The 144,179-nt window shown below is 40.3% G+C and overlaps 2 protein-coding genes and 2 long non-coding RNA genes across 6 annotated transcripts; 2 read left to right on the plus strand and 2 right to left on the minus strand.

Moving 5' to 3' along the window:
- Window positions 1-306: 306 nt before the first annotated feature.
- LOC132323526 (uncharacterized) lies at window positions 307-26,225 on the minus strand. Its single transcript, XR_009485365.1, has 4 exons — window positions 26,091-26,225; window positions 25,495-25,609; window positions 24,097-24,199; window positions 307-530 (listed from the first exon to the last, which is right to left on the minus strand). It is a non-coding gene; the product is annotated as an uncharacterized LOC132323526 (long non-coding RNA).
- On the plus strand, window positions 25,515-30,580 carry LOC132323527 (uncharacterized). Its single transcript, XR_009485366.1, has 3 exons — window positions 25,515-25,660; window positions 27,827-29,967; window positions 30,445-30,580. It is a non-coding gene; the product is annotated as an uncharacterized LOC132323527 (long non-coding RNA).
- A 7,502-nt stretch (window positions 30,581-38,082) lies between these two features.
- Window positions 38,083-61,587, minus strand: HSPH1 (heat shock protein family H (Hsp110) member 1). 2 transcript variants are annotated; one of them, XM_059838824.1, is made up of 18 exons: window positions 61,352-61,586; window positions 60,330-60,387; window positions 54,380-54,520; window positions 52,592-52,714; window positions 51,246-51,345; window positions 50,353-50,486; window positions 49,633-49,877; window positions 48,526-48,754; window positions 47,538-47,644; window positions 46,172-46,305; window positions 43,958-44,163; window positions 43,030-43,161; window positions 42,152-42,289; window positions 41,608-41,733; window positions 40,976-41,083; window positions 40,749-40,868; window positions 39,427-39,588; window positions 38,083-38,942 (listed from the first exon to the last, which is right to left on the minus strand). In XM_059838824.1, exons 1-18 carry the CDS (start codon window positions 61,456-61,458, stop codon window positions 38,745-38,747), a joined length of 2,568 nt encoding a protein of 855 aa, XP_059694807.1. In that variant the 5' UTR covers window positions 61,459-61,586; the 3' UTR covers window positions 38,083-38,744. The 2 variants fall into 2 exon arrangements, with proteins under 2 accessions (XP_059694807.1, XP_059694808.1); XM_059838825.1 differs by lacking the exon at window positions 43,030-43,161 and having other exon boundaries at window positions 61,352-61,587.
- A 14,957-nt stretch (window positions 61,588-76,544) lies between these two features.
- On the plus strand, window positions 76,545-123,666 carry B3GLCT (beta 3-glucosyltransferase). Of its 2 annotated transcripts, XM_059838827.1 has the most exons (16): window positions 76,545-76,764; window positions 84,682-84,743; window positions 87,007-87,046; window positions 90,129-90,238; window positions 101,497-101,573; window positions 103,876-103,987; window positions 105,521-105,657; window positions 106,501-106,564; window positions 108,339-108,470; window positions 109,491-109,560; window positions 113,514-113,627; window positions 115,253-115,352; window positions 116,313-116,432; window positions 116,957-117,101; window positions 120,225-120,405; window positions 123,042-123,666. In XM_059838827.1, the coding sequence occupies exons 1-15, from the start codon at window positions 76,677-76,679 to the stop codon at window positions 120,390-120,392; spliced, it is 1,539 nt and encodes a 512-aa protein (XP_059694810.1). In that variant the 5' UTR covers window positions 76,545-76,676; the 3' UTR covers window positions 120,393-120,405; window positions 123,042-123,666. The 2 variants fall into 2 exon arrangements, with proteins under 2 accessions (XP_059694810.1, XP_059694809.1); XM_059838826.1 differs by lacking the exon at window positions 123,042-123,666 and having other exon boundaries at window positions 120,225-121,902.
- The last annotated feature ends 20,513 nt before the right edge of the window (window positions 123,667-144,179 follow it).

The raw sequence follows: 144,179 nt of genomic DNA on the forward strand, positions 1-144,179 counted from the left end.
CTTCCCCATGCTCTGTGCCTCCAGCTGCCACAGGGGCACCTTGTCCTGCTCTTGGCCCCACCTCATGCATGGTTTCGCTGCCTTCAGTTAAAAACTCTGCTTGCATAAGCAATACTAAAACCAAACTTTCCAAGGAGTTTTAGCTTCATTATGTCTTTAAGGTACTTTAGCTCTTAGAAAGAGCAGCTCTTTGTATAAAGCCACAACATAATAGTGAAGTACTCCAGCCTTCAGCTCATGTACCACTAGTTCTTTAAAATTCAGCTGTGTTTAGAAAGAAAATTTTCAATTATTTAACATGAGAAAGAAAATTTTCAGTGATTTAATATTAGAAAGAAAAAATTAGAAGCACAATTTTTTCTGCATGAACAGTCTGTGGATGTTGGTTGGTGTTCAAATCCTCTTTCTGAAGTGTTTAATGTGAATTCTTCGTGATTTTGTTTTGCTGCTGTCACATATGCTCCATCTGTAAGATTTGAATCACTCTTGAAGAAAACAGGAGGATCTCCATGGTGACAAACTCCTGTGGTCTGAAAAAAAAAAAAAAAGGATAATATTTTCTCTATATTCTTATGGGGTTTTTTTGTGATTTTTCCCCCCAAGATGAGTTAACAATGATAAACATATAAGGGCATGGTTTGTAATATTCAGTATAAACAAAATTTTCCTGAATGTTCAAAAAATCTGTCCTCTCTTATATACACCTGCAAAAAGCTATCAGCATGCTGCTATGTGGTGAGAACTCTGCGGGAGGGATACATGAACAAAAACTGCTGCAGTCTCACCCACACAAGAGCTCCAGAGCTGGAGAATGTTGTTTCCTTAGCCTTCCCTTATGAAAAATTAACACAGAAACATCTCTCTCATAGATCCTACCAAGATGAAAACACACAGCATTCTGTGTTTATGCACCCTAGTGAGTGATGCCCGTGAGGCTGCTCTGAGCAAGCAGAGCAGAGGGAATCCCTTTGAAGGGGACCAGGATTTGGCTCCCCATTACGATGACAGCAACTCTCAGAAGTCTTTCTAGTTCCCATGACCCACTGTGCAAAGGAGGAAATGGAACATTTCTCCCAAAGGTCTCACATTCCTAGTTACAGACTTTGAGCTGTTTTATTCAAATCACAGAACATTGTAAAAGACAGAATATCCATCAAAATTAGGGTGAAAAAACACCCAGCCTCTTCTACTTTGCACCATCTTGGAATGGTTGGTCTCAAAACCACCACGGGATTGAACTGTGATTTTAGCACAAATTCAACTTACATTACATAAGCAAAGTATTTCTGGCAGTTACCTTGTTGTGGGTACATCCTACAATCTGTGTGAATAAAACTCTATGGGTTTTTAACTGGAAGATTAAACTGTGCAAAATGGCTGGCAAAGAAAACTCAATTGTGTTTTGCTCTTCCAGCAGCCTGTATTCACATTGATCCTGTTAAAAACATTACAGGATTCCTTGTAGGATAGTAGCCAGCTGAGCTTATGCATTTTCTTGTTGCTCCTAACACATTATATAGCAAATTCATTCATGTCAAAACTTCTTGTAAAATATTCCAGATCATGATTTTTCAGTAAATTGCTTTTCATGTGAAGTTTTTTCAGTTTCTGTAATTATGGCAGGGTACATGCACAGCCAGTTCCCCAAGAAAATGGCCTTGGCTTCCCCTAATCTTATACAGGTTTTATAACACAATATTTATATTTATTCAGTAGGATAGCTCCTGATTTATATGGGTTTGTCATTGAGAGAAAAAAGGTAAGAAAAAGGACCAGAGAATTATAAGGGTCATGGTTTAACCACAGCCAGCACCTAAGCCCCAGCAGCTGCTCACTTGCTACCACAGTGGAATGGAGGGAGGGAATCTGAATGGTAAAAGTGATAAAATATGGTGGGTTAAGATGAAAACAGTTTATTAGATAAAGCAAAAACTGGGCAAAGCAAGCAAAGCAAAGCAAAGCAAAACAAGGAGTTAATTCTCTGCTTTCTATGGTTAGGGAGGAGTTCAGTCATCTCCAGGAAAGCCAGGCTCCATCACAGTGGCTTAGGAAGACAAGAGCCACGACTCTTAACATCCTCCCCTTCCTTCATCTTCTCCCAGCTTTATATGCTAAGCATGGTGCCACATGTTCTGGGATATCCCTTTGGTCACCTGAGGTCACCTGAGTCCTTTCCCAACCCATTGTGCACTCCCAGCCCACTTGCTCGTGGGAGGGGATGAGGAGCAGAAAATATCTGGATGCTGTGTAAGCCCTGCTCAGCAGCAACTAAAACATTCCTATGTTATCAACTCTGTTTCCAGCACAAAAACAAAACACAGCTCCATACCAGGTACTGTGAAGAAAACTAACTCTGACCCCAGCTAAAGTTAGAACAATAGGATAGAGTTTTTTAAATTTTGAATTCTGGGGAAAAAAATTTCTGGAACAAATTAGCAATTTGTAAACATGAAAATGAGTAAGAGATAAAATGAATTTGTCAGGACAATCTGTCAAATTAATCTGCATCACTTCTGTGTGGTAGGTCTTGTGAGTAAAGGAGAAACATAAGAAACATAAGTTACACATCTAGAATTCAGCAAAATCTCAGCTGTCTTATGAGAAGTTTTCATTGGCAGAAGAGAAAAACATGGACTAAATGAAATAGTGACTAAAAGGTGTAAAAATAATTAGATCACATACCAGGCTGAAATTAAAAAAAATTAACTAATCAAATGAGCAGATAAATTGACTGTAGGACATCTGCTGCCTGTCCTGAACCGAAGTCTATTGCATTCTTTCATTAGTAATTGACAGCACCACCAAGAACTCACCCAAAAAACCTACCTGGCAAAAAAGGGAGGTTGCAGCCATGGCCATTTGGATCACAGTCTGGACTATGCTGATGGTACCAAGTAATCTCCATTGGCTGTAATGAGAGCTGAGATTCCTCTCTCACACATAGACCCCCACATTTTTTTTTCTTAGTTAAGAGTGAGGTTAGTAAATTTTATTTCAGCCAATTTTTGAAGTTATTTTTGACATTCAGTAGTTTAGGTCCAATGGCAAACCATGAAAGACAGTAAGAGTTCTGCCCTACCCTTCATGATGGAAGAGGCCTTCAAGTTCTTGGGAACAAAATTCCCTCATTTGGTCCATTTTATTGTTCTACTGTTACTGACAAATGGAGAATATTAGCTCCTACTACCTGTTTTCTCCCCATTAGCTCCAAGCACCTGACAGACAGGGTTAGGTAATCCTGCCTTTCTCCTGACACAGAAATAGAGACAACAGATACATGGAAAATCAGTGCAAAACTGAGAGCAAGACCGCATGACTTGTCATATCCACCCACCAGGTCTTGATGTCCTGTGACAAATTTTAACAGCAAATTGTCTTTTTCCTGTTCTAGCAGAAATCTGCATAATTTAATGGAGGCACCAGGCACCAAAACACAGAAGCAATAAAGAGAAAAGAGTGGAGAAAAAGAAAAACTTATAAGCTACTACATGTGTACTCAAAGTACCATTGTCTCCCACTTCTCATTGGGAATTCCCGCTCTTGATACTTTACTTAGGCATGTTTGGGATCAGATCCTGTTAAATGGAAAAGACCCAATGTCTCCTTTCCCCCTTTCATTATATAGGGCTTGATCACGTTGTGCAAATGTTTGACCCCCAAAAGGAGCAGAATCAGACAAGAAGGTAACAGTCCTTCTGCCATTATTAAAGCATTCACGCTCATTAACATCACAGTGGGGAAAAAGCACAAAAATGGAGGCTTCCAGCCAAGCAAAATATGTTATAGAATACTGAGAATTTGTGAGTAATGAGATGTTTGATCCAGCATCACTCAGCTTTCTCATTTCCAAAATGCAATGAGATCTGAAATTGCCCATTTTCTCATCATTTACCAAGGGTTAACAAAAAGAACCATTCTTTCTCACACTGTGTTCCCTAGAGAATTTCTAAATCATGTGATTTTGCCATTGTGGCCCTTTCTGCTTTCAGAAGTGTCTCTGCAAAAATGTCTATTGTCCCCAAATGACTGTTAATTGTGCTCAGTTTACTATGAAATCATTGTTTTTTCTTCTAATGGCTTCTTCTGCAAATCAAACAGAGATCAGCTCATCCATCTGAGCTCACGCTTTCCTGCACATTAACAACAGTGCAGAGGGAAGCTAAACTATGCCCACAGTTATTGCAGGCAGTCATGATCTTCCAGCTAATCTCAGACTAATGTCACTGGAATCCCATTATCTTCAGCAGTAGAGATTAGGCTGATTGAAGCAGTTATTTTCTATATCAAGTTCCTCCTCTACCACTGAAGTTTCAGGGCTGATGTGCAGTGTTAACTGCACAGCTTGGATTCAGTGCCTCAGTGAAGTGCTGGCTTTCTTGGCTACCTTGGCGCTGCACACGCGTGTGCTCAGAAGTGGGGTGTGGACAGCAATGCAAGCAGACAAAATTCATTTCCATTGAGCTTCAGCAGTGCAGAAGTACCTGTTAAAGATGGTCAGTACAAGCCATCACTGAACAGATCAAAACTGATCATGAGCAAGGCCAGAAACTGGAGCTCTAACAGTTAGATCAGTAAAGTCCTGACACGGGCTTTTTAAGAAAAATTAGGGAGTAGCTCAGATGTAACCGTGCTCCTTCATGAGGCTGCAAGAATGCAGTGCTCCAGACTGCTGTCCAGCTACAGACAGCCTCCAAAAGTGACTCCAGACAGGAAAAATGCCTCTGCATGCATGCAGGCAGCAGGCTTCCCACCCAGCACCACCTGCCTGCACCTCCCAACTCAGCTGCAGGCTTCCTGGGACAACACTGGAGCTCCAGCAGGGAAGTGTGCACTGCTCACCACTAAATACTTTCCTTTTTTAGATTAAACTGCTGATTCATCTGAGCTGGTAATTGGCACTCCTAAATTATATATACCACTTAAATCAAAAAGAAAAAATAAAATAACTACAAATTGATGTGAATATTGGAATAATCAGTGGAACTTAAAACCCATGATACATTTTTAACATTTCAGTGCGCACAAAAAAACTATAAATATATCTCTATAAAACTCCAACTGCTGCTGTAACAGAAACATGTTCATAAATTATGAGGAAAATTGTAATTGGGTATTTAGGCATTTGCAGGCTAATTTTGCCCCAGAGCACTCAATTTCCTCTCCTTCCCCCATAATTTTCTTGAACTGTAATTTAAATTCCTACTCCCCACAAGACCCACAAGGTGGTATGGCATTAGCTTCAGTTTTACTCAAGGCACCTGCCAGTTTGCCAAAGCTGGTTAAAACATACTGCCAAGACATGTCCAATACCTCAATCAGTCTGTCAGTGACATTAAATTGTAGCACTTGAGCTTGAATGGTTGGATGTTTCAAGAGAAGTGTTGGCACTCTTGTATCTGTATCTGAGTAAATTTAGCCATAAGTTAATTTTTCTGGAGTTAAAATTCTCCATTTGCTCTTGTTACAAACTGAAGTTTGCATATGAAGTGTATCCTCAGTTTAAAACATCACCCTTGCTACTGCCACCACAGTCCAAAATTGCACTTGCTTGGATAGTACATGGGAAACCTCTGGCACTAGGGAGATTGTGTGGAAGGGAAGGAAAATCCTGGAAATCTCTCCAAGACAGCAGAAGTTTGTAAAATGGGAAACCCACAACTCTTTAAGATGCTTTCTGTGAAAGCTCAGCAAACTCCTTCTCAAATTAATTTTGCACACTTCCAGAGGCCACTAATGGATGTGAACACTGATGTTTTCTCTGGCAGCTGCAAATAGGGGATGACGCATGAAGTCTTACTGGAGCCAGCTGAGGGCCATGTGGTTCAGCTGAGCAATTGAAATACCTGGATAATGCACTCAGTGTACAATTACTGCATCTTCTAACCACCTCATAATCCTGAGGCTTTCTGACAACAGAACCTCTGTTCTGGCTTCTGAACACAACCAAAGAGCAGCAATTCATTAAAAGACTTGTTACGTTGACTAGAATATTTTCAGTGTTGTGGCGTGGCTTTCAATCTAAGAAATCAATGAAGCCTTTCCAAATATCCATAAATCACCTTGAAATATTCCTCAACAATTTAAACTCCTGCCCACCCTGTTGAAGCCAACAACATTAAACAGGCATGGTTGTAAGACAGAGCTCAGCGAAGGACACCAGCCAAGGGGGAATTTTAGGAAGAACAACAGAATTCTGAGTAGGGCTCACAAGCAAAACAGCCAGTGGTGGCCCTGGGACACTTCCAGCAGAAAACCTCCTGCAGAAATCATTTTTAAAAGATCACTCAAAATTTTACCAGTAGAGGGAAACAGAGCACCTCTGCTGCAACGTGCTCAGAAACACAGGGCTGTCCCCGCTTCTCTGAGGAGGAGCTGTTCTCCTGCCCCTTCTCCTGCTCCCCCGCTTGCACCCTGCAGCTGCACACTTGCATGCAGGCAGCCCCATGCCTGGGGGCAGCCGAGGGCCCTGCACTGGCCACTCCATCTGCTCAGGTAGAGATGAGCAACACCTTTATCATCTTGCTGCCCAGGCTTTTCTCTTCTTGAAACTGGGATCGTTTGCCCTTGGTATATAAATGAAACCTTCAAAGCTTGTTTCATGAAGTTAGGTTGCTAAATATCCATTAAAGCTTTCAAATACAGGTAGCTTAATCTTCAAAGCTGTTACATACCTCTGACTTGATGAAATTTGTGGCTTCTTAGTACTTCTGAAAATCCAGCCCCTAAATGTGTATTTCATCACTCATGTTTGGCATTAGGATCCTGCCTAGAGAGACAGAGTTGTTTGGAGTGGGGTAGGTTGATTTGTTTTCCTCAATCTGTCATGAAATATTTAAATGCTTTTATATTAAACCTATAATTGCTATTTTCACTTTTGCACTTCACACTCTGCTTTTTTCATAGATGTGCTTTGTGGCGTCCAAGTTTAGATAAAAAGGCATCATATCTGTGCCTTGTATGGTATGAGCACAGCAGCCATTCCTTGCAAGCAATGATATCATGAAGTCTCAAAAAGAAAAATAATTCCTTGCCTTCCCTTGGTTGGATCCTGTCTTTGGCAGCTGGGTAGAAATAGCATGGTCAGAGGAATGTTCTACTCGTGCAAACCTATGCTCAATTTGTGCTTCACCACCCATCCCAGCTTCCTCTTCTGTGTTCCATGTTCTGCAGGGGCACCCTCACATCCTGAAAAATTGCTTCTGTTAGCAGTGGTGAAGAAGTGAAGCTGGCTGGCTGTGTTTTAATTCTGCCTTCATTAGTGCAGCAGTTACACAGAGCTGTGTCAGTCCAGTTGTTTTAACCTACAAGTTGTAAATAACTTTTTAAGTGGATCTCGTTTCCTGAAGTCACACAGTGGGGGGGAAGAACAGGAGGTCAGGGGTCTGGGCCTCCCATCACCAAAGTCAGGTGAGGTTCTACCTTTGGCCAGAACATGTCAGAGAGTACAACTCACTCCAGGATGTGGCTGTGATGGGCACTCAGGCCTTAAAGGCGCTTCTGTATCCTGAAACTGAGAGCACTCCTTGAAGAGACCTAAACTTGCAATCACTGATCTGCGTGCTCAAAGGCAACAGCCTGGACTGGTGCTTTAATTCCTGAAAGCCACAGTCTCACAGCAAAGTGCTCCAGAAGTGTGAGCATCATTAGCAGAGCTTTTACAGATTCTGTTTCACTGTTGAGTAGCCCCATGCCCATTAATGCAGTCTTCTTCTCAAAGGAGTCAATATTCTACAACCATTCAACAGCAATGAAAAAAAAAGTGTCTCATTAGGAGGATCATCATTCTCTAGATGATTTTTCCAAGAATCTAAGTTATTTTGGGCTTTGGTCTTGCTACTAAGATTTCCTTGCATTGAGAAATTGGTCTTACAGAGAACCATTGAGGAGTTACTGGAAATGAGAGAGTCTGGAAGTGTGGCACAGGAAATGTGTGTTTTTTCAGTTGTGCTTTTACAAGTTTGTCAGTGAAAGGTGTAGACGTAACACCACATCAGTACTTTATGGGCAAGAATCTTTATTTTTACTCTTTCTTATAAACCATACCATTATAAAAATCACTGCTTATCATGATAAGCTTGTACATTGCTGGGAGAATGTTGAACAAATGATACAGCACATGAAATTATTGGTATCATTTGTTTCAAAGTGAGAGTAGCAGACTGTTTTAGTATAGGCATTTTTCCAGGCTTTTTTCTGCAGTTTTGTTCTGTTTGGCTTTAATAACAGTCTGTGCAGGAGTGATACAGAGAAATAGTTGCAATCTTTTTTACAGAGTGATCTATAAGCTACAAGTAAAACACAACAGATAGGATTATATTAAATTGTCTCAGCCATCAAGCCTTTTTTCCTGCCTGTTATCTTTTACATTTAAAGCATTGCTTATTGGGTTCATTTTTGCTCCTTGTTTGTTGAGGGGAAAAGGAGAAAGTTTTCTTACACTTCCCTCATTTCAGCTGATCTTTTTTGTAAAGAATTATTGGATTATCTAAAAATAAATTTGGTATTGACAGTGGCAGCTGTTCTACAACATGAATTAGGTAATTGAAATCATAATACTGGATCAAAAATAATTTCTTCCAAATAATTTAGTCTGAAAATCTATTTCCTTTTAAAGCAATCTGGATCATGCTTAAAGGTTTTTCCTTCTAGGACAAGCAACTTGCTTTCTAATGGAAGAAGTGGAGTTTTATTCCATTTTCTTTTGAGACTAAAGGATAAATATTGAATACATTGCATGTATAATAACAAGAACTTCCTGAGAGCTGGAAACAAAAATTAACAGTATTGTCAAGATTTTCAAGGGCTGGTGGATAAAGCTGGAAAACAGCTTAATCAAAAGCCTTTTATTCATCTATTTAGCTCTTACATTGACAATTGGAAAGAATAATTTTGTAACTTTCAATTATTTTTTAAGCCTCTCCATTTCTGTATGAGTTTGGCTGAGGGATGCTTTAGGTAACAGAAACTTAATTATATGGGTTTTTTTCCTTTTTCATGAAATATGAACCCCTGTTAAAAAAAAAAAAAAAAACAAAAAACCAAAAAAACAAAGGAAAACCATAGACTGAAACCCAGAAATATATTCTCTTCCAAAGCAATAGCTGATAGCAGTACCGATGATGTTTTGCTTAACTGAGCTCTATAGCTCACCTCCCATGGTATGAAGACTACAGAGAAAATAATTTTAAGCAAGCCATTAGTATTCTTTAAAAATGTCTAAATGAAAAAAGGTGTCATAAACCCATATGTATTGCTATTCTGTCTTTTTTCTCCTTGCATTTAAAATTTTTACAATCAAAAAATAAAAAACAAAACCAAAAACACAAACGAAAACCAACCAACCAAACAAACAAAAAAGGAAACAAAACCAAAAAAACCCAAACCAAAACATAAAAGAGAGTCCACCTGGTACTCCCTGTCTCAGAAAGAGTGTGGTTTTTTTAAATCATTTGGGCAGCAGTGCTGTGTTTCCCCTAGTTCCCCTAATTCTACTGCCATTTGCTGGAAGTTATCATGAATGCTGACTGCTTGATCTAAAGTTATTTTACATTTTGCCACCTATTTCTCCCATGTCCTGAGATTTAAGCAAATAGCAAGGCAGATTTGGAGGTCCAAACAAAACACAAAATACACTTCTTATTTCACTTAACTGATCTGCATTCAAAGCAGTTATTCATCGGAAGATGCACCTTCCTATGACAATGAATTCCAAAAAAAAAGGTACTTTGCAATGGCCAGGTGAGAACCATTTTTGTATCTGTATCTCTGCAAGTGTTGTCATAGTCTTCTTAAGTGCTTTTAGCTTGTAAATTATTCAGATGGAAACATTATGCTGCATAGGATCACACTGAAGAGCTGTGAAATGAAGAGTGGTGCACAGGGACAGAAGAAAAGTATGCAGAGACTTTGCAAGTAGCTTTTTCTGTTCCTCAAAATCCTAAATCTGCAAGGAATTCTGATGTGCACAGGACAAAAAATTGCTCTCCAGTGCTGAACTTGATAGGGAGTGTTCTCCTCACACTTCCATGCCTTTACTTCTGCTGAAGCACTGTATCAGCAGACAAACACAGTTCATAGCAGGTGCTTCTGGGGTTTTGTGCTATTTGGTTAGCTTCATAACACTAACAAGTTTAATATTGGACCAGCTTTCTTCTCCCTTATTTTGTCCCCACAGTCTTGCCTTGTTTTTATTTCGTAAGCTCTTTGTAACACCTCAAGCAATACAGACTGTCAAAGACAAAATAGAGCTCCTGGTGCCACTCAGCTGTGCTCACAGCAGTCTCTGGTACCTGGCTTCTGTGTGGACACGACACAAATTCCAGCCTGGGTGACAACAGCTTAGGACTCAAGGATTTTTGGCCTGCCTTTAGTCTTATGCATGAATTTCATGCTAACAACTCAGTGTGGCAGTCACGTACAGCCTTTCTCTGCCTCCTCCCCCACTGCTGGCGTGTTAGGAGAAATAATTCTCACTCTGTGGCTGCTAGATAACAAAAGATAACAAAAAAATCCCTGTAATGCATGAACCAGGCACTCCTCACTGATTCAAGCTCAGCTGTGACATTGTGCTACAGGATGACCTCACACGTGACCTGGAAATGGACCACAGCTCCATCAAACAATTTTGTAAGGATGCTCACGGGCATGATTTACAGGCGGCAGGGATTGTAAGTGTGCTGCTGGTTGTAATCTCTGCTCAAGTATGTATCAGGGATGTTTGGGTTTTCTTTTTCTGCATGCTGGAGCCTGGCTGAGACAAGCTGGTTTTTGATTATAGGGATTGGAGCTACATGCATGCTGTTCTCAGTTACACAGCGTGTTAGATTACTAACATTTTAGAAATCACCTACTCTTCTTCTGGCAAAACCTATTCTTTCCTGCAGTCTCACAGCATGAGCATTGTTGTCACTTGAAAATGAATTTTTCAGGATTGTGGTTTATATCACAATTCTCTTCTTCCCCTAATTTAGTTTCCACCTGTGTTTTTCATAGATGCAGATAGAGTATATGCTGGAAAAACACCAAGCAGGTCTTCATTCTTTTGCTTTCACTAGTAACATGCTCCTGTTGATAGTAGCTGCTGTGACAGGTGGGAGCCTTGAATCTGTAGCAGGTTCCCACTGAGCTAGTGACTCCATAAACCCAGGAAATGATGAGCTACACCATGGGAGTTTACCCCAGAAGTGTATGCAATAGGTACCTATCAAATACATGAGTACTAGAAAATCCATGTAATATGGTAAAGGAGGGGATACGGATAAAATAGGATTAGTGAACATAGAACGGCTTGGTTGGGGAGGGGCCTTAAAAATCATCTAGTTCCAACCCCCCAGGGGCAGGGACACTTTATACTAGACCAGGTTGCTCCAAGCTCCACCTAGCCTGGCCTTAAACACTTCCAGGGATGGGGCATCTACAGCTTCTCAGGGAAACCTGTTCTGGTGCTTCACTACCCTCACAGTAAGTAATTTCTTCCTAATGTCTAGTCTGAACCTGCTCTCTTTCAGTTTGAAACCACTCCCCTTGTCTTGTCACTATGTGCTCCTGTGAATTGTCTCTCATGGTAAGTGCATCAGAGAGCACAAGTGCTCAGCCTCACTTCAAGCCTGCAAAGAGCTTCTGGAAAGGAAATGTGTGATGAATGCTGCACTGTGCATCCCTCAACTCCTAAATGTCTCTTCTGTGAATAGGACTTGGCAAAGAGGAGCCAGACAGCCAGACACAGAGCTGTCACAGGCAGTTTGGGAGAACCTAATTACCAGTAATGTGTGAAAAAACCATGGGTTTGGCATGCTGAATTACATGGCTGGCTGTTCAGATGGAAGATGGAGTATAAGCCAAAAACATCCAAATGGTTCTGCACTTCTAACTCCACATAGTCCTAGATATTGGCTCGGCAATGAGCTGTTCTGATCTGACAGAGGAATCAAACCTCCCATTTTCATAGTATGGCCTTCCCAAAAGGGGGGTTGCTTCTCAGGCAAGTCATTCCCAGACACTTGCCTGTGTCGGTCAGGCCACAAACCAACAGTGAACCCACCAAAGTTCACTGGAAGTGTGGAGCTGAGGTGAAGCTCTGTTTTTCCTGACTGAGTTCAGCCTCCAAGTGTTGGAGGAGAAATGAAAGAATATGTGGATGGGCAGGAGGTAACGCTGAGGAAGGGAAGCTGGGATGCTGGAGCCTACAGGATTGTTTGAAGAAAATAAAAGCTATTGAGGGTGCAAATCCTCTGGCAGCAAGTGCAGCTAGACAGGCATAGGAGAAACTACTAACTGGAGAAAATTCCTGCCCATGAATGTTGGCTGCTTTGTCTTCTGAGTCAGGCTGGGTTTCTGAGAGGACACAGTGACACGAGCTGCTTCCTGGGGAATGACAATGCTGAGGCTGTGTGCAGGACCTGAATATCAGATTTCCACAAGTCAAATCTCTCGGAATAAAGAAATGTCATCTCTTTCTTCAGCCAATTATTTATTCACTTTCATGAAAGCAGAATGGGGTGAGAGAGAAAGAACACCAGCAGACATTGGAATTCGAGGGTAGAATTAGAATTTTAATCTATCTGTCTTTTACTCATGAGGCAAAATTATTAATATAAACATTAAGCATCGCGTGCTCCTATTACGATGGCTGCATGAATAGGCATTTCTGGTGCTGGTGTGGGGCCCTGCCTTGTCAACAACTGGCTTTGGTGCAGTCAGGTGTGCAAGAAAGAGAGGTAAAGGAGCCAGGCAGCAGCTCTTCCTCAGGGCATCAGCAAGAGAAGGAGCCAAAGCTGGGATGGATATAACCTGGGGTTAAAAGAAAGTTAAAGTCAAGTCAGGCTGGAACCTTCTGCTGCAGGGGAGATAGAGATAACATTAAGAGGAGCAGCAGCTGGACCTGTCAGGGCTGGGCTTTGCAGTCACTTGGAGATGCCTGTACAATCCTGCTGGGACTGCCTTTGGAAGGCCGAGAGAGCTGAGCAAATTTCCATCCCTTTCAGTATTGCCCCTCTTACTTCCTGCTCTCCTCAAATCCCTTCCCAAAGGTTTCCTGTGCAGACTACAAAAATGTCTGCTGTGGCCAGCCCTTTTGCTGCTTTCACCCTGCTGCCTCTCCTGCAGGATCTACCCAGTTCCTGCTTCAGCAGCTGGATCCTGGCTCTGGGCTGTCTGTACAACGTTACTGATGTGACAGCGTGGCTCTGCATCGATCCCCGCTGATGCCACCTGCAGTGTGTGCACTGATAATGAGGCAAAGTGCTGCTCTGCCCCATCACTTAGCATCTTGGCATCTTGTTAATTACTGCTGCTCAAGGAGCTTATTTGTGCAGTAAATTATTGATGAAAGCAGCTCTGTGAAAATTTGAAATTTTTGTGTGTCATTCTCCTGAATGAATAACAGTGCATGAACACTTGCAGCGAACACCACATCTCCCTGATCTGAAGAAAGGGAGGGGAAAACAGAACAGACAAAAGCACTTCCTTGGGTGACTGCCAAGGTACAGAAAATATTTTGCTTCTCTCTGATCCTATTTGATTTACCTAGGAGCTATGTTCATATTAAAGAGTGGCTGAGCACTGGAGCAGATTGCCCAGAGGGGTTGTGGATTCTCCCTCACTGGAGGTATTCAAGAACCATCTGGATGCAACCCTGTGCCATGTGCTCCAGGATGGCCCTGCTTCAGCAGGGAGGCTGGACCAGATGCCCCACGGTGGTCCCCTCCAGCCTGACCCATTCTGTGTTTCTGTGAGTCTAGTGAGCTCCCAGCAGCTATCAGAAGAGATTCAGCTTGAAATGAGGAGACAGCAGTGGTTTAAATATAGGATGCTTCCTTCAAAGTGTTGTATCCTCATTGTCTTATTTTGGGAGTACGCATAAATGGGATCTTGCTTGCATAAATATAGTAAATTTATTTAAGAAAATAATCTGAGAGGAAAAGAGCTGTCTGCAGATTAATCCAGAGCTGCCCCTTCTAGAAGCACAAACTTGAGGCAGTGGAGCAATGTACTGCATCACTGTGGGTGTGACTATCAGCACCATGGGTGACTTCAGTCTTTAACACTTGCTTTCTTCTGTTACTTTGCAACTTTGGACAAAAAAAAGACTCTTGAAGTATTTCAGAGGCTGAATTCTGTATTTCAGGTACGGGTTTGCCAGCAAAATGACTATCTCTATTACAGCATGAGAACAAATGCCCAGAATGGGCCGAGGAAGAAAGGAGAAAACAGCTGTGAAAGTTCTGTTCTGTTGGAGCAGGAAGCCTGGCACTTGCCTGGAAAGGCAGGAGTAGGTTGGGCAGCCTACAGAAAGCAGGCTGCAGTGCTGCCAAAGAGGTAGTGCTATTCCTTTGCTCCCCCTCCAAACTGAAATTAGGCAGCTAAATGCATCCCTTTTCCTGCTGCTGTTGACAAGATGAAAAGCTGGAGCTGTGCTGGGAGATTCCCACATGCCTGTGGGTGGGGGGGGAGCAGGGATGATCAAAACCTCTGCCTGTGCTCCCAGCCAAGCCCCAGCTCGGGATGCTGATCCAGCATGGGAGCTTTGGTAAAAATGAAAAGAGCAAGGTTTTAGTTTGGCAAATTCCTTGCTGTGGAGTCCTGGGGATAGAGGATATTATAAACAGATATTATTTAAAGGGTCCTGTGATCCTTTAAATAATAAATAGATAGCCCTGGTTTCTGGGTGACCTGACATGATCACATCTCTCTGCCCTGAGGGCCACGAGGAACAGCAAAGGCAGGAGGACACAAGGGCTGCCTGAGCAGGTGACACAGCCTGGGCAGGGGGCAGGACTGGGGTAAGAGGATGCAGAGATCACCCAGTTTTTCCATGGAAATTGCTCTGTGGACTGGACTCTGCAACAGGCTGGGCCTTGGAAGGAGAAAAGAGTGGAAATGAGGACCTGAATGGGGAAAAAGTGGAACAGAGAGATGAGAGAAAGGAGCAAGTGCAAGGAGCCAGGGAGGAGGAAAAGTCAGAAGCCAAACAAGAAGGAAGAAAAGCCAAACATGCAAGAAGGAAGAAAATCAGCCCAAATCAGAAAGCCAGCTTGAGAGGTGTCAGAAGAGTGCAAAGGTGTGAACACGTCGGCCACTTTCAGGTTAGAGTATCCTGACGAGGACATTGGCACATTTCAGAGGGGTGTGGGGGCTGCAGTGGGAGCACTGCTCTGCACTTCCAGGTGCCTGGGGACATGTCCCACCTGCCAACCACTGCTCAACAGCTGCTCTCAAGTCCCAGGAGGGGCTTTCTGGGTATCCAGAAAAAATTGTCCCACCCTTGTGTACACAAGATCCATAACTCAACTTGACACTTTAAAGCTCTTTGCCATACTTACACGGACTTTCCACAAGCTGCAAACAATGCTTTTCTCAACAATGTCTTTCTAAGGAGCCTGAAACTGCCGTAATTTGTTTTGTACTGCAGAAAAAGGCCTGGGCTTCTTTCTTGGATTTTGTTTTCCTTCATTATTAAACAATAATTATACCACTGTATCCAGATGTCTAAAAAGTAGCCAAACAGGTTTTCATTTTATTTAATAGTATAGCCAGGTTAAAAGAAGAAGGGAACTAAACCCAGTTGCCATGATCTGCTGGACTCAGGTGAGAGGATCCTTCCCAAGATCCTAAGACAATACAAAGCTGGAATTTATCAACTGCTGGAATAATGAACCCATGATGGATTTAATAAAATTTTTGTATTTCTAGAGAGAATTGTTCAGAAGCGCAAGTTCACATTAACACACTAATTTATGAACGATTCTTAAGCAAACCCAAAATAACCTTTTTCTGAAATGTGTCTTCCACTCCCAGGAGCTGGATAAAAAAGGCTTTAGGACAGTGCCTGTGGAGAAGTTCAAGTGGGTAATAAAGAAGTGCATGAGTCCACATAGCACTGTCCACGAACTACAATTTTTAAAAGCCAAAAAAGCAGGACTGCTTTTTGCTAAAGTGTAGCTCTGTTCTGTGCACCTAATCCTGAGGACAGGAGATCCTTCAACAGCAATATAATATTGGAGACACTGAATACTCTGAAACCCAGAAAATTCAAAAATATTAAATTTAAAAAATCAAAAATATGGAAAAGTTATATTTTTAACATACATTTTCTCTCCATGTCCAGAGTGGTTACTTGTTTATGGTTATGGAATGTGGGAGTGTGAGGTGTTTGCCTTAAGTAAAAACTATAGGATAACTCTGCAAACAGTATTACACAAAATTGGGCGACATTCTTATTTACTTTGTCATGACAGATATGACATTTTAATGTAAAATGAACCCTCATCTGATCTATATTTGGGGAAAAGAATAATTCCAAAAATTTGGATATTCATCCAGAAATCAACATGAAGACAAAGACTGTGAAACCTTACTATTTCCAGCTGAGTAAAAATCTGCTGTGAAAATAAAGCATTCTAATTCAATTACTCTTCACATAATGTCTGGGTCAATGTTGTATCATACACACTTTTCAGAGTCATAGGTAAGTTGAAAACCTTTTCATAGAAAAGTCTGCATTACAACAGGAAGAATTCAGTGTGTGTGTGTGTGTGTGTGTGCGTGTGGGACAGCTTTGGGATGTTGTAATTTGGTTTTCTCACTTGAAGGACAAGTCTTTCAAGCAAAAATAGGAATAAGAGCTGCGTCCTCAGAAATTCATAAATAGGATTTTAGTAAAGGTTTGCAATATATTAAAGAGAGGAATATTATACAAGATTCAAATTTTGCATTAAAATTCTCCTGTAATATGAAATTTTTAATTCTATTTTAGACACGATATTGCTTGGGTTTTGTACAAATTGAGCAATATATTTAGAAAATTATGCTTATTTCCTGATCCTGCTCAAACTGGCTCTAAGGTGGGATCCACATCACTGTCCCTGCTTCTTTCCCTATGCAACAATAATCACTTGCCAGACACTCTTTTAGAAATCTCAGGAGCCTTCCCATGACACTCCCAAATGCAGCCATATGTTGTGAAGACCTGAGGCAAGGGCCAGCCCCACTGCCAGAAAAGGGAGCTGTGGAATAACTGATTTGTCTGTGCCATAAGTGAGGAGCAGCATGCTGACCCCAGGTGGATTTGATGTCTCTTCCCTCTCCATTGTATTTAACAGGAAGCTGCTGTGCTGCACTCAGCCTGCTGAGGGTCACTATCTGTTTGCCTTCCCTCTCTGCAGGGTGTCTGGGGTGTCCCCTTGGCTGCGTGAGGGGACAGCCACACACAGAGACCTGAGGTGGCAGCAGCACTTTGTCCGCTCATGGAGCGTGGGGGTGGCAACTCCTCATGTGCTTTTTTAGGAGGCTGTCAAGGAGAAGCCAAAGTGGGTGTTGACTCTCACTGTTTCACAGCACAGCAAACTCCTGGGAAGAGAGCAAGGGGTTCCTGCTTGCACTATTGTGTGTTTTTTTCAGGGACCCCCATGGCAGGAAGGAAATGATGAATCTGACTTCATGTTCTTAGAAGGCTAATTTATTATTTTATGATCTATATTATATTAAAGAATACTATACTAAACTATACTAAGGAATGGAGAAAGGATACAGACAGAAGGCTTAAAGATGCTAATAAAAACTCATGACTCTCTCTCCAGAGTCAGGCACAGCTTGGCTCCAGTTGGCCAATAAGTCAAAACAATTCACCTGTTGGATAAACAATCTCCAACCACATTCCAAAGCAGCAAAACACAGGAAAAGCAAATGAGATAATATTGTTTTCCTTTTTCTCTGAGGCTTCTCAGCTTCCCAGGAGAGAAATCCTGGGCAAAGGGATTTTTCCAGAAAACATGATGGTGACACTATTGGATCCCCCTGGCCTTGGTATCAGTTCAGGTCCTATGTGATGTTCCTCCAGAATATGGTGTTGGATGTACGAAGCCGTAGCGTTAAATAGGTCACTTTGTCTCTCTTCATTATAGTCTTAATTTTATCACTCTACTCACATTATGTGCTTGGGTGTTTATTGACCTTGAAGTCAGACATAAATGGTAGCGTATGGCTGCATCCTGCCCTTGATGGGAGTGAATGTGAAATGCAGCTAATGCCTTTTGAGGGCCTGACTTCAAAATATCTGGCACTAAGGCAGGTTCAGTACAAATGGGAGGTGACACTGATTGACAACACCAGTTTCCTTGTGCCTAGCCGTTCCCTGCTTTACACTGGGGATGGAGGAGAATGTTTTGCCTCTCCCAAAGAAAGGCATTTTGCCTTCTGCTGTGAGACTTGGAGGCCATTTGCCTGAGGAGAGCAGTGGGCAAGTGGGTTTTCTTTCAAATGGCAAAAAGCAGGGTTGGACCCAGTGCAAGAAAACGTCCCTGTTAACTGCTGTGTGGTACACCAAACAGCCTGCTGTTGCAATAAAATATTTATAACTAATCATTTTGTTAAATGAAACATGTACTTTATGACACCTTTTATAATTAACAAGCCATGCTCCAGCTGATTGTGCACATGGTGTTCCACTTTTTATTACCAGGTACTACGAGAAGACATAATAAGTACCTACAAATAACCACCCATATTAAGATGTAGTATCGCAAAGAGAAGCAATTAAGCTCCTGGGAAGCTTAGTGTTATTTGTTTGTAAACAAGCATAAGGGTAGGACCTTTGCCAAACAAAAGATTGGGTTAGTGGGATGATAAAGCAATAAACCTCACAGTGCATGAACACTTTGTGGTGGAGCTACAGTCAGGGAGTGATGAGGAGGCTTTAGCAGAGACTTTAATCAAGCTGGATTTTGCTGACAAATGGTGCTTAAAGATACTGGTATGGTTAAGCTGTATTTAATGATGCTTTAGATGTCCTGGGTGCTGGGATTAACACTGAAATAATGGCTCATGGTCTCAGTGAGGCAATCTCAGTGGACTTCGGTCACATGAACATTTTCAACATTCACCATTAAATTCTCTAATTTGCAGATTAAAGACTAAACTAAGAGGCTTGAGGGTGTTGTGCTGATGAGAAACCTCAAACACCTGTCATTCATATTGTCCTCAACAAGTAGAGGCTGTAGGTACAAGGAACCCTGAGAGATTCATTTTAATCAAACCAGAGAGCAGTGATGTTGCAGAGGTCGCTGACTTGACCACAGCAATGCAGAGAGCTAAGTCATCTCCTAAATTTTCCTGCTGTGCAAGCACAGGACAGCCACTGCCCACTGCACCCATTTTCCATGGCTGTCTGTCAGGACAAATCTAGTCAGGATGGGATTGCTCATGTGCTTAATCTTGTAGTCGAAACTAGAGTAGGTTAAAACAGCTAAAACTCAACATTTTCATATGGCAAATGTGGTCTGAGGTCACAGCTCCAAATACTAATTGGGGCATCTTCTGAGGCAGAATTATCCCTTGATTAGAGCCAACAAAAGAGGGGTGTTGCTCCTGTTATCCCTGCCTGGCAGAGCCAGCTGGGTGTGCAAAGCTCAGGCTGAGCAAGGCGGGACAAAGCCTGGGCTGGTGCACCTGAGTGAGCCTTGCTCCATCAGTGCTCCCAGCACATCCCCCTGCACTCCTGGGGAGGGATGGAGTGGGGAATACCCCCCTGATACACACAGATGCCCTTCATCTCTCCTGAGCTGATCCCTGCTTGCCTGGCTGGAATGTGCAACCCCCACGGCAGGGGGACAAGGACAAGGCACCTCACCCCAGAGGGGCACCACTGCCACTCAGGGTGAGCCAAGGGACAGGCAGAGACTCTGCATGCTCACTGCCAGGCACGTGCCATGGTCTTGGGCCCCAGTGCTGCAGAACTGGCCCATCCTGTGAATTAACCAGAAATGTGGCATCTTCTGGCTTGCTCTGAATATGAAGGCTGAAGCTGGCACTGTTGGTTATTTGGAAACCTGCAGTCCTCATATATTTTTACTTTTATTGGTGCTCTGGGTTCAATTTTTGCAAATTGCTGAGAAGTTTTGCCAAACCAGTGGCAAAATTTCAGCTCTCATTGGCTTAATTGGTCCTTTGGTAACAAATGTCTATAATGGGAATTACCATCTGCAAAATGCTGCCCCACTCTATTTGTGCCAAATCTCCACATGCTCATTTGAGATCAGGGACTGAGGGGGCAAAACAAGTCTACATACATGATTTTCTTGCAAAACACTCCCTGGCTGTTTCTTTTTTAAGGCTGTGTCAACATTTGGCTCACATTGTCTATAGGGGTAAGCTTTCGTGTTTCAAATACAATGCAAAGCCAGGTAAAAAGTTAAGTGTCAGTTTGAATGCTGACAAAATTATTGTGGATTTTCATTTCATTTAACTTTCTTGTCTTTGTTCTATCTTACCTTGATCTGTCTGCAGGATTACTGATGTTCCCTGGGCAGTCTTTCTCTGGTTGAGTATACCCATCCTGGTTGGGTTTTTTGATGTTGTGGGCTCAGTTTCTTTGAATTTGCCTTAAAACTGGAGGCAGAAGAGCTGAAGAGACACGAAACTGAATGAAAAACTCCTGTTTTTTTCTTTCCTGCTGAAGCCAGCAGATGGTGCTTACTGCCTTTGCACATTTCTTGGAGAAGCCCCACATTATCTGTCAGCTCGTTTATGGTATTTACCAGGGAACAGCAATAAGGCTCTCAGCCACTTGTCACTTTTCAGAGAGATGAAGAATTGGGTTCTGAAAGCAAGACACATCCCACAATGTTGAGAGCTTTAGAATTTCAACTCCCTACGATTTTGGATGTTTTCACAAACTGTTTTCTCAAAATGATGCTTTGCTGCTATCACAATAATTGGTGCAGTTTGTGTTGTTGTTGGGAGTTTTCTCTCCTTAAAATTGGAAAGAGTGAGGAAGATAGCAAGTCATAGCATCTCCTTGGATGGGTTTTTAAGTGGAGCTTACAGAAGTAGGCTCTAAGGGACAGGTTATGCCTCTGGTATGGGGTAGCTGAGGCCCAGGGGAGCCAGCTCAAGCTGGGATGATTTGCAGGGAATACTGAGCAGTGTGTGCCTCCAGGAGGGGTGCTCGAGAGCTCTTCAGCCCAGAGAAAAAAAGGGTAATAAGCTCTCAGAAAAGCATCTTCCCAACCCATCCCCAGCACTGGTAAAGAAGCACTATCTATCCTCACTGATGAGTGTTGGAAAGTCATCAGGTTCCCACGTGTGCTTTGGGAGACTTTTACACCCTGAATATTTCCCCAGAACAGCTGTTCTATAGCTGTTCTCTCTCCCAGTGTGTCTTAAAGCTGCTGAAAGGTGCAGAGAGGTTGAGTTACATGGTATAGAAAAACCCCATAATCAGAGGTGCTCTCTCATGTGGTGATGGAGAGGATAAAATACTCAGTTGCACATTCACACTCATTTTTCCTGTGCAAAGAGCTTAACTTGTACATTTTATTTACCTGTGTATATCACCTATGTATTTCTTCCTTTCTATGGCCACAAATCAAAACAGGAGCTTACCTGGCAGACTACATCTTTCTGTGAGCATCCTTTATTCATTATTAATCTCATTCTCTTCCTTGGAGCTGAATCATTATGTCTACATTAAGTAGTAATTTCTATTTCCAGCCACAAGTCAACAGCTTTAGTAATAGGTAACAAATTTGCTTATGCTTAAAACCAGTAGGAATTTCTTTCAAGAAAATGTGTGTCCAATTTCTCCCTGCTTCCAGCCCCAGCACAGTGTCTGTCAGTGCCATCTGCATTTCTAGAAGCAGCCTCAGGTTTAAACTTTTCATTTGATGATGCAAGCTGAAAAAGTATTCTCTTTTTTATTTTCTTTTTCATTATGGATTACCTGATGTACAAACACAGCTAGGTTTTCTACATGGGAGGGCAATTTCCAAACCCTGCAAAGCTTATTAGAAAAGTCAGCAATCTGACAGCTGGGCTGGATGAATTTTCTGACCACTTTTACCAGATTTGGCAGCTAACCCTGGAGAGTGAGAGCTTCAGAGAAGCTGTGCTGCTCAGTGCTCTACTCTTTCAGTCCTCAGGTTTTCTCCAAAAGACGTTTTTCCTCCCTGCTTGCATGTTCACACTGGAAACCTGGTGAAATTATGGAAATATTGGTGTTTTCCTGAGGCTGACAGCTACTTCTTTTTAACTCACAGACAATTATTAAGATAAAGGATAAAAATCTCTGATGATTAATGTCTTTATGATTTGATCAAATGTGGGTAGTGTGAATCAAGGATTTTCTAAATAATACAGGAGGAGAGTGTGGCTAAGCTTGGGCAGAGGAACCAGGCAGGGTCTGGCCCCTTGTGAATCCTTACTGAGGAATTGGTGTATTTCAAATACCTGGAATGGACATCCATGGCTTTAACAAAAAACAAACCTCCTGGGATAACTTTAGTTTTCATCTGTGTCCAGGAGTGCTGAGCACCTGCCCTTCATACTAACATTCTATCACTGTCTGAAAAAAATGACAAAGTGGTTACTGAGGTATTATAAAGCTACAGTTTTTGGTTTATGTTATGTGCAGGCTGACCCACCTTGGTCCTTAAATAACCTACCTACAAGGAAAAGGCTTGCATAATCAGGTTTTTTCTGTCCTACTTCTGGGAGAAGGTGTTGTTAGCAGAAAAAGTGCTCAGCAACTCTGTGACCCTGCTTCAGCAAAGCACAGGCAGCTCCTGAGCCCTGAGCTCCATAGGAGATGTGACAATGCCCTTCCTTGCTTTGATGCACTGGAGACATAGGAAGGTCTCTCAAATCTGCTTTGCCCCCAAAGAAGTCAATTACTTGTTCATTTCAATGAGAAAAAAAACCAAAAAACCACTGTTTATGGGTAAGTAAGTAAATTTATCTCACAGATGTAGAGGTCAGTGCTCACAGAGCTTTGCAATATGAAGCACTGAGCCCCTCTAGCACCACAGTGAGGTGGGTGCTGCCTTGCTGTGGTGTTCTTTATCATTCAGCCTAGACCTTCCCCCATCCAGGCTGTCTTCATCTGCCCACAGGAGCAAAATTAGAGGAATCACGTTTCCTCCAGGTCACCTTGGGTTTCCATAGTGACTATTTGAATGTGATTGTCTTATCAATCAGAACCTTCTTTACTCTCATAAGCAACTATAAAATCTCCTCTGGTTTCTATAGCAACCATCTTTAAATCCATATATTTATTTTCTCTAGGCTTAGCTGAATTGTTGGAAATAGTGCAAATTAACTGCTAGTGCAATATTTCTTATATTTTTTCCCTTAAGCTACCCTTTACTGTGACCCAGAGCAAAAATTACTATGAGGCTACTGTCCTTCTGTTTCAGTTACTTAGAGACCCTCTTTGCTTGACTAACCACCTGAGCAATGCCTCTTAGACACCATGGGTTTCATGAGGAGCATGGTAAACCCCAAAACCTCTGGAGATCAGTCTTTCCCTTCCCAGCTCAGGCCCTTATGCCATTCCATCCCCATGCACCTAGCCCCCAAAAAAATGATGTTGTTTTGATACCCCAGATCTCTTCTTGTAATAATATGCAAGAATAGCACCTTCCCTTCAGTAAGCTCAAAGCAAACTACAGCTGTCACTTAACAGCAACCCTGTGAATTACTTCAATATTATTGTTGGTGCAGCACAATGTAATGGTCCATTTACACTCCAAAACCAATAAATGCCAAGAAGTTTATGGGGTTTTTTCCAACCTAAATGTGGTAACTGGAGACAAGGTCGATACCACATAGCCTATGGTTTCCTTTCACCAGGCAGCAGGTTCACATGAAGTTTTCTCTAGAACTGAGACTGGCACAGTCACAAGCACGCTTTTAGTCATGATCTGGCCATGAACACCCATTGCCTTCAGTCTGTAAGTTCACCTTCCTGATGCCATGGTTTGACTTGGCAGGAAGCTAACACTCTCACATTCTCCCCACTGCCCCTCCAGCAGGATAGGGGGGAGAAAAAGAGTAAAATTAATGGGTTGAGATAAAGACAGTTTAATAGAACAGAAAAGGAAGTGATAATAGTAACAGTAATTGTAATAGCAGTAATAATAATAATAATAATAATAATAATAATAATAATAATATACAAAACAAGTGATGCACAATACACTTGCTCACCACACACAAGAATTCAAGGTTATAATGTGCCTAATTCAAGATAGATGATAGATAATTATTCTGCTCTGTGGCAGTGTTTTCTGGAATCCTGTGGGTAGCAGTAAGTTGCAGACATACCATATTTGCCTCTGTGCAACCTCCAGGTTACAGGGCAGGAGAGCTCTCAGCTCCATCCTGGTGCTGCTTTCTAGCTGTTCTGGGCTTTTCTTTCTCCTCTTTTCTGTAGAACGAAAATGATTTTGGTTTTGGCATGAGATGAGAGACTTGTTAGTTTTTCCCTTAATTTCTAACTTTTCTCTAGAAAGGTTTGGTCCCTACAGTGTCTCCATCTGCTCCCCCTTGCCCAGAGCTGCCGGGTTGCTGGCAGAAGGCAAGTTTGTGCCTGCTCTGCATGTGCAGTGACACCAACAAAGCTGCAGTCAGTCCACCTTACTTAGGAAAACACTTACTAATGAAATTGAAGAAGTTCAAAGAAAGGTGAAAAAAGAGCCAGGAGCTGAGGCTGTGGTCACATATTAGGGAAGGACAAAAGATTTTTGCGCCAGCTGATGGGAAATTCAGTAACTGAAATCCTATGGGTATGAGAGGAGGAATACATCGAGATAATAAAAAGGAGAGGAGTCAACTACTTCTAAAATTAAAAGGAGGAATGTGTAGTGACTCAGGATCACACTGCTGAATTCACAAAAGGTGGTTGGTACTGCAGGGGCTTGGGCCCTGCAGCTGCCTGGCTGTGCTCAGGGAGGTTTCCAGGCTTTTCCAGGCTGTGCCTTTGGTGTCCTGATGCAGAGCTGCAGATGAAGGAGAGGAAGGGGAAATGGAATGCCTCGAGGCTGGCTGTGAGAGCTCCTCCAAGGAGAGCTGTAGGGGACCAGACCATATTTAGAACCCCCAGGGAACCTAAAAGCATTTGTGCTCAGTCAGGGTCATGGCCTGCTTGTGGCAGGAGGAGGGCACTGGGCAGTGCCTGACTCGCAGGGCCGGGGCTGTGCTGTGCCAGCGCAGAGCTGGGGGCAGAGCTGGGGTGGCCTGGCTGCCAGTGCAGGGAGGAGTCACTGGTGTCTGTGCCGACTGTGAGCTCAGGGCCATGGCTCTGTTGCACTGCTTCAGACGTGGCCAGACACCCCAGAGCACAGCGTGGCAGCTCTTTGCTCTCACTACAGCAATTCCTCTGCTCATACAAACCCCAGAGTAAAATCACTCCCATAAAGAAATATTTTGCAGAAGCACAACTTTTCTTTTCAGTGGGAGCTTGCCTGGAGCTCTTCATCCCTAAACTTTCAATCCCACAGCATTTTTTTGCACACAGGTGCCCCCCCAGGTGCACAGGGCTTTCAGCTCTGTGCAGGGTCCTGCAGCACTGCTGCATGCTACCAAGGCAATTGCAAACCCAGTCACAAATCTGCTGGGTCCCAGTCAGAGTGGGGACGCCAGGAGCCCGGGTGACTTCGGGTTTGCAGGGGAGATGGCTGCAGGCAGAGAGGGGGCACAAGGAAGACACAGAGCACTACTCACCAGCAGGAAGAACTGCTTCCTTCAGGCAGACACTTGCAGCACCTCTGCCTTCCTTCAGTGAAGGGTTGCTTCTGCTGGCTAAACCTTCCTGAGGAAAGCGTCACAGCTTCACTCTCTGAAACACAAGTGTTGGGAGACTTGGGACCACTGCATTTGACTTGGCATGGTAAGAAACTCACAGGTTTGTATAAGAACTGTCTAACATGAAGCTGTTCTTATCTAAACTTCAGCCAATGTGCAGGTATGTTCAGAAGCCATAGATCTCCCATCTTTGACCTTCATATGTCTGAAGATAAATAATAAATCTTATTGTCATAGAATGATTATATAAAATACTGTATAGATCCACTGTTGAGGTCTGTAAAAGCTACAACAATCTGGTTTTTTCTATGCAGATTTCCTGAAATTGTCGAATATCTGAATGTGTGGCTTGTATATAATCTGTAAAAAATTAGCACATGCCCATTGCTGGCAGTAGATGAGCATTTGCAGAGCTGAAGTCAAATACTTAAAAACAGGGAGATGCTGAAGTTATCATTGCAGCTGTATCTTATAAATGCTCCAAAGAACAGAGTGTTTCTTGCTCCACTTCCCACCTCCCTCCCCAGGCAGGCTGAGCTTTTCTTCCTTCTCTTTTCTCTTTTCTCTGTGGACTTCCAGAGCTGCTGGCTTTCAGCTTGCACAAGGACAAGCAGGGACAAGCTCTGCGCTCGCTTTTATGCACCTGGCACGCAACCCCTTTGTGTTACTGTGGATACATTTGTTTTTCACTTCCTAAAAGTGAGGAAGAGGGGCAGCTGGGGAGAAGGGGTGAGACAGGGTGTTTTCACATTGTGGTTTTCCCCTGAAGCCTGTGGTTGGGCGGGTGCAAGGCTTGTGAGAGCACAACTCAAAAATGACAGCAGGACTGCCATATCAGGGGCAGATAAGAACCACATTGCTTGCAAGGACTGAAAGCCTCATTGCCCTTATCTCAGTTTTCAGAGCCACTGAAGCCCCGTGTCTTTCTTTCTCCCGTTTGCTTAATTTATTGGGAAACTGCTGCCGAGCAGCTACACATGCTCCGGTCTGCCTTGGGGCATGTACAGCCCGGCCTGCAGTCCCTCCCTCCCTCCCCGCTTCTCTCCCTCCTTCCCTCAGGAGCGTGGGGGGCACAGGCTGTGCTTGTTTAACACCCCACTCTCTAGCTGCACATCCCAGGCATCTTCTCAGCAGCTGCCCCCAGAAACACGACTTCGTATTTATGCTGCTCCCACTCCCGCCGTGCTGTGTGGGTCCAGAGCCTGCTGTGGGTTTTCCCTTGGGTGAATGACTCAGGTGGCAATGAGACCCAGCAGCCGTGCTGGAGACTGCCACAGCAGTTTCCACTGGATTAACCCTGGAGGACTGCCAGTAGGATGGAGGGTCTGGCGTGCTGCTCACTGGGATCTCGCATCCCTGCGAGGTGGCTTCAGCCCCATGCCTTGAGATGACTTCCAGCCTTCCTCTGAAGCAGCTGAGCAGCTGCCACAAAAATAGGAGCAGTTTCTGTAGGAGGGACTGTGGAAAATCACTGGACTCGGATTTAAAACTAGCTAGCACTGTCTCCATCCCTCACTGGGATGCCTCTGGGCACAGTCATAGAGCAGGTCCTGTAAATTACGTGGTGTTTGTCTTCTCCTGTGATACCCACAGTGTCCGGGGAGATGCAGCCTGGGCCTGGGCAGCTGTCCACCCAGCAGTGCCTGCTCACATGTAGCTTCTAGACAAGCAGATCCAAGCTCCTATTCACCCTCTGGCCAGCACTGCAGCACTGGTCAGGGACCAGAGATCTGAGCAAAGGTGACATAAGGACACACACCTTTCCCATGATGTTCAACAGAAAAGAAAGCCATGGCATGAAAGTGGGGACAAGGAGTGAGAATTTCAGCAGAACCTTTGAAATACCTTTCTAAGAGCAAACTTTCTTTATTTTTTTAAAAATTTTATTTAAAGACATCTGAAGTGTGGGATTTTGAAATAAGAAAGCAGTTATTTGAGCCTCCTGATGCTCACATTGAGGCAGGGATCACCTGTTTGACTTGATAGCAGTGGGTGAAGCTACATTTCCTTTTATATTAGTTTCAGCTCTGTAGGCACTGTAGCTGGTGCCTGCAGCAGAGAAGGCTGTGTTTGAATCCTGTGCTAGGCTGGCTGCAGGAGGCAGAGATGGAGGCATGGAGAGAGGGGGTTACAACAGCAGGCACTGCCTGAGCGCTCTGAAGAGGGGCAAGCAGTTAACAAATTTCTGGAAAACTCAAAATCATTTAAAGGACATAAATGAGAGTGGATTGGGCTTTTCTTTTTCTTGCAGAAGGCAAGTGTGATGAGATCTGTGACTGCACCTCTGAAGAGGTAAGTGAGGTAAGTGAAGTTTTCCCTGACATTGTGTAAGTCTTGTCCCAGGGTCAGATGCATCTGGTGGGAGTTTATACTGCAAGTAACTGTGCCTTTCTGTGGGAGGTTCCTCCCCTGAGACATTCCTGAGGGATTAGTCAGATTTCTGTGCCTCAGAAAGAAATGTGTACTATGGCTTCTGGAAAGAAAAGAACAGAAATCTACCCAAGCAGAGCTGTGGTGCAAGCAGAGGGAGCTGCCCAGCCTGGCTGAGCAGGCTGAGGCTGCCCATGGCTGGCTCTGCCCACCCACAGAGTGAGTGCAAGTCAGACACAGCTCTGGAAAATGAATTGTTTGTGCTGTTCAACAGAAAACAGAACTGGGGCTTGAAGATGGGGGTGAGGGTGGGAAGTAAGTTTGCAGACAGCACCAAGCTGGGCGGGAGTGTTGATCAGCTGGAGAGCAGGAAGGCTCTACAGAGGGGTCTGGACAGGCTGGATCAAATGCTGTGAGATTCAGAGAGACCAAGAGCTTGGTCCTGCACCTGGATGACAACAACTCCAGGCAGTTCTACAGGCTGGGGGCAATGGGTGGGAATCTGCCAGGTGGAAAAGGAAATGGGAATGCTGGTCAATGGCAGCTGAACATGAGCCAGCTGTGCCCAGGTGGCCAAGAAGGCCAATGGCATCCTGGACTGGATCAGCAATAGTGGCCAGCAGGAGCAGGGCAGTGGTGGTCCCCCTAGACTTGGCACACTGGGTCCACACCTCAATTCTTGTGCTCAGCTCCGGGCTCCTCAGCACAAGGAGGTGCTGGAGCCATGTCCAAAGAAAGGCAACAGAGCTGAGGAAGGGTCTGGAGCACAAGGCTTGTGGAGACCTGCTGAGGAAGCTTGGGTGTTTAGCCTGGAGAAAAGGAGGCTCAAGGAAGACATTATCACTCTCTACAATTGCTTGAAATAAGGGTGTAGGCAGGTGGGGCTTGGTCTCTTGTCCCAGGTAACAAGTGACAGGACAAGAGGAAATGGTCTCAAATTGCACATGGGAAGTTTGAGATTGGATATCAGGAAAAATATCTTCACTGAAAGGGTGGCCAGGCATTGGAACAGGCTTCCCAGGGAAGTGGTGGAACCACCATCCCTGAAGTATTCACAAAATGGGTAGATGTGGCATTGGGGATGTGGTTTAGCAGTAAGCACAGCGCTGCTGGGCCAACAGCTGAACTCAATGCTCTTAGAGGTCTCTTCCAACCTTAACGTTTCTATGATTCTATACATTTAAGTGGAAGGTTTGTGCTACTTTCCAAAATCCAAACTTTCTTTGTTTCTGTTTTCCTTTAAAGACAGCTGAACTGGTGCTATTTAGTCTTGGATAGCCCAATAGGGCTAAGCAGAGGACCAAGTACATCAATAAAAGGTTCTGTAGTTTCCAAGAGGAACACTAATTCCAGAATGGAAAATTATTACTATTCCATCCCTTTAGAGACCAGTGGATAAATCTGCTCATGTTTGAGTACTTGAATTAACAATGTGTAAGTACCACATCTCTTTCTAATTTCTGAAAAGTTTGTTGGTAAATCAAAGACATCCAGAGCTCTGTCCTGAATGTTTTTCTGGGTGTACTGTGGCTGCTGCGTGGTAATAAATGTGTGCTTTCTAAGTAGAAAGAAAGATACGATCTATTAGCATAAAATAATGTGAAATTGTTTAAATGAAAACCCAAACTTGGTGTTTAGAGCTTGGTAAAAAATGGAATGGACCAAAAATCACTACCACCAGTCGAACTGGCTTTTTGGGCTGGAAACCAAAACTGTGTGCAAGATACACAAAAGCCTCAGGGATCTTTCCCTGGGGTAAGTGGTGTTAAACTGTCCATCTGCCTTCTCTGCCCCACTGAGAAGCCACCCAGTTGCTTGGCTGTGGGCTGACTTTGGAACATGGAAGTAATTTTGTTGAGGGCAGCTTGACTAATCAGCCCAGAGAGCTGGGTGTGTCTGTACATTTTTGCAGGAACACTACCAGAGGTTTTATTGTCCTCTGAATGCAGAACTGGGGACGAGGATTTGGCAGACGAGGTCCATTCATGCTCAGAAGTGTCAGCCCTTTGGCAGAACAATATGGTAAGGATGCACCTTGGGTCAGTATTTTGAGTGTATTATTTAATGAGAGAAGTTATTGCATAGGGTAAGGCAGCATGGCACAACAGATAAAAACTTGGTTTTGATTTAATGTAGGCAAATGAGAATTTTGTGTTCAGATGTTAACTTAATCATAGCATTGCACGACCCTCAGTCATTGCCTTTCATAAGGTCTAGGAGGAAAAGTCAGAGACAGAAATAATAAAAACTTGGGAAGGGCCAGGCTGTTAAAACTGTATGGTTGTGAACTGGGATGGGAAGTGGAAATCAGGTGCCACCAAGCTCAGGGCAGGGTTAGGTTTATGTGTATGGTCTGAGCAAGCTGAAGAGCCAACCAAAGAATGAAACAGGAGGACAAACATTGCTTCTTTTGCGTTCTCTGCTTCCATCCAGCCCCATGGCTACAAAGGAGATATCCTGTGTGATAGCCACTCACTCTCCTTGCCTCCCTTATTACAGAGGTGATTCTGTGCTTTGGAACTTGACTTCCAGCTGCAACTGCCATGAAATCCACACTCTTCTTCCCACTGACTGTGCTGGTGGAAAAGGCAAGTGCTGCTTGGGAAAACAATAAATATCACCCAGCTTCCAAAAATCTCTGCAAAACAAACTTTGAGAAAAGTATTCAAGATAGATTGAAATGGTCGGGTTTGACTTGTATGTTTGCATCTGCCACATATTTATCTTACAAAACTAATTTGAAGTGTATTTCTGAAGGAAAACAAAACTGGCTTTGTTCTGAAAATGCTTATACAGCCTCTCTTAGAGGCTGGCTGGACTCTTCGAAGGTTTTGCCCTGAAGTGAAATCTTAGTAAAATCCATCATTCAGAAGACTGTTTTGCATTTAACTCAGGTTTTCTGGTGTGAAATCTTTCCAGCTTTCTTTGACCAGCCCTATTGAGAGCTGTCAGCGGTGATATCTGATGCCAGCAGTGGCCTTGTGAGGCTGTGAAGGGAGCTCTAAGAAATGCTTATCAATGCATTACCACTTGCTTTAGAAAAAGATTTATTACTTTACCTTCAACACAGTAATGGGGACATCTTGCTGTGTCAACATGATGTGTTTTATTCATTTAACATCCTTTGCTAAAGAAAAGTAATTCTGCATGCTGCAAGTTGAGTAATTCTTATGTCTTTTCACACTTAAGCTTGCAGAGGACATCTAGGGTTTTTTTCTTCCTATTGCTTTCCAAGCTGCAGTCACAAGTGGTACCCAAGCAATATTTCTATGGGCTTCCATGGCTGGGTTGGGGTCTGGAACAGTGAATTTCATTTCCAGTGGGCCTCAAGGCAGGAGTTTACACTAGGATGTTGCCCATGTCCCAGCACGTGTTACAGCTGTGTGCTATATGTTATGCTTGTTTTTAAAAAAGACTATGCTTGTGTTTCTTGAAAACTCTGAATTGTTTCTCAGTTTGCAGTGATAATTGTTCTCCCCTGTCCCTCTGCTTTTACATCATGAACATGTAGATGCAGATTATTGATTTTCCAGATTAGATTTCAAAATAAATCTCTTCATTTCATGACAGTGAAATGAAGCCCCACCTCTCCTGTGGGGCAAAATCTGCAGGATCTCTGGCCCTGCCATGACACAGTGGTCCAAGAGAGCTCTGATTTTTCCCTGATAACAAGACTTGCTCTAATGTCTTTTATCTATTTTAAGGTTGAGGGTTTTTTCATCAAATACATATATTTTATCAATCTCTTCCTTTTTTTAAAATAATAAAGTTTTGAATGAAAAAAATAATTCCTTAGAAGACACCCAGAGAATATTGAGGTGGATGATAGGACTGATAAAGGCAGTGTGCTAGGGAGATTTAGTAAATAAACACCTTGTAAGCATGCTGGTCCGTGAAGGATGATTTGGGATCTCTGCTTCTGACTCTAATTTCAGCCCCTGTGTGTTCCCCTTCCAACAGATTCACGTTCTGCCATTACTGAGAAATGGTTTTGCCATCACCATTTGTTTTCCTGCAGGTTTCTTCTATTCTGGAGTCTGCTTGGCTCCACAGCTCTCAGTGTGTGTACACCACATAGAGCCAAGCTAGGCACTGTGTGCACAACTCCAGACAAACCACATATGAAAAGGAGGAGGAAAAGCATTTTCTCTCTGAAAAATTGCTGCTGACATGCATCCAGCCACTGTGGGTTTTGATACAGGCTTCCACATGTATGTCCATTAAACAGCCTGTGCTGTGCTATCACAGACTGTGAATTGCTGATTGATCTCACAGCCAGCCTGGATGTCCATCTCAGACCGAGCTCAGCTTCTCCATGTGACTGATGGCAATGGATGTGTGCATGCTGACAGCACCAAGTGTCACATCCTTGGGAATTCAGAGCAGGAGCCACCAGAATGAATGTGGAGCAACTTGCTCTGACCTAGATAAACTGTCTGAGGGCTTGTATGTGTGTGTGCACATTTGAGCAAACACGATAAGAGAAAATAAGGATTTAAATGAGCAATGCCCTGCCCTGTATAACAATAAACCAAGCAAATCAAATTCCCTTCTTCTCCCCACACATTAATCTCTTTTCTCCTCTTGTTCATTCTCACAAATCTGTCCTTGGTATTGCAGGGGCTTGTTTACAGCATAGCAAAGTTTGCCCCTGTGTAGCATTTCAAGCAAAGCAATTTAATGGCCCATTGGCTAAACGCTGACTAACCTACTTTGAATGCAGTGGGAGGTAAGGACTGAGCATAAGCTCAGCAAGGATTTTGGCATAGCATCCCGTGACACTCACATCCTTGCAGTTTAGTGGGAGCTATTTACCCACGTGGGGTTTTTTCATGCTCTGCATGAAAACTGTTCCAACATTTTGTTGCATTGAAACAGCATCGCTGAGCCCCCTACTCAGTTTTCACTTGTCAGGCTTTGTGCTTGGCCCTGCACAAAGCGTGGCCTCTTTGAGATGCCATTCAGCAACACATTCTTCTCTACTGACCTCTATTTGTGCAGGACTGGGAATTGTATGGGATCTTACCCATGCATTCCCTGCTTTGCTGTGGATAGGAATCACAGGCCAGCACACACGAACACTTATTGTGTAGCCATGGTCTTCCATAGCTCAGTTTGGGCTGGAAATATCCAAAAGCACACAGGCCTGCAGCCAGCTGCTTTTCAATGGCAGTGTGATTGAGTTACTCAACTGGCAGCACAGGAACCTCAGCTCTGACCTAAGAGCAGGCAGCACCAGGCTCTGATGCTGTCACAGGGCTCCCGGTAGGCACCCATGGATCTCTGTGCTGTTCTGCTTTGACAGATCAGAGTTGATGTGCAGAGACAGAGTCCTGCTGTCCCTGCCTTGGGATGGCACAGCTCATCTCTGGAGTCTGCCTGGAGAACACAGGGTAAGCAATGCTCAGGGCTAAGCAAGTGGCACATGGCAAGTGTACAGGGAAGGAAAACCTGCAGGAAGCCAGTGTGGCCTTTCCTAATCACCCTCCTGCTGGAGCCATGGGTGGGTGAGCCCGGAGGGCTTGGATTCATGGACTGCACTCAATGTTTAGACCTTTACTCTTCTCATGTCTCTTCTGCTTTAGTCTCCATCTCTATTTTAAATCACAAGGGCCTACAGGTGATAGGATGAGATTTCTTCATTCCCAAGGGGGTACCTTTGGGATTTTTCTATTTTTTTCTATACAACTTTCATTCTGAGGAGGAAATACATAGGCAAAAAGTTTTACTTCCTTTAGCCAGGATAATTTTAGATTTTGGATTGTCTTATAAACTGGCCTATAATGTTAAGAGGTTTCATTATGCCTGCTATGCCTTTTTAATGATAACAAAACATGGAAATTTTATGCTAAAGTTCTGGTTTGCTCTATTCAGTTTTGTCTCCTTCACCACTTTTGAAAGTCAACTGAAAGCTCTCCGAATTAAAACTCATTGAAATCAATACCAGTTTGGGGGAATTGATCAAGGTCCATGGAATAAACAAACATATCTCTCTTTTTGGAGTATTTTTCAAGGAGCTGTGCTGGGGTTTAATCACAGGAAGGCATGAAGCATAAATATATGCATGGAACACAAATATTATCTGTACCAGAGCAGTAGACACACTGATAATCAGATGCTCAGCTGTAACAACAAAGTTAAAAACTCCACTCAAATTTAGCAACTGAGTTCAGTTCAGTGACTTCACCTGCAGAGTTTACCACTACTCCTAATTTACATGAATAAAGAGCCAACCTGAAAAATGAGAACTTTATTATAAATTATACAAGTATATTTGGTATTCCAGAGAAATTATCTTATTTGGGCTCCATCATTTGCAACACACACCCCCTCAGGAAAGTCAAACCTATTACAAAATGGGAGCAGTAAATAATAAAATGAGTATTTCACTGAGGGGCAAGGTACCTGACCAAGAATTAATATGTATCTTTTAGACTTCAGTGGTAACCAGTCTATGTAATGGTAGTCTGCCAAAACACACTACATCAAACCTGAGTGAAAGAAGTTATACAATAGATAAAATTAAGGACTTTACCCTTTTTTATTACTTATTTTATCCATATCTTTTTTGTGGTTATAAGCTTTTCTTGGCTTAAAATACTTTAAAATTTCATGTAAAAACATGACTGTGCATAATCTCACAGTTCTTCATTCCACTAAAGCTTTCAGGAAAAAAAATGGCAAAAGAAAATTCAACAGTTATGACAAGTCCCATGTATTTTACATAAATTTTAGTCATCTAAGACTCCAAATTGGACAAAGAGTGAATTTTAGGCAACCTGATGTGTGCTGTGAGTTTATAAATTTTACTCTAAAGACTGAGTTAACTCACAAGTCTGCTATGTTGGGAAGATAAAGGTAGTTAAGGAATACTTACATATGTAATAAGGTTATATATGTAAATAATATATGTATATTTGTAAATAATACATGTAAATAATAATCCAAAAAGCCAATCCGATTAGGTCCATTCTGAGTGTTTTCCCCTATTATGACCTTAAACATTTTTAGTGGGGCATTTGAGTTTTTTGTATACAGCACACATTTTCTGAAGAACAAATAAACGTTTTTATTTATAAGACACTTTTCTATGATATGTCAAAGGGCTCTCAAGCATTTCAAAACACAGCTAAAAAAGGCCATGCCTCAAAAATAAAACCACACTGAATACTGATGTAAATTCTCCCCTATTAGCAATCTCACTATAGCAATAGAGCTGTAAAGACTTGGGTAAAACTGGGAACTCTGAGAAACACATTATATGTGAATGCAACAATACACAGCACCAAAAATCCTTTTTGAAAAGAATTGCAAAAGATTGCTTTAGAAGAATCAAGTTATCTTTCTCTCTCCTTCCAAAAGGATAGTCCAGCCTTTGTGCAGTATTCAGTCAGTAAAATATTAAGGCCATTACACCCTTGTACCAGTGAGATTCAGCTAGCCAGTAATCTCTGTCTTGTGGGGCAGTTTTTGTGCTATGCTGCAGCATGAAGGGAACTGCCATCCTGAACCTCCTCACCTCCCTGTCACTGATTCTGAGACCAAAGTGAAACTGGCACAGAGGATTGCCACATGTCTGGTAAAAGGTAAATTGGAAAGCAAAGTCATTAAACTGGGGCAAAGGGAGGGAAGGTAAAGTTCTATCACTGATCTATTGTTGTTTTCCTTCCTCCCCCTGTTAGGGTAAAGCACTGTAAAAATTTAAATAAGCCACTTAATCATAAGGGATTAATCACTTGTCACACCATTAGCTGGTATGAAATAGTTAACATTGCAGAAATCTAGAAAAAAAAAAATCCAACCCAGATTCATCTGTTCCCAGTGCAGACTTTTTATAAAGGCTCATGAGAGGAAAATTAGAGGGAAAATTCAGTACCTTCTATACAGGTAACTCAATACATTGCAATCCATCAGGACCAGAAAAGCTGCTTTTTGTAGATTCAGGACTAGTTCTTCTGACAGAATTCTACTTCAAATGCCTCTACAAAATTTTCTACTGATTAAGCTAAGCTTTCTCCTAAGGCATCTTACTGATTTTGCAATATAAGTCCATTTCCATTTCAGCAATAATATAGGCAAGCAGTAGTCTGTTAGTAAAAGTTAACTCTTGATGAAACCTCTCTACTGGTACCAATACAGAAATCTTTCTTCATACCTCAGACATGGTTTTGAAGTTTGGTCTGATTTTCAATCCCTTAGCACTAGGAAATGGAAAAATCAATATATCTCTATTGTTGCTAACTGTACACCATTGTCTAATGGATCAGCAGAAGTGAAAAACAGGCAGCTCAAAGCAGCAACAGTGATCTGCATTTTGATAACCCAGTTATTAAATGGGTTATATGCTGTCAATATAGCCAGTGCAGAAAACTGGGCACTACTGCAGGAAACTGCACACACTGCATTAGAGCTCCTGACCCTGGCTGTGGGAAGACTCATGGAAGGCTGATGCTAAAAAAACCAACTAGAAGAAAAACACTTGCCTTGGATAGGCTTGGCTGGCCCTTGAAAGCACCAGTCCTCTCATCTGTACTCCCTCTCTAGTAGCTCCAGTGGCCCCAGTTTATCTTTTCTCCATTAGGCTGTGTTGTTCTAGATGAAACACTGCTGTACCCTTACTAAAAAAACCAAGTTTTTTGGGTTTAAGTTAAATAGTTAATTTTATGCTGCATTGCAGAGTGCAGTTTGTACAGCTGTACCTGAGTTAGCTTTAAACCAGGCAGTGGCACCTAGTCACAAAGCCCAGCACAAACTGGGGTAATCCTGAGTGCTAACCACAAACCAAAACATTTTTGCATTTAGTGACATTGATCTTTAAACATCTGGTGCCACATGCTTACATATGGAATCTGTGCTTCCATGCATCAGCAGAGTTAACACCCTTCAGAATATGCTTCCGAGAAAAATTCTTCCCTCAGCATTTCAGGTGCCTAACAATCCCTAGCGTAATTTGATGTTTAACACAGAGCATCCTCCCCTGCACCAAGTATGCAAAAAAAACTAGAGAGGTTTACTTGAGAGGAATTCTTAGTTTTTAAAACCTTTACTAAGGTCTAACCAGAGCAACTTGAATGGGCTGAAAATATCATTATTTCAGTTTAGTCTATAACAAAAAGCAGAGCATGGCCTAAGTATTCAACCAGGCTTTAACATCTTGCTCTGAACTGCAGATTACAATTTCTAAGTTACATGGTTCCATTAGGCTGGAAATAAATCCCACAGATGTCTACACAGGAGGTATTTGCTTCTTGCAGCACTGGTGATGAGGAGGATTTCTCCATCTTACTCTCACCTACTTTTGTCAAGTGCTGTGGTGTACTTAGAGAGTAAGTACTGCCCAGTATCACTGTGTCACTGCAACATCATCACATGCATGATCTCATGGTTAGTGGATAGCTCTTCTGCACTGCACCTGTGCCTCCCCATTTCAGGGGTCATCAGGGGTCTTTGATGAAGGCTTCCAAGGTCTTCTTTGCATCGAACTTTCCAACCTTGCCTTCAGAGCATGTGCAGTTACGGTGTTCCTTGGTCTGTCTGGGCTTAACCAGCCTGAATTCTTTGTTTTGTGGCTAATTGCCTTTACATTTGCCAATTTCTCATTAGTACTATACTTATCTATCTCTAAAGCTGTCCACCTGGTGAATTTTTCCTTCTTTTTTTGTCTATTCAGCATTAAGCAACTAGTTAACCATATACTAGCCATTACATTGTATAGGAAGTTATTTATATCAGTTACCTAGGTATAAAAGTTATGATTCAGGTTGTATTGGTATCAGGTTATACAGATACATTAGGTTATACTGATATCTTATAACTCAAGCTATAGAAGCACCTTGTAACCTAAGTTATATAGGCATCAGTTACAAACACAGTCCTATGCTCTACCATCTGTGAAGTTTCCAGGTTCTTTCAGGTGTTTACAACACTTGGGCCAAAGAAAAGAAAGAGGCATTACTCATTAAGGAGCTAAATTACATTCATCTCACTGTACAACTGGTTCTGTGCAAAGTGTGAGAGTTTTACATGTGTTTATAACTCTCCTGCACAGAAGCACAAAGCAATGGCCTGTCAAACTGTGAGGAGGGCAACACTTAGAGCAGAAGTACTGCAAACAGTTAAACTCAAGAGGTCAGGAGATACCAGTAAAATGAACTTTATTTCAAAGCTCTTTAAAAAGCTTCACAATAACACTAACAGAATTAGCATTTCCTTCATTTTATGTACCCCACATGAAAAATGTATTGTTTAGCAAGAGATGAAACGTAAGCGTTTCTGCATGCTACTAACACATTTCACCATCTCATTACCTGATAAGTACTTTGGACTGCAACAATCAAAAACCTCAGACAGAAGGATTTCTCCTGCAAAGTCCTTATGAAGGGGACAGACATTGGCTTTTTCTGACATACCCAATTAGATGTCCAGACAAAAGAAAACTACCTTGGCATCTACAAATGCCTACGAGTGTTTCGGTTACAACCTTTTAAAGGAGCAGTACATTTCAAAGCAAGAGCTTCTTTTCATCTTTAGTGATGCAAATGGTTAAATACTGCACAGAAGCTTAGTATGAACTCACAATTCCACAGGAATCTGAAAGTTACCAAGGCAATTTTCCTTTTAGGATAGTCATGACCAACACTTTTACTATTCTTCCTCCTACAACATAACATATTCCCAGACAAGTCTTAAGAAAAAAAATATAAATAGTTTCCAAAACAATGCGTTCCCACCCCCATCACATGTGACAGCCAAAACATCTTCTGTCATGGGATGAAATAATTTGCTGCAAGTGCAGTGGCTTAGTCCAGGTCCATGTTAATGGTGTTTTGATCACTTGGATGACATTCGCCGTTTTGCTGAGGCATTTCAGAATTTTTGTCATCTCCCATGTCTTCAGTTTTATAATCATTCTGCTCACTTAATGGGTTTTCCTCCTTAGGAGAGTCAACCTTTGGTTTTGGTTGTGTCACAACAGGCTCACAGACATTGTTTAACTCCTAAAAAAGATGGAGAAGATGTGGGCAGAATGCGTATTAAGGAGCCACCAGCTTCCCTAGTGCCAAAAGTCCTGTGTCCAAAAGACTGCTTGAAATTGGCTTCTGCATTTGTTCCCCTGAGTCCAAACTGACAAGTACTTACTGTACTCTGAAATAAATTAATTGGTATACTTTCTGATGTTCTGTGGGCAAAGTTCAACTAAGTATTTAGGATTTCACATTGGTTTTTTTGATACTATTTTGTCTCTCAGTAAAACACTGAAAAACAGTTTTTAAGGTGACTGAGAGACAAAATATTAATGAGCTCCACAGAATTGTATACAGTACACTAGAGCTCCTCTGCTTTCTGCTGGATCTCCTCCTTTCCATACTTTCTACCTTTCAAGAACACTAGAGAAGCAAGATGAAACTGGGGAAGACAAAAGGCACAGATACCAGTAACTTTTAGCACCAACCTCTAAAGATAGTTTCTTATGGTACTTACCTGTAGCTTTGCCTTAATTTCACTTGAATGCACAGCTGGATCCTGATCTAAGCTCTTCTTAGCCTGTGCACTCACAGCATTATTCATCCACTCTACCACTTCACTAACACACTTCTCTACTTTCATCATTTCCATCTCATCAATGTGGATGTATTTCTCATCCTGCCCAAATACAAACATTTTGTATTAGTTAACACTGTCAAGTGTTAATAATGTAATGAAGTTATGCCAACAAGTCTGTTTCAATTATTTATAACTCGTACATCTCTTCCAATGGTCAAAACAAATAGAAGTTAGCCACAAGGGAGATCCATTACAGCAAGAGACAACAGGAAATACAGATGTGAATATAAAGCTTCCTTTACCCAAATGAACAAGAAATCTGCTTCACAGATGGCATAGAAGCCTCACAAAAAAGTAATGCAAAAAATATAACATTCTTAACAAAGCCAATAAAAAAAATATTGCCTCCCGTTCTAGAGGAGCTACCTGTGCTAAAGGTAGTTTAGACATTGAGATTCTGATGTACAGGGAAAGGATCACAGTTTTCAACTTTAGCATTGCATACAATGTTATAGTTACACAATTAACTACTATCAGGAGAAGGACCTACCCAGCAACACAACCAATGAATCCATATTTAGAATTCTTAAATAAAACCAAATTTTTAAATATACTATGTACAATGATGCTAGTTATTTCACATATAACACTACTAATGATTTCACCTAATTTTGTAATCTATAGCTGTGAAGACATAATTGTTTCTGATGTTAAGTCTCAGATTTAATTAGTCTGAGTGTTGTGAGCCATCCTATTAAAATTTTAAGCAGAAATTCAAGGAGCAAATTTTCAGACTGCAAAGCTTATCAAGAACATAATCTACAAATATCAATGGAAAAAAAACCAAACAAAAACCCCACAAAAAAACCAAACCCCAAATACCCGCATATAACAAAATTGTGTCTTTTACTTTATCTGCAGCTAGGTTTTACACTAATGCTTCTCACCATACAATAATTCTTGTCCCTGAAAGAGGAGCACATTTCTAAAAAAGTCAGATCAATTTTTTAAAGGTCAAGAATCAGGCCACAAGTTTAAACTCTTTATAAGAACACCCTCTTCAGCCTGAAAACATCCAGAAGTATCAAGCAACTGAAGATATGACACACTGCATGAGATTTTTTGACTACTGGGAAACATTTGTGGTGTTAAATTTGTGACCTATATAGCAGCAGTTCACAGCTCATCTGAAAGTGCATTCGAAGCCCTGCAGCCAATGAGCCTCACCGAAGCACTGTGGTTAAAAAAAGGCCACTTACTTTATTCCTGAATTCCCCAGCTATTGTAGCATAGTACTGGAGCCTGTGTCCCAATTCTTGTAATAGCTTTGGTCGTTCCTCTGCTTCTTGAAAGCGCATTTCAATTGGAGTACCTAATTTCTAGAAAAAGCAATTTCTCCATGTTTATGTGATTCATTAAAATTCATTAATGCTGTTTAGCACAGTCTTTTGGAAATTTTGCTTTTTGGGCATATTAACAGGCCTACCTTTAAATTCTCTAATTTTTCTACATACACTTGCTTTGCTTCATCCTCACCCTCTTCATACAGCCAGCCTTCTGTCTCTGCTAGGAGGGCAGAGAATCCCTGCAGATCCTGTGTGTCAATATAATTCAACACATCAAACACTGAAATACACACCAATCATGTTTGTCTTGAAGTAACACGACAGAGGTAAATATACACAGGAATCCTTAGCCTCCTGTATAAAAATTTAATTTCTACTGCAGCTTTTGCCTGATTTAGTTACTTAAACCATGCCAGCTTCTGGACTAAGAAATACACATCTACAACAAAGGTAGCATTTATAGACTTTTGTCTTTGATTAGGTCAATGCTTGGGGTGTAACTCTAATTCATGGTTTTGGTTACACATAAAGCAACACAGTTTCCCCTTCCAGTCACCAACTGGAAAAAAAACTTTACTCCATTTGTGACAAAACCTTTTTTCAGGGATATATATTTGTTACACCTAAGCCTTATTCTGCGTTAGTCACTGCCATCATTCAAATGGAATTCTGGTTTTGCAGCTATGTCCAGGGTGGCTTTGAGCAAATTTAACCAAGGTATACAAAACAGATACTTGGTATTTTCAGAGAAGTTCCTGAAATCATAACCTACCTTTTCACAAACAAACTTTTCATATGGTCCAGACAATTTGTCCCTGAACTCATATACATATTCCTCCACTGCATTCTTTGCATCATTTCTTTCTTTCTCCAGTTTATCTTGCATAATCATCTTTCCCTGTATACCACAGAAAATATTTTAATTAAAAAATAACAATGTTCAAACAGCATTCTATGAAGCACAGCTCCTGTAAAGTCTACCAGAGGCCTTGGTTCACCTAACTGTTGAAATTCTCATTATTATCCAATAGATTGATCTGAAGAAATGGATTGCACTTCTCTGGATTACAACAGTTTAAAAGAATCTGTGATGCCATTCCACGGATCAGTGCTCTGATACTAATTGCTATAAAGGACACTTCAATCTTTCTGATAAACATTTCTCAGTTATGTGTTAGAAGGCAGACAGTATGTTAGCTCATTGTGAATTGAGCCCACACTCCAGGGTGACAGTACAAGAACAGAGGCTGCCTTGAGAAGCAGGTGAATGGTTAGTAACTGCACACAAGAAAGCAGTCTAAACCACACTAACTCACCTCTGTTTCAATATACATATTGAGGAGATCTTTTCCTAACTGCCAAACCAAGTTAGCTTCAATGGGTAGTTCCACATTCTTCACTTTTATCTTGGGTTTTTTAGCTTCTGGGGGCTGATCGCCTTTCTTCTCATTTGTCTGAGTTAGAAAGAAGAAAAATAAGATAATTTTCCTGACTTCTTTCTGATGAAGTACTATTATGATGAAAGACACATTCAGAGGAAGAACACACAAAGGTTGTTCTTTTAAAATCTTCAAAATATGCTCATGAGACACTTTCCTTTTGGGGATTCCACCTCCTATCCTAGTCTCCCTACAGTCTGTTTCCAGACAGTAAGCACTGAGCTGCAGCAAGGACATTCCTCAGATATATGCTGTGTTTGCAGATTTTCCAGAAGGGTCCATCTGTAACGTAGCAGTTCACTAATGATGCTGATAGCGCTTAAGATTTTAACCCAAAGCATTTTTCATCTCATACAGATGAACAAACGAAATCACTAGCAATAACATGCAGACAAATGTTTCACACTGATTGTTTCCTTTTAGATTTATGAATTCCTGACCCCAGCTTCCCTCAGCAGGCCTAATAAGCTTGGCCTTTAACTGCTGTTTAAATTGAAATGTCTGCAACCCAAATAAATGAGTTGTACAACGCTGCAAGAAGATATGGAAGTGGTAGAGAAAGGCTTCTTGCAGGAATCCTTTTGCAAACTCTGTACAGAAATCATCACAAGATACAGATATTATTTTTCACTATAGTAAAGATGTGAAAATGAAAAAGGTTCCAACACCAAGTTCCTACTTTTCCTGAAATATATTACCATTTTAAAAGCCATTATATAGGATAACATTTTCAACAGAGTTAAAGGGTCACTCACTTTCTTGACATCTGGGATTTTGTTTTCTTCAGAGGGAGGTTCTGATGAAGGGGGAGACTGTGACGTTTGCTGACCATCAGTTTGTACCTGGGACTGTGTTCCAGCCTCACTGTTCTCTTGCTGGATATTTTTCTGAAATGAAAGCCCAGGCACAAAGGATGTAGAAGGCATGTGCACTTGCATTTAAGTATAGGGCACTTGACTTCTGACGCACATACGGTACAGAGTGCCCTAGAAAGCATTCTGTGCACACGCAGAAACACACACGCTTCAGCTATGGAGATACAGACTAGGTGCAAGTTCAGAAGGAGTTCATGAAAATGTTACCAGTGCCAGGCTTGCTGCACAATACTTGTGTGCGTGTGTGCACGTGCTACCACTTTTTCTTACAAAAAGGGCCTTTTAATTTATTGAGTCATAATGTTTACTTTTTCCCCCTCAAAATTATTAAAAGATCAAGTAGACTATAACAATGTGCATTATTCCCCAGTGCTCCCCTCTCCTTCAACGCTGTAGAAAACAATTCAGCTTTTCCTTTCACACAAAAAGTTTCAAAAAACTTGACTGATACAAAGGGTTACATACAAATTCTTTCAACACAAAGTGCATGGATGATTAACAATCCAAATCTAGTTTTCCTGTTTGGAACAGTTGGATAACTATGGCAGCTGTAAGCAACCCCACCCTCAAACAACCTGCCGCTATTTGGCACTTTGCCCAATAACTGATTTTGAAATCCACACACTTTCAAGATAGCAAAAATTGTCTCCTGTTCTTGTAAAGACAATTTCCTGACAGCTACACACATCTTAAAATTAATCTCCTTTTGCTTCCTTAGAGGAAGGTATTTTTCTTCCAGAGTACTTAACAGCAGAACATACTTTCATCAATCAGTAAGGACATTCACACACAAGAAAGGTCAACTTACATCACTGAAGTTTTCAACAGGCCTCTGGTCCTGAGCTTCCAGTTCAGTCTCAACACTGACATCTTCACACTCTTCACTTTTGACTGGTTCTACCATAGATGCAGTGGACACACTGAAAATGCCGTGAGTATTGACACGGACTTTCACTTTGACTTTAGACTTCTCTCCGTCTTTCTGGGCTGCCACATTCTGGATAACATACCTACCTAAAACCAAAAGAATCAAAACTCACACAGTGGAACTAAGTAAGTAATATTACAGAGCCGGGAAAATATCTCCCTTTTTCATAAACAAACTGTTTTCTAAATACTTGATGAAGCCTCCATGCTAATCTCATGGCCCCTCAAATTAAATGAGTACTACGAAAAAAAAAAACAACAAAACCAAAGTACACTGCTTTTCAGCCAACTTTATCTTATAAATCAATGAGTAGGCTCTCCTGACACACCTAATACAGAGTAAATACAGAACTGGTGCTCTCTGTGTTACTAGTAGGCTGAAAGAAAACTACTGAAGGGCTTGTCTAATGCCAATATTAAGCGGTACCTTTCTAATACAAGTTACTGCCCAACATGGAAACAGTATTTCTAGAGGCTTTCCTTAGCTTCTAACATCCATGCAAGTCTGCCATTACCTTTTATTCTAGGGCAGAACCTAGGTGTTCTGTAACTACTGTAATACTTGAAACAAGCGTTGTGAAACTAATAGACAATTAGTTCAACAGTAAATGAAGAATCAGATGTCCTTGACATTAACTGCAGGCATTTTTCCTTATTCATGGATTACCAGAAGACTGACCTGGAGACCAGAATGCTCACTTAGCTGCAAAGTACAAATTCCCCAATTTCATAGGCCAAATATACACATTTGCACACACCATTCCTTCAGCAACAGATCTAGATCACAAACACAAAAGCTTTTACCTGCCTGTCTCACAGGCTATGGAATGCAATCCTCTCTCTTGTAAATCAAATAATACTGGAGTTGTGTGAGATGTTCTCTCTTTTGCCAGTCTCATTAGAACTACAACTTCACCCACTAGTCATACCAATAATTCTGCTCTCAGCAAAGAATTAACTGGCAACTGAGTTGAAACAAATCTGATCTTGTTCTGTTCTTACCAGTTTTCAGAACAGCAGATAAACAGTTTCTCATTTTTCAAAGTCAAATTAATTGAACACTGACAAACCCCACCATCAGTCTTTATGATAAGAGTTAACCACAAAAGGAAGTCTGATGTTTCTGTAAGTGCAGAATACAGTCAGAAAATCATAGAATGGCCTGGGTTGGAAGCAACCTTAAAGATTGCATTCCAAACCCCCTGCCTTTCATTAGACCAGGTTGCTAAGGTCTTCATCCAACCTGGTCTTGAATACGTCCAAGGATGGGGCATCCACAACTTCTCTGGGAAACCTATTCCAGTGCCTCACCACCCTCAAAGCAAAGAATTTGCTCTAAATATCTAATCTAAACCAGCTCTCTTACAGTTTTTAAAGCTATTCCCCCTTGTACTGTCACTACTTGTGCTTGTAATAAGTCCCTCTCCATTGTGCTGGTTTTTCAAAATACACAGCATGCAAACAAACAACATCTAATTGCATGTTTAGAAGTCAAGAACAATTATTTAATTGGCCTGTCTTTACCATCAGTCTTTTTCTAACTAACCGTGTTGTAAGCTCTTTGTAAGTATCAACACTGTCAAGTGCTGCAGTTTGTCAAAAAGTATGAAAGAACTGCTTAGAAATGTTACATAGACAAATCAATACTGTAGTCTCATAGCTGCCACTATTTCAGACTGCTTTGATGAAGTTACTCAGCATTATGTCAATCCCAGAAGGTACAGGTAAAAACAACAACTAGTAATTCAAGACATGCTTTTTTTATATATAGGAGATATTATTCAATTATTTCTAGCTTGCTTCAGTGATAAGCAGAAAAGAACATTTAAAAAGTTAAAAAGCTATCTTTAGTAGTGATAACCACGTTTTAGTTGTAGGCATTGATTTTTCCCCCCCTCATTTCTTTGTATAGCCAAAGCAACATTATAAGCAAGAAAAAGAAAACACACCAATTCAGTTGCCTCAGGAATACTCTGAGTCCTTCAGAGACAAAAACCTGAATATATACATCATAACCATACTGCACAACAACAGTTACTCTTTGATTCCAAATTGTTCTATTGGAAACAACATTATTTCCAGGACAGCTACTTACCAATTTTTGACTCAGGATATGGGACTCCATTAGGATCAGAATAAAAAGCTTCTAGCTCAAATGGACCTTTCCTATAGAATGTAAGTACCTTAGAAAAGGGTGCTGCATGATTTCTGCTGAAGACCTCATGAACTCTGTAATTAAGGGAAAAGTATCACTTTAAGCAGTGTATTTGATCTGGAAGGTTTTGATATAGGATCAGAACTCTTTAGAGGAACATCACGTTTTGAAACATTTACCCTTCTGAACAATTCCAATAAAGATACTTCACTACTGTACTGCAAGGGAAAAGGATTTGCTGTTCTCTACTGTAATGAGAACTTGTCCTATTCCACTATTTGAGCTTGAAATAGTGTATTTTGAATCATAATTTGCACCCTTCCTCAGTCTCAAAGGGATAATTATAGCCCTGTTAATTCCTTGCTCATTTACGTTCCATGGCTCAGTTGAGAACCCTGACACCAGATTATTATTCATTCCTCAACATGACAGAAAAACAACCAGCTTTACTTCGTGTTCTACGGCATGTCCGCTGTTATGCCAGCCTGATCCTAATTTCCAACTAAGTTTTGTCTCCTAACTGTGGAAGATCTCATCTAATAACCTAGATGGGAGAAAATGAGAGCTTTACCTAGAACATGAACCCACAGGCTGCTCTCATAAGTGACACAACAATTAGGTCCTGCACCTCCACAGGAAACAGACAGAAGATAAAAAAGCTGAACTACAAAGAACATGAAAAAGGTATGAACAGATCTCTCTACAACTGTGATTTTTCTACAGGCTGAACTTGGAGCTCTTTACATCCTAGAAAACAACAGCATTTCCCACAGGCATGGTACAATTAGTAACAGATGTCAGTCATAAGAGACTGCAGCAAGAAATTACTCTTACAAATGTTAAATTTTTGCTAGGTGTTAAATTCCTCCTGCAGTCAGATAAATAACATCCATATAAGTTCACAATATTTCCTATAGTACCTAATATTACTAATAAATCAAGAATCTTAGCTGTAAGGCACACCTTGAGTGAAAAACAAAAAGCCAGAAGGCAAAGTGGAATCAGGACCCAAGGACTGATCTAATTTTATATTCCTAATCCTGACAACCAGATAAAGGCAAGACAAGACACTAGTTGGTAGCTCTCTCACTTACTTTTAAAAAATATTTATATTTTTACAAATGAGGAATTACAGTTCAAATTTCAACCTGTGTCTTTACAATCTTCCCTGTCAACCATCTCTGGTACATGGCCTATGGGTTTTCTACATGAGAATGCCAAAATCCTAGTTTAAATGCAAGCAAGAACACAACCCCTGGACTATGAACGTCAAAAGCTTCATGGAATGATAGTCTGAGCTACCTACCCTTCAGTGTCCTCTGCTTCTGTGTTCCACAGCAGAGATATTGGAAAAGGTGTAGCATCTGTCACAGAAAATTCTCTCACTTTAAAAGCTGGAGAAAGAATGGCACACTGAAAAAATAATAATTAAAAAAAGCTTGCATTAAAGCTGGTTAAGTCCTCTATTCCAATACCCAAGAGAGCAAAACATTTTCAACAAGTGAGAACTGTATTGATTAGGCAGAACTATTTCAATACTCAATTTCAGTGCAGCATGAGAAGAGAAATCTCACACACAAGTGTTTATGTGCTGTGTTAGTAGGCCTTTTGCAGCTTGTGAGTAAAGGTAACACTAAGAAAATAGCAGGACTATAAAAAAGGGAAATGCTGCAGTGCTTAGTCCTAGAAGAAGTGTTTATCTAAAGGGTCCTGCTTCTTTCCCTGAACATAACTGATTGCTGGCAATGGGAAGATGTCAGTGAGATGGAATAAAGAAACGAGTCAAAGAGAAGAGGGTGAAATAAGACAAGAAGTTAAAGGAGAAAAGGAAGAACACACAATGAGTGGTTTGCTTGTAAAATATAGCTGGAAACAGTAAAAATGGGAGGGAGACAGAATAAAGCCTGTTTCACATTGCTGGCAAGGCTGAGACCAGGAAAGTCAAACTTGCAGTAGTTTGGGCTCTCCATAGATACTTTTACTCAACAAGGTATAAGGAGTATCTTTCAGCTTGAAAACAACTTAAAGTTTTGGCATTAAAGATCCCTAGATCGTGTTCTTCTGAAGAGCAGAGTGGGCTCCTTCCAGAATGCATCCTGCAATGGAGTACTGCACCAGAGAGGAGTACTCTGGACATTTTAAACAGTACAGTCCCATAAAAAGACCTAGTGAACACGCATGTTCCCTTGAGTACTTTAAAATGGACCACTTCTACAATTTTTCGTAACTGCTTGACTAATTCTTCATGGAAGAAATACATCTTTTAATTTCATCTAGTGTTGCCAGTACTATACCTGCAGAGCACAGCCCCTAGCTATGGCTTCATCTGCATTCAGGGTTGTACTGACATCCTTGCCAAAGAATTTAGCAATCCTCTCTTTGACAGCAGGAATACGGGTTGCTCCTCCCACAATCTCTACAGCATTTACATCTTCCACTTTCAGCTGTGTTTGTTCCATTAATGAAAGCAGAGGCATTTCTATCCTTTGCAGCAGGTCAGCACACAATTCTTCAAACTGTGACCTAAGGAAAAAAAATGGAATTAACTAAAGAATGCCTGTCCCATAAGAACCTTGCCTGGTATTTGTTTCCAAACTGATGCTGACCAGGTTGGTTAACTACACTGCAGAGAGACCTAAAGCTAAACTCCTGTGAGTAGGCCAAAGTGGCAACCATAGACAAGGTAGTACACAAACACCTGCTTTCAAATTTTCCTAAGCCACTATCACCGTAGTTAAATAAGATAAGGGATTTGTTTGAGCAGCTATTAATGTATTTGCCTCAGAGCAGAGGTTACAGATAAGAAATCAGAAAATGCTGACACTCCCTTTATAATGAAAAACTGTTGCCTAAGTACTGGAAGAAAAAACCCGCCACTCTTAGCAGTAGCTACAGAACTAACAAATGAAGCCACGCCTGTGAACATGTGCAAGAGAGAGACTTCATTTACACTTGGACCATAATCAAGTCATCACCCATAAGCACTGTTTCTGCCCTCCATTTCTCTACCAATATCCACAGGACACTAAGAAGAAGAAAAAAAGAAACAAAGCTTAAATTGTTGCTATCTTAAGAGAGTATGGCATTTAGGTTACCTAAAATATGCAGAAGGTCAAAATATGCAACCAACCCTCTGGTTTGCAAGCATAAACCTATGGTTTTAAGAACATATTCTATAAAAAGAATCTAATCTTCTTCTGCATGCTTTATTGCACTGAAACATTACCCAAGTAGCTGAACATCACATTTCCCAGCCTTAGCTATTCTAGCATTACAAAATGCCACAGCTATTCGGCACTTACACTTTATTTTAGCACATAAGGCTTCCTTCAAACACTGAAAGAAACACTTGTTTAAAAAAATGGCCACTAAAGCAAATGCCTGTCTTGTACAGAACCCACCTGTTCATTTTTCCAGATACATCAGTATCATTCATGAAACACTCAATATTTAGGGGAATGTCTGTGCTATTTGAACTCATTAGTTTCTTCAGTTTCTCACATTCCTGATACAGACGAAGAAGAGCCCGAACTTTCGTTTTTGGATCTAGTTTGTACTTTGATTTTATTTCTGCACAAAAGTAATCTACCAGCTTTCCATCGAAGTTTCTGCCACCGAGGAAAGGGTCAAATGCTGTGCCAAGCACCTGGTTTGAAAGAACACTATTTAGTCTAACATTAATAAAATCAAAGGCAATAGCAGTCTTCCAATATCAGCAAGTCCTTGCTTCAAAATAATGTTAGAGACAGGTCAGCCTACCTTCCAATGCACAACCACACCAGCTAAAAATTGATCTTCACTTTTACAGAGGAAATAAGACTAAGTAGCTAAGTGACAATCCTAAGTATTCAAAATTTTCATCCATACACACACATTCAGATAAAGCAAAATAAATTACAGCACTAGTATTATGTATCTTATATTTGTGTATTGCAAGAAATTTACAGCCTGTTTGAAACAATTTTAATGAAGTGAAGGACACTGATGAAAACCTTTGCCTTTTGACTCATTGCCACATTCCATGCATTAAATTATTTCAGAATTTAAAATAGAAGGCAGATTGGCAGGCTATTTTAGTCTAATTGCTGGTAAACCTTTTTATTTCCATTTAATCTTACTACCTTCAGTTTACTCTTGTTGAATGCACAGGCTGATACTTGAAATGCAGAATGTCCCATATCAACAAACACAACTATCCGTGGCTTCTCTTCAGGAGCTGGAAGGTCTTGTTTATAAATTCCATAATTCAGAGCCACTGCAAAAGAAGTGTCAGATATTATCCACACAATCTCTAGTTTCCAGGGGCATACCACAACATCCCTGTGAGCATTAAGCTGTAAGATCAAAAGCATAAAGACAAATCCAGACATACAGCTGTGCAAGGTATATTATCTTCATGGAAGCTTTGTTCCAATAATCTAAGCTGTAGAACCTGAAAAGCAGAACACACTCCCTTAGTCATATATATGCTCCCTAAGCATTTGTTTGGGGTTTTTGGTTTTTGTGGGGTTTTTTTTGCCTGGCAAAGTAATCAAAAACACAGAACATCTTAACATGAAAACCCAAATCCAGATTTGTATTTCCAGTGAGTATCTTCCAAGCTGGGAAGTTTTGTCTGAGAGTCGTATAAATGGTCAGCAGAGCCACGTGTCTGTTTAAAATCCTGACTATACTGAAACAAAGCCTTGGAAGTTATGAGGTGTTGATGTTTAATCAGTGAAATTCCGATAGGAGTGTCTAAACTGTGCATCTGGGCAGTACACTAAATGAACAAGTAGTCCAGGCACATGTAGTGACTCCTAAGCAAGTGCTCAGGGAGAAAATTATCAATGGAGCTTGATCTCATCTACCCCTTCACAATGAAGGCATTAAACCAAGAAAAGAACAGTGAGTTTTACAAGTATTTATGTCTCATATTTGTCTTTTCAAGTCAGTCCTTTTTCTTAAAGTAATTAAATGCACCCTCTATCCCACCTGTCAATTGCAGGAACAGCTGCTATTTTATCCTACTTACCTGCTGTCATGTCATTCATTAATCTAAGACAATTTAGACCAACAATTTGAGCTGCATCCAGGAGGGACCTCCTTTCAGCATCCGTGAAAAATGACGGAACCTGAAGAAAAAGTAGGTGAGAATACAAAGTTATTTCCAAAAAATGAGACACTACACTATTTATTTTAAAGTATTAATTTAAAAATTGTATCTATTCCTTCTCTTTGAGGAAGATACTGACTGCAAGCCTCTAAAATGTAACTTCCATACTGAACTGACACTTTAAATTTTCTAGTCAGAGATGGAATTAAACCAGCATCAGCTAGTTTACATGAGCACACACTAGCAAGAAACAAATGAGTTATATGTATACAAATGCTAATAACAGTAAGTGCTGGCCCAAAATGTGAAACTGGGTATTATGAAGACAGTGACATGGAATACCTTAATCAGAACTAGCAGGTAGACTCAGGCCCAAAAAAGGAAAGAGGGAACTAAAAGCATACAGCAATACTACAGATGTCAGAGATGCAAAGAAATAAGGGATAACAAATGAAGAGAATCTATTTTGGCGGAAATTACTTTGGGCAAGAAATGCTAAGAAATTCTGAAGGAATATGCTGCTGAAAGTTTCCTATTTTCAGATCTCTAGAATTGGCACTGGACAGTGCCTTCTGATGTCCCCCCTTCCAGGGACACATGAAGAACTAGCTTTCCAGGTTCAACTGGAGAATCAACATTTCTAATAATAACAGAGCTAAATATTCCTAGATGCAACATGAGACAGACTTGTTCAGAGTCATTGAGAACAGAGAGAGGCAGGTGTTATTTTATTCTGGGGCTTTGCAATGGAATGACTGATCTTGATCTGAGGTCATTTTCTGTGCAGTCACAACAGTGAAGGAAACAAAACAAAGTTTGCTGAAAGGATGAAGATAAACAGGACAGAAACTCAAACTTTCAGCTGACAGGGGGCAAATCTTCATAAACAAAGGAAATTGTTCAAAGTTATAAAATTGTTTTAAATCCAAGAAAAACCACAAACATATGTATTTACTTCAATGAGTAATTAGTATGCTTAGTCATGAAAGCAAGCTGTTTCAGAAGGATTTATACCTGGATCCAGAAACATTTTGGGTCCAAAGGTCCAGACATTTCCAAGAGAATGAGTTCATGAAGCTAGTCAGGGTCTGGAATATGGCAGCAGCCCTAGGATTTCTTTAAGTCAGAAGCTCTAAACCTAGTTTGGATTAATGCCTTTGTAAGTACTTAGCAGAGTTCTCTTTCACTTTGCATGAATAGAAACAAAATGCACTCAATAGCTGAAGTTAAAAGACATAATGTTCCTGTGCACTACAATTACTTACAGAAATAACACAGTCTGTTACTGGCTTTTTCAGGTTACTCTCTGCAGTCTCCTTCAATTTAGTCAATAGCATAGCTGAAATCTGTTCCACACTGAAGATGTGCTCCTCATCCATGTACATGACCTGGATAGAATAGGTAAAATAATTCCATTAGTTCAGCTGAAGGAAAATTACATACATTTAATGTTCTTTGATACACTGCTGGCTAATAGTCTATGAATCACGACATGCTTCATTATTTCATTATAGAACTTTGGCTTACAATTTAATTTCCCAGCTGAGTGTTTATAGAAACAATAATTCCATTCTGTTTTAAAACATCAAGAACTGTATCAACTCCACAGATTAAGGAAATGGCCAAATATGACACAAGTTTAAAATGTGGCACACCATTAAGTAAAAATAGCCATCATTTTTCAAACTGATGCCAAATGCAAAAAATGTACAGAAGTACTTGCTGTGCATTTTTCCTTGGTACTTTTATCCTTCTGCTCAAATATGTGAGGTGTCTCTGAAAGGAAGAACTGTGCAACAACAGTTCACCTGTGCACATGAAACAACTAAAAGCTTAAGATAAAGCTTAGCAAAAAGTTTATTTATTGCTCTCTTAGCAAAAATTATTCTTGAAGCACCATTTTTATCATGCAATAGAATACATGACAATGATGAAGTGAAGTAATATGTTACAGCTGATGCTTGAAAGTAACACTTCTCTTTTATTCACTTAGTATGGTTTGGGGGAAAGTGAGGTATTTCGGTTTCATTAGAAAAATTGTTCTCTGAACCTCCCAGTCTTAGTGAATTTTACTGAATCAATTATTAAAACTTTCTAACCACACTTAAATAGAAATAAATACTAATTTGTTTTCCAATCAGCCTAAGGAAAAAAAAAAAGGAAAAATACCAAATAGTAGAGTTCTCCCAACACTAGATTCTCATATAGTACAAGACTCCTACACACACCGATTAAAGGAAATCAGTAATTTCTGTCTGAATTTATCTGTTAACCTCACAAACCAAAAAGAGCAAAAGAAAGAGCATCTTCCCTTTTTTTCTGTGATCTATGCACTACTTAGAACTGATCAATACTGACGTTATGAGGGACCAGTTCAAGCCAAAGTCTCCAACAGTGAAGCAACGCTGATTTTTATGCCAGCCAGACTTCATTATTGGCAATTGTACATATTTCTGTAAATGGACACAATGCTATTAACGGCACCTATTCTATGAAAAGCTGACATTTTATCAGTGAAGTCCTTGAAATGTAAGCAAGAGCCAAACCTGCAATGTGGTAGGAGCTGGTTTTGAACACCTTTTTGCTAGTAGCTGACTCCAGGCAGTCCACTAAAGACACACTTGCCACTCACTTAAGGCAATCATTCTAAAGAGGAGTTCTGACTATTTTCTAAAGCATTTGTAAAACACCTAGTAAGTCTGCTGCAATGCATTCCACACAAGTGGCAGAAAGTCATACTTTGAAGTAAAGCCATACAACCTTGTAATTATCTTAGCAGTTTTTCTGCCAGTGTGTTTGAGCTAGATGTGCAATTTGCCAACGGGGAAACTTGCATTTCAGCAATTATTTGTAAATGAACCTTAATTTGTAGGTTAACATCCACTATTTAAAGATAAAACTGTCTATTTGTAGAAGAGCTCTTCTTTAACAGAAAGATTAAAACAACCTACCTTTAGGGTAATTAAAAGAAACCCATATTTTCATGACTAGGTGCTGAAATGTAAGACTCCAGATTCAGCTATACAACCCAGCAAGATACACTGTAGATTTACCTTCACTCCAACTCCACCATTCTTCATGGGAACCAAATCATAGCTCAACTTTTCTTTTTCCTTCTGAACAAAAGGATCGTTAAATGCACGGCCATGGAATCTCTTGAAGTTAGATACAGTGTTGTGGGCATGAGTAATTTGCTGTAAAGAAAAACGGGATAGTTAGAAATCCACTCTTAATCAGCCTGCAATGTTTAGTGCTGCTCTGTAGGCCCCCAAGCACAGGTCAAGTTTTAAGACTACTGCTCACTCCCTTGTCACAGCTTTATTTAACACTGGTAATTACTGTCTGGTACTTTTTATCAGCTCATTAATAACTTACACACAGACTTCCAGATCATTACTTACTAAGGATTATAAAACTATCTATCTCTGAAACCTTGAGACAACTTGGTGAACCATAACATGATCACCAGAGTCTACTACTTTAGTCAACTAATTTAGAATGACAGAACCGTTTAAGTTGGAAAAGGCCTTTCAGATCAAGTCCAGCTATTTACCTAACACAGCCAAGTCCACCAATGTCCCCAAAAGCCACATCCACACATCTTTTACATACCTCCCAGGACAGTGACTCCACCACTTCCCTGGGCAGCCTGTTCAGATGTTTACAAACCATTTGGTGAAAAAAATCTTTTCCTAACAGCCAATCTCAACTTCTCCTGGTACAATTTTGTGCCCCTTTTAGGTTATTATAGAAAGTGATAAGGGCACACCTGAGCTTCCTTTTCTCCAGGCTAAACACCTCCAACTCCCTCAGCTGCTCCTCATCAGACTTGCACTCCAGACCCTTCCCCAGCTCCATTGTCCTTTTTTGGATTCACTCCAGCACTTCAGCATCCTCCTTGTAGTGAGGGGCCCAGAACTGAACCCAGGATCTGAGGTGTGGCCTCACCAGTGCTGAGTACAGGAGCACAATCAGTGCCCTGCTCCTGCTGGCCACACTACTGCTGATAAAGGCAAGGACACCATTGGCCTTCTTGGCCACCTGGGCACAGCAGGCTCATGTTCAACCACTGTCAAACAGCACTTCCAGGTCTTTTTCCACCAGGCAGCTTCCCAGCCACTCTGCTCCCACCATGTAGTGTTAGATGAGGTTGTTGTGACTCAAGTGCAGGACACTGCATCTGTTAAACCTCACACAGTGGCTCTCAAACCCTTCAATCCAGCCTGTTGACACCCTTTTGTAAAGCCATCTTGCCCTCCAGCAGATCAACACTTCAGTCCAACATGGCCTTACCTCCAAACTGACTAAAGGTGCATTTGATCCCCTTTTCCAGATCATTGACTGAAATATCAGATAGGGCTGGCCCCCAGTACTGAGCCTTGGGGAACACCATTGGTGATATGCTGGCAGCTAGATTTAACTCCATTCACCATAACTGATGGTGAATGGAGCCAGTTTTTAGCCAGGTAGGAGTAACACCCCAGTTGTGCCAGTCATCCCCCCCTCCCCCGCCATGCTGCCACAATGGCAACTGTGTCAGAGTTTTACTGTTGCACAATGGTGTCCAGCTCCTCCTCTTTATTGCCTGTGCTGCAGGCATTGATGCCTGGGGGCATGCACTTCAGCTGGGCTATTGATCCTGCCCCTTTTTGCAGAGAAGAAGCCCTAGTTCCTATGAGATCATTCTCAGGAGCTTCCACAGTTTTTAAACAATATCAATAATAACCCTTGTGTCACTGCTGCTGCATGGATCTCCATCCCATCTCCACCAAGGCAGCAGGGTGAAGGACCTCACTAGAAGGACCTCACTCTCTCTCAAACACTGCTGTGGTGCCCCCTAGGCTTATCTCTAGCAAACTTGGTTGTATGTCTTTCCCCCTCTAAATCTGGTTTAAAACTCTCAGCGATCCCTCCTAGCTCCTGTGCAAAGATCCTTTTCCCCCTCTGAGACAGGTGTACCCTGCTTCAGAGGTGTACCCTGCTAGCAGTCCTGCTGTCATGTAAACTGACCCATGGTCAAAACCCCCAAATTCTGCCAATGGCGCCAGGCTCAGATATTGGTCTGCTGGCTCTTCCTGTTTCCTCCTTCATTTCCTGCCACTGGAAGGATAGAGAACACACAATAGCACTACTTGTGCTCCTGATCCCTTAAGCAGTCATTACAAGGCCCTGAAATCTCTTCTCATTGCCTTTGGACATCCTGGGGCAACCTCATCACTGCCAACCTGAGAAACCAATAATAGATAATTATCTGACAGCCATACCAGGGTAGGAATTTGGACCCCAGAGAGGCAGCAGACTTTCCCAAGAAGTGGTTCCTGCCAGCATATTGGGCCTTCTGCTCCCTTCCAAAGGGAGTCTCCCTTTCTTCAGGGAAGCAGTTTTGACACAGGCCAACTTAACCTTGGTGACAGATTGCTCCCTTTTCCTTCAAGTCACTGATTTCCAGCAGGTGGAAGAAAGAGAAAGGAATCCTCTGTGTGTCAGGTTTGCCTCCCAGGGATGTCCCAGGGAAGGCAGGGTGCAATTCCACTATATCATCTCTCTCTCTCTCACACTCCCTGGTAGTCCTCAACCTGTTCACCTCCTGCCAGAGTTCTGTCAGTAGGTGGAAGAGTACCTGGGCACAATCCCACAACTGTGCTCACAGATGCCACCCACTACTGCTATTGAGAGCAGGGCTCACCCTGCAGGTGCCACCCAGTAGTGGCAGCGTGTCCCTGCCCGAGCTGTCTGGGCAGCTGTGCCAGCCGTGCCGGGTGTGGAGCTGAGCGAGGCCGTGGCTTTCTGCCAGGTGGATGCCACTGCTCCCTGGCTGGGCTGGCACTGCCTCAGCACCCTTCCTGTGCACTGCTGTGCCACACCCTGCTCACGAGGGCTCCCTAAGGGCTCGTTTTATATTTGGGGGAAACCGCTGGTGTTGCTCCTGGCCCCACCTAGGTCCCATCAGCCACTGCCACTCAAGCTGCAGGCTTCTGGCAGCTCTTGTCTCCCCATGACACTCCCCCAGTTCAGGAACCCCCCCTCTGCATTGCACTGGAGCACTCTGCTGCTCATTGTGCTGGCAACCAGAGCCACTCACCTTGCACCTCACTTCTGTCCCCTTGGATGACAGAACATAGACCAAATTCAAACGTTTAAAGATTGCAACTACATATGAAACTGGCTTCTCTGTCTGCAAGTTGGCCCTCCAACCCAAGCCACACCACCTCCACTTTAAACATTATTACATTAAATGCAAGCAAGGGCTTTCCTAGTTACTAAGTGTCAAGCTTAAGTGTTCCAATACATTTCAATACTTTTCTCTCCCTGTGCTACTTTGAAATCACATCATTTCCTTGTTCACACTCACCTAGCAGCAACTCAAAATCCCGCATTAGACCAAAGAAGAATACAGTGCACAGACAACTTGGAACTTATTTTGCTAACATCAGCTTGAACTATGTGCTAAACTACAATGCAAGCTCCCCAGAGCAAGCGACATAAAAAAGCATTCGTTATCAGAAATGCAAAGCACAACAGAAACCAGACAACTAGAGCAGCCTAAGAGATAATGCAAGTATCTCAGAGTAGACTTAATTCTATTTTATTAGAGAGAAATGATGAAACTGTGTTATTATCTACAGAATAGATTTAGGCAGGCACCAAGAGACCGCATGATAGCAACTCAAATGCTGACCACACCAAGGAATATTTCTAGCATTCACTACCCTCAAAGAAAAGCATCAATCCTGGTTGCATTAAAAATTTTCCACCATGAAATAGAAGAATTTGAGCTACATCCTTATTAAAAAACTACTCAACTAGGACAGTTCTCCTACAGAAAAGCTCCCTGACAAAAAAAAGGAGGCCATACTCCCGCTAACAAACAGTAACTTTCAGACAGCTGTGTCTATGGAAAGATGTCACACTTGGACTGCCTGCTGAGAATCATCCTTGGTTTATTCTAATCACCAAACAGTGCTCAGCAATTAATAGTACGAGCACAAGTTAACACAGGCCAAAAAACATGCCAGGAGCTATTCCAGCACTTAAATGTGATGGAGTAGTTAGGTTCCTGTGTCGAAGATTGTTGCCCAGCATGGTTTTATTTATTTGTATAGCCACAACTTCAGAGTGCTTGAATGCTACGTATTTCACAGCTGTATGGCTGAAGAACGTAGCAGCAGGAATTATTACCATGTAGTGGGTAGAGAAGCGCAAACACTCTGGCAGCTTTTATGGCCTAATTTAGAATTAACCTCAAAGCCTTTTCTAAGAGAACAATCTTAAGATATTTTTAGAGTAATTGTATGCCATTAGGTCTGTAGCATGTTTTAATATCTTCCTGCTTAGTCACAATTAAGAAAGCTGGGAATTATGATCTCTTAACTAATGTACTGTTCCCATCTCCAGTGCTGCCACACTTACCTAAAGGTTACAGAAATTCGCTGAAAATCTGCTCCAGCAACAATTTCTCAAATATTAAAGACAGCATCTTTGAGTATTTTGACCTCTCTCTTAAAATCACACTGTAGAAGTCACCAATCAAAACCTCTTTTTATTTTATGGGATTTTTTTAGTTTTTTGCTTTTTATTTTTCAAATGGAAACAGCCATTGTACTCCTTGATTTAAGTAGCTACTACACCTGAAGACACCAAAAATGTAACTCTCAGTAGTCCATGTCAGGAAACTTCCACATTTACAAAAGAAACACAATTCACATCTCGGGTCATCAGCCAAACTGGACCACTTACAACTACAAAAATAAATGATCTTTCATCTTTTATCATTTAAAGTATTACATTCTTTTTTCCTGGCAAAAATATTTAGCTTCAACTTCTAGGAGAGCCAAGCATGAAACACTCAATCAAGTAACATCAAACAGGTTAGTCTGACAGTAACTGAAGTCACAGGTGTTCATCACTGCAAATACACACTTGTAAATGCAATCTAAGAGAAACTGCCTCACTTGCAGCTTACTTGATGTTTTCCACAGCACCTACCGGAACAATCTAACAATACTGAAACATGCTTGAGAGTACATTGGGTTCGGATCATTTCCCATTTTGAGTAACAATTCATTTTTGCACACTAATGAATCATACTAGTTTCTGACTTGCAACAATGTCAGCAGTCAACTCAGCAATGCTGAAATAAAATTTAAGAAAAAACCACAAACACATGTATTTTCTTCATTACTCCAAATGCTAACATGTAACTGAATGTGCATGTGCTTGTTAACATGTAAAGTACTCGTATTGCCTCGGCTATTCAAAATTAAGAGGAATGCTATTACAGTGGAATAAAGTCTCCTTCAGTGCTCTCTCCATGGAAACCCACTGCAGTCCTTTTGCTACATGACAGAGATGCACAGGCCAGCTGAGGCTGCATGCTTGATCTCCCAGCAGCAGTTATGTAACAGCACACAATACTTAAGGATTTTTTTAATCATTACAGTTTGTTATTCTGCGACTTGTTGGAATCAAGTTCTCCTTCTAAACTGAAAATACTATTTTAACAAAGAACACAACCAATCTTTCAAAGCACATTAAAAAAAAAAACAAAAAACCACACACAAAAAACCAAAATAAGGACTTGCACCTTCAAAATCAGAGCATTTAATTTCAGCAACTCCAAAGGTAGTAAGGTACCCTAAATAGCTTTAAAAATCTGAGCCAAACCTCTCCCCTTACATCTAATTTTAAGAAATTATATACAGAATTTAAAATGTTTTCCTTCAAGTACAAGGAATATACAATCATTAGGAAAAGATACCCAGTGACCTTAACTTGTCAGAATAGAAACATATTCAACTGGAAAGTATTACATTAATGAAAGAGAGAGCAGAAGCATTCTAGCAAAAACATCCTACATTTCCCCAAAGAAAGCATGGCAGCATAGTGCAGCATTTCTAAAATAAAAGACTCAACAAGAAACTGAGGCTGTTTGGCTTTAAACACACAGCCAACTCTCTTTACACACACTGGTACTTCAACAGTTTGCAGCAGGAAATGACCTACCTGGTTTTTAGCCGCGACACCAATAGCTCTGTTTTTGGATCCAAATGAAACCACCGACCTGGAAAGAACAACAGGCTAATTAACTCGGTCCTGACAACACACACGATTGAGAACTGTCACGGATTCATTTTCTACTACTGCAGATAAAACATCTAAGTCTTTCCGTCAAAGTGTCATTCTTTGAGTTTACAATAAAAAAACTACAAGAACACTTTTATCCGTCTTAAAGCCTTGGCTCGAGTCCAGGACTTTTCACAACGGCTTATCCAAACGGTAAAACAGGATGATCGCAATTCACAGCCGGACTACACCCTACCCGTCTGTGCGTGGCTGCTTCCAACTTGTCGACTAACTCCTGCTTGGAGCCAGAGGCTTTCTATATCTAACCTCTGACTAAAGGAGGGCTGCCCTGGAGCAGCTGGCAAAGCCCATCCTACGCAGCACGCGTGGGAGCGTGTTCGCCCGTGTCCCACTTAACCCGGGCTGCCCCCACGGGATCCTCCTGGCCGCTCCCGGCGCTCCCAGCCCGCCGCAGCACGACCCGAGCGGGCTCCGCACAGCCCCGCATCCCCAGGGCACTGCCTGCGGGACGAGCTCCGGCTGCGGGGCAGGGAACGGGTCGGGACCGGGACAAGGGGAACAGAGAGGGTCGGGACCGGGGAGCGGGCGGGGGGGAACAAAGCGGGTGGGGACCGGGGCGGGGGGCACAGAGCGGGTCAGGGTTTCGGGGAGTACAGCGGGAGCCAGCGGCTAAGGGGATCGGGGCACACAGTGGGTTGGGGTGGGAAGGGGAGCACGGGGGCACACAGCGGGTCGGAGGGACACACAGCGGGCTCCCGCCCGGCCCCGCCATCCTGTACCTACCCCCGGCAGCCCCCGGAGGCGGCGAGTGCCGGGGAACGCGCTGGCCCCGCACAGCGGGAACCCCCCCACGCCCCATCGCGAAACTTCCAGCACCTTCTCCACGGCGGGCGCTCCGCCGGGCACGGACCGTCCCCCGCCCGCCAGCCCCCCCCACTCACGGCGTGCATCGGTCGCTGAACTCGTTGGCGACGGTCTCGATGCCGCCGGCCCGCGCCACGGCAATGTAGCAGCTCTGGAAGCCCAAATCAAAGCCCACCACGGCCATGGCCCCGGCGCCAGAGGGAGGCCCCCGCTCTGCCCGGCTCGCTCCCGGTGCTGCTGCGGCCGCCGGTCCCCGTAGCGTGCGCGGGCGGGCGGACGGGGAGGGGACACAGCGGCGCCGCCGCCGCTTTAAATATGACAATGAGGCGAAGTTTCCAGAAACTGCGGCAGCCACTCACCGGCTCCACGTGCGGCTTCCGCTTCCGCCCTCGGCCGCCTTCTCGAACAATTCCGGCCAATCGGCGGCGCCGGGCGCGGTGATGTATGCCGTTCCCACGGCGACCGCGGACGCCGCCGGCCCAGCGCGGGGCGGGGCCAGGCGCGCGGGGCGGGGCGGGGCGGGGCGGAGGAGGCGGCGGGGGCCGGGAGAGGCGGGGGCCGGGAAAAGCGGAGTCTCCGCGGCCCGGAATGTGCGGGAGAGGGCGAGATGAGCCGCTCTCCCTGTCCATGTTCCCACTTTAATGCACTGGGCAACCTCTCTAGAGCTCTTTGTCACGTTGTCGTAGGTATCTCCCTCCTGCGCTGGCAGGCGGAATATGCTAATTCTACGCATCACTGGCTCTCTGCAGAGGGCTTTTGTCTCGGTGTGCCACAATCCATTATAATATAAATGTCCTGTTGCCCCCTAGCAGTCTAACTCTAGCCTTTTGTGCAGGACTGCATCCCTGTTAGAAGAAGCCTTAACCTTCTGCATTCCATATGGAGGTGTGGTGGGTGCACAGACCCTCATTTCAGTTGTCAGCAGTACATCCTTCACAGAATCAATTCTTTTGGAAAAAAACTCTGTGATCATCGAGTCCAACATGTAACAGAACCATAACAACCAGACCTTGGTACCGAGTGCCTCATCCAGACTTTCCTTAAACACCTCCAGGGACAGTGAGTCCACCACCTCCCGGGGCAGCCCATTCCAATATGTAATTGCCCTTTCTGTGCAGAAATTCCTCCTAATGTTCAGCCCCATACCCCCCAGGCACAATTTAAAACTATGTATCCTCTGCATGTTAGGTGCTGCCTTTCAGGCCCTGGCAGTTACAAAGGGCAGAGAGAGATGATAGTCCTGAAGAGGATCAATGGAAGAGGAAAGATATTTCCACCCCCACCCCCAACACCCCTTTTTAGGAACTGTGATTCAGCAATTTCTGATAAAGCTTTGCTTCAGTGTTGAGTAGCATTCAGCTCTGCTGGATTGTGACCCCTCTTGGGGGTGTATGGGGAGGATTTGGTCTCCTAAAATAGTGTTTGCCTGTTTCAGAGGAGACACAGGGCTGAAAAATTCAGGAGACCAGCATGACTAGCTAAGGATGCAGCTTCTAACTTCATAACGAGCTGATAGGCTGGCCTGATAGATGTGTGTGTGTGAGCTGGTGAAGTTTCATGTCCTTACTTGACGTGGTAAATATTCGTGGTAATGTATTTCCAGCTTTGAATGAGGAGACAGACTTCATCAAAGTATTTAGCTGCTTAAATACCCTGATACAGAAATGCTTAAAGTACTTAAGCGGCCTTCATGAGCATCCAAAGTCCTTGTATCCTAGATAACACTTCTGTAGAATTTGAATGTTAAAAGCCAGTCTTTGAATTGATCAGTTCGCCTGTATGTCAGCTGTCACCCTACCTGACAAGAAGTAGGGTACCTAGCATTTTCCATGATTGTTTAGGAATTCCTGTTCTGGCAAATTATGGACATGCAGCGTGTCTGGTGGTTAAAGTGTTGCCATAAATGATAAAAGTAGATACCAAACATTCTTTCCGCTTTTTCTCTTTTGTTACAAACTGTTTATCCTTGAATAGAAAAAGAAGAAAACTTGACTGTTTGCCCAGATTTGCAGCTGCTCTCTAAAGGGAGGAAAAGATCAGCAGCGAATTTGGAAGTTACTCTGCTGGCACCATCTCTGATGGTGCAGTGCAGTGGTTGAGTTATGCCTTCAATGAACTGGAATCCCAGTATAGGAATAAAGTTTATTTTTACTCAGCCTAGAGCAGAAGCACATATTGGGAGTGACTCGCTATGCGTTCCCACTGTGGAACTGTAAATGGTGTTGAGGAGGAGTAGAGAGGAGATAAGAACTGCTGAGGGAGGTAAAATTGGTAAGGTGCTGCTAGAGATGGTTCCTACCTCTGGGCCTGGGGCAGCTGAGGCCACAGTGAGGGCTGTTCTGAAAGGACAGGCCAGTGCTGCATGATGCCAGCAGACCTGCAGGCTGGAAACCCTGTGGCTGTGAGCACAGCCCGCTGCCAGCAGGAAGTGCTTGGTGCAGGGATAAGTTTGAATGTTATGGTGTGAATAAGAACCCCCTGTTTTTCATCACCGATGAGAGCCAAGAAATACAGGATCAAAGAGGCATCAAGAAATGACTCGACATTGGCTGGCTGAGGTTAACACACTGATGGGGCCTGGCAGTGAGAACACGTGCATCTGTCTGCCTAGACTGATGCTTTGGATAAAGCCAGCAGCACTGGAATCCTTAAAACCATGATTTACCAAGGGCTGTAGAAATGAGATGATAAGCTTTATTTCAAAAGTCTAAGAAAATATTCTGAAAAGTTTGGTTCTTTCTGCCAGCAATGTGGAGACTGTGTGGGTCTTCCTTCTAAACAAGAGACAGGAAGGGTTACATATGGACAGTCCACCCTCTTGTAGGGGTGGCTGGGGAAACACTGTAACCTCTGCTGGTGTTCGTGTTGGAACACTAGCAGTTCAGAACTGAGGCTAACCAGTGTGCTGCCCTTTTTGGGTGTCACATCAGCCTTTATTGGATGTCCATGTGGACAGTAATGCTGGCCTGATGTGAAGTTTCTGTTACTGTTCTCCTTGGTCATGTAGTCTGTGATCTTAATGCTGCTGGGAAGAGCAGAGGAGAGTTCTGTTACTCCTGCTTTCTCAGTGTTCAGTGGGGTATTTGGTTCTTTAATATGGCTGCTCTGTTTTAACCTTTGTGGTTTTGAAATGCATCAACTATTGTAGTTTGTCACCAGAATATAATGACTGAGCCGTGATTTTCAAATTTTTAAGGTTGCCTTGCATATTTAGGATGAGTGTTGCTCAGTTTACCCAAATACTCTCTCTACATTGGTGTTAAACTTATGATAAATGAAGAGAGAGTTTGGTGACAAAAAGGTGCCTCTGGTGGATTTTTCCTCACCCCTCAATACATGCAAGGAGTTTAGTTCTCTAAGTGCTCTTACTACGGCACTTAATGGCTTCTGTAAACATGCCCACATTCTGACCTGGAGAAAAGATCAATCTGACCTTCTTCAGTGCAAGCAAAGCTTTAAAATGGTTGCTGATCAGGCCTTTAAAATTATTTTCATATTTGATACTGTGGCCTCTATCAGAGCATTGATAAGGGCGTTCAGAAACTGGATTTAACATGGGAACAGGAGTTACCTCATCTGTTAAACCAGTCCTAATGTTGGTAACCTGCCATGGGGAGCAGAGATAGAATGACATTAGTGTCTATACAGGGAATGTTACCATTATAAAACATGACCTCAGTCAGCTAGAGGATGGGCTAATGTCCCTGTGGAAGGCCAAGCATAGGCACTTATTCCAAATTAACATGGGAATCAATTGAGTACTTGAAATTTCTGCTGTGTTGCCAGAGGCCCAAACAGAGATCTACAGGACCTCTGCTGGGAGAGTAGAGGCAGCATTCTTTGTACATAATCTTCATATTTTAATAGAAACAGAAATCAGGAAAACCCATCCCAGTATAGGCAGGCAACCTGGAAACGTTGCCCTCCAAGTAAATAGGTCTCTGTCATTTTTCTGGGGACTTCATAGATGTTCTCACTTTCCATTTGGGGATTGAGCTGCATTCCAGCCCATGCTATTGTTCTGATCTGTTTGGAAGTTGCCCGTGCCAGCTTTACTGCAGCTGCCTCTCTGTAAATATGAGCAGTTGGCCCTTGTGATAGCACATGCTGCTCAATCAAAGCTTCTGCACTGTTTCTGTCTCTCATCATTTGAGAAGGTCTTTAATGCAACCTAATGAGATTAGGGTTCATTTGTTCTTGGGTTCACAGCTAAGTTTTTAAAGGGTAAAGAGCTTTTCAGGTCATTGCTTATTCCAAAGAAGGACTGCCATTCCTATCAAGCTGTGGTTCTCTGGAAATATGAATTAGTTCACTAGACAGCTCCAGTAGTCTCACCCTTGAGGTGCAATCTGGTACTTCAGCTCTTGCTTTCCACTGATTTTCATACCACCGTGTAACTGCTGTATGGTATTTATTTTCATGTATATAAACACTTTGTAAATCAAGTGAAAAAGAGGATTGTGTCAAGGAAAATTATACGAGTTGCCAAAAGTCTATGCAACTATGTGAGACTAGCACACGATGCTTGGATTTTCTCTTACATTTATTTTGTCTCTCCTGTATAGGAAGTGTTAATGATGATTTCTACAGTATTATCTTTGCTAATACCTCCATTCACATTCTTCTCCTGGAAAAAGAGGAAAATTGAAGAGGACATGTCACCAATGTGGTAGTGTAAGTAGCCTGAAGCATAGCAATCTATGGGCACTGCTTTCTGAGTGTTTGAAATCTGAGCTGAGCTGTTCAGAGCATCCCTACTGAGGGGAATATCCACTTGGTACAAAATGCACAGGCTCTTGGGTAAGGCAGATCAACTTAACTTGATAGATTTTTGCATGCTTCCTGATCAGAGCTTCAGCACTTGGCAAATTCTAATGAGGCTCTTTGCAGCTCTGGCCATGTGTCAGCACTTGTACACTCAGCACAGCACGGATCCAAATCCCAGAGTAACCAACAGGGTGATGGCTTTATCTTCCTCACACACTGAATAAGACTCTTAACCCAAAGAAACCTTCTTAATCTGAATACAAGGATGTTCCTTTTCTTGTGACTTTTTTCATTTTCATGCCTATTAATAGATCTGTGTTCTTATAAAACATGAGCATGCTTTATTTTCGAGGTTAACATGAATTCCTCAAAACCTGTAGCTGTGAATGTTTGCTTTGATGGCTGGGAAACTACTGTTACTGTCTGATGTTGATTAAGCATTATTTGGATTTAGAAAAGCACAAATGAAGGCTGAAATTAATGCAAAGGTGGAGAAGGTAAGTTAAAAGTTACAATGCCAAAGTTATTGTGAAATTCTTACTTTTATTCCCTTGGTGTTTTCATCCTTTCACTTAAACAACTGGACTGTCCCACTGGAAAGTGTTAAGATTTTAGAAAAAAGAACATTTACTCTTTATTTACTTTGTATTTAATAAACTTAACACAGCAAAGTAGGTATACCATAAATGCTTTAAGATCCAAAATTATGGAGATTGGGCACATTCAAATAGTACTCAACCTGGAGTGGTCATGAATCTCAAATACTCTAATTTGAGTGGTTATATGTTTATAATTCCCTCATACACTTTTCTCCTGTTGTCTAGACATGAGATGTGTTTTAACTAAGAAAATCAGACAATATGATTATGGTTGAAAACAAAATTCATATAGGCGACCAGCTGCACATCTCTAATTGGAAGAAGGAGAGAGATGGATGTTTTTTAAGTAAATATGGAACTAGACTGTATAAACTCTCCAAGGCCTAAGTGCAATTAATAAAATAAATGTACTTGTAAAAGCAGAAAGATTGCAAATCCTCTTTAGACAGTCTGGATTTAAAAAAAAAAAAAATCAGTGGGGTTTTGACTGGTTTTTGGATATAAAATGAAAGGAGCTGAATGTTATTTTTAAGTGGGGAAATGCAGAGGGCTGAAAATGAAAATAAGGGATGAGGGGAATGGAGATAAATAAGCTAAGTTATTACTAGTCGATCTGATAGCAAACCATCTGGCAATATGCTGCCAAATCATTATGTATCATTTATATGACTCAGTGCTAATTAGATGTGCATGGATTATGCAGACTTCTTGTGCTTTCAACATTGATAGAATGTTTTAAAAATATCACTTACATTATTAGTATGACATGTACTTGTTATGAATTTCTGACAGTAATCCAAGCCATTTTTTCACTAGAAAGTATCCAAAGAACTTCAAAGACTGTTCAGATTTTGACTTATTTAAAAAATAGAAACAAAAAATATACCCACCCCGATATAATATCAGGATCTTCTGTCCAGACACTAAGAAATTCATTTCTTTTGCTTTTCCAGTAACTTTCAGAAAATCTACTGACTGAGTGGTTAGCCCTGGACAGCATGAAAAGTTAAGTAAGTACATAAATATACATATACTACAGGTTACTGTAAACATGCTCAGAAAGATCAAGTAATAAAGCATCTTTTAAAAGTGTGTGTGCATTGCACTGTGTCTATAGGTACACAAATCAAACACTTTTTTCCCCAAAAAGAAATGTATGTTTGCAATTTCCCCACTTTCATTCTCATAAAGTCAACAACTGCCACAAATTGAGGACTACAAAATTCTCCTTTGAGTGTGTATAGTATCTCTATATCTATATTTAGAACCTATTAGGTATTATAAATATATGTCTATCTTAAATATGCTGCAACATAAATGTTAATAAAATGTATTCTGAGAGTTGAAAAATTTACACTGTTTTCATGTGAAAGCTATAAAAATCTATTGGATGGAAGATGAAATACAGTTCATTAAAAATGAACAGGCTGAGTGATTAACAGGTGAAATTGTTTCCTTTTCAAGGAATGTGTCAAAGGTGGTGCATCTAAAACTACAGAATTTTTTTAAAGAAAAAAAATCAATATGCTTGACAAAGAAATATTATGTGCATTTTAAAAATAAAGGCCTCTGAAGGGAGCTTGTTTATTTGTCACATGAACACAAGACTTGGTTATGAATATGATGAAAATAAGACAGTACAAACCAATACTTGCATAATGAAATAGGGAGTGCAAAGAAAGAAGTAATATTTGAAAAAATATCAGAACATTCTAGTACAGGGAAACAGACCTTAACACAATAATACTTTTTGTGATGTGAGTGCTTTAGTAAAAATGCATGACTTGCCATGTGTAGTTTTTTATTTACATTTGTAGATGATTTGGAAGAGTCGAAAAGAGCCCAAAGAGCTGGCAGAACAGAATGCTTTATAGCGTAGAACACACGCTCTGCAAAGTGGTATAAATAAACATTTATAGACTTAGAATTACACTGGAAAGAGGTATATACTCATTAAAGCATTTTTTTTAATTTCAGAAGAAGTCACATGAAATTCCTATAGTAGAGGGAGGAGGGCAAAATTCCAAACAAAAGTGGGATGTACACTTTTAACAGTAATTGTCATTAATGATTTCCTGCCGAGGTTTTCCAAGAATTTAAACTCTTTATTTATAGTTACAGGTGCCTTTCTAAAAAGTTACTGTCCTTTGAACACAGGCTAGATACATCCATTTATCAAAACTGGATTATTGTGCAAGACTTTTCATTTTAGTAGTTTAATAGTAAAGTCCCTGCACTGCTTGAAACATGCTGAAACTGATCTCTGTGAGAGGCCCTAGCTGAGAGGGCTCAAAAAGTGAGAAAATGAAATAATGAGGACCTTAGGAAAATGCTGGTAGAAGTGTTTTGACAGCTTGAATGGATTTACCTGGGCTGTACTAATATTCATTTTTCAGAGAATTCAAGCTGAAAGGAAAAAAATATTTGCCTGCTTGGAAATTTACCACATCTGTTAATCTTATGCCTGAGCCAAGCCTTCACATACAGTTATGATTACTAATAACATTACACACAGCTTGTTGAGTTTGGGGTTTTTTTTGTTCTTGGATCAATAAAGAAAAACCAATTTATGTATAACTTCTGGACATTGGGTGGCACCATTGCCTCATATAAGCCTTCACAGTGTTGGCTCTGCTCCTTTATTCCTTTAGCATAACTATATAAGGCAAGTCACAACGCAGAACTGGTTGCCTTTCTTCTCTCTCTTTTTTTTTTTTTTTTCCCTTTTTAGTTTGATTTTAAGTAATCATCCTGCTTTAAATAGTAACAGATTTTTAACCAAGATCTGATGTTGCTCAGTTTAGGGAAGTGGTGTTTTGATTTCAAGTGCTGAAATGGAAAGATATTCTGTACAGCCAAACTGCTTTCATGTGCACGTGCACCAGCCAGCCTGTGATGAAGCTGTACACTAATGCAAAAAGCAGGAATAGCACCTGTGTGGTTTATTGTCTTTAATAAAATTCAGTTTAGAACAATTTTTAAATTCAGAGCTGATTTGTGTCTGTAGCAGGTCTAATATATCAGATACCACTACCTGCTTCTTAAGCTCAAGATTCCTCTAGGTTTACTTTTAAGTTGTATTTAGGTCTTTTTAAGCGGACCTTGATCTCCTTCCTGGCAGGGACAAAAGCTTTGCTCCCAATAAGGAGACTGTTATAAAAACTTACAACAAATACACTTTTCCTTACACTGGTATGAATTTTTTTCCAGGGTTCGTTAAATTTGTTGTAGAAAGTACTCAGTAGATAACTAATAGTATTTTGTCTTGACATTAATTAAACCATCAGAGACTGCATTTTGAAAGTTTTCTGACCAGTTACACAGCAGTGACTACTGTGGAAGTAGTCCAGTAATGAGCCAGTAAAAAGAAATGCAGTTTTCCCATTAATTTTTACTTTATGACTGTGCATGTCATGGTCATTTTCTTAGGACTGGTTTTGTTTTCTGTAGAGCTGTGTAAAAACTTGGTACTGCTGTTATAACCAGTGTGCCGTGCTGCTTGATCACAAAACCTCTTTTCCAGACTCTTAACTGAGTGGGTTTGATTTAGGACTGTGTATTTTGAGGGTTTGGGCAATTTCCTAGACAATGTTGCCATCAAACTCTGAAACTTCTTTTGAGTTTTGTAGTTTCCCTGCATCATGTTGACTTGGTGTTGTTGTACTTGAATGGTTCTGTACCAGATGTGTCATTCTGTGCTTCTTTTGATCCAATTCTGTTTGACTTCCCATATCAAAAGCAGAATGAAAGAGTCCTAAGGGAGCCATTGTGGGCGGACATAATCTAAAACTGCTTTGAGGCTGTGATGAGTGCAGTTGCTCTGAAGGGACACCAGGCTGTAATGGCTCCTAAGGGCCACTCCAAAACTGAAAACTTCAGAGTGAGAAGCGCTCCAGTTCCTAATGTCAGCTTTGATCACTCATCTGGTTAACTATCCCAGCCCTTGTTTCCCCTTATGTCACCGAAAAGGACAAGGCAGATGTCCACCTTTGAGTGAAGACAATCAGAGTGCAGAAGTCCTTTTCAGATAATTAAATCTATTTTTATTGGATAGATGTGGCTTTGTTCATATAAAGGGATGGTTGTTAGGTGACATTCATAAGCAAGGACAGTTGGCAAGCTCAGAATTGAATCATTTTACCTTTTATAATGACTGATATAATGACTTTAAACTGCTGCTTTGCCTAAGTGGGAGGCCTCAACAGGCAGCAAATACCAACTTCTATTGTTGGTGGTGAGAGTGAGTTTACATATCCAAAGTTGATTGTTTTTGTCTGCAGGTGAGTGTCAGGTAGGTGTTGTCTTTTTCTATTCTTCTCCCTACCACCTCTGAATAAGAGAATAATTAAGCTGGGAAAGAAGATTTGAGGTCATCTGGTGCAACACCCAGCTCAAAGCTACTTCTGAAGTGGCACAATTTCCCAACTCTGCTTGTTCAATGGCATTATTACTATGCAAACCTGAGCTGGTTCAAAAGAAAACTACTTCAGCGGAAGAAACTAGCTGTTATGCACCTGCCACTGTTTAGAATGTTCACATCTAAGTATACAGCCCCTTTACTTCTTGAGACTACTGGCATTAAAAGCTGTAAGACAGACATCCCCCAAAATCTTTGTGTCATCGTTTTATAGGATGGATTTTTCCAGTGTCTAAAGCCTAATTAAGATGTTCCATGCTGGCAGAACATCTCTGGATATTACTATGTCTGCTTGTTTCTTCCCCTCTCAGGGATTCTTTTTCTTTTTTTTTTTTTTTTTTTTGGCTGCCAAATTGGGATGTCATAACAGCATTTGAGTTGATTTCTGAACTGTCATGGTTTACAGGTCAGCTGTAATAAGGCAAAACAAAATATATGGAAGTTATTTGTGAGGCATGGGACATCTTGAGGCAGAAATCCCAGGAGATGGTGCAGGTTAATCAATGCTTGAGTGATTATATTTACAGGTCAACAAACCAGCAGACATGTTAAATACAAATACATGGGACTTCAGTTCAAGAAACACTTCAGTGTTTCTTGAACATTTTGCCTCATTCTTTCCCCTGCCACTATGACTTAGTACACGGCTGAGAAAAGTGGGTGATTCTTTACACCACCCTTTCTTTTCTTGTAAGAATTAGAAGCTGGGGAAAGAATTTAATGTAGCCAATAAGCTCTTTAAAACTTATGGAAGCATTTCATTCATACATTATTTTGCTCAGTTAAATCCCTCATTGTTCAACTATACTTTGACTTTCAGTTGACAAGGTAATATTTCCACTAATTTACTAAAAGATAGGATCAGGTAGTTTAGGACAGATGTTTTGTGTTTTTAAATAGCTACATTTCAGCAGGGAAAACATAAAGAGCTCAGATGAGCTGGGTAGAGGCAGTTATGTGTCAGATGGAAGCAGCAGGAGACCAAACAGGAGAGAGCAAGTCTGACAGTTCTCTAGACAAACTGTTCATTTGACCAAGGGAGTGGGAAACATGCCCTTGGCTTATAATCAAGACTGAAAAGCTCCAGTCCTCTACACCTGCCTGTAGAATTTTCTCCTTGACTGTTTGCAGTGCGGTAGACAGGAGCATCTGATCATCTCATCAGCTGAACTCTGGGTACCTGTGTTAAGTTCCACAGCTTGATAGATCTGTTTCTTATCTGTAGCTTGGTCTGCAATAGTTCAAAAATGTTGGAATTCCTGTGTCCTGCCCCCTCCCCTTAGTGCATATATTCTGCCTCTTGGACAATGCTAAATGAGCACCAGAGGATATGCTGCAGATGGTATTTTCACTGTTTCTCTGCCAGAAGACGGAGGAGCTGACTGGCAGAGACAGTTAAGCACTCATTGCTATCCCATAGGAAAGGAATTGTCTTTGATCCATCTTTACAATTTTGTAAGAATCTGTGACTGATTGCTTCACACCCAGTGTTTTTCCAAGTCCTTTCTAGAGAGTGTGTGATCTAATATCAGCAGTCTGTCATGAAAAATTGCTTGGTTGAACTCTGTTCCCAGGATTCTTCGCTGCAGCTGCACACCAGTTCTCTATAAAGCTTTGATTGAAGGCTCCATGACTTGGCTCATGAATCCTCCAATTTTAATTAAAAACAATCACTTCCCAGGTTAACCCAGGAACAAGAGGGACTAAACTCAGACTACACCGTGGGCTGCCACAGGGGTTGGCTGGAACACTGAGTTCCCTCAGTGATTTGGTTGTCAGGTTTACAGCATGCACGTGCTGGTACTGCAATGTTATCAGTTCTCTCGAGCAAGAGGGGGCAAGTCCCAAGACTGAGTCATGTTTGGAGTGTAGGGGGCATTCCCTGTAGCTCCAGGTTTCCCCCAGGGAGAGCTGTTTAGAGTGGTCCAAAGGGGACAAGCGAGAGTAGTTCAGATCTGAATGCTGCAGAGAATCAGAGCTCCCCTGCTCAAGCCCACTGCCGAGTGTTGACAAATGTAGGCGTATTCCCAGGATATCAGTATTTTGGGGTACATAATAATGGAGTGGAACTGCCACTGAATATCTGCCTTGAGTAGCTGAAAGCTGAGAAACTCTGTTTCCAAATGCATGTTGTAATTTAAAAAGTAATTGTGTGGTTCTGAACTCATTGGGATTGGTTTTGCTCCTTTCCACAGGATTTGTCATCACTTATCTCCTTACCTAACTTCCTGAGTAGGACAGAGGGGTCTAATTGCAGAAGCCTGAGGAAGAGCTGGAACAGAACTTAACTTGTGATTTGCAGGGCTGTCTCTGACAGAGAGGTTTTCTGCCCAGCCTATTGAAAGAAACTACGGAAACTCTGTTATTCCTGGATGGAACCTTTTTCACATGGCTAAAAGAACAAAGTAGTAGCAGTCACGTTCTCTAACTCAGTAATTGCTGTTGTGTCTGGTTCATAATTTCTGTTTCCCTGTATTATAGTCCTTCTAGAGAAAGAAATGACAGAGCCACAAGGGTATCCAGAGGCACTGCTGCAGTGCCTGCACAAAGAGCAAGCTGCCTTTGAACCCCATGCCAGCCTTTGCATTTGATATGCATCTATCTATCTATCTATCTATCTATCTATCTATTATTATTATTATTATTATTATTATTATTATTATTATTATTATTATTATTATTATCATCATCATCATCTACCTATCTATCCATTACTATTATTACTATTATCTATCTATCTATCTATCTATCTATCTATCTATCTATCTATCTATCTGTCTATCTATCTCTGGCAGCATTTATTTGTATTTGCAGCCCCCCCCCCTTTCTAATCTCAGAGATGGAACAGTAACAGTGCTACATTTGTATTATTAAGGAATTTAAAAGATATGTAATACTAAAAAGAAAGGAGGCTTGCTGGTGATCTAAATCTCTGTGTTCCTTAACAGAAAGTTCATTTTCAGCTTTCCTGAGATGGAAATTCTCAGTGGAGTAGTTAGAATAACAAACACAATCTGAGTGTGTAAGTAGAGCAGAAAGCAAGAAAAAGTTTTATTTCATACTTCCTCCTCACAGACCTAAATATAAGACTTAAGACACTTAAGTGCTATTTTTCTTAACAGTTAGAGAGCACCATGTTTCATGGCAGAGTTCCATATTTCTTGGGGGTTGTTACAATGGAATTTTTCTTTTATTTGTGACAAGCCAAAACACTTATTACATCAAAGCAAAAGGCTGGGGTTTTTTTTCCTTACAGACTCACTGCGTGGGGAAACTTTGGAACACGGGCATATCTTAACCATTTTGAAAGTGAAAATTCTTATGCTTATCCCAGATATTGTGGGCATGATCCTTGTGTTGCAAGTTCTTAAAGAAACCAGCACAAAACAGAGAAATGGAAAAAAGGGTGGGAAATTCTGCTGAAACTTACAAGGAAAAACCAAGCAAATGCAGATATACATGTTAAGCAAAAGGTTTCACATATTTTATGTTGTTGTGGTTCTAGAAATGGAAGAATAACTTTATGCTTCTCTCTTATTTTTTTTCCTGCTAATGATGAATATGCACATAAAATCAGAAATAGTATGTAAGTTTCTACTTAGTTGGTATCAGAATTATTATTCTTGAGGCCGATAACTTATTTAGTGAGTTGGAATGTCAGCAACGAGCAGTTGTTCTGTAAGGCAAAAGCAAGCTGTTGTTCATGCTTGTGCCTCATTTTCCTTTCTCTTGTGATATCAGGGGGTGTGTGTTTAGAAAATACACCAAGCAGGTGGAGCACTCCAAAGAAGTCTGGCTAACACGTTTCTATTGCGATAGATTTAAAGGAAAGTGTGAGGTCTGCTACCAAGTTACTGTGATATAGATGTGCCTGCCTGAGCTTGCAGTGGGAGTGAGCGTTCATCACTGTGAAAAGATTTGCATTCATCTTCACTATCACTTCCCTGGCATATTTAAGGTATCCTATTGTAACCACTTGACCTTGAGGAAAAGAATGCCATAGATCTAAAGGTTGCAGTGTTTGGAAGAAAGATCCAAGTTGTGCTGTTTGGCCTTGCTGGATTAAAAATAGTTCATGGCTGACTTGGACTCTGCACCATTTTTCTCCAGTGAGGTCAGTGCATACTGAATGGTTGGGTTGCTAGGAGGGGTCTGTGTGAAAAGTATTTGATGGGAAAATGTGTAGAAATAGACCTGACTGGAATTAATGTTTATAGGTAGCCAGCATGAAAGGAATTGTTACATAGGGACACTAGGTATTACACTCAAAATCATGTTTAGGAGCAAAGAGGAAGCACACCTTATATGTTATATGTCAAGAACTTTTTGTTTCTTGCTACTATAGTTGAAATGTGAAATTATCAATACAGACCTAATTGTTACAGGAAAAAGAAAGAATAACACTGCCCTGAAAATTTTCTACACACTGCTGAGTTTCTAGTCCTATCACTGCTTGACTTTCTGAGGCTTCTCTGGGTCTGCAGGACAGCAATTAAATTCTGGGGCGTATGGAGGAACTTATAGCAAGTTGTTAACATGTGGAGTGCTTCACTAGGACAAATCTGACATTCCCGTGGATGGTTTCTTCTTTCTTGTGCCAGGATTCATGTTGGGTCATTTTTTGTTTACTAACACGGTTTCACATTATTGATCTTTCTTCTTTGGTCTGTGGCTCTGTTATATACAAATTTACTGTCTGTATCGTGATATATATGCACGTTAGAATCTACTTTGTGCTACCCCTAAAACCAGTTTTGTGCAGCTCCAGGTCTGCATTTCTTTAGCCAAATAGGGTGAGTCATTTTAGCTGTGGAGTCTCCAGCGCCAAGGCTGTGCTCCAGGTCCCATGCCTGTACTCCATGCTGCACCCTGTGTCCACACTCCTGGTCACACAGGTAGTTTAGGAAAGGCTATCTGACGGTGCCACGTGCTCTCTTGGGTAAGGTTTGTGAGGATTGGTCTAGAGATGAATAAGGTCCCCTGATTTGTTGGATGAGGTTCCTGTTGGAGTGCTGGGTAACATTTCACAGACTAACAGAACCAATGAGTTTGGAAAAGACCTCTGAGATCATCGAGTCCAACCCACGACTGAACACCACCATGTCAACCCGAGTGCCACATGCAGTCTGCCATTCTATCCTTAAGCACCTCCAAAGTCGGTGACTCCACCACCTCCCTGGCAGCCCGTTCCAACGGCTGGTTAAGAAGAGTTAACGGCTAAGGAGAGCTGTGCTTACTGGGATTATTTCGGGCAGGATGCTCACTCCCGGTCCCGGGGGGGGGGGGGGGGGGGCGGGTGTCCCGTGACGAGCGCCCCGGGAGCGCGGGGAGCCTCGGGAGCGCGGGGCGCTGCCTCTCCCGCTGCTGCCGCCAGAGGGCGCCGCGGCCGCCGAGCGCCTCCCCCCGCTGGCGGCCGGTCCTGCCGGGAGGAGGGAAGGGGAAGGCGGCAGCAGCAGCAGGAGGAGGAGGAGGAGGGCGGGCAGGCAGGCAGGCGGCGACCGCGGCACCGCCACCAGCCGGAGGCCGCTCGCCCGCGCTCCTGCGGCAGAGGCGGGCAGCCGGGCGCACCGTGCCCTTCGCCTCCTCCCCGCGCCGTGCGGCTCAGCGGCCCCCGCCAAGATGTCTCGGGAGCCCGGCTGCAGCCGCTGGCTCCTCTTCGCTGCTTGCGCCCACCTCGTCTTCCTTCTCCCGCCGCTCCGCGCCCGGGGTGAGTGGCGGGGGCCGGGCCGGGACGCCATGGCGAGGTGAAGGGAGGAGACCCGGGACGCTCGGCCCCTCCGGGGAGGAGGGCACGGAGAGCCGGAGAGCTCGGAGCGCCGCCGGAGCTGCCGCCGCTTCCCGGCCGCAGTGTGCTGCCCCGCGCGGGAGGCGGGCGGGGAGCCGAGGTGCCCCGTTCCCGAAGTTTGTTGGCGATCAGGGCTGGAGCGCGGCCGGGCGGCGCGGGGTCCCTGCCCGGCCCCGGCTGCGGGGGCAGCGCCGGGAGCGCCTCCCGCCCCCGGGGCGGGGTGCGGGGCCAGGGCGTGCGGGCAGGGACAGCCCGCACCGGGGAAACCGGCCTGGGAGCCGGAACAGCTTCGTGGAGCAGCCGAGCCCAGCGCGGAGCACTCGTGCTTGTGTCTGGGCAGCGCCGCGCCGACGGAGTGTTCTGCTCGGGTGGGGGGGGGGGGGGGGGGGAAAGGTAAAGCCGCCCGCCTAACATGCCAGCCGAGAGGAAGGAAATATATGACTGTGTTTTAGAGATGTTTTTCATGTGTCTAGTCAGCTGGGAGAAGATGAAAGGAGAAGGATTATTAGAATGTCAGCGATTGGGTTGCTACAGGCTCCTCGAGTTGGGAGCTGTTGGCGTGAGTGTAAGAGGCAGAAGTAAATGTTTACATCTGTTCTCTTCCTCATCTCTTTCTGCATAGGCTTGTCAGTTTGTTGTGATCCTTTGGATTTGATTCTCTTCCACTGCTATGGGTTGTGCATCAAAATCATGCAGGGGAAAACTGGTGCTAATAAATCACGTTTCCAGCAAAGTAAAGCCGTGATATTTTGGTTTTCCTTCTGCTAAACACTTTTCCTTTCACAGACATAGCTTAGTTTTTGGAGGAGTCCTAATACTCTACAGCTCTTCCTAAAGCTGCCTTTCATTCTTTCCGGGATGAGTAGTTTTGCTCCAGCAAAACTACTACTATAGCACTTCTAATGGCAAACAGATTGTAGTCAGAGAATAGCAGATTCAGTTTTTTCCATATCTGTATTTATTGTACATGCATAGATACCTACCTACATGCAGGTAGAAAGCAGAAATGGAAACACTTGTGTTCTTGTTTAGTAGGTTTTGATTTAGTCATCTATGGGATTTATTCACCAGTAGCTTCCTGCAGTATCATGGTTTTCTTTTTGTTTTTTAATACCTGTTTATGTTACAGAGTCTGTCCTTTCCCAAATAACCCGTGCTTTTGAGATGGCCTGGATAGTAAATTTGTTCTTCAAAAACAGAAATAATTTGAATTGCCTTCCACAGAAGCAGACAGCTTGTCTGTCAGTAGTTAGGTAATTTCATAAATTCCAGTTTGCAAATGGCAGCTTACAGAATGGGAAAATGTATTCAGATGATTTTGTATGGAGTAACTTCTAGGCAATCAGAAGGGATCATGATGATGCTTTTTCTTCCACTGTTTTTGCTTGCCTTTTATAAAGATAGTGGTGCACACAGCATCCATTGAGCCATTCCAGTGGTTCAGAGTAGTGATTTCAGCTGCCTTCTTCCCATATGTGCTATTTGTGTAAAGAAATATGAGTAGTTGCTTTTATTTTATGAAAAGCTTCAGATGCTGCAAATTTGCTTGCATCAGCCTCTCCTCTTCCTCCTCCCCCTGCTCTTTCCCCATTTTGTGCTGATAAATCTGTAATACATTCTTATCTGGCTAGACCAGAGTCTTTGATGTTGATAGTGAAGAAATATTGTAAATATCATAAAAGCTTGCATTTAAATACACAAAACTAATTTGTAGTGCTCACAGGCTGTCTCATAATGGAAGATCCTATCTCTTTGACTGAAAATATCAGTGCAGATTTTCTCTGCAATCATGTCAATCCATAGAAGCTTATGTTCTTTGAAAACTTCTATGGGGGAAAAACCCAACCAAAACAAAAATAGGTCTTTCATTAAATTATTATTTGAAGTGTAAAGAAATTCTGTTGTTAATGTTTTCTCTACTGCATACATCGTAATCACTGGCTGTCATTGTTTGAAGTGGTTATTATCAGTCACAGTTTTGCCATACATTAAGTCATAGAATTGTTACTTTTTTGTCGCTCATTGAAACTGACCCACAGCTCAGTGAGGTGGTTGGAACGAAACTGGGGTCAGTCAACCTTGAATCAGACTGTGAAAGAGCAATATGAGAGAAGTATTGCTTTTCTGTCTCAGGTGGATTAGTCTGTGAAAGCAAAGAGTTAACTCCTCAGTTTTAACAGCCTTGGCACTTCAAGGACATATAATTTCAAACATTTCGGAGTTGTTTATGCATGTAAGAGTATTGCCAAAGAAAGGATTGCTACTCCATATAAAATGTGATATTGTATAATTGTATATATTTATACAGTGTATTGTGTTTTAATGCCGTAGTGTTTACATCCATTTTTCCATCCTGCACATATTCTTGCAGTTCAGTTGCTGAACAATGAAAATAATTGCCGAGTTTTACTTTCTAGTGTTATAAGCAAGTCTACTTACTTATCAAAATTTTAATGGAAATACCAGAACACTTGACAAAAATGAATAGGAATTGAAGGAATTGAACTGAATAGGAGTTCTCATATAAAATGTCCAGGGTTTGAATGGATCCAAAAATGTAGTCTAGCTTTTCCAGTGGATTTTAGTTATGCTCTCAAAAGGCATAAAGATAAGATTGGTGATAATATAGAACTTTAAAGTCTTTCTAAAATTTCTTTCCTTTTCTTATCCTCGGTTCTTGGCCATTTAGCAAAAGGAGGGGAGGGCTAGTGATTGGTTTGCTTTTGTCTGCTTGTGCCAGATGACATGATGTTAATGCACAACGTGTGTTAACAACCTTCAGAGTGCACAATGCATTAAATAATGAAGTGACAAATACAAGATTACAGTTGCATTTAAGATGGTGCCTTGCTGTTTTTTTCTGCTTTGGATAGCTTTGTTTGCAAGAAACTGTATAGTTAATTACCCTGGTCTTTTGGTTACTGTGGTATCTACAGGGCTTGAACTTTTTCCAGCTAGTAAATTTCTTCTTGCAATGTATTTTCTCTGTGCTCTGTGGCAAGTCAAACTGAGGTATGCTTACCTTGTATTAGAAAACACAAAAAGGGCTTGGGGAAATTCTGGATTTTTCAAAGGTACCTCTAGCTCCAGAGAGGGATATGTGCTTTAGGGAGTTATACTGAAAGAAATCCATTATAATTGTCTGAATTAATAATGATGTTTGGGCATGAAAAGTTACTGTTTTGTTATAGTAGCATCTGATAGCTCCTAGACATAGGTCATCCTTCTTTGTACATGTATGCCTTGCACACAGCAAAAATACATCCTTCACACAGAGAATTTATAGTTTCTGCCTGTGTTGTACAAGTGACCTGGCCATGAGCTGCATCTGGAGTTAGAATTTTTTTATCAGTGGTTCATTCCTGGGGCCATCTTTTTCAGAAACCTCCTGGAAGTGAATTGCATGTGAATGAATTAATCTTGGAGTTGTCCATTTGTGCCAAGGCTCTGTATTTTCTACCTACCCTCTGGTCCCTTTGTTGTTATGTTGTAGGCCAGATAAATTTACCATGTTCTTTTCCTGCTGCCATTTTCCCAGTAAATCCTTAGAAGGGGATATTTATTTCCATGCTGAGAGATCCAGTTGCTTAGCCAGAAGAGTCTTGGCCACAGCTGCCTGCTGAAGACTGCTTTATCAAATTAGATGTGCATAACAGATTTGCTAATCAGGTAGAAGAGTGTTGCTAAGAAATTCATACAGTCTCTGTGCATGAAAAACTTCACTACTGTTGGGTGAAGAGTCTTGAGGCTTTGTTGGTGGTGTCTTCAGGGGTCTGTTAGTCTGTTTTATGAATGGTTCTTCAGTAGTTTAAAAATAGTCTGAACAGTTCTTGTCTTATTAAAATGTATTAGCTGGAAAAAAGTCTTCCTTATATACTTAATGTAAAAGATACCAAGTCATTTTAATGTGTTTAATTGCTGAAAAAGGAGGGGAAGCTGCCTTAGTGAAATCACAGGGAATAAGAATAATGGTACAGCAAGAGAGTTTAGCATTCATTGCATGTATTGGTTTGTTGAATAAATTATATGTGTGAGTGTTGAAATTGCACTGTGTGACAGGGTCAGAGCTGGTTGATTTTCAAGACTCTACTTCTTAATAATGATCCATCCCCACATGCAGGAGGGCAGGCAAAGATGGTAGGAGGCCCACATGCACAAACAGGAGCTCCTGACAAAGCTCAAACATAAAAAAGGAAGCACACAAGAGGTGGAAATACAGTCAGGTAACAAGGAGACACTGTCTGAGAGTGCAGGTATGCCATTAGGAAAGCCAGGGCCCACCTGGAGTTGAATCTGGTGAGAGATTCAACTTGTGAAAGGTAAGGAAAAGGGTTCCTGCAGCTGTATCAGCGAAAGGGAGATTAGGGAAAATAATAATAGACCTTCTTATCAATGGAGGACAGGGTTAAAAAAAGGACGTGAAAGAGTGCAAGGAGCTTGGAACCTTCTTTGCCTTGATCAATATTATTAGAACTCACCTTCAGCAAACCCAGGCCCCTAAAACTCATGAGAAAGTCTGGAGCAAAGAAGAGTTACTCCCACTGGAGGGGGACTGCTTTAGGGAACATTTCAACAAACTGGACGTGCAGAAGTCCACAGGACCTGATGGCAGTCACATACAAGTGCTGGCGGAGTTTGGCCATGTCAGTGCAAGACGTGATAATCTTTGAAAGGTGATGGAGACTGGGGGAGGGTCCTCAAGAATATCACCCTGCTCTTCTAGGAGGCCAAGGATAAGTTGACTAGTGGTACCTCAGTCCCTGGGAAGGTGCTGGAGCAAATAACCCTCAGTATCCCTGCCAAGCAAGGAAGGACAAGACAAACATGTGAAGGACAAGAGGGTGACTGGGAGAATTCACCATGTTTTTATGAATGGGCACTCATGCTTACCAACCCAGAGGACCTCTGTGATGACATGACTGCCTTCATGAATGTGGGTAAAGCAGTGGGTGTTGTTCATCTCAACTTCAGCAAGGAGTTTGAGCTCAGTCCAGTCTCCTACAATGTCGTAACAAACTGGTGGAAGTATGGGCTGTCAGTGGACAGTGAAGTGGATAGAAAGCTGTCTGACTTGGTGGGCTCTGACGAGTGGCATGGTGGCTCCAGTAGTGTTTAACCTTTCATTAATGACAATGGGGTGTGCACCCTCAGGGAATTTGCAGAGTATTAAATGTGCAGGGGGAGTTGTTGCTCCAGCTGGCGGTGCTGCCATTCAGAGGGAGCTCAGCAGGCTGGAGAAGCAGGCCTACAGGAAACTTGGGAAGCTGAGTTCAGTGAAGGGAAGGACAAAGTCCGGCCCCTGACAAGGGGGCACCCCATCTACACTGCACACGGGGAGCACATTGTCTGGGAGACAGCTTTGCAGGGCAGGACTTGAGAGTCCTGGCATGCAGCAATCTGATCGTGCACCAGCAGTGTGCCTCTGTGGCAAAGATGGCAAGCAGCCCCCTGAGCTGCTGGGGGAAGAGTGTTGGCAGCAGGGCAAGGGAGGTGACCCCTCCTGTCTGCTCTGCACTGGTGTGACACACCTGGGGTCTGCATCCAAGTCTGGGCTCTCCAGTACAAGAGACATGGACATACTGGAGTGAGTCCAGCAAAGGACCATGAACATCATAAATAGATTGGGACCCCGATGGACAAGGAGAGGCTGAAGGAGTTGGGGCTGTTTAGCTTGGAGAAAAGAAGGTTCAGGGAGAAGCTCCAACATGTAAATACCTGATGGGATGCAATAAAGAAGACAGAGCCAGACTGTGGTACTTAACAGGACACGAATCAGTTTACACAAATTGAAATACAGGAAATTCTCTTGGAACATAATTACTTCTTTCTTTGGTTTTTATTTATTTTGTTTGGGTTTTTGTTTAATTTTAAGAATGAACACTGGAAGAGGTTGCTCAGAGAGTTTATGGAGTTTGTTCGAGGAAATAATCAAGACCTAACTAGACAAGGTCCTGGGGATCCAGTTCTGGGGGGCTGAACTGAATGACCATTAGGGATCCTTTCCAACCTCAACAAATCTGTGGTTCCATAGTACCAGGATGAGTAGGTTGCTAAATTAATTCTCTGAAGAGCTTTATCTGTGCTCTCAAAAATGTGGTGTGAAATAGGTGATCTGATTATTGTTTGGTTTGTTTCAAGGATCATGTGTGTTAATATTTTATAAAGCTTCGGAGCAGTGTGGCATGGGTTATTGAATGCACTGTGGTGACAGAGGCAGCATCTCTTGTCAGTCACAGTTGTCTTAGGTTCCATGTGTCATTCCTCAGGTGCATATTAAAACCTGAAAATTAGGCTTGTGAATAAGCTGAATTTATGAGGTGACACTTCTTCAGGCTAATACTACATAATTAATACATTTCCTGGAATAAGGATGTTATGTGTTGATCTTGTAATTAGGATTGTGTCAAGAAGAAGGTGTGGATCTGGTTTGTGTAGGGGAAGCTATTCCTTGTCTGAGCTGTAAATACTGTTATATTGTGAGAAAAGGAGGAAAATGACCTTGACATTTGCTCAGTTGGTTAGAGCCTGGTGCTCATAACATGGATTCAGTCCCTGTACTGGTCACTCCTTTGAGAGTTATGGGTCTCTTCCAACTCAGAATATTCTGTAATTCTGATTTATGACCACCATGAGTCTGAGTGTTAGAATGATTTTTGGAATGTCTGGGTCCAGCCGTGTGATTTGACATGCAGGTTAACCAGCACCTGAGATGTCACTGTGAACCTCAGCTCCTGGACGCTTGATGAAATTTGATCTCCAGCTGGAAGAGCATAAGGATGTAGGTGTTCAGAGATGGGGCACCCCAGAACCTAGGACAATCTTGTCTTACTGTCCTATATTGTAGGTTTCTAGTGCATCAAAGGAATGGTGCACTAATGGCTAACAATTCACTCTGAAAGTCAGTTTCAAGGTATAAATAATTTAAATTTGTCGTGAGACAATCCAGTTGAATCTGTTTTCCGCCCCAGTTTTTAAGAAAACCATCAATTTGACCATGAAGAATAATATCTTGAATTCCTTCCAAATTGTAACAATTTGCTTTCATTTGCATCCTTTAGTGCTTTTAAGAAAAGGATTTCTTAAGAAGAATCTTAGCAAGGCTTTCTTATGTTAAATGGAACTACTTTTACAAATGAGCAGGCTGAGACAAATTGACTACATCAACAACAAAAAAAGTAGCACCAGAACCCATGTTATGATTATTTTTTCTAATACAAACCAGAAGTGTGTCAAAGGTGGCGTCACTATAAATAGTTTAAGATAATGCTGCTTCATTGCAGACTAGTTGTGTGGGGTCCCTGTTCTTTTTGTTAACATTTATTTGGGTCTCATACATTTACAAGTTTGAATGTTGTTTAAAGATAGCATTCAAAGCCTGTGATGGGCATCTTCACTTTTGATAGAAGTTTCTGCCAGCCACTGTAAGTTTCTGTGGTTCTAAGAGAAGCTTTGGTAAGCTTTCAAACTTTAACCTAAAAACAGTGCACTGCAGGTCTCCTGTGTGGTAGCACAGTAGGCTGTTACCAAGTGAGCTACTGGACTGAACAGATTTTTTTTTTTTAAAGGGATTTATTTGCCTTAAAGCCAAGAAATATTGGCTTCATATCAGAGTGATTTTTTTTCAGTGGTGGTGTGGGACTGTCAGGCAGCAAATGTTTAAATTCTATAAGAACAGACTCTCATGTTCACAAATATTATTACAAATACAGTATCATTTAAGGTGAAAAATCTACCTAAATGATTAAGGGGGAGAGGGGAGTTGTTTTTTTTTGCTGCAGAACTTCATCAGTTGTGAAAGTGAGCTGCTGTAATATGAAAGAAGTCTGTTTTTTCTTTCAGCTTTTGCTGTAAGTGTAGTTTCTGAAGGTGCAGAAGATGAGACTGAACTACCAGTGCTGCAGGTAATAAATTTCAGTTGCTAGAGCAGGAACATTTTACAGACATTATAAAATAAACTGGAATAGACCTTAGCAAAAAGCCTAATATCTGTGGCATTGAATATTTTAATTATTGACTTCAGTAGTACCAAATTTCATGTGATGTCTTTCTGTTCTGGGTCATATAAGTTCTTAGTGCTATTGCTGTTGAGAAAAGTTTTGAGTGTATAACTTTTATTAATTAAAAGTTTTTGAGTATATAAACATTATTAATTCAAATTAATTCATTTTCCTTTTTTTTTGGTTTTGTTAAATATAGACTACATTGAGAGGGAAATGGCTGCCTCTCTGCCAAATTAGCATTATTACATATTACCTCTCAGGTCACGGCTGAAGCAAAGCTCGTGTGTGAAATTTCAAATTATCCAGATGAGGAGAGCTAATGGTCAGAGCCATCCCTAGCTTTAAATAGCATCCTGAGTGTTACGTGTGTATGCATGCATGTCCTTTCACAGACTTCTGACTACCATTTGTATATGAGCACATATTTGTAACAGTTATTTGTGTATGCATAAAAGAAATTTAAGGGAGGAAAACAAAAGAATGGAATGAATCAATGGTTAGAATCTATAGCTGCCATTTAGATCTAGCGATCTGACATCAAATACAATAGCAGTATAGTCAGAAGTATATCTTTCTAAATAATTTTTGGTTTTGATGGTGATTGCTATAACTACAGTAATTTTTCTAGGTGAAAAATATCCCTGTTGCAAAGTGCTGATCTGCCTCAGTGTCTGGGAGACTCTGTTGCCATTCTGTTGTTATTCCTGATAGGTTGCTCTTTGTTAAATTCCATCACTGTCTCAATCCAGCTGTTACCTTCTTATATAGGATATAATTTATGAAGGCTTTCCTACTATTTTAGAGTTTCAAAACCTTCCCTGAGATGAGGTCAGAGGCGCTTCCTAGAATTCTTCGGGCCAAAATACCTTTTTTTCCTTTTTTAAAAAAATAACATTAACAGACTATAACAGGCAACAATCGTTTTGTGTTTTAATAAAAGTCATTTTAAATATGGCTTATTCTTCACACAGTGTACCACAAAACACAAAGGTTTTTGTTTGCATGGAAATCAATCTTCTGTGTTTTTTCTGATCCGGGTTAGCTTTAAATGTTAACTTATTGTGCTATATAACGACAGAATTGTGTATAGCTATCAAAATAAATTTATCTTATAACACATCTTTTAAACTTTATTGACCCAGGCAGCAGGAAAAGGATCATAAGAATGGTTGCAGTTGCAGTAATTTTTGGAAAGGTTTTACAGATGGCTACCAGAGAAGTTGGAGCTTATTCATTTCAGTGTAAAAGTCAAAGGAAAGATCATCTGATGCAAGTAGAGCTAAAAGGATTACATACATCTGGTATTTAAAAAAAGGAAAGGGGCTAAGTATTTAGAAATAGAACTTGTCTCAAGGAAAACTATGTATGAGATTATTATTGAGGAAATGTATGGCATGTCTTTCTGAAAGTCTTGAAACACTGGAACCAAGATAGGGCTTACAATATTCTTATGCAATTAGTAAAGATGAGTTTGATTTTCATGTGGACAAAACAAAGCTGACACCTGGGATAAATTGTGCACCAAATGAAGGCTCTGTTTTCCTTCCTACAATTTTCTAGGCAGTGCAGAGATACCTGATGTTTGTGATACCTGAGTAAATTCCAGTGCAGTCATGTTATGTGCAACAACCTTTTGATATTTGTCTTGATATAAATTGCATTTGAGTCTTCCTTTAAGAATTGACAGAAGATAGATTTGATAGATAGAATTGATAGATTCCTTTAGTTTTGATAGAAGCTTAATAGTAGATTAATTTAATAGAGTGTGTTGGGTTTTTTCCCTACACTGAACAAGTGTGTTTTTATTGTAGAGCTCCATATTCCAAACCTAGTGCTCAGAAGATACATAATTTAAAAAAAAAGACATTGTTAGTAATAATTTAAAGAACTCTGGTATAAATTGAGTAATAGAAAAGCATTTTCTCTTTTTTTTTTCTTACTCTTACTGTATTTTCGAGTTATAGTATGCAAGCATATAGGATATTTCTTGCAATTCTTGATGATGAATAACATTTTACTTCATTTTTCATATTAGTTTTTGAGTTAAAACTTTTATGTATACATTTATAATCTGATGAGTGCTTTGACTCCCAGTGTGTTTCTGTATAAACATTTGGGCTTTTTGTATATTCTTACTTGGTTTTTTTTTTTTTCTTTCTTCTAGAACTCTGAAAAAAGTAGAACAATTGGTAAAATAGGCAGAGGTAAGTAGAGTATAGGGCTGTTTCACAAATACTTTTTTTTTTCTTTTCTTGGTTCATGTAGTCTCATCAAACAGAAAACTCTAAATCTTTGACTGTACTTGCAGTTCTTGTAGTTTTCTGTGAATGTGTGCTCTTGCACTGTGAAAAGGATGAATTGCTTTTGTAGTGCACTATAGTTTAAAATAAAATTTTATGATACTTAGCTGTTCTTGTAACAGTTTAAGATGAAACTGAATTTTACCATTCTGCTAGGCTCTGACTGTATTTGTAATAACTAGGGTTTTTGTAAATTGCTTGTAACAAATTATGATTACTTTGTAATATCTAGAAGCAAGTATTTAGGAAGCATGTCAAACATTAATAGGTAAAATAGTGGTAAAACAACTTTTGGCTGCTGGACAGGTGATGAATAATGAAAATAAAAATTCTGCAAGGTTCTGCCTTCTCTGAAGACCAGTCTGGTGACCTTCTGGCAAAAAGTTAACAGACCTGACTTGCATTCTCTGCGCTGTAACTGTGGGCTTTTCACTCTGCTAAACCCTCAGGACTTGGCTCTGCTTGTTCTGAAAGGACCCAGCTTAATCATGTCTGTATTCTGGCATTGCCTAATGTAATATTTGACAGTGCTGGGAGGGTATGAGGGGCACAGGAGAAAGTGAAAGTTTTGTGGTGTCTTTCCTCTTACTGCTGTTAAAAAAATGTAGTGGATTAGATGGACTGCTGGTCTGATGCAATACATCTTCTTTTTTGCCTCTTCTTAATAAAGTTATTTTGGTTTCAGGTTTGTTTTTTGTTTTGGGGTTTTTTTTAAGGTCTTTTAAACCATTTCTATAGGTAAAATGTAAAGGCTTGAAACAGAATGTAGTTCTTGATGGTTCTTAGTTCCTCTGATATTTCATTCTTCTCTTTTGAGCTGCTATGTACAGATCAGTAGCACCTTTGGAAATTAATCTTTCAAAAGACTGTTTTTTCTCTTGCTTCATTGGGTGTTTCTCAGCTTGAGAAACAATTGAGATGTTCAATATTGTAACTGTTTTCTGCTGACATTTTCATACACTGAATATGTCTTTTATTAAGGACTTTAAACTGCCTGTAGCAAAGGAAACTATTTCCATTTGATTTAATCATCAGAGTAGATGTTATCTCACTCCTAGAAAGTATGCTGTTGTGGAATATCACAGGTGGTGTTAAATGTACCATAAGAGAAACCAAGTGTAGTTCAGATGCTTCCATATCTGTAAATATACTGCTACTAAACCTGCAGTTACTAAAAACCAGGTAGTGTTTGCTTTTTGTCTCTGTAGGTGTTTGTGGTGTTGTGCATGTAGATTTAGCCCTTTGACTCTCATTAGCATCAACAAAGTGTAGTTTCAGTTTTCACACTGATTTTAATTTTTGCACAGGAAATCTAGCAAAGATCTTGCTAGGTAGCAATTAGTTGCTATTCAGAAGTTTTTATTATGTATGGGATTTTTAAGCAGTTTGTTTGGTGGTTCAGAGCATGAGCACTGTTGATTCCTACACTGTGCAGAAAAAATGTGAAATGAATACTGATATCTAAACCAATGCTTTTTCCACCTCTGTAATATATCACCAGAAACCTCATACAATTAGACAATTGTCTTGATGAATAAGCTAATAAATTAAGGGAAAATAATATTGAGGGGAAAATAGAAAAACATCTAACTGCAGCTTTGAGCTGTCACAGGTCTAAATTAACAAATAACTTTTTAGAGCAACAAAGCCATGTAATCAATAGCAGTCTTCTCATAACCTTAGTGCAGGTATTTGTGGTTAATGCTCTTTCTGTTCACAATATTTTCCTTGTGATCCTTCTTCATGAGCTCAGTTTTACTCTTTTTCCTTGTGATTACTTCTTTCACTCTTTGGACTTTCCTTCTTTCCTTCTTTTTTTTTTTTTTTTGGTGTGAACTTTGTTCCTTCTCCACAAAAAAAAAAGAAAAAAAAAACACCAAAAAAACCCCAAAACCCAACCAAAAAAACCCAAAAAACAAACCAAAAAAACCCCACACCAACATTCTGTACAGATCTCTCTGGCATTAGTTTCTTTCCTTGTGGCGCTGTCTCAAGTTTTTATATTCTGAGTTTCCTGGTACACTTTCTACACAGTATCTGTCAAATTCAGCCTTTTATGGCCAAGCAATCCTCCTCATTGATTGATTAATTAATTGATTGATTAACTAAGTAGTTAATGGTCTTGAGTGGGTTAAACAGCATGGTTAAACAGCACAGATAACTCAGGATAGAACTCTTGGTAAGAGTTCTGGAAAAGGCATCTGTCCTCTCCCTTTTATCATCTCATCCCTTGTTGTTGTCTGCTGTGCTCTGCTTCTGAATTCTCTGCTTCTTCCTATTTTCTAAGATTTCCAAGTATTGAGGGATTATTCTATATCCTATTATCAAGAAAATTTGGCTACCTGCTACATCATCTACTTGTATTTTACAGTAGGCACTTGTATAATCCATAAATGTTTGCAAAGCTACTTCACTGTTTTCTTTTAAATTGCTCTCAGTCTTCTCTCCTGTTTAAAGTTGTAGTTGTGATGCCTTTAAACAGTGTGAAGACACCTGTGAGATATTGGTGCTGTCAAATTAGATAAGAGTATCAGCTCAGTGTTCTTGTGTGTGTCTCTCCACCTGATGTTTGTTTCTGGGTAGGCTTTTAAACTCTTGGTTTGGGAAGCAGCTTTTCTGTTTCATGTTCATGTGTTTCCTGCTGAGGGGAGATGCTGGTCTGTGATGAGCACATTTTTACTCTGGTGACAGGGAGTGCTGGTGTCTTGGAGAAAAAGCAACCTCATGAATGTGGCTGCTGTTAACTGCTGCACATCTTCCAGTCATGCCACACTCTTTTAAAATGAATCTGGAAAAGGGCTGGTTTGTATTTTCGTGTGTGTGTGTTAAATAATGCCTTCTTACTATTTCATGAAATATTTATATAATTAAAGGAATAGCTTACTGTGTAATAGATTCCTACATACAGCTGGGTTCTCACTAGCTTTGGAGCAAATCAGAAAATAACTTCTTTTATCTTTAAATCTTCTTATTTTCTTGTTTACAGAATTAAAGGGAATTGTATTTGTCATCCAGAGCCAAAGTAATTCTTTTCATTCCAAGAGAGCAGAAGATCTAAAAAGAGATATTTTGAAACAGGCTGTAGATCTTGGAAAGGTAAGTTGAGATAATATTAAGTGCACCTTGTTATATATCCTGTTGCTGCAATGTACTAAAAATATTGGGATTTGTAGTGCCTTCTTCCAAATCATCCTGTTTCTTTTCTAATTGCTTTCTGTGTGCTTATAAAAAAACTATTACATTGGTTATTTACTGATTGTACACTGTGATTTATCACTACTTTAATTTCAACTATCAACATTTTGTGTAACAGCTGTTATTGTTTGGATGGCATTTGATGAAAAAGTGATAAGAAAGACTTGGAAGAAGGCAGCTTTTCGGTATGACTGTAGTGTGTTTCCAGAGAAAAAAAAAGATGCATTCTTTATGACGTGTAAAACATAACAATTTGATTATTAGTTAGAATAATTTTAGCTGAGTATTTTAATAGAGCCAGTGAATGTGCTGTAGTGTAGATTTTGTCAGAATTCCATTGCACAGTTGTGACACGGTGGCAGTGGAATGGAAATGTGTGTGGACAGTAAATTCCTAAGGCAGGATTCCCCCCCGCCTTCCTGCAGCAGCAGTCCTCCACACCTCTCTTTTCCCCTCCCTAACTATTCCTTGTTCCTCTGCAGATTGAGCAGAGCCACTCCTCTGCAGACTCTCCCCTTCACCTGCTGGTGGGTCACACTGACCTGAGAGCTGCATGTTGTACTTTACAATCTAATGGGAAATTTGATTTGTAAAGGGTAAGCCTAGAGAGAAGAGGTTTTTAAGAAACTTACACTGAAAGTTCAGTGTGCATAAACAATTCTTTATTTTCTTTGTGTTTTATAAAATTAAGAAAAAAATTAAGAGTGGCATACATCCCCTCATATGAAATAGCTTGCTGTGAGGTTACTTGACCTGTTTTTCATTTCCATGTTCTTTGTTGTAAAGGAAAAAGAAATCTGATGTAAATTGTCTTATGTACATTAGTCTTGCAGTGCCTAAATCAGATTGCTGGATGTTTTAGGCTTCATTTATCCAAGCTTATCAAACCTGTTGTAATTAAATCCATTCTAAATGCAGTTTTTAATCCCTTAATGAAATCAGTCATGTGAACAGCCTTTGTTCTGCAGAGCTCTCTGCTCTTTCAGAGTCCTCTTCGGAATTGAGACGAGCGTTCAGATACAACGTGTGCAGAGAGGATTATGGTGTCAGTTGTTAAACCCAAGAATTTTAGTTGAGTTCTGTAATTGATGTTGCAGAATAGGAGTAATAAAAAGTTCAGTAAGTAGAAGTACAAATGGTTTCAGTGAGGCTGGAATATAAGCATGTTTTGTGGGAAAGAGGTGAAATAATTTTGTAATCAGAGTTGTACCTGAAACTGACCTGGCTTCTAAAAACCTTTATTGCCTATTTGAGAAGATGCCTTTATGGAAATGCTGAAATGGTGATGCTTTTCCAGTATTAACAGTTACCTCTTGAACAGCAGTCATGGTGTCTTAAGAGAAGTGGTGATGGAAATCCCACCAATAATCTCATATCTGAAATTTGGGAAAAGGGGAAAGCCATCAGTGTATAGGAAAAAAATAAATGGGCATAATCAGCAGGTTCTTGATACATCTTGATTGTTTTGGTCAACTCACAATGAGATACTCCCCAGTAATGCTGATTATGGGCATGGGGCAGATCATCTCTGCGACCCTGCGTATCAACATTTGAAGTTGGCATTTTTCACTGCAGAGAATACATATGAAATTATTAGTTTCAGGCAAAAAAGTTAAATCCTTGTGTTTTCAAAGACAACTGCTATATGAAAACAAGACTGAATCATCAGGTTCACTCCTCTGTTGTTACAGGCTCAGACAATAGCTGTTTAGTCCATAAAGTTTCATTAGCTATTTTCTGCTAGTTTGAAATGAGAAATGGAATCCAACTGCTAGATTTGTGTTACTTCATTAAACCAGCACATATGCCTCGCTTCAAAATGGATTAAGTAACTGACATTAATCTTAACAAGTGATTTGTCCATTTATTTTCTTTCATGGTGTACTTAAAACATTTTTTTAATGTGAAACCAGTCGGTAATCCTGGTCCCCAGTAGATGTCAGTATTTTGTTCTTGCTTAGAAGCATTTTCCATAGCAATTTATTGAATATTAACCAAAACTCTTCAGTTAGAATTTAGCAATGGCAAAAATTCATTACAGTTTCTACCAATCTTCTTAATTTTCTGATGTTATGGAACATTTAACCTCTGTAAATTAGACCTTCGTAAGAAGCCCCAGATAAGAATAAGGAAGCTGTTGGGAGTGTAATATTTGGGACTATGGCCTTTCTGTCTAAAAAAGTCATAATCAGGATTACTTTTTTGCTATTACTTTCAAAATCAGAAAAGAGGTAAAATAAAGTTTTTGAAAAATTACCAGTTTAGGTGCAGTCAGTGCTTTTTAATTGCCTGTGATTATGACACTGTTTAGAAGACAAAAGTCTGTATATTTCCCTATGAAAACTGGTCTAGTAGAGTGGGAGATTTTTTTTTTGCTTTAGGTCTTGAAGGGTTCTTGCATTGAACACCCTTGGCCAATTCAAAAAACTGTAATTTTTCCTGAAAAGTCTAAAGATCAAATGGGGTCCTATTAATAATGTTGTGGTTATGATTTAGTGGAAGAACTTATTTTTCAAGGCAACTGAGTTATTTTTAAATAACTGATGAAGATTTGTATGTTTAGATAAAATAGACAGAATTTGCTTGAGACTTTTCAAAATTAATGCCATGAATTCAATGCAATCCGTAATGTACCTCTTGCTTCCATTTTCAGTTCCTTGCTCAAATTCAGGGTTCTAGTATGAAAACCCTGCTTACTTCTCTCCCTCCTGTAATGGCTTCCCATTTCATGGAATCCTCTTTCCAGCTGAGACTGATCAGGCCATTCATTTTTTGATCCTGCAGTTTTAACAAGGTTTAACAGATTATATTTAGGTGAGGTGTTGGGCTACATTCTGACCTGCCCCCCCATCTCCATGTCTACAGTAGTTTGTCTTTCTTTATGGCAAGGTTTTCCACCATATCAAGATCAACACTATTTTTTTAAATTAAAACAGGCATGTTTTAATGTCAAAATTTCTCAGTATTACTAGATTGATTCCCTTTGGTTTTTTGTGTAAAATAATAGTGTGCCCTTTATTTCTTTCCTAGCAACAACTTTCTTTTTTTTTTTATTCTGCAAGGATTTATTCATTCTTGTGTTTGCAACATCATCCACAACTTTAATATTTGTATTTATTTTCCTAATCTGTTCATAAAACTACATTTTTATTATGTGGGGAGAGCTTGCAGTATAAAACCCTAATAAGAGTGTGCATTTAAGTGGTCAGTGTATGAAGTTCCTATTTCTACATTTTTATCCACGTTAGCACCTGTGTTGGTTTTATGTTGTGTTACTTATTTTGCTTGCATACATTGCCTAGTATCAGTATGCTCTTGGTCACTTTTCTTTGTTTTTCTTTGTAATGCTTTTAGATTTGCATTTTAAAGTGCAACTGCTCATTCTGGGGCTTCAATATTTGAGTGCTTCTGTTGTGAAATGCTTCTAAACTCTGTTCTGTGCAAAGGTGAGGTGCATTCAAAATAAAACCTTTTGAAAGTGGTCCAGGAAAAGTGTACAAAAGATACTGCTTAGTTTGGAAAATGTATTTTGGAGTTGTCTTAAATCTCTTCAAGGTCAGCTTGCAGGGCTTTACACATTTGAGTGACTTTTGTTTTATCTTTGCTTTCCTCCAGCTGTTTTCCTAGCTTTTTGTTTTAATTGTTTGATCTTTGACTTTCTAATATGCCCTTGCTTCTCATTCTGCAAAGGTACTGGCATCCTTTTGACAATTGCTAGGCTTTGTTATCAGCAGAATTGATGCCTTGCTCATTAGCTGTTGAAAGTGTAAAAGTTACCTCCACTTTGTGCTGGAAGGTGAACAGGATCGTTTTCCTCTAATGGATGCTCAGCAGATTTGAAGGAATTTGTAGCAGTCGGATAATTCTGCACTAATGAGATCTTTTAAATGTTTTAGTAGTGATGAGTGGGCTGCCCTCAGCCCTGCCTTGCAATCATATGCCATTTCTATATCACTGCTTTTACCAATCAAATATGTGGTAGCTTCCTTCATGTTTTTAATGCAGGACCTGCCACCTCACAGAGATGTCTTGACATTTCAGGGCGAAATATAAACAAGAAATTCAGAAGTTTTAGAGTGCTTTAGGCTAAGTGTCTCTCTCAGCCTCTTCAGCAGCAATCTCTGCATACTTAATAGGATTTGAACAAACCTGTTTTACTAAGGTATTGCTTTTCTTAGTAAAGAGTAAGAGATTGCTATAAAGAATAAGAGATTGCTTCGTCCTCCACTGGTTTTGGCAATATTAAAATTGCTCAGTCATCTTTGAATAGAATGCTCAAGTGTACGTGAGACTGGAATTACTAAACCATCAGATAAAAATCATTACCTAGTGCAGTTGTTTTGTTCTTGTATATTCGCCTGATCATCAGTACTGGTACTTGGAATACATTCACCAAATTTCTTGTCTCATGGAAGCTTTTTTCTGCTCTCCTGTTCCTTCTCTTCTTCCCTAGTTAAAATAGGTACATTGGATTTACTTGGCCCTAGCCTGTTGTGGGGAAGGGGCCTGCTCCCCCATGTATCACACTGATTTAGCTTGGGAGACAACTGTCTCAGTCTTGCTGTCAGTGAAAGATGCTTCAGGCTTTCCATGAATATAAATCTACTTATACTGCTAATTTTGCTGATATTTAAAGAAGCATCTGAACCCCATAAAGTGCTTCATTTAATTGCTTGAATCATAGAATCATTAAGGTTGAAAAAGTTCTACAAATCAAATCTTTGAATACCACCACACCCACTAAACCATATCAGGAAGTGCCACATCTGCTCAATTTTTGGAATACTTCTGGGGATGGTGGCTCCACCATGGCCCTGAGAAGCTTGTTCCAATGCTTAATCACTCTTTCAGTGAAGAAACCTGTCCCAATATCCAACCTGAAGTGTTTATGCACTAGTTGTGATTGACAAAAAAATTTGCTTTTAAGTAAAAAACTCACTTTACACGTGAATATTATCAACTACAATACTAAAATCCTATCTTAAACCCATTCTAAATAAAGACCATACTCAGACCAGGCAACATAATTACAGTGGTTCATCTTTAATATTGGCTTTCATGAATAATAGCTATGTACTGTATACCATATGTCTGTCATTTGCATGATTGCATTTATTTAGAATTCTTGTAAACTGTGAGCTGTGGAGAAAGTATTCCTTGCTGCTTTTTATTCACTCAAATGAAGAGCAAACAAATGGCACTTCACTGGAAATGTTGTCCTGCTAGGCCACTGTCTTATTATGCACATCTGTGGTAGCATTTATAATAAGCACTCAAAACTTTTCCAGATTTTTTTCCACACCTTTTTTTGTCTTGTTACAAAAAAAGGTCTGATTTGTTAATTTGCACACAGTACTTGCTGTGGTTTTTTGCACTCAGTATTTCCTTTGTGTTTTTTGCTCTTGATTTGTGAAAGCAGGGTAATGCTATGGCCTTTCACTGAACTCTCTGAAATGACACATAATATATTATGAAAACTCAGCTCTTTTTTAAAATGATAACTGGGCATCTGAGAGTAGAACAGAAGTAGAAATTCTCTCTAATGGAAAATAATACATTATTCTTTATTACTTTGGGCTTCCTGAGGAGCAAAGATTATTGGAAACCGTGCCTTATTAGAATCATGGGTTTTGTTGTTGTGGGAGTGTTTTACACCTCATTGTGGCCTTTCCTTACTTAAGGGGGGCTTATAAAGAAAGAGGGGAACAGACTTTTTAGAGGGCCTGTAATAATAAGGAAATGGTAAAGTTTTAAAACGAAAGGAGAGTAGACTGAGACTCAGCATAAGAAAGAAATTTTTTACAGTGATGTTGGTGAAAAACTGACACTTTGCCAGAGAGGTGGTTGATATCCCAATCCTGGAGACATTTAAGATCATTTTGTTGGGGTTCTGAACAACCTGATGTAGCTGAAGGTGTCCCTGCTCACTGGAGGGGCCTGGACTAGAGTTTTGAATGTTCCTTCCAACTCAAAACTGTTCTAGGATTCTATGAATGAAGCCTAAAGGAAGAAATAGAGCAAGAAATTAAAAGGATTGGACAACTTTGGAGAAGCTCCTAAACAACAGATGTGTTAAACAGAAGCAAAGTTCTTTTACAGTGGTAATGTATAATAGTACTTTAAATCATCCGTGAGTTGTATTTGAATGGGATTATTGAAATAGTATTTTGTCTTGGATTCTTGGAAATGAGGCTCTGATAAAATTGATATTTATGTCTTTAAAACATGAAAAATAATTTACATGTGTATTGTAATTTTCAATATTTAAAGATATTGTTAGAATATAGAGAAGATGAAGTGTTTGGTACAAGGGTTGAAGCTGGAAATTCCCAGTAAATTGTCTGACCTGCTGGGCTTAGAGGTAGGAGCTTTGCTATTACTTTCTTTTACTGTTGCTATTGGTATTACTTTCTTTTAGAAATCCTTCAGGATGTCTACAGAATTGGCATGTTTTTGAAAATAAAGCTGTAGGGAGACTTCAGTATGTATTCCACAGCTCTACTCTGTCAAAGTAGTCATAACAGATGACTGTAAGAGCTTGGCTTATTTAGCCTCCCAAGGGAAGGCTGAGAAGGTAGGCTAGCTATGAAATGCTGTTACATGCTTGAAGGGTATGTAGAGCTAGGAAGACATTTCTGAGTCTGGAGCTGTGCAGTTCAGCAGCAGTGCTCTGGGTTTAAGGTCCCCACTCCTGCCCCTCACCTCTGGGCTTCACGAGGCAGTTTAATGAGCTCACAAAGCACAGAGATAATAAATGCAAGACACCTACAGATATGAGCAAACTGGACTCATTAGGAGCAAATTCCTGTACACTACTTTATTTTTCTCTAGTGTATTACAAGATGGCTTTTTGCTCTGCTCAGGTGACTCAGTAATATAACAACGAGCACATTACCGTCGTGTTTTGCATTTCACCGCAGTTCTGGATCTGTTTCTATGCCTTACTTGCAAAATCATGTCACACAGGACATATAATTAATAGTGCTGAGCAAGATCTGGTGTGAGTTGTGTTCTAATAAAGCGTGTTCCCACAAAAGAATACACTTAGGGCAAGGTTTGGTTATGCTTAGGTGAAATTCAGTGAGCTGCTTTGTAGGAAAACAAAGCAAACAGTTCTGCTAGAGGAACAGAGAGGATGTGACCTAGCCTGGAAATACCATTTTAGCTGGGGTGGATCTCTGCCATCCTGGGTATACAGAAGCCCATTTTGGCCTCATAGTCTATGAAACCATAGCATTTCCTTTTGTTTTTACCCTGTATGGTTTTGTTCTCGATAAATTGCACATTTCTCATGTAGGATTTGGTAGATTGATGTGAAATTCCATGTAGTGCAGAAAGAATACATGTTTCAGGTTAACAATTTCCTTATTTAGCTCTTAACTCTTTTATTCTGAATTACCTTTTCTTTATTGGATAATGCTAGTCCTCCAAGTTTCCTCATGTTAATGAAGAGGACTTTCAATAGATTTAAAAACCAGAGCTCTCTAGATGATTTGGTGTGAAATTGATCGTGTCATTAGCATCTTTGTACTTCAATTTGCATTAAAAATACTAGATGATTTTAAGGTACAAATGAGGCTGTGTGAAACTGTGTTTTTAGAATTGGCTTGAAAATGTGGATCTAACCCCTTTATTCACACTTAGTTTTTCTTTGTGTAGCATTTGCCATTGTCATCTGTCACAGGTATTGTTGATCTCACTGTGCTGATAGAGTAGGTGGTACTTGGAGTAAAAATATCTCATACTGTATTTCAATTCCATTTCTTGGTTTTTCCCTTTAAAGTCAGCTCAGTTGTGTAAGTAGGGAGAGTAGTTTCTCAGTCTTCAAGAAGTGATTAAATTAGGTTATTTAGATTATAAAATACTTTACTTGTGTCATATGTAGAATGTTGGTAAGTGTGAAAACACGTGGTTTGTAACTGTGGAAATAATAGTTTCAAGCTAGAATAACCAGCGAATGCAGTACAGGCCATAGATGCATTTGTAGGAAAGTTTTATGAGATAGATACAGTGTGCAAGTTACATTTCATTACCTTGACTGCATGTGCCCTTCCACTCCTCAAAGCTGACACCAGATACATTTTGCTTTTCTGTTCTGTCCTTGTACTGAAGATGGAATAAATAAAATGAACAGGTCAGCCCAGTTCCACTAGGTTCAGAGTAAAAACGAGAAAGGAAAAGCAACAGAAATGCTCCTGTATTTTTGTAAGTGGCTGTTTTAGATCTCTAGAGTATGTTTTAAGCATCTCCTTTATTAAGTTAGAATTAATGCATGGTTCGAGGTGAGTGGAAGGAAAGGATCCTGCAGGACATGAATTTTCATGTTTTAGAGGAAGTTGGGTAGAGAAAGAGAGCAGGTTTATGAGAAGGTCAAAGAGAAAAGATACCTTGTAAGAGTATTGGATTAGCTCAAGAGAGCTTTTTCTTTATCATCACTCCTTTGCTCTGCACAAAGGAAATAGAGTAGAATGGTACAGCTACTTAGATTATGTCATTTACTTCATATCCTTTGCATGGGTAAATGCTGCTTTTATCTAAAATTAATCCAGTTTCAGCCTTCAGTGTGATAGAGACACTGAGTGTGTTATTATTAACTACAGTTTTCTTTGTCTATTGTACATGGAATACATGGTTTCCTGAAAATACTAGCAGGCTTTGTATGCATGTAAAAATAAATGTTTTTGTAAAGACAGAGGTCTTCCCTTTTATCTTCCAATCTGCAGCCCCTTAAGGAAGCATAATTTTGTAGTTTTACCATAAACTTATGCTAAAAATAATAAAAAAAATCGAAGTAAATAAAATCAATAAAGATAAAACTATACCCAAGTAAATTTTACCATTTTCACATTTTAGTGAAATACAAGGTGTTGAGAATACTATGACTAAGATTTGCCACTTCCACTAAAAGCTCTGAACTTTCGGTTTTTTAGTAAATTGAAAACAAGCAGAAACATATTTGTTAGGTTAGTTTGAACTGGAACCATAAATCAGAAATGCTGATTTTTGAGATGCAGGTGAATATCCTGTTACAAATTGGAGTTTTGGCATTGTTTCTTTTCAGTTTGGGTCATTCTAATAGCATAAATCCTTATTTTTGTATAAGGTCAATGCACTCCTGAGAGACACAGTTATTCCTTAGAGCAGTAGATGTTTTCTTTAGTATATGAAATTTGGAGGTTTGATGTTTTTCCAGATGCTTTACTTAACTGGCCTTAAAAAGGATTTAAAGTAAACTTGACATAGTCAGCAAATAGTGTAAACTTTATCTTAGAGCTTTTCTTAGAAAATAAATTACTTTTGTGTTTTAGTGTGAATTTTATGTTAATGGCATCATTCACAAATAGCATTCATCAATCAGAGATGTTTGGCACATGCAAGCTCTGAGTGGAAAAGGATTAGGGCTTGGAGAGACAGGTGCACCCCTATAACTCATGGTCCTCTCTGTGCTTGTGGGCACACAGACCTCCAAATACAGACACACAAAGCCTCCTGCACAGGACTTAGAAATGTGCCACTGTCATATTTTCTGGAAAAATCCCTTTGCCCAGGATTCTTTTCCTGGGAAGCTGAGAAGCCTCAGGGAGAAAGGGAAACAATATTATCTCATTTGCTTCTCCTGTGTTTTGCTGCTTTGGAATGCGATTGGAGATTGTTTATCCAACAGGTGAATTGTTTCATTGGTTTCATGTGAATTGTTTTGACTTAATGACCAATCAGGGTCAAGCTGTATGGAGGCTCTGGAAAGAGTCACAAGTTTTTCTTTAGTATCTTTCTAGCCTTCTGTCTGTATCCTTTTAGTATTCTTTAGTATAGTTTAGTTTAGTGTTCTTCAATATATTCTAGTATCATAAAATAATAAATTAGCCTTCTAAGAACATGGAGTCAGATTCATATTTCCTTCCTGCCACAGGGCACCCTGCTAATACAAGAGAAATGGAATTTAAGGAGAAGACAGGACAGACTGCAGTGATCAGAGCAGGCCATGGCAAAACAAGTGTCCTGCCCAGCAAATTGTTACAAGTGACCACCTCCCTTTTTTCCCTGTACTTACCAATGATTTTTTTCCTCCTTGGCCTGGTTTCAGCTAGGATAGGGGAAGAGAGGGGTTGACTGAGCAGCTATGTGGTGCTTAATTTCCAGCTGGACTTAAACCACTCCTCAAACACCATGATCCCTCTTCTGCTGACCTTGTACTCTTTCCTAAACATCTCATGTGAAGTTTTGTGCTGACCCAAAGTGCTGTTCCCCTGAATGCTGTGGTGAGTCCCATGCTCCTGTGGGCAGTGACCCCCTGTAAGGCAGCCAGGTGAGCAGGGAGCCTCTCCTTTCTCTTTAGCTGGTGTCACACCTGGACAGATTGATGCTGTGTTGGGGGTTGGACTCGCTGATGGAGTAGGGTACTGCCTGTGTATTGAGGGATGTATCTGCATCCAGCTTTCCACACGTATTACAAATTGTGCACTTTGGTTTATCAGAAGGCTGTGTTTAAATGGTATTTTCTTGGAAACTACCCCAGAATTCTAGCTTATCTGCTAGACACTGGGATCTGCCACATCAAAGAGGTTTCGAGTAACAAAAGAGCAAAGGAATTTTTGAGTATTTTCCTTTGTAGGAAAGCTTCTTTGATCTTTCAGGAAGAAAAAAATGGTAACTCCTCATTTTGATTTTTCTGTAAATCCATCAGTTTTTGTCATGATTTTAGTGTGACAAGTCAAAGCTCAGCTCAAAGTAAAGAGTGTTGGAACTCTCCCTTAAGCTGTGTGCAATGTGATTGTCCAATGGAAGCCTTTGTCGAACACCCTTCATTATTTATAAGTATTTCTTCACAGGATTGTATGGTGTGGCAAGGAGATTACTATGATCTATTGATTGCATGGGTTTTACTGCAAAGCATGGAACTCCCAAGTCTGTTAGCTTTATAGCTAAAAGACAATTAAGAAATTACAGGTTGGAAGAAGCACTAACCCTAACTTGCAGTTCACCTTGTTTCATACCATCCTAAGTCATCTATTTTTCAGGGCTGCTTGCCAGTCAAAACCTAGTAACTAACTGGAAAACTAATTAGTTGTTCCAGAATAATTTTTTAAAGATTGATTGATGTTTAGGAAGAAAGTACATATAATTCAAGTTTAATGGGAATATTTTTATTTTTCTTAAAGGAATTGCCTACAGTTCTGCTTATTCATCAGATCGACAGGCATGAAGGTGCATGGACAATATTGCCATTAATGACAGAGTAAGTGTAATGCATGCCAGTCATTTTCAGAAGTTTTTGTAACCAAGAATATATGTATTAGTTACTCAGACCTTTTTTGCTTTTTTCAAAAAGCAAAAATTTTTAATGAGAGTTGCAACTTTATATTTTAACTTTCTTGCTGTACTTCTTTTTTTTTGTGTTATAAAGCAATTTTCTGATGAACTTAATTAAATCAGAGAAGCCTATTTAAAATAAAAGAACAGTAATAATAGAATTTAACTGAGCAACAACCTTCTTCAAATCACAGTGCATTTGAAAATTATTAGGGAAGTAAACTAGTCTAAAAAAATGGCATTTTTAAATGTGTATTTTTCTATTTGGTCCCCACTTCTCACAGTGTAAGGTGTGAGGTATTACAGAAATTTTGATCTCTCAGATTACTGAATGAAGTGGAATAAATTGAAAAAAAAATAGTTCATAATACTTGTTTGGGGTTTTTATTGCTTATAGAGTAGTATGTCTCTGTAGTGAAAAGTTTTGGGTTTCAGCATCTTTTTAGATGCTTATATGGCAAATTTTCAAGTTAATATGATCAGAAAAGACAGGTAGCCTCAAATATCTTTTCTTCTTAGCTTATGCAGATGGCTCCAAGGAGGACACGTTGCATTTACATGGTAGTATCTTGCAGACTTCAGGAAATTGTTTTAGTAATCCTGAAGCGTCACAGTACTGAAGATTATCTTTTGCCTGAAGCTTGCATTTGAAATCTGCAGCCTACTGAGGTTTAATTTAGTTAATATAATTTATTAGATGTATTCAGGGTGAGGTTTTTATGTCAGAGTGGTTGCAGGACAGGATACTTTTCCTTTTGCTTTCCATTACTTTGTGTGTAGAAAAACATAAATAGTGCTTGCATAGCAGCTGTCTGTGAGATATATGTAAACTGTGAAAAATAGCAGAAGAGATTTGAAGTAAATTGAAAACTGGAAGATGATGTTCAAGCTATCAATCATCTTTCTTTTCTTCCCTGCTTAGCTCCTGTTTCAATGACCTTGTGGTTCCTCTTCTGAATTATTTATGTCATGGTGACAGGGTTTACAGCTCTTATAAGATAGCAAAACTAAAAGAAAAAATACAAATGCTCATTTTTGTGAGAAAGCAGAAGAAAATTCTTTAGAAATCAGAAGAGGAATCTTTAGTAGAGGATTTCCATCTTGAGATTTCTGGAATATGAGTTTCGTTGTGTGTACTGTTTCACTTAGTACTTTTGGCTAATGAGGACATGGAGTAGTTTAGCAGTATGTTGATGTTTGGAGTTTGGGTTGTTTTGTTTTCTCAATGGACAAAAGAGGAAGAAGGGAGTTCAGCCCATCCTGCAGCAGGTGAGGATGCTTTTAATTGTGATATAAGATGCATCTGTATCAGAAAATTGCTTCCAAAGAATAGATTTCTCCGTCCTATAGCTGTCAGCATTTTTAAGGAGGTCTCTAAGCAGTTGTGAAAAATTTTAATTTTTAGGTCTTGGGCGCAGGTTAAGTTGGACAAAATATTTAATTTCAGAAGATAGAATCAGTGAATGTCTCATGATGCAGTATCCTTACTGTGCCCCAAAGGCTTGCTACATTTCATCTCAGTAACCATTTCATTCAGCAGAGCAGAAATCCCTTCTTTAAAAATTATCCAGAACAGGATCTTACCATGGTATCTCCAAGGTCTCCTTGCAGTCTGAGCTCCAAACATTTGTGCTCTGAAGTCTTCATAAGACTCTCTTGGAGACCTTAAGTACTTAGCCTTGGGAGTCATTCCCAAAAGCCATGCAAAGGAAACTGGAAAAATAGATATAGTAGGGTTTTTTTTTTTTTTTTTCATTAGGATGTTATTAATTAATCTGGCTCTGTTTTGATGAGCAGTGGAAGAATTAAGACTAGAGGAACAGAGAAACAGAGAATGTCATTTTTCTGAAGGGAATCCTGCATTGAGATTATTGCTATCTTTGAGGATTCCCTTCAGTCTGTACCGTTTCACTGTACTGGAAAAGCTAATGAAGTTTTTACATTACATTTACATTTACATTTTGTACATTTCTGAATGTAAATTCTTTATGTATCTCTGTTCCCTTCTTCCTGGAATAACTGGTTTTTTTATAAATAGCAGCAGAGTCAGTATCTTTATCCATTCACAGTAGTCCTTGATGTGTAATTCTAAATCAGTAGTAAAATTTTCCGTTTCTGTGTAAATGAAGAATTGATGGCAAATTATTTATATTTGGAGAATGTGCTTTGAATGTGCCATTTTTGTTCATAAGCCACCTTATTAGTGAAATGTTTCTTTCTTTTTTCAGCTTCTCTGTTACCTATGGTAGGAACTCCTCATGGATTTTCTTCTGTGAAGAAGATACAAGAATACAGGTCATAAAACTGGTAGAAACACTCAGAAGATTTGACAAGTCTAAGGTGAGATAAAAATTTAGAGATTTGACTTTCTTTTTTAATGTGATTGAGTGTGTTTTGCCAAATGTTGGAAAAGATGTGTCCAAACACCTTAAAACAGGGGCATAGATTTCTGAGGCTGAGAGCAAGGTATTTAACATGAAGCAGTACAAATGCCTGTATAGCTGATGAAAAACTGTTAAAATTGAGCAGAGAAACAATTATTTCTGTGAATAGCCTGAAAATTCTGTATCATAAATAAAAAGATGAATATAGTCTGTTTTGCAGTCCCTTCTCTCCATTTTCCTGTCTGATATCAATTCTGATTATCATCAGACTGAATGACTGATGCTAGTTTGTCTCTGATGTAAAATAGTAGGGTGTTTTACTTGCATTCTGTTTCTAATCTGTCTTGGTGATAAATATTCTGTACCTATTGGAAAAAAGCACCACCAAAAGACTTGCAGAACAAAACAGAAGTACAGTCACCAAGGAGCAAAGCGCATTTGGCAGTGCAACTGACAAGAAAGGTGCTAATATTTAGAATTTTCAATGTTCAGAAAAAAAACCCACCTTGGTGTCAGTCCTTTGCCTGTAATAAAAGAAGCCAAAATCTCTTGTGTGAAATATGTTTTGCTTCTTTGTTGTAATTCTGCTTCAGGACTCACTTTGGCGTACTTCTTTTTCTGGCATATGGCCATGTGTTTTCTCAAAGTTGTTTTCTAAAATGGTAATAATAATAAAAATTCAGAGGTCTTACCTTTTGAAACACTTGGTCTTCTAAACAGAGGACTGAATATATTGAGACCTTTGTAAACTCTTTTTTTTGTGTAAGAAACATCTACTTGTAATTGATATTCTCAGAATAGAAACATGAACATTTTTGTTCATGATGTGCCCTTTTGCCAGTTTTACTCTCTCCTTTGCATTACATACAGATTCTAATGAAATTACAAATTACGTTCCAACCCACAATGAAAGGAAAATAAAACACTTTGCTTTTGTACATAGTAATTGTCATCTTAGTGTAACAGTCCATCCCTGGTTGTTTATATACAGTAGTAGTCCATCAGATACAAAATTCAAGGTGATTTATATCAGAGCTCCTTCAATATTCATTTTAAAGCCTCAGCAGTCTGCATAATAATAAAAAAGTTGGAATACAGGTTGCCCAGAGAGACTGTGGAATGTATTCAAAAGATGACTGGATGGAGTCCTGGGCAGCCTGCATTGGGTGATCCTGCTTGATTCCTGGGGAATTGGACTGGGTGATCTCAAGAAGCCTCTTCCCACCTCAGCCGTTCTATGACTCTGGGATTCAGTGTTCTTTGAACAGGTGGAAGCCAAGGAGTGTTCTGGAGTTTGAAAATGCAGCCTGATTTTGATTTCAGAGAACAACTTTTAGTTTCATTTCTCACCAAGTACAATTTTTGTCCAGATTATTGTGAACAATGGGCTTCCCTTGTTTATGTTTTCAGGTTTGCTTTATTCAGCATGAATGCAGTCATCAACTTCACTAAAGGGATGAACAAAATTGTTTCCTATATTCCTTTACAGGAGTGGTTTTTAGGTAAAGCATTATATGATGAAGAATCTACAATAATTCACCATTATGCCTTTGCTGAAAATCCTACAGTCTTTAAATTTCCGGATTTTGCTGCTGGTTGGGCACTTAGCATTCCACTTGTTAACAAGTAAGAATTGAATTCTAAGTCACTTCCCATTTATTTGCCATTATTCTACATATTCCAAGTATAATTGTTATAAACACTTCAAAATTAAAGAAGAGTGCAGAAATAGATTTCTGTATCATTGCTGTGCATGTGATTTATTTTGCTTCACTCTGCCTACGTGAAGTAGCTGATAGTTGTCCAGTAGTAGCTGTTTAACTAGTTCAATTCCTTCTTGTAATGTTAAGGATGTATTCTCCCCCAGACAGTGGTTTTATTCTTGGGTTGTAGAGTGGCTGCATTGCCCTCTAGAATGTTTCTCATGCTGTACAGACAAACTACATATTTGTTTCTGCTTAGACTCTTAGGTGCTTTCAAATGAGATTTGAAAATTTCTTAAATTTCAGAGGTTGAATGTGTCTTACCATTCATGAGGTCAATGTCCTCATGAATTAAAAGTCCTTAAACACTATGCTTTGAAATACACAGAAAGATAATATTGTCTGTAATTTGAGATGCTGATCAATACTGAGCTTCAAATGTGCTCCTGCTTTTAATCTGTTGCAAACTTTATGCCAGACTCTCTACCTTCTCCAGATGAGAATTTTCTTCTTGTGTAGGAAGAATGTATCAAAGTGTGTATGTTGGAAATTAATGTTAACATCATGACACTGTCAGATTTTTTTAAAAAAAGGATTGATATGATAAATATAAGTTGCTTATTGAGGGAATAAATACAGAAATGTGATTTATTATTATTTTCCCCTTATAATATGGTCAGTAGTACCAGCCACACTTTCCTGCCTGCACTAGTGATTGGGTTTTTTTAGTATGTTTGATTAACTTTCTTCATCTCTAATTGCATAGGCTTGCAAAGAAGTTGAAGAGTGAACCACTCAAATCAGACTTTACAATAGATTTAAAGCATGAGGTAAGCAGTGGTGTGATGAAAGAAAAAATTGTCTCAAAGTTACATATTTGAATGGTGTTAAATCATAAGGGAAATAAGAGATTATTCTTAAACATTGCTAAAAAGTTTGACTGTAATGGAATGTTAGATTTCTTTTCCTTCCTTTAGAATAATGCAGTACTTTAGGACTATATTTTAAGCATAGAAAAATTCACTGAAGGGCTTGCATTCATATAAGAATGCATACATGGTTGTATACATTAAGCTATCTTCTAAGGATTGCTCTGTAAGGAAGGAGAGAGACTTCCAATTCGTGAACCATAAGCTGAGGTGAGTAGTAGCTCAGTTCTAGCCAGTCTCCCTTTCTGAATGAGACTCTCAGAGATAAATATGGTGGGGTTTGCATTAAATACTTTGAGGAATCTGCCTTTGTGCGAGCAAGCAGTGCTGCAACTTGCAGCTTGGAAGTCTGGAAAGATTCCTTTTTGTCTCTGGTATGCAACACTTTAAAAAGGTTGGCAGAAGGTATTTCAGACAGTGAGGGAACTGACTGAAAGGAACATGAGAAGGAGGTTCTAAAAGAGTATCTGTGCTACTTTTTTGGAGGCATTTTTTTATTTTTCTGCATTTAAAATGTTTGTGCTGTCCAGGGTTTTGTACTGTCACCAAAGTGAACTTCTGAACCAGAGGTGGAAGAAGGGGATGAATCTGGCATAAGCTTCTGGCCTGAAATAAGAATATGATTAAGATTAGGGTAAGGAATGTGAAGAAGAAGGAAGGAAGAACAGGATTAAGATTTTGTCCTGAAATTATGAGTGACACTGAAGTAGTTTTAATTCTTTTAACACTCCTGAAAAGCATCTATAAATTGTTGTTCTGGTCCAGAAAAAAAACAAAACACCTTTACATAAAACTACTGCTGCCTCCTCATTTACAACATAAATCTATGGTGTATTTATAGAGTATAGATATGTAGCATATTTAAATAAATTTGGTTTTATGCAGAACCATTCTTTTATATAGTTCCCCCTCATTTTCTCAAAAACAATTGAATCCCTCTCAGCTTTCATTTTGCTGTGAGAAACAAAACAGGAAGCTGTTTTCTTCCTCTTGTTGATTTTTTTCAGTGCAAGACCTTGGGCTTCACAATGTCATTTTATTTTAACTTTATTTTTAAGACAAAATCATTCATATATTCCCAGTATTCCAGTCTACCTCAGCACTAAAAAGTCTCTAAATGCATTGTCATAAGCAAAGATCATTCAGAGCTACTCCTTTATGTTCCACAGATTGCTTAGTAAAAAGCAGTTGGTCACTCAACCAACAGAATTACTTCCATCCACTTATTATTCTGTGAGCAGGTCTCTGCATATGTTTTATTTCAAATTTATTGCCATCGATAACCTGCTTCAGCCCTGGAGTTATTCTTTCTGCACAGTCTCATGTCTCCCTAGAGACAGTTTCACTCCCTCTCATTTATTTAATAAATCACCATCTTCTCTGTCTTAAATCATTTTTTGTCTACGCTCTTCTTGTGTGAATCGAGATTGACAGCAAATCAAAGAATATAATCTGTTGTTTTTTATGATTGTGTATAATGTTAAAGTTTATGAGAACTATTTTAGTTTGAGGGACCCCTAAGAACATATACCTCTAGTCTTTGGTATTTTATCGTGCTCTGCATCTTTTTTATCTGCTACACCATGCCACATCTTTCACTTTTCTCGTTGATATCATTTCTTTGTATGCCCTGAAAATTTTTATTTAGTTTAATCTATGTTTCCAATTTTGATAGATTGCCCTGTACATTTGGCAGAAAGGGGAGGGACCACATCTTACTCCAGTGCCCGAGTTCTGCACAGATGATGTGAATTCATATAAGGTTGATCACTGTGCAACAACTTTCAGTAATTTTCTGCCACTTTGTGTAAGTACAATATTTTAAATACCATTTGGTTAGTAAAAGTAAAATCCTTACTAAAGCATAGAATACATGAGTTCAAAAATCTTGAAACTTGGGAAAATATTTCTAAGTCAGCTAAGAAAAAAACCAGCAAAATAGTTTGTTCTGGCATTTATTGAGGATGTATTTTGGATATGCTTTCAGGCTTCTGTGGCACGGAATATTTCCTGGCAACTAATATTGTGTATGCTTTAATGAGTCTTTATACCACAATGTTTGCTTGGTGCATGATCTATAAATTATTTATCCTTACACTCCTTACACAGTGAGCTACTGAAGTATAGATGATCTTTTTTTGTTTGTTCCCCACAGATGGGAATCTAAAACTTGTTGAGGCTAAAGATAAAATGTAATATAGTATTTGGTGCCTAAAAGTCTCTTCCACCTCTAGGAGAATACATTTATTATATTATGATTTAAGTGTAGCTAGTGGCCGAAACGTGTTCCGTGCTTCCAGGAGAGCAAAATTCTAGGTGCCAAAAAGGATAACAAATCAAAGTGGTCAAATGGTTTATTACAGTGGAGGAAATTAAAAGATTTCTAGTGTGTATCATTTAAGCTGGTTTTTCCAAGTGTGATACAATTTTTGTTCTCATAGTGACTGATTTCAAAGAAATCAAACATTCTTTTTCAGATTAATCATTCTTAGTTCAGCAAGTTTTTCTACTCATGGCCTTTTCTTAAAGATAGGTGTTTTAGTTCTTGTCAGAGTACTACATCAATGGAAAAAAAATTCCAAGAATGTTATTTCAGGAATTTTAAACAACCAATGCCTTTTTTTTCAAGATATAAAAATTTACTTCCTGGTGTATCACCAGGCCATATTTAGAACATAATAGAACATAACAGAACACCATTCTGCTTGATAGGCTATAGAATAAAAAGATATTTCCTGTTTTATTATATGTACAGACATACATATCCTATAAAATACTACAGGCACAGCCTGCACTTAAAAGGTAATTTTTTGTTTTGTTCATATAGGGAGAGCCAGTGAATAAGGAAGATGTTTTTGTTGCTGTAAAAACATGTCGAAAATTTCATGGTGACAGAAGTAAGTTGTTGGCTGGTCAAGGTAGTAGTTCTATGCAATATAGTTCATAAAATGAATCTTTGAAAATCAAGCTGATATATGCTGTCTCTGCAGCTCTTGTGACTAAATGTTTGCCAAATCGACTCAGAAACAGGAAAGTTTTGGAATTTTAAACAGCTTATCCTTCAGGTAGAATCTTTTTGCTGTTCAGTGTCCTCAGGAGTGCTGTTAAACATTTAAGATTAAAAATGGTTTCATCATTAGTCACTGTTGGCAAAAAACTTGGAATTGAATACCTAAATTAAAACGTGCATAGGATTAGCTCATATTGTTGTAAATTGGAACTGATGCAATATGAATTAATGCAGCAGCTATTAATATCCTTCAGTGAGCTTCCCAGGTAATTGCTTCATTTCTTTTCTTTGTGCCAGCAGTGACAATTGTGCAGCTCTTTGGTGGCTAACTTAGAAATCTGAACAAGCTGAAAGGTCCCTCATCTCCTCCTTCCTTTTGTCCTGCCCTCCTCTCCAGTAAAAGATGGAGCAGCTCATGCTGTCCTGTTGCTCCTAGCTGTTCCATGTGCACATGTACTTGATAATGCTTGGAATGAGAAAATCTGTCCCTTCCAGAAATCTGGTCATATGTAGTACTTTGTCCAACCAGTGGCCCAGATCAAGAGTGTGTAAAACACTATAGCATGTTTCATCTGGAAGTTCATCTGAAAATTGTGGAGTTACACAAGCAGCTGTAGTCACCATGCTAAAAACAGCAAACAAAAAAACCCTTAGTGCAGCCCAGCAAGATGCACAGAGTGAGCATTAATTTCCTCCTCAGAGACCCAGAGAACAGACACAGAGAGACTCTCAGCTTCTGCTAGCACACAGTAATGCTCAGCTAAGTGGAGGGAGATCAAGTCTCAGCAAAGCTTGGAGGGAAAAATTCCAAATCCAGCTATTGAACAGAAGACATTCCACCTACTTGATGCCACCTACCAGTCTGTTCTAGTTTGCTTTTAGACATTTTGTTACTAAGGAAGAGATTTGTTTCCAGGAATTTGCTTGAATTTTGTGTGCTCTTTAATACTCCAGGAGCATAATACTCTCTCCATTAGGCTTAGTTTATTTATAAGCATAATTTAAAGGGATTATAATTGGCAAAAAAATTGCAAATCGAGTAATTGGTTAGTAGTTGTACCAAATTTTGAGAGGTTTTTGCCATACCTGTTGTCAGAGGACAGGATGAAAGTAAAAGCTCTTTTCTTAACTAAGTCTAGTTAAAAACAGGTGGGTTTTTTCATAAGATTTATGGAATTATTTTCTGAATGCTACTGCACCTGATGAAAGCACATTTGTAGTGTTTGAGTCACATAATTGTTAGGTTATCTTTAAAGTAGCTTTTGACAAAACAAAATTGACTGTCCTGTAACTGGAGTTCACTGAAGAGTTCTCCTTCCTGGATCCATGTTAATTTTTTGATATCAAAATTTAAAAGAAGAAAAAAAAACAAAAAAACAAAAAAACAACCTAGAAAGTCAGAAAGAAACATAAGGCCCCAAAAAGATAGCATAAACATCCTTCAAGAAACACCTGTTGAAGACTGAGGAAAATTCTTGAACTTTCCTCACAGCTTCCAGTGTTATGCAATAGAGGATAATCTTACTCCAGATTTTGAAAGATTAATGGATGCCAGCTTCAGAGAGCTCTTTTTACCTGGTAAGTCATTCTTTTTTGTATGCCAAAAACTACACTAATGCAGCACTAAGGCTTGGAAATTGGTGTGCTTTTAAAAGCAGCTAAATTTTACCTCAGAATTTACTTCAGTTACAACTCTCCTTCTTGCACATACCTTCTGTAGTTATAAAAGAAATTTTCAAGACTGCAAACATGCATCAGGGTTCTAGAAAGGGCAGAAATAAAATGTCATTAAGAGCTTAGAGCTGACCCTTAAATATCTCTAGTGGTATTCAAACTTTGGTGTGATCACCAGTGTTAATGCATATTGATAAATATTTGCATCATCATCTAGTCCAAAATTTCTGCTAGTTTTCTTTGGAAGATACAATTTGCCAGGAATTACAAAGTATTGGTGGATTCAATTTCCAATTGACATTAGTCTGCATGGTGACACTTCCATCAAGACAAACAAGGGAAAGAGAAGGACACTTTAGCCCACAGCCCCCTTGCTGGAGCTTGTAACTGAGATGAGACTCAAGTCCTTGCTTCAGTAAACTTTTCTTCATTTATAGAAAGAGGGGGGGGCCCACCAAAGGAATTGGTCTCTAATTGCAGATATTTCTGTGTGTTAAAGGATCCTGCTGAGTTTCAGGTCCTTGTTTGGAGGAAGATAAAACAACCTTCACAGGTGCAGCTCTTCTGCCAGGGGAAGTTTGGATGCTCTTGTGTATCTGTGATTCTTCTGTTCTGAAGCCATGTTTTCAGAAACCTTTCTCATTTTGTTCTGCTGAGAAACATTTTTAAGTAAAACATTTCAACCAAATAAGAAAGTAATTTCCTGCCTATACATTTTTTTGTACATAATTCCTTTTTGGATTTTTTATGAAAAAATGAGAATGCTTTTAAGAACTTTGAAAAGTAGTATGGACCATTGCAATGTGCTACAAAAGTGGGTTTTTTTTTTCTTTTCAAAATATTAAAGTCTTTCCATTAGTGCATTGAGTTCTTATTACTCTGTCTTAACACTAAAAGGTAACTGTTATCAACTTGAGTGTTGATCAATCAAGAGTAATAAATTCTGTGTGTTCAGAGTAGAGGGAAGTGAGCAGCTAGGATGCTAGAATTATCCATCAAATTAGGTGATGGATGATTCTAGCAAGGCTTTAAAGTGAGTTGTTCACAAGCATCAGGGTTGTATAGCAGCAAAGGGAGGTTATGTAAGTATTTCCTCCATTGGAAGCACTGCCTGCTACTGGTGAGACCTCCTGGATGGTGTCAGAGAGCATAAAGCAAAGAAACAGTAACAGCAGAATGCAGAACACTTGCTGGTCTCAGGCCTGACCTCCTCATTTTTAAGATGGAAGAGAGATCATTATTTCAATCTGTTGGTTTTCAGCTGAACACCCTGCAGATGGTTGGGTTGGTTTTGTGTTACCCATAATTTATTCACTTCTCGATGTAGTGTAAACACTCATGGCATCATTATTAGAATTTTGTGTGATAATTTTAAATCCTGATGTGAAATAGCAAACTAGTAAGAAAAAGGTGGTTTTTTAAGAGAAGCATTAAGCAATCCTCCTTTGAATAGAATCTTTCCATGGGATTAAAATCGATTGTATGATATTTACAAACTGCACTATACAAATGCTTCTTATTTATAAATGAAACAATAAATATTTATAAGTTTATAACAGTAATGGTTGTAAAATGTCCTGTGAGTGTGTCTCCAGAGACAGGTGCTTTGGAGCATTGATGTGATGTTGCTGTCAGATAGGACGTGTGTAATACCAGTAAAGTATTTCAAAAGGTACATTTGATCTGTTTCTGATTCAGAATATGTTACAGACTTTACAGTTGGATTAAAATGTGCCATTTCAATACTGGAAGAAGGACTAATCTCTGATAGTGTTTGTGCTGATGTGTTCTATGAGTTGTACAATAGCAAGTGTAAAAGCAGAATTCCATGCTTTGGTTGGAAAAATGTAAATATCACAGTTTTCAATTATTATTATGAATAATAGAATCATGAAATATGGTCATATTTTAATAAATCTTTTTTAATCATTTAAATAAAACTGTCCTGGCTGGCTTTCATAAAAGTGTTATTTTTTTTTTTCTGTCTAAATATTATAGGAAAGAAAATACAGTGGACATTTAGAATCATGATGCTGTAGTTGAAGCAGTGTATTTATTACCATGTGAAGAAGTGTGGCTAACAAAACGTGATTAACATGAATATTTGGATCAAGTATCTTTTTTAATCAAGTTCCTTGTGTTTGAATGCCAATCATTGTTTTGCAGTACCAGTGGTAAAGCAGACGTGGGAAAGAGAAGCTGCCCTTATTGAATACTACAGTGATTATGCAGACATCTCCATTCCTACTGTAGATTTAGGCATACCTAACACTGACAGAGGTGAGCTTTTGTCAGTTTTACACAAGTGACTCACTGAAGAAGTGAAGTTTTATGGATGATACGTGTCTTTCATGTCAAGCATGTCATGTAGAAATTCTGGTTTTCTCCAGCACATATGTGCAGGAGAAAGAATGCTCCTAAACTAAAGAATGCTCTTCACACAGGAAATGGATGGAGAGTACATTCAGAGTCCCCCTATGCAGATAACATATTCTTTTAAGCAGAAAACTAAATACTGAGATTATGAAAGCATGGTATATTGATATACTCCAAGAAAAAAAAAAAAGGCTTTATTACTTGGGGTAAGAGTAATAACTCTGCAGTTATTTATGATTTTTCAGTAGGATCATTAACAGTGAAGAAGACATAAATTTATTTCAAAAGACCTCAGGCAGTGCCAAGTGGTTACTAAGCATAAACTGCTTGCCATATGGTATTCAGATATTATATCCATGTGCCTTGATTTAAGCACAAAATCTGAATGTTAGGATTGAAGCATCTTTCTATAGCAAATAACAGGCATTTAAATCAATTTACTTTGTGTTTGAATATAAAAAAGGCTATGGGTATGATGACTTTCTTGAGTTTATTAATTTGGTTTTTTTCTTTCATTTGATATATTGTTCTTAGGCTGATATTTTATATCTGTTACCTTCTGAATTACAGGTGTCCAGGCAGTGGCCTGTTAGCCTTATTTGGCCCCCTAGGTCAGTTGTTCTGACCTCTGGGTTATTTCTGCCCCTTTATTAGAGGCAGAGGGAACCTAGGCAGGGATTTCTGTGTGCACGGGTGGGAGAGTTTTCAGGGGGCAGCCAGCCTGCTGAGCACACGTGGGTCAGTGCCAGAAGCCATGCCCAGTAGTTCCAGTCATGCCTGGAAGCTTCCATGGTTTTTTATAGAGTATAATATAGAAATCTTGGGTTTTACCTTGGAAATGTTCAGATATCAGTCTACATTAAATTCACAGTCTCACAAAATCACCAGACTTCCTTCATGTCTTTAGCATAGAATGGCTGCATTTTCTCAAAGAATATTTTAACTGAAAGTGGCTTCAAATATAATGTTGTTATTTTGAGTGATTATTTACTGAATGTAATGTTGATAGCAGTAATTACTTTAGACAATCAACTGGGATGAATAAAGACTGACTGGAATGAGGTTTGTCCAAGATCTAAAAAAGACTCAATAGAAGTCTGAAACTTCTTGTTTCTCAGGCCATGCTTATTCTGAACAAGTGTGTTCCACTTCTGCACTCCTAGCAAAGGGTAGCTTACCTCCTGAACTTCTTTATAATCTTGTGATAAATGTTCATACCTTTCCTTGGAGGCAGTGATCAGGACCTGAGTTGCCAGTGTGGAGTACAGTAGATTAAAATAGATTTAAATATATCTGTAAAAGCAGTGGATCTGCCTGATGCATCTTGAAATGCTATAGCAGTGTCTTGGAGTATTTTGCAGAACATTTGCTTCTATCATAGTCTCCTCATTTTTACAGCTCTTTAAATTTAGAGTCGCAGTTAGTCCAGTATCGTTCAACAGCTTGACAGATAGCTGGAATAAAGCTTGTTTTTAATTTAATTCCTGTTTTATTTAAGTGTAAATTCTGTTAATTTATCTTCTTTTTAGGTCACTGTGGGAAAACTTTTGCCATTTTGGAAAGGTTTTTGAATCATACTTCTCCCAGAACCCCTTGGTTGGTTGTAGTGGATGATGACACACTGATAAGGTATATATTGCATTACTTCAGCAGCTACCACTGTTTGTGTCAATAAGAGCGTTAGCAATATTCACCTATCACTTATTTAAGAGATGCAGCTATTTTATTAGTCATATGGCTTTACATTACTTGAATTTTAAAAAAAGTCACTTCCCATCAGTATTCTTTTTACAGATATTAAAAATAATGTTGTAACCTGGTTAAAACTGTGCATATCAGTGTTATTGTGTGATCACATAGTCTGAATACACCACATGTTGTGATTCCTCAGTGTAGGTATGTTTGAGCTGATAGGGTTTAGTCATTTGCTAACAACCTTCCTAAGGTGTGTTCCTCAGACAAATGTGTCAGAAGAAAGGTTCCATAAGCTCAGGTCAGTTGTCCCAGCTGCCCAGAATGGTGTTTTGGAACTTGCATTTGTTGGAAAATTAGATCCCATTCTGGTAAAACTGCAACATAAGCAAAAAAAAGGCATAGTGAGCAATGTGCAGGATGGTGGGGTCATGAGCAGTGGTTCAGGACTTTACATTAAATCATGTGACAGAAAAAGAAACAGTTAGAGGATGTAACTGTGGATAAAGCAACATTCATAAAACTAAACCTTTTCAGTTTTCAATTTGTAAATGTTCATAGATAATTTGCAAAGATCACGTTGCTTGGAAAGTGTCATTTCATGTTTTCTCTGAGATGAGATGCAGTTTTGCTGACAAACTGCCTATTTAAAAAAATACTTCAAGCTAATTTGTTCATCATTTGATCAAATTGCACAGTCATATCTCATAGTAAATTATCCATCATGAAGTTCTCTTTAGCAGTTCGCATCTCTGGGGGAGTTTTTGTTGGGTAGAATTTCTGAATTTTTCCTGTCATCTCTTTACTATTTAATAGAATGCTGTTGAGGGTAGCAATGTCTGTTCCAAAAAGAATGTTTACAAGATTTTTTTTTTTTAATGGCTTTTCATATTATAGTATATTCAGGCTCCGAAAACTGCTCAGCTGCTATGACCCAAATGAACCAGTATTCCTTGGAGAGCGTTATGGCTACGGCTTGGGAACAGGAGGATACAGTTATATCACTGGTGGAGGAGGGTAATTTATTTTAGTTCCTGCTGGCATCTACATTAGTTCCTGTTTTGAGTGCAAATGTTTTAAATGACGACACAAATCAGTTTCAACAGAAGCAGTGATGTTTTCCCCAAGTTCGTGCAATTTTCCTCACACCTTCGGTGTAGTGACCCATGCTGGTCTCAAGTCCCCAGCTCTGCTCCCTTACATTTGATTAAGATTGAGGAGAACACCCCTTTTGAGTCCAGGCCAAATTTAGAAGGAATCAGCTCTAGTAAAAATGATGGGTAGCTAAATTATTGTTGGAATAACAACAATGGGTATAATTGGTGTAATTAGTTTTCAGTATAAAAAGTAATTATCTTTCAGAAAATGCTTCTTGCACTATTTGTCAGTTCTGATGCCTTAAATTTTGAATTTCAAATGTGTTGTATCAAGGGGCTACATTCAGTCTTGCAGTTTTAAATAATTTAGCAATATTTATTAATAACAGCTATTTGGTGTCTTTAGAAGTTTTTATATATTTCATGTGCTTTTTCCTTATTCAGGATGGTTTTCAGCAGAGCAGCTGTTCAGAAGCTACTTGCTAGCAAGTGCCGGTGTTACAGCATGGATGCACCCGATGATATGGTCCTTGGGATGTGTTTCAGTGGCTTAGGAATCCCGATAACACACAGTCCACTCTTTCATCAGGTCTGAGAGCTATTTTTGAGTATTAAAAATGTATTTCACTTTTTAAGTGTACACATAGAACAGTCATAAATATTCAAATTCCATCAATATGTAATAACACTAAGATGCTGCTGCTGCTTTACCTTGGTTCTCAGCAGAACAAGACTGATAAAATAAGAACATTCTCTTACCATGGATTATCACAATGCCTTTGCTAGTTTATGTGATATATTAGCTAACCTTTAACTACATTTTATTAGAAATGCAGTCAGAGGTGAGGATTTTGAAAAAGAAATTGAATTAGGAGCCACATGCTTAGAATAGTTGTCATATGTCCTCTAAGGGAGGAAACCAACAACACAGTACTTTTTTTATGCAGGTAATGGAGAACTGAGTGTAAAATTTTTCAATAAATCCGCCTGCTCTACTTACCTGATTTTTCTATTGATTCAGTATTTACTATTCTGAAATACCTCCTTAATGAAGATATAAAAATTTTTGCTTTTATGGTGGATTCTGAAGAATGGGATAAGTACAACAAATTGCTCTATGCTAGCACATGGGAAAGAGAGCTTACAAAACATAATTTTCATGTGAGTTTGGGAAAAAAGGGCTGGAGTAGAATTGAATCTTGTTTCTATCTTCCATAGTATTTAACAAGCTAACTGTAGTGTCACAGTAGAAAGCATTGAGGCCTATACAGATTTTCTTCCTTGTAAGCCAAGTAAACCAAATCCTTCCATGGTATGAACAAGAGAAGCACTAGAGATTTTTTTTTTCCCAAACAGTGCACAACTCTTTTAAAAGTCAACATTTAAATCAGTGTAGCATTTGATATTTTTCAGGTGTCGATCTAGTTGAAAAACTGGGAAGACCTACATATCTGAATATGAGCTGAGAATTAGATAATAAGCTACTTGAGAATTAGCAAATTACTCTGTAGTTCAAAGCAGCTATCAATGGAGGGGGCGAGTTTCTTATTTAAATTATCAGCTTTTCCTATGTTAAGATTCCATTTCTGATTACATTTACTATTTAGCAAAATGGGAAGACTGAGAACATACTATTTAATATTTTAATTCCTTGTCCATATAAAAAATTTATATCTGTTTACTCTCCTGTTTTGTTTATCATTGCTTACTCTGTTCAATATAGAAAGAAAACAAGTCATACATGTTATAAATTCAACAGTTACTGAATAATTTTGCTTGCACAGCTGTTAAAAAAACCCAAAACAACAAACCAGCCTAATTAAAGGAGAGAACAGAACTCATTCTCCAAAATTGTAAGAATGATTCTTATTGAAAAAAAGGACCTCCTTGTAATCCTTAACAGTGCACATTTGATACTGAATCACTTTGAAAGTGGAACCCTAGCAGTTTGATTTTCCACACAGAAAATTGCACTTGACTTCTAATTCATCTTTACTGTTGCTTGTAACAAATTCTAATTTGACATCCCTCCAACAAAAGTTAACCTGTGAGGGAAAACCACTGAATAAAAATTGAACATTCTTAATCTACTAAATCCACTATTGTGCAAAAGAAAATTTTAAAATGAGAAAACCAATTTTGGATTTTCTGTCAACTAGAAAAGAACTTTCCAAGGACTTGACTGAAATATTATGATGTGTGATATTCCTTGAAGTATTTGATTCTAAAATTGTACAGAAGCAAAGATATCTTCATTCTTGGAGTGTCTATGATATGTTTGCTCAGCCTTACTGGTTTCCTGCTGCCTGCTTGCTGAGGTAGATACATATTCCATAACCTGTTCCAGAGGTTTTTGACTCTTAAAGAGAACAGGAACCTTCCCGTGTTGAGTAGCAGCCTGAATTGTGGTCTTAAATTAAAAATCTGGGCTAAAGCAATATATTTGGATTTTCTAGAACACCAAATACAAATGTTAGCCAAAAAAAATGTAGTTATTAGAGTAGATATCATTATTTTAGAATTATAGAAACACCATAATTTTGTTTATAGCTTAATAAAAAGCTGATTCATTTTCAAACAGCAAAATTCTTTGGTCTCAGATGTGTAAAAACTGCCTCTATCCAAAATAAATTCTTCAGGTTCTTGAAGCCTAAATGTTTTTCAAAGTGTTTTTCAAAAGCCGTGAGGGATACAGATTCCCTCTTGCTTTCTCCGGTGGAATTTTTAAAAATAAGCACTCTGTGTTTTAAATATCAGAATTAAAAAACCCAAACCACCAACAACACATACTCAGATTTCATAATGTGAAATTCTGTTGCTTAATTTAATGACTGTAATGTATACAGAACTGTGTGAAGAATTCATAAATACCACCATAAGTAGGTGAAGTGTGCAGTATTGAATCAGTTACCAGCTTAGGCATCAAATCAATTATTTGTTATCCAAATAATTCCATTTTCTTCTTGTTTGGTTGGGTTTTTTCCCCCCCTAGATGTAAAACACAAATGTTTGCCTTCCATGCATTTTTCTTACAAAAGCTCTAATGGCAAAATGTGGTTGTTTTACCAGGGACCACTACAGGTGGCAATGTTTTATGTAATGATGCGCTCAGTGTCATTGAACTGCCAGAGAAAATGAAATACACATGGAGCATCAGGACAGCAGCTGCATCTTGTAGCTGTGTTGTAATTCTGTCTGGTTTGATATAGCCTGATAAAGAATAACAACACAGTTTTCTGGCACCACAATATATCCCATGTTTGGAACCTTTACCTGTCATAAGCTCTATATGTTTTGGCTGCTTATGGCCTTATTAGAATCCTACAATCACAGTGGCAGTGCTGACAACTCTCGTTAGAAGAGGAAGAGAATGTAGTTTAAAATAATTTTGTCATTATTGAGTAAAAACTGCATATATAAAAAGATTTCATACCAGCTACACTGTTTGTCACTTGACTTCTGAGATGGTGGCCATTTCCTCCTGAGAAATAGGACAGATTTAGTATCAGTGTACTTCATTCCTAGCATGATGACTGCAGTGTGGGTTGAAGATTTAATCTAATGCTTTGTCAATTGATTTAATAGAATGATGTAAAAACCCCTTTGTTACTGTCTTGTGTATTTTGTCACAGGGGCCATTGAGCTGTGATATCTTTTAAAAATTATTACTGATCATTAATACTGGTGCTTTTGCTTTATTCTTCCATCTTAGGCAAGGCCAATGGACTACCCAAAAGAGTACCTTTCTCACCAAATTCCAGTATCATTTCACAAGCATTGGAATATTGATCCAGTGAAGGTGTATTTCACATGGCTGGCACCAAACACAGAAGAGTCAAGCAATGGAAAAAAAGTTGGATATAACAGAGAGGATTTATAAGCAGTAGAAGAATGTAAGTGTTAATTAATATTCTACAGCTGTGAGACAGTCACTACTGTGATTTTTGTTTTGTTTTCACGTTGTTCATCTGTTCATGACATAGGAAGACAGTGTTTTGTTCCTGTTGGTTGCATCCCTTCAGAACAATGGAAGAAGGCACTTAAATGACCTTTGCGTTCTTTTCCTCCACTTGCTTTCTTTTTAGAATGATTTTGGGCATTGTATACCAATGAACTTGACTCACATTTTGAGAGTCTTGTACAACTTCACCTGTGTTCTGCTTTGGACTTGGTTCAGACAGCACCAGTTTACATTCTGTTCCTTTGTGCTCTCAAAAGCTGAATTTATGTATTTGGGACCCTAATATTGAATAAGAGTTGAGCATCTGTTAAACATCATCTCTTGCTGTCTTACAGAAAACAGTTCTCTAAAAGGTTCTGGAACAGTTTCTTGATAAATCATGAAGGACACTTGACTTTTTTTCTGTGACCAGGAGCTAGACTGTGTGAAGGTTGTGCTTCTTATGCTCCTTTCTGATAGAAATACTGTCCTTTGCTGGAGTAGCTGGACCAGGCATGAAACCACTGTTGTACCTTTTAAGTTGATTGGCATTTGTGTGGAATGTCATGTACAAAATGGAAAAACAGGCTAAGGACAGGGATCTCTTAGGTGGCCGTCGGAGGTCACTGTGGCTCTTTTAGAAACCGAAGTCACCGTGCATCAATTTGGCAAACATAAAAGTGACTCTTAAGGATTTTTGCAGAACTAACATATCAGTATTTCTGAAATGCACGCATCAGTATTTCTGATGCGTGCATTTCAATAGCGTATGAATGCCAGCTTTAAAAATTTTGTAGTATCCCTAATTTATATCATCAAGATAAGTAATTTTATGCATACAACATGTAAAGTATGATTCATATTTAAAACATTCTTGATTTTTTTTTAGTAATTCAGTTTTGTAAAAATGTTTGTACAAAAACTGTCTTTAGTACGTTCTAAACTAATTTTTATACTGTAAAACTGCTTCTTTTGAAATGACAGTATATGGCACTTGTATGCTGTTATTTAACTTGGCTTGCTATATTGTAACCAAATACAGGGTCTTAAAGCCATAATGCTGAAGTGATTAGTGTTTTGGTTCCTTTTAGGAGGTTAAAAGTTTATTCCACTCCAAAGAAAAGCAATACTTGCTCTAGAGTCGAAGTAGGGGAGCCGCTGATTCCTGTCTCGGTAATCACTGAACTTGTATAAACATTTGTTTGTGAATGTAGTTTGTGGGTTTCTAAGCATTGAATAGCAAGCACATATTCATAATGCATTCAAATTCCAATTAAGAAAGAGCAATCCATGTTATGTCTTTTTTTCTTCCCACTACCAGTGCCTTAAACAGTAGACATTTTACTGATACCAGGACTGTGTTCTCTGATACCATTGGTGAATTGTTAATTATGTTTACTGTTTAGAACTGTGAAAGCTGAAAGCAGAATAAAAGCATTCTTTAACCTTTTGTGCCTTCTTGCTCTTTGCAAACCAAGTACAGGATTCTTTAAGCACCAGTGAAATAAGTTCATCACCTTAATTGTAATTATTGTCTGTTTTATTAAAAGGCAGCATAATCTTTGGGGTTGTTCATGTTTTGTCCTGACCTCCATATTAGGTCAGTTTTCAGCCTCTAGTTTTGTGCAAATGGAAAATGCTGTTTCAGTGAACTCCCATGTGATTGGGAACCTTGATGCTGTCACAAAACATATTTTACTATCAGATTCTCCAAATGTCTTGCAACTCAGTCCAGTCAGGTCCAACTTCCAACTGCTGATACTTAATCTCTCCTTGGGCCCTGTGGAGGCAGACTAGATCAACAAAAGATCATGAGATTTGAGTCCAGGCTGTGTTGTTCCTCTAGACTGCTTATGTAGATGTGGGAAGTCATTAACCCATTGATTGATTGCTTACTTGACTTTTATTTCTGGTTTGACAAATGTTGTAGTAGCTGTCCTGAAGTCCATCTTTTCCCTTGCTGTTAGCTCTGGGTTTTACTGCAAGGTTTCTGGAGGTATTTGTAAGCATCAGACTTCTGATTTTAGTCTCCATAGTTTTGAAGGCAACAAAGCCATAATTTGCTCAAGTATTTTTCCCCCAAACCTCTGACTTTTGAGACACTGCAGCAGCATGACACAAATGACCTTTTATTCCACCACCTAAATACGATTTTTTCAAGCAAAGGATTACAAAGAGTTTATATAAACAAGAAATAAAGTCTTCTATGTGATCTTGAGTTTTAGAAGATTTAGAATGACTGTTACTAGCTGAAACCTAAGGACAAAACTGTGTGTTAATGAGCCTGAACAGTACTAACGTTTCTAATGAAAATCAAGTGGATTATAAAGGGTGTAATGTTAAAGAAAATTAATGGAAGAGGCATTCACAACTCACCTGGTAACAGGCAGATTTAAACAGGTCTGCAAAGTTGATTGGCTGAAGTTTCCTTTTCTGGGACATTGCAAGGTTGTGGCATGAAAACAGAAAATCTGGGAATCATTACTGACTGTTTGTTTTTAATGTTTATAACATTACATTTTTCCATGCATTCAGGTCTTTCTTTCACAAAATTATTTTGATAATTTGTTTAGTTGGTTCATCTGCCAGGAGCCAAAAAACCCCTTGTGCCTTCAGTAGAGCAGATGTGCAAACGAAGAGTAATGAAGTATTTGAGGCCCACATTTGATCATTAGCAAGAAGGAGGGCTGTGCATCTGCTTTGACTTCCCTACATCTGCATATGGCCCAGGGATGGAGAGACCCGGAAGGATCTGACTTTTGTCTCTTCCTCTGCAATTTGGAAAATGGTCAGGAGTCTAGAGGCAGCTTTCAAGCTGGGTAACTTTGTGTTTGTGTTTGTGCAGAACACTTTGCCCTGACACCAGCTCTGATGGCTGCTCACTGGAGGGAGGAGTCCAAATTACCTTTTTTTCAATTCTTTAATTTCTCATGGATTTTATTATCAGGGCTGGAACTAGAATGTCTCATTGGAGACATGTCTAGTGTCATGGAGGCCTGAGACACCATTCAATGAGATTCCTGGAAGGTGAGATCAACACTGTGCAAGACTGCCATAATTATTTACTGTGAGCACCTTCAAAGCCAACAGTGCCAGTGCATTACCAAGAAACATGGAGAAGTAGTAAGAGATTTGCTTTTTGCAACACTGTAAAGCTCTGAATGCTTTTGTGTGTTGGACACCATGATAATAAATATATTTGAGTTTGCTTCAATGCCATTGCTGCTTCTTCTTGTTGATATGAAACTAAAGGGAAAATTTAGAATTCTGAGCAAAATGCTCCCTGAGGGTGTCACCTCATCACACATTGGCTGAGGAATCGAAGAGCACTTGCCTCTGCTCCATTAGTGCTGTCTGGTGTAGCTCTGGCTCTGAGGTCCCAGCTCACATCAGCATGGTGGCTTCACCCTCTGTACTAACCCTGTTCACACGTCTGCTGTGTCAGTACAGAACAAATTCACCTCCCCAGTCACACTGAGGGTTTTTTTCTTTAACTAATTGTTTCATTCAGCAAAGAAATAGATTTAATATTGATTTGTAGGCGACTAATTTATCTGTTTCAGTTTGTGACACACAATGTGCATGTTTAAAGAAAAGCTTTTTTAATACACAGTCTCATAGTGGTAGCCATTGTGTAACTGCTTGATTTAAATTCTGTCCGTGGAACAAAAGTCCTCATGCTCTTCAGATCTCAGCCTGTTGTTTTCAGGAAGAGACCTGTGGGACTAGAGGAAGTAGAGAAAGATGAACAATGTGTTTTTATCTACCTGCTTTTGCAGATTCCCTTGACTTGTTTATTTGTGCCCTTGTCAGCCAGGAAGCAGAAGTACCTCCACTGAAATCAGTTAATGAAATTTCTTCTGCTAGGACCTGCATTTGCATGGCAAGAATGAAGCAGCTTTGGTGGAGTGTGTGTGCACTGGTTAGTTCTGAACACAAGAGGAAAAGACAGTAGAAATAATTTATTCAAAGATGAGAGGGTAAGTAGGCATTATCCAAATGCATACAGAGGCCTAAAGGACTCACTGTCAAAGAAGGGAAGAACTGGTTTGGAAAACAGGCTGTGGAGAGGAAACTACATCAGTGGAGTTTAATGAAACATTTTTTATGGAAAATCTATAGGCATGCTCCTTTTATAAGCTAAAAAAACCAATGCTAAGCTATTCCTGTGAGAAATAAAAATTTAAAGCAATGCTTTTGTAAGTCTGAAGGCTTAAGAACCTGACTGTTAAACAGAACAACTCCAAAAAAGTTGAAAGCACTAGGCTGTTAATATTTTACAGACACTCAATTTACAAAAAAACCCCAAAAAAACAGTGTAAGCAGATTGTTAATTAATAAGAAGCCATTAAAGAAAATTATCTACTGGGAAGATTATTGTGCATCATCAACTGATTTGTGCCCACTTCTCATTTATGTATTTCTAGCTGGGACATCCTCCAGATGAAGGTCTAATCAGACAATTGATAATGTATCCCATCAGGGTCCTCATAGCAGGAGCTGACGTGTTGCCCTAGTTCTACAGGCACTGCACCCCATCTTCACAGGGGTGCTGTGTGACAAGTGTGGCACCTGCTCCCCATAAGCCTGGGAGAATGGCAAGAAATACAGGAAGGAGGGAAACTGTAGGAGTGAAGACCTGGGAGTTCCTCAGTTGTCTTAAGGGGAGCTCCCACTGGTTCTCCTTCAGAGCAGCCATTCCCTGGCCAGCAAGGCAGCAGAAATGATGTGGGGTGTAACCCTCACTAAAGAGAAATATGCAGTAATAGCCTGGAGCAGGTCAAGCTTGTTTGTAGCTCCAGAGGCATTGGTAGGTCTAAGGACAGTCAGTCACAAGTGCTGATGGGTGATGTTAGCTGATTCACCAGCCTTTTTTTCCAGAGAAGACTTCTTATGTTGCTAAGATTCTGTTTGCAAGCTCCTTGAGGGAGCCCTTCACACAGAGCAAAGTGCTCCAGGTGCAGTGCTTTGATGCAGCCTATGCTGTGGCTCGTGGCCTCATTCTGCCCAGTCACGAAGCTCTGCTGAAAAGTTCTCAGTATGTCTCTCGTCCTGACAAACCAGGTTGTTAATTGGTTGTTCCTCTTTCTGTTGCTGTTTTTTCAGGCTAGAATTTTCCTGTTGGTGGATTTTATGTTAACTAAAACATCTGATCCTACAAATGCAAGTTCTGGAATGACTTTACACCTAATAAACAGTGAAATACATTTTTAACAAAATAAAATGTGGATAATCATCTATAGTTACCAGGTTATTATATTTGTGTGAGTGTGAGAAACTCTGTCAAGTGCCAATTGAATGTCTGAAAAAGATAAAGTTTTCTTTCATAAGAGCTGGCTTACCTCTACTGTGGTTTGGCCCTTGTTCAGTTAAGTGATATGATTAACATGTAAACAATCCTTGCCTTAGAAGCTCATATTTGTCCTGCCACCATTGTCCAAACCCTGCTCTTGGGCACTTGGTGCTTGAAAGCCAAAGCTCCAAGCAGGGAAGTGTCTTCCTTGTCTACAATTTTCTCTTGTGCTCTGTACATCTGCAAAATCTGTTTAACCCTGGACCTGTGAACTGAGCCATACCACTGTTCCTGGCTTGAGAAAAGGAAGATGGAGCCCAGCTCTGGCTAGGCTGAAATCCTGCTCCAGGTGAGTATTGAATTGACACTCATCAGCATTAATCACAGTCGGTCCCTGAGAGGACTGGTGCCAGTGCTGTACCAGCTTCTTCTGGGTGAGCAGATCCCTTGTACTTCGTGCCCCTCAGGCAGTGCCTCTCAGAGCTGTTTCTCAACAGGAATAGCACATTTTCTACACAGAAACTCACAACAGCAAACCAGCCCAGGCTCCTCTGGAGGTCACCTGGTCCAGCCCTGCTGCTCAAGCAGGAACACGTCCAGCTGACAGCTCAGGACCTGTCCAGGTGGCTTTTGAGTACCACCAAGGATGCACCAAGGATGGCCACCACTTCTTTCAGCAACCTGTGACAGCATTTGACCATCCTCACAGCATAGAAGGATTTCCCCATGTTCAATTGAAATTCCCTGCATTTCAGGTTGTTCCCACTGCCTCTTGTCCTGTCATTGGGCTCCGCTTGAAGACTTCAGCTCAATCTAATCTACACCTTCCCATCATGTACTTACTGATAAGATCCTACCTGCGCCTCTGCCTCTGAGAAGTCTCTGAAGCTGCCTAAGTGGGATACAGAATCAATTTGGTTTTGTTTATCTGACAGTTTCTCTTTACCATGGCAAGGTGACTCCAGGCACTTTCCACCAGAGCCTGTTTACAGGTTTTTAATGACTGTCACAGTGCCAGGCGTTTGCTGCATGGTGAGAAGCTGCTGGGAATAATTAGCACCGAGGGGAAAATGTCAAAGAGATTCAAATGTAACATTTATACAAAATGTTGCTGCTTTTTAAAATTCCGATCAGCAGCAGCACAAAACCTCTGTGATTCCCTGTACCCCGAGGTTCATGCCACCCACACAGCTATGCAAAGCAAGTTCCCCACTCAGAGTCCCATTTCTCTTCCCTGCAGGAGTGGTGCCAGAAATGCTGGGAGCTGCAGAGACCCATGGGCTCCTCAGTGCCCTGGCACCCTGCGCGTGGCACCTTTCTGCCAGCCGTGTTATCCCTGGATCATGGCCCTGTAGGAAGCTGCCCAATCTGTGCATCACTTACATCACTGCTCAGCCCTTCTCTCCTGTTGCCTCCCTGCCCTGCTTGATTTTGCCTCCAGCCACCCTGTCAGTGTGCCAAGCTTTCCCGTTCTGCACATCAACCCCCCCAGTACCAGCCATGAGTTATGTGACATGTTCCTCCTGCTGCCCTCATCCCACTAAAAATCAAAGGGCAGTTACTGTGACCTGCAGTGAAGGAGTTGGTTTTCCATTAACCCTTATCCCCCTTGCAGGGTTCATTACCAGTATCCAGCATAAGGTGTTATTGCATCCTCCTTAAGGATTGTACTGCTTCAGCTGAAGGCACTGGAGGAGAGATTTCCTCCAAAACTCACTTGCTCTGTGCCTTCCCTGATACTCTAATGTGGAAGTGCCCTCATCTTGCCAGCACAAATGTGACCTGCTCTTAAAACTGCATGCTTTGCTGTGTTGGTATTTTGGGGGTCAGATTGAGGCTTCTCCTGCCAGAGCTTCTCTCCCAGTGCAAAGAATGGAGGAAAAAGTGTTTGCTGCTGAGGCCGAGTGGAGGGTTTAAAACATTTGAGGGATTGGTGCTGGCATCTATTTCCCTAAATGTTCACATGGAATTGCTTCCATGGTGAGAAAAAAATTAATACATTTCTCCAGAGATGCCCCAGTAGGACTGAAGTGCCAGTGTATATCTTTAAAGCAGGTTTATATCTTCAGGAGCATTGAGCTCCACAGCAGCCCCACCACAGAGTGCAGAGCAATATAACTACTTTTAGTCATCTCTTGGGGGTCTGACCTATGGGTGGTAACTTGGAAATACAAGGTGTTTAAATTGGTAAGATACAAATACTGTTTTCTGTAATATCCCCAGGCCTATAAAATGTTTTCTTTCCCCCATTAAGTCCTCCTGATTACTGAAAAAACAGTTATTATTGCAGATTTCCAGATAATCATGATATATTCTTCTCCCATTCAAAAAAAAAAAAAAATTAAAAAATCAGCAGCAATCTCTTTGGATTGTATGCCTAAAGAGAATGTATAGGTGTGTGTTCTACAATTTATATGTACATTTACAGCACCTCTTTCAAAGACCCATGATTCTGTTAAACCTCGGTGTTAATAGCTCCAAGGAACTGATTTTATGCAGTCACCACCATTAAAATGCTAGGTTTACATTTCATTATCCCTGGGCTGGGAAATAATGGTACAGAACACGTAATGATTTTTACTGTCCTGTGTACTTTTCTCAGGTGCTCCTCATGCCTTGGTTGGCCGAATCCTTTCTGAAGTGCCCTTTTCACCTGTGCTGAGAGGGAGCTGGAGTGCCCATCTCTTCAGTTTTAAGCAGAAACACTCCATGCTCCCTGGAGCCACTGGATTTCTGGACAGGTTTCTGTTGCAGACATTTCATTTTAGGCAGAGTACGTACACACCCAGAGGAGCAGTCCACAGCTCTCAGGTGTTGCCCTGCAGTGGCTGAGCTGCTGAGGGATCTGTTGCGATAAAGAAAGGTAAGGGGTCCCTATTCAGGTGACAAGGCTGCAGTTACCTGTCTTTGTACTGAGAAATGTTTAGTACAGTTGTATTTGTATCGCTGTGGATGCAGAGCACCTCTCTGCAGTTGAGGGTAATTTATCACCTCCCAGTAATTGTGAGCCAGAAATAAAAAAATACCTGTAGTGTATGCTAGTGTATTTTACCTCTCAGGCACTATGAGGAATGTAGCAAGGCTTTCTTAATTCTGTATTTTTAGAATTTATTTTAAAATGCAGTCTTTCTAATTTATCTCATGCAATGACTGTTGTGCAGACAGAAATGTCCCACATTAGACAAATAACAAATCATTTTGAGTTGACCAAATCATCCCTTTCAGGGTGAAATTAATTATTCAAGAAATACACATCCAAATATTACATAAGAGCTCTCTTCCTTCTGAAATTACCAAGTATAATTAAAAATGTATAAAGGAGGAGACAAGTAGCTTCAAATAACTTTGGGAACTTTTAATTATTTTTAAAATATGTTCAAAGCCAGTATAAAGCTTCCATGTTTAGCCCTCATGCCTCTGACATCTGTGTGCCACCACTCTGCCCAGGTAGCACCAGTCCACAGCTCATCTAAAACCCTGGTCTGATTACAAACAAAACCAGGGCAAAGCCTTACATTTAAATCACTAGCTAGAGGAGATTATTGAATAGAAAATGATGAGAGTTTGTTTTTCCTAGCAGCAGGAAGCAGGAATTGTCAACAATAAGCTACTGAATAACAAACATCATCTTTTCTGGACAAGTGTTTCAATTTTATTTATGAATGAGGGAGATTTAAAAATGAAGATTTACTCACAGGCTGAAAAACATAACAATCTTTACTTTCTCTAGTTATTTCCCAGGGGTTGTGGATCAGCCCTGTCAGACAGGCAAAGGGAAATGCTCTGTTAAAGCAACAGAGGCAGATTAACCTGGTGGGGCTTCTTCCCAGGCATGCTGCAGAGCTCCACACATTCCATCAGTCCTGCAGGGATAATTACAAGTCTGTCAGCTCCTCCTGAAACACTTTAAACTTTCACACCACTCAGCTCTCAGAACCAGTATTGCTTAACAAATCCCAAGGCCTGTAAGACTCTTTAAAAACTTCATGCAGTCCTAAATTTTACGTACCTGTTGTTTACTATTTCTTCCTTTCTTTTCCTCTGTTTTCTCCCTCTGATCCCCAGCTTGTTTGGGTTTTTTTTTATCTTTTGGCCAATGAACCTACCACTCAAGCAGATTTGGTGGGGAGGCTGAGGGCACTCCAGTCACCCACTCCAGCCCAACTAGTCTGGCGTGCCCTTGACATGGACACAGCCATCTTGTTTAAACCAAGGCTACCTGTGAAGTAGAAAATGCCCAGAGCACCTCAGATTTCCTTTCCTGCTTGCCATTTGTGCCAGTCTATGTCCTCACATACATTTTGTTCCGACAGAGAAGACAGATGTGCCATTGGTTGCAAGAGTCAATGCAGAGCAGTATCCCAGGTCTATTGTGTGTCAGTGATCTCATCAGTTCCTGCTGTAAGGAACACTCTGAATAAACAAAATGTGATATTTTCTAGCTCAGCCACCTGGGGCCCTTGGCAGCACCTTTGCAAATCTGCCTCCTGAATTTTGAATAACCCATCCCACACCTGAGGTCAGGTCCCTATATGTACATGCTGAATGCTCTTAGGAGATTTTGGCCAAGCGTTACCATGAAGAAAGAATTATCAACTCATGGTGAACACTCTCAAAGCTGAAGAGCTTTACAGAAGGAGGCAGAGCTCAGTGCTATACAAACCCAGAAAAAGGGGGAGTTTTGCAGACTTTTAAAGACCAATACACAGTTGCTATTTTGTCTTGAATTAATTCCTCTGCGCCCATTACCTTTGAGCACTGCAGTGGTATAATTTCCCTTCAGAACTGGAAGAAAAATTCTCCATGGCCAGTGTGATTTCTCTCAACATATTTTTCCCAGGAAATGAGGCTGGTTTTTTTTCTGCTGTGACTAAGTCTCCAGCTCAGTGCACTGAGTGCCTGTCTTCATTCACAAGTACCAAAAGGACTATACAGCCCCCTGGTCATTCTGCTCAGGCTTGAGCCTGCATCAGCCTGGCTTATCCTGGTGCCACAGCTGCAGCTTTGGGTACTCAAAGGCACATGAAATTCCTGTCTTCAGCTGCCTTCTCCCTATGGATATCACTGTATTTGGCCATAGGCTTTAAGGCTGAAAGGACCTAGTTACTGTCTGGTCCAGTGTGCTGCAGAGGGAGAGCCCTATGCCCGGCTGGAGGCTTGGCTGCACAGTTTGGGGAGGGGTGAGGTGGGTGACGTGGGACCTTGCTGGAAGGAGACATGGCAGAGTCCTTGGGAATGGCACACGTGGACTTTGTGGGGCCACGTCGTCATGGAAAGCAGGGAACAGAAAGGATATGTTCATTAGGGGCAGGAGGAGCTCGAACATTTGCAGTGAAAAGGAGAGGAGACCCAGGCAAATTGTGTGAGACCAGCTTCTCTGTTGCTATATAGCCCTCTTAAGGGCTAACTAGGGGAAAAAAAAAAAAAAAGCAACAGCAGAGGGACCAATTTGCTGAATTTTTAAAAAGTAAAACCAGTTCTCTTCGTGTCTTGGAATGCATGGCTTTCCTTGACATTTATAAACCGAAATGTTACTTTATAGATAAATATGGATCTTTAAATCATGCTTGAATATTATAAAAATTTTACATAAGCTCAAGTATTCAAGGATCGATGTACAACTGACTTAGTTGTATTTCATCATGTCCACTGAAATCCCTTTTTTGTGATGATTTCGTTTTGACTCTCAGCAAAATTTCATTCAAAACCAGGCCCTGGTATTGGTTTATCATTCGTCAATGTTTCTCAATGTGGTCACCCATAAAAATTTCTTCTTCTCTCCACTTTCAGGTTTCCAGACAGTGTCTACATCCTTCTTGTTTTGGCTCATCCCATAAAATGCCTTCTCAGCTGATTGCAAGGCTGGTAGCAAGTTTTCCTGCATGTGCCTATTGCTCAGGGGTGTTTAATCTCCTTCTTCCAGAGCACTGCTCCATGCTGCACTCCTGGCAAAGGTGATGAAAATCCACAGAGACTAAGATGTGAATCACATAAATTTGGGGTTTTTTTTGCAAAACCCTGCATGACCTCAGGCAAGTTACTTTGTGTCTGGTGAGACAGGATAGCTGTAGATGTCAATTGGTACTACAGTTTCATGTCTATAAGTCCATGGAAAGTCCTGGATTGCAGTACCTTTGAAAGCAAAGCCCCAGACTCTTCAATCTAGACACGTAAAACCAAATAACCTTCAGTGAAATGTGGGTTTGTGTTTTATTTTACCTTATTTTTCTGGGCACTGGAATAATGTGTAGCTTCAGAAGACTATACATTTGGTTGAATTAAATTTTATTTCTATATGACAGATGAGTCCTCAGGACTTGTTTGGTACACCTATACATTTGTCTACATATACATGAGCTGGGTAATTGCACAACTCCTGCAAAAAAAGCTTGTTGATGACCCTTTTTGTATTAAATCCCAGAGAGACACTTTCCATCACAGACTCCTTTGGGTGACAAGTGTATTTTAAATTCTGCTCTCTATATCAGCTCTGACAGCCCTTCTTAGCTAGTAAATTTGTGCTTTGGGAATCGAGACAAACAGAATGTACGTAATGAAAACTTCTGTGATATAAACAGTGTCAGTCACCAAGTCATAAAGCCTAATGTATTGTAACCCATTAGGGGTAATTCTGGCTATATCTGGCAGTTGGAAAGGACTAGATTAAAATATTTAACAAGGCTAAGGAAAGTCAAATTTACACACAAGACTCAAAGCTGAGGTGAATTGTTTGCCTTCAAAGCCAAGGAGAAAAGGCAGATGAATGGGAGCTGCACACTCAGCAGTGTGTGAGGCAGCAGTGCCCGTGGTCTTGTCTCACACCATTCCTGTGAGGCTGTGTGCCATGGCCAACACCCTGACTGCCTCGTGGCCCATGGCAGACTAAAATCAGGCTCACAGGATGATTTCCCTTGAGGAGGTGCTGGGGAGGGATTCACCACAGATGTAACAAACTCAAATCCATCCCTGGGGCTCAGATTTGGGTTCAAAGGGAAAGGTAGATGAACTGAACTGTCTGTTCAGTTCATCTCTTAGAGGCCATGCAAGCTAAGCTTCTGCCCAAATGGACATTTCTGTGAGTGCTGTATTTGTGTAGCCACCTTCTGCCCTCACTGGGATAATGGGAATGGGCACAGGGTCAGAACCCCTCGAGGAAGCCCTCTTGAGACCTCCTTTGTGCCCATGGATGTCTTTGCAAGTGGATTAGTGAAAACCTTAGAATTATTTTGAAAAAAGCCTTTTATCAAGTAGCAGAGAGCAGGGTACCAATGGCCTAGTAGCTTTGGAGTTTTTTTTTTCTCTGAATGCTGTTCAAGCTCAGTGTTATGCAGTTCCTCTTACTTATGCTTTGTGGGAGGAAAGTGAATCTCACAACAGTTCCTCAGGTTTCTTGCAAGTTTCAAGAAAAGCAAGGGATTTTTGGTCATTTTCACTGAAAAATTTTGCCGAGCTCTACAGGTTAAATCCTTCTTCTTTGAGGCCCTTCTGGAAACTAAGTGATGCTTTAGCAGCTCACAACTCACAATCATTTCTGTCCCTTTGTCTTGTCCTAAGGGGGAAGATGATCTTTCATCAAAGGAAGCAACAGAGTTGCTGTTCTTATATAAATATAAAATTAGTAATTTGAAAATAGGCATACATTTACTTATTTTCTGAAAAATTTTTCCTACCTTATTATGAAGATTTTGATAAACTAATTTTCTTATTATTCTTTTTTAAAATCAGAATTAGAGTTGACCAATAAATTTTGATTAGAAAGGCATTTTAAAGAAAAATAATTATTAGGAAACCCCCGGTGTTTTCCTGGGGAATATATTTTGTTTTCCCCCACAGATTTGAAGTGAGTCACAATGTTCTGTGAACTGCCATGTATTTTCTGGACTTTGCAGCATTCAGGGAGTCCTGACTTCTTTTCCCTTTTTTTCCTCTCATGGGACAGGGTTTATAGAAAATGGTTTGTCCCATTGAGTGTGTTTGGAGGTCACAGCACCCTGAATTTGTTCCATCCTTTTGCTCACAAAGATCAATAAGATAATCATCAACTCTGAGCTGAAGATTATCAAATGAACTTAGTAACATGATCAATTAATTGTGCCAAAACCAGGTACTCTGATTCTGCAAATGCTGAAGGGGTTCATTCTGACATTGCTTGAAATTATACATCCCAATTTTGCCCTGGAATGGGATCAGAAATGTGGGTTTAAGGGCAGCATTTGCTGCAGTCTGGACTCAGCTCAGTTTGTTTTGGCAGAGCAGCCCATGGAGGAGTGTCCATGCAGCATCCTCTCTCAACTTTGCAGTGCAGGCTGGAGTGAATCCAAACCTCTAAAGGTCACTGAGCTTTGCTCAGTGCTCAGTTATAGAAGAACATGCAATATCTGTGGTTTCATAGTGAGGAGTGATGCCTTGTGTCCATCAGGGTGATAAATGCCTGTGCCGGGGGCCACTGGAACTGTACTTCAGCTTGTACATGGTCATGCAAGAAATAGTCTCTCTCAAGACCCCTGCAGGGATCAGCCCTTCTCCTGCTCACTGGAGTGATGGCTCAGTCTCCAGCTTCTGTTCGAAAATGCAACAGAAATGGTCGCTGGTTTTCAGTGAGCAATTACCCAAACAGCAGTGCCTTGGGCATGGAGAGCTGATCAGAGTTTTGCTTTTCTAAAACAGCGCACAAAGAGCTCCCCTTTGGAGCTTTCATCAGAATCATGTCAGTGGTACTTCTAGAGCTTTGCCTAATGCTTTTTTTCCAGTCTTCTGCCTCTTGGTGGTGTGTGTCTGCTGTGTATTTTGCTCTGATATGCTGCTGAGAGCCACTCAGCTTGCTGCCTCTGCATTATCATTATATCTGCAGTGGGAAACCCTGTGACTGAATGAATCAATATCACATATGGCCTGATTCTAGGGAGGTAGAATTAACTATACAAGCCACCACTGCTAACGTGCTTTTCCATTGTTTGGCCAAATCTGTCCAAAATTGTCACTGTCTCAGTCCGTGTGGTGAGAGTTTTCTCAAGCACTCAGAAAAAATTGTTGATCCAAATATGGGCCAGTCTGTCTCTCAGTGAAAAAAATCCTCATCCAAACAGAATAAAGTAAGGGGGGAAACTGAGTTTCAAACTGCAAAATAATAAAACCATGGGATGATGTCAGTCCCATTAGGTTAACAGGGTCTTAGGGTTACATGCACAGAGACTTCTGTGAAGACGTGGTGCTTAGGGTTTGTGGCTCTGTTACTCTTTGCACGCAGTCATTACTGCAGCAGCTGCTCTAAATAATGCATATCTGTTTGCATGCTTTATGGGCTTCTTTTGAAGATGTGGATCTCTCTTAAAGCAGTTAACAGAAGGATGCACAAGAGAGTTTGACTCTGTTACCCTCAGAGGAAAATGAAAGAAAAGACTCCAAAGCTCTCCAAGATCTGCAAAGCTGGTGTTTATTTCCTCAAGGCAAAGTGAGCCCAGCAAGGGAGCACCAGGCAAAGGCAGTCCTGATGAAGCAGGTGTGCTGCCCCTCATCCAAATCTGAGCAATGTTGAACACTCTTCTCAGCCTGCTTACATCCCCACTGTCCTGGTACCAGCATCAGTGGCACACGTGGGTTTTCCTCAGGGACCAGATGGGTAGAAATCTTTGAAAAAATCTTTGCTCGGAAACATCATCTAAAATGGGATTGTTTTATTTTGTAGGTTTCATCTTACTATAATATTACACCTTCACATGATAAAGGAATCAATGGACAGGACTCGCTAGATTCTAGCTCATTTGCTGTAGAATGTTTCAAATTAACTAATGTTAATAACTAATGTTGTTTGGTTTGATTCCTGGAGTAATCCTTGGCACATGCATACAAGAACTGATTACTCTTAAGTGGGGATGATGCCAGTCTTGTTTCTGCAGCCCACGCCAGACTTACCCTATTCCTGGTGCCTCAGGAAGGATCCCCATGGGGCAGGAGGTGGCTTTCAGGGCAGAGATCAGACTCAGGGGGCAGGCAGAATGGTAAAAGTGTGTCTTTAGTCCCAGTTGCTCCTGAGACAGAGAGCAGTTTTGTCTTATGCCCTGGGCATACAGACAGCAGCAACAAGCCTGGGAAGCCCTGTCCCTCCCAAGCCATCAGCAAAGCAGATGGATCTGATAGGGAAGGGTTTCAAGGAGGAAGAGAAACCTTCAGGGGAGTGCAGACTCGTGCAAGGTGGGCACTGACTGCTGTGTGCACCCTCCCTTGGAAAGTGCACAAGGGACCAGGGTTTCTTGTCACATATGAGGCCCCCAAAGGGTGCAGAACTGCCCCACTCCGGGCTGGTTCTTGCTGTGCATGCAGACACCGGGGACCAGCAGGGCACACCAAACTCAGGACAAGTTGTACACCTGGATGGAGGTGGTCAGTACAAAGGCCAGGTGCAAAGGCCTCATTTGAGACGAGGGAGATCACCATCACACAGTCCCAAAGAAACTGAAGGCTGGTTGGAAAGGACCCTACCTGGAGTCCATCCATCAACCTTTGGATGCTTTGGCATCCAACTGCTGCACCTCTCTGCCTGTGTACGCTGTGCCCCTTTGCCAGAGGAGCAGTAAAATATGTGCAGAAAAATTACTTGTGAGAGACCTGCAAGAGTTCATGTGCAGGAATTTCATTAGTGAGAAGCTGTAGTGTTACCCAAAAAATCCTCACTAAGGGCTATAAATCAACTCAAGCAACTTCCACATCCAGGGAATTAAATGGCTGTAAACTCAAGTGCAACAAGCAGGATCCTCGCCCCTGGTGTGGAGGGCAGACATCCCACCCACAGGATGAGTGGGAGGAAAAAGAAACTAGGAGAGCAACTGAATCAAAACCTCTTCTTCCATAACTAGGCAGCAAAGTGAGAAAATTAGTTTTCTGAATCATGTTAAAGTATTATTCCTGGAAGCGTAGGGTCTTCTTAACATGTAAAGCAGGAATAGCCTCTAGAATTTGTTTTTCTGTTTCAGAGAAGTCTAAAATTAGCTGCTAAATTATTCTCCTCTCTGCTTGCTAAAAAAAACCAAACCAAACCATACAGAGATTATTCACATTTGACTCAATTTGAATAAATGTACTATCACTGACATGATTGCTAATTATCCTTGTGCTCAGTTACTCAAATTAGCATCCTATGAATTGATCAAAATGGATAAGCCGTGTCAGGGAAAATATGTTTATTTGCTTAAACCTGCAGTCTTTCACAGATAGAAGCATATAGCAGGGCTTCAGCCTTTGACAAGGTGACACCACGCTGCTGTTTCACACTATTTAGAACTTTTCTTACCTTGGGGTGAAGGGAACAAGGCTGGCTGCCCTCCCTTCTCAGCAGATAGCAAAGGGACTGATGGTACTCTTTTCACTGGGCCTGTTTGGAAAAAATGAGATGGGCACACTCAGCTGCTCCAGCCCTGTGTTCACTTTTTTCATCATGTCTTAATCCCATTACTACATTTCTTTGTGAAACAACATCATGGAGAAAGAAAGGAAGTTGAGTGATATAGAAAGGAACATCAGGACAAGAGCCCTGGATGTGTTTTCCCTTTGTCTGGGGAATATGGCAAAGTTTCCTCACCAAGAAGAAGTACAGAAATGTGCAGAGACAAGTCAGGAGAAGTAAAAGAGGGAGAAATAATGAGTGGAAAATTTACACTGGGGCTAGGTTAATATAAGAGATGAAGACACAGATGGAGGTAATGTAAAAATGAAGCAGAACCTGCTGCTTGTGGGGTGGAAGTGACTAGTGACTTGGAGAAGTGGCAGAGACAGGGAGCCAGGAGTGAAGACAGTGTAATTTCGGAGTCCCTGGAAATGCTGTAGCCTCTCACACAATCCAGCATCTCTGTTTCCAATGTGCCTGATTTACTTGATGGGATCACTTGGCTGTGGGACACCATTTGTTGTTCTTCTCATTTTTCCTCCCATCCTAAATGTATGAGATCACTTACTGCAGAGCTCTTCCAACAGGCATGAGACCCACAGGGCTTTGACCATAGGAATACAGTCTCACAGGAGATTTATTCAAAGGTAAGTGAAATCATGAGTCACTGCTTGAAAGCAAGAATTTAAACATAAGAAAGGAAAAGACTTCCTATTTCTTGGAAAAAAGAGCAGGACAATGAACATGTTAAATCTTGTTAACTCCAGGGGTCCCATGGCAAAGCCATTACTTGCAGCTTTCAAGAACCTCTGAAGACCATACCTTTAACAATATCAGATAAAAAATGTTCCTACAAGTCTATTAAATTGGTTCTTCACTGTTTTTTTCTTTAGTTTTTATTTAACCTGCCAGAAGTGAGAACTTGGCCTGGGCCTCTTAAACTAGAGTTCAGATAAAGAATAATATTTGATGTGAAGTAGGACGGAAATTAGCTCACTTTCGCAGAATATCTTGGCTATGTACTAATCAAAAGAATTAACACTTGCTCCTAATTGGCCAAAGGGGAAATGTCACTGAACATGTCATGAAGAGCGTATGCTTTTAAGTAATCTCAGTAAAAACACTTCCAGCACCTATGTTATAAAGGCATGGTGCCAGGTAAAACAGACTCAAGAGTCGTAAAAGGCATCCTATAGATCCAAGTCTTAGAAATCATAAGTTACATCCTTTTCTGCACAACTTTCCATCACCTGCATTTGGCTCTCTTTTGCCAAAATTGCTGTAAAGAATTATTTTACTTCAGAAAATTAATATATAGCAATATTCTAAAATGAATTGATTATGTTCACCAGCTATTTCTGGCTTTGCATAAATAAGCTATTATATCCAACCTCTAACCATCTTTCCCTCCCTCCACTTTCACCTTTTCCCTTTTAAAATCATAAATTGTCCTTTGCAATATTTCCTGTTATAGATATCAAAATATATCCCAGGCACAAAATGTACTCTCCCCCAGAACCCTTCTGCACCCCAACACATTCCATTAGTGAGAGGAGAAGCTGACTCATGCTCTGATGATTGATGCATCTCTGTTTATCATGCAGGCAGGAAACTTGATGTGCAGCATTACTAAGAGAATGTTTGCAATCTGTTTACTCAATTTTTTGGCTAATCCAGCTGAATTTGCTGATCCTGTTGAAGTGCATAAAGCCCTTTGCCTGAGTTACCTTTAACACAAGTCTGAGTTATTCTTTGTTTTATTGTGAGCACAAAAATGTCATTTAAGCCCCAGAGTGACATATTCCAATGTCAAAGGTGACTCCCCATTTCTACATATAAATCTAAACATACATAAACCAGGGCTCAGCTCTTAAGAATTACTTCAGGCCCCCAAACAAAATCCCTGCCATTTGCCTTTTGTAATTAATGTCCATTACTCATCTTAATTAAAGATTCAATTAAATTAATTCTATTAATGGTACTGTGTTTGTTACTCAATGTCATAAATTAAATACACTTTCAGGGAATTACATCAGTGCTTTTTCCCATTAGCTGTTTTTGTTCTCTAGAAAGCATCTATTCCTCAGTTGGTCTAAATCTGCCACTTTTTCCCCATTCTTGTCTGCTTTGGTGCTACCATTGTAACCACCCCAGGGGAGCCATGGAAAAGCTTGGGGGCGATGCACAGAATCACCACCCTTCTCTCCAGGCCCTCAGCATCTGTACTTCCATTTTAATCCTTGCCTTTCATGCTTTGCTGCTCTTGGCTGGGTTTGTCAGACGCAAACAGGCTCAGCACAATTCCCTTCCCTCCATCCCATTAACAGGCTTGTGGCAAAGGTTTGGCTTATGCAGGATTTCCCTGATGGTAAAAGCTGTTCTGCATCTCTCCTCAGGAAACACAAACTTTTTCTCTCAAAGCAAAGCAACTGAGCCCTCGTGAAAACTAACCCTTTCAGTACTATATGTCACAGCTTTAATTGAATCTCTCTCATTTCAGCAGGGTCTTTCAACAGCTTTGTGGACTCAGTGAGCTGATGAAAACTTGAGCTGGAAAAAGAGATTAGTGTGGCTACTGGCCAGGACAACTCTCCTGCATGATATGTGCCACATCACTTGTTGAATTACAATCACTGTGTCAAGACAGGATTGATCCAAACAGCAACATCCTGCTTGTACAAGTGTGGCTATTGTGTAAAAAAGCCACATGGCTACATTTAAGTGCAAGGTTGTGTTTGCATCTGGTGAAATTCTGACTCCTGGAGCAAATCCCAGCTTATATGAGCAATGTAAAGCTAATGCTACATCTATATTAGCTCAGCAGGTAAAACTGCAAAAATCAAACCAGTTGTCAGGTACACTAGTTCTCAAAACCATGAAGGGACAGGAAGGGCCACTTCAAAACCTAACACGGGGTCTCTGTGCTTAAAATCTTCTTAGCCTTCCAATTCGACCCAATGGTCTCCTGAAGAAAAGTTATCCCTACCTACAACAATTTGATTCCCTTACGCTCCTGGGAAGTGAGGTCTACAGTAGCATTGCTGATTCATTTGTGCTTCATCCTACCCTCCTTCGGTCTTTGGAGCCTTCTGTCTGGAGCAGGAGGGACATGACTCCAAGAAATGGCACCATCTTCCCCAGCCTGGAGCAGATTCCTCCTCAGGAATGTGGGTCAGTGAGCTGTCCCTTAAACATGCTTCACAGCAGCATTGAAAGGTTATGGATAAAAATAAGGTTGAAACAAAAACCACTGACATTTATTTATTTCCCCAAACATAGAGCACTTTCTGAAATTAAATACACTTATTAGTGCAGTTGTGAACCAGACACCTAGAAATTTTTACAAGGGCATGTAGTGACGGGAAGCAGGGGTGGCTTTAAACTGAAAGAGAGAAGTTTTAGATTAGATGTTGGGAAGAAATTCTTTACTGTGAGTGTGGTGAAGTGTTGGTTCAGGTTGCCCAGAGAAGTTGTGGATGTCCCATCCCAGTAAATGTTCAAGGCCGGGTTGGGTGGGACTTTGACCAGCCTGGTCTAATGGAAGGTGTCTCTGTCCATGGCAGGGGCATTGGAAGCAGATGATCTGTAAGGTTCTTTGCAACCCAAAGTGTTCTATGATTCTATCAGTAACACTTGTGGAGCTGAAAGAGTCTGCTCCACAGAGTGGCTGCTTCGGCTCCTGAGTGCCCAGGTGGGACAGGGCACCCCTTTCTCTTTGTGACAGTCCAGGATTTCCCATAAACCTTACCTCACTACAGAGCAACCCATAAACTTCTTCTTTCTTTTGCATGAGCAAAACCCCCTCATTTTATTTAAATCTCCACAGAAGGACCTGATTTAACTCAATTTTTAATGTTTTTTACGCATTAAAAACATGTTTAATGTTTTATGCTCATACTTTCTGAATTCCAAAGAGCACTTCTTGATCTTTGCAGGCTCAGTTCATATTCTATTCTCTTTGAGGTGAGTATTCACCTCATTGTGTAGTATTCACCTACGGTCAAGAGCTGCAGCTCTGATCTTACAAGCATTTATCACCTCCTTGAGATGCAGGTTCCAATATTATTTGTATTTTTAACCTGAACAAATGTCAAGTTCTGTCCACATTCAAGACCTTGATCCCTCTGCATGCATGGCTGATCTAAGGGGGTTCTTTCATTTCTGAGTACATTGCCTGCTGAGTCCTGAAGAATGAGAGGCATTTACAATGTCTGAATTTTTTAACAAGGTTACTGAATTTTGAACATGAAAAAGCTCAGCATTCAGTCTGCCTCTGAATGAGTGAGTAGCAAAGGAGGAAGGTAGGAAAGAACTGGGGTTACAGGAGTCATTCTTTGTCTCTTTCCTGCTTGATTTCCATTTATTCTGTCATTTCACCTAGAGCAGAATTTAACAATAGAGGGGAGTGAGGGAATGTCAGGAGTATATCTATGTTGATCAAGTAGATCATCAAAACTTCTTTACACAGTAGTTCCCCTGGGTAACAGAGTAGACACGATTGACTAGGGCTCCCAGGACAGCTGGAAACTCAGTGGCTCAGGAGATCTATAGTTGAGGCTGCTATAGGGGAAGTTGTCCAGGACTTTATGAATGAGCTGAACAAGTTTCTCATTTTCTATCCACAGAAAGATGGGATGAGGGGCACTGCTCGTCTTGAAAGAGTGGTTTCCCCACTGCCTTCAGTTCTGTTACTTTCCTGCCATCCCCTTGGTCTGCTGGTTGCCTCCCTCAGTATTCCTGGGAGATTCAACCCTCTTTGAAGGCTGGCAGCCACTTCTGCTGGCACGGCTGCTCCAAGGAACCTCATTAGGAGCACATCTTCCATGACCATGTCTGTCATTACTTTCTGACAGAGTTAAGTGCATTTTCCAGGTGCTTGCTGAGTGTTCCTTTCAGGCAACACTCTCAGCTGTTTAGTGCTCAGCTCAGCTGTTCTCTACCTTCTCTCAGGTGCTTCAGATAAGAGCCCAATCTTGACTTTTTCTCAGGTTGAAACTGGGTGTGCACCCGTGGTGCTGTCCTGCAGTGCTCTTGCTGAGACCTTGACAAATTTGTTTTGCCATTTTCATAGCCACAAAGAATGTTGATGTTAAAAACAATTTCTAAGCACGCCATTTCAACAATGCCAAGTCTTTCTGAACACCTGCCTGCTAGGTAATTTTTGTCTTTTACATCCCATGTCTTCAAACATCTTTAGGATTTACCTTTAGAGAGAGTGTAGCATTGTGGAAGTAAACACTCAGTGACAGAGCTCAAGCTCTGTTCATATGTGCATAAAAGGAGAAACTATCACTTTCAAATAACTCAGACCTCTTGAGAATGTGGAAAAATTCCTGCAAAAACCATGCTGATTTTAACATTTCCTGAACTACAGACTGAGCTTTCTAGTGCAGAATACACTAGTAATCCCACAAAGTAATAAAATAAACTATGCAGAACAATTTTCTTTGCAGAAGGCCATGTCAGGATGTGATGTCAAATGCCCCTAAAATAAGACATGCAGTATCAATTTTCCTCCTGAGCTGGGAACTGCCTGCTCCTGGAGGGGAGAGGAAGGACTGTGCAGGGGTGCTTCTTGCTGGAGACTGATTAAACAGTTGCTAAACTGCTGAATTGAAAAAAACTACCCCAAACCATCCTTGGCAGAAAAAAAAAAAAAGGAAAAAAAAGAGCATTCTTGCCATGTATGAAGATACCTAAATATACAAAATGTTGCTGTAAAAATTGGTAAGTAAAGGCATTACAATGTCAAAGTACTCAAACATGGGTAGCCCCCTGCTACAATTGTGCAAATGAAAGCTTTAATTTTTCTTGTTTTGTGCTTCCTGATGCCTAATAAATCTTGAAAATCAGCCATTTACAGTGATTCAAAAGCTGAGGGAGAACACTGCAATTGGAACCCCATATACACAGAAGACTTGGTGAAGAAGCACTAGAAGCAACACAGATTAGAGGTCTTTTGTTTCAGAGAATATTTTCTTACAGATATTTGTCTAGCTGCAGTTGCTAGAGATGTTCTTTATTACACGAACATGCCTAAAAATCTGCTAGAAATGTTAGACAGCTGTCACAGTGTTCAGATTGGGGATGTGAGGTGTAACATGGGTTTTATTTTCATCTGAGTGAAATGGCTGAATAACATTCTGCAGTAGTACAGCATATAAATAATTCAGCTGCTCAGAGGGTTTTATAAATAAAAATACAAATTATTTAACACCACTTTTTAAATTGTAATTAGACCAGCTAGCCACTCCTAAAGTTCTATATTTTTTCCTTGTATCTCTCTTTTTTCATCAATGATAAATGCAGGATTTTTCCTTCAGGGGTTAGTGTGTTTGTTTTGACATTGGTAAAACCAAACTCTTTTGTTAATTTTTAATTGAATGAGTAGAATATGTCCTTCTGTCTTTGTTGCTGCAGCTTCCTCCAGCATTCACTATATGATAACAGAGGAAGAAAAATAGCTCTGTGTCAGGAATGCAGATCATGAGTATTTACCAATGTTAGCAGATAGTTTAAGTTCTAATTTTCTTTGCTTAAATGTTTAGACTCTTAGAGAGTGGGCACTATATTTAGATAAAATACTGCTTCCCTTATATTTTTGTGGGGTGCCAGCCTAAAGCTACCCCTCTGATTTACTAAGTTGTTAAACACCAGCTGGTGTTAAAAATCATGTTCACACAGCTCTGCCAGAAGTGGTTCAAATGGCTGTTGACACCTGGAAGCATTTTCCGCCAGAGCTGAAAACATTAAATTTGTGTGAGCACTCCAGGCTGCTTCACAGCAAAGTAACCATAAATTAACTTAAATCACCTTTAGTGCCAGAGGTCAGGGAGCATTGGCATAAGGTGAGAACTGCCAAAAGGCAAGATAAATTACAGCCTGCAATTACCTTACATTTTTTTAAAGTTACATTGAATAGAAAGTGCTTTTTGAGCCATAGCATTTAAAAGAGGAAAACAAAAGATATAGGGTCACCAGTATGGAGAGAGAGGGGCAGCTTGAAAACATTTGAGGCATGGTCCCTGCCTAAGTGCTTAAGTTTGTTTTTTTA

This window comes from Haemorhous mexicanus, chromosome 2, assembly GCF_027477595.1.
Source record: "Haemorhous mexicanus isolate bHaeMex1 chromosome 2, bHaeMex1.pri, whole genome shotgun sequence".
NCBI classification, from domain to species: Eukaryota; Metazoa; Chordata; class Aves; order Passeriformes; family Fringillidae; genus Haemorhous; species Haemorhous mexicanus.

Bases quoted from the DNA above. Each gene is read 5' to 3' on its own strand.
- B3GLCT (XM_059838827.1), top strand. From the start codon at position 76,677: ATGTCTCGGGAGCCCGGCTGCAGCCGCTGGCTCCTCTTCGCTGCTTGC. The intron at 76,765-84,681 runs GTGAGTGGCGGG...TTTTTCTTTCAG, and splicing joins CCCGCCGCTCCGCGCCCGGG to CTTTTGCTGTAAGTGTAGTT. The intron at 87,047-90,128 runs GTAAGTAGAGTA...TCTTGTTTACAG, and splicing joins AATTGGTAAAATAGGCAGAG to AATTAAAGGGAATTGTATTT.
- HSPH1 (XM_059838824.1), bottom strand. From the start codon at position 61,458: ATGGCCGTGGTGGGCTTTGATTTGGGCTTCCAGAGCTGCTACATTGCC. The intron at 48,755-49,632 runs GTGGGTTCTGTA...TTTTTTCCTTAG, and splicing joins GTATCTGGAAAAATGAACAG to GTCACAGTTTGAAGAATTGT. The intron at 41,734-42,151 runs GTGAGTTAGTGT...TGTGGTATACAG, and splicing joins ATATGTATATTGAAACAGAG to GGAAAGATGATTATGCAAGA.